The sequence below is a fragment of the Anomaloglossus baeobatrachus genome, chromosome 5 (assembly GCF_048569485.1).
Source record: "Anomaloglossus baeobatrachus isolate aAnoBae1 chromosome 5, aAnoBae1.hap1, whole genome shotgun sequence".
Classification (NCBI taxonomy): Eukaryota; Metazoa; Chordata; class Amphibia; order Anura; family Aromobatidae; genus Anomaloglossus; species Anomaloglossus baeobatrachus.
Genome location: NC_134357.1, coordinates 265122917 through 265252180, shown reverse-complemented (window position 1 = coordinate 265252180; position 129264 = coordinate 265122917). Strand labels below are relative to the sequence as shown.

Sequence of the window (129264 nt, the reverse complement as noted above, 5' to 3'; positions counted from 1 at the left end):
CAAAAGCATCAGTATAGTACCGGCATCAATATTACAGATACTTTAAAGATAATAAAAGTGAAAGAAGGCATCATCATGATAAAGTGATAAATATGGCGACTTAGCGTCTGGCCACTTGTGTGGTGGGTGAACTCTTCTTAAAGGGAATCGGTCACCAGGTTTTTGCCACTTAATCTGAAAGCAGTATAATGTAGACAGAGTTCCTGACTCTAGCGATGTGACATTTACTGGTCTGCTTAGTGTAGTTTTGATAAAATCACTGATTAATCAGCAGTAGATTATCATTAGAGGACTACTTGGCTTGCTGCCAGGTAATCCAGCATATTCATGAGCTCTGTACAAGGCCTGCTTCACACGTCAGTGATTCTGGTACACGTTACTGTTTTTTCACGTACCAGAATCATGGACATACACAGACTCATTAAAGTCAATGATTTGTTTCCGTGTGGTGAACACATCTTTCTGTGCAGCATACACACGTGTCCGTGTGCTCTGTATGGAGACAAGTCCTTTATTTTCTGGCATCACTGATGTCCCACGGACCTTACTATGGTGTGAGCCGTGAAAGACGTACCAGAAAAAACACATACATTTAAAAGAAAAATCTTCTTAAACTCACCTGTCTCCAGCGATGCTTTCTTTAGCCGCTGCTGTCTGCTGCTTCCAGGCCAGCTAATTATTCTCATGAATATGCATTTATGCAACACACAGCCGACCCGGAAGTAGCTGCAGCGGTGAGATATATAGCGGCAGCCAGACACCACGGACAGCAAGAACGTGGACAGGTATGATCTTCGTGTATTATCACGGATAGCACACGGAGATCACACGTGTGCCAAAATCACGGCACATGGAAGGACATACGCACCTATATCACGTCAGTGAAAAATGTCTGTTTTTCACTGACATGCGAAAGAGGCTGGAAACACATCTATGCGAGTAAAATCGGTCCGACTGGGCTGAAAAAAACTCGACTGATTTTAGTTCACGTTAGGTCCGAGTGCAACGCAAGTGCGATGCTTTTTCTGAATAAATTAATGATTTTACTAGCGTGTGTAATGCGTGTGTAATGCGTATTTTTTACTATGTCATCTGCCATTCAGCTCTGCTACATGGCCGCTGACAGCAGACACAGACAGCCATGTAGCAGAGCTGAATGGCAGATGACAGCAGACACAGCCGCACGATCAGAGTGAACTCGGGTGAACTTCACCCGACTTCATTGTCATGCTGCGGCTCTGTCTGTGCCGCATCCTGATTAGCGGTCACCTGTGAAGGGCTCACCGGTGACCGCTAATCCCCTGAGTGACTGAAGTTAGCAGCCCGCTCTCATATACTCACCGATCCCCGGCGCTACACGGCGTTCACACTGCTGCGGCGGCTTTTACTATTTTGAAAAAGCCGGCCGCTCATTAAACAATCTCGCATTCCCTGCTTTCCCCGCCCACAGTCGTCTGTGATTGTTTGCAGTGAGACACGCCCCCACGCTGAGTGACAGGTATCTCACTGCACCCAATCACAGCAGCCGGTGGGCGGGTCTATACTGTGCTGTGAAATAAATAATTAAATAATTAAAAAAAACGGCCTGCGGTCCCCCCAATTTTAATACCAGCCAGATAAAGCCATACGGCTGAAGGCTGGTATTCTCAGGATGGGAAGCTCCACGTTATGGGGAGCCCCCCAGCCTAACAATATCAGTCAGCAGCCGCCCAGAATTGCCGCATACATTAGATGCGACAGTTCTGGGACTGTACCCGGCTCTTCCCGATTTGCCCTGGTGCGTTGGCAAATCGCGGTAATAAGGAGTTAATGGCAGCCCATAGCTGCCACTAAATCCTAGATTAATCATGTCAGGCGTCTCCACGAGATACCTTCCATGATTAATCTGTAAGTTACAGTAAATAAACACACCTGAAAAAATCATTTATTAGAAATAAAAAACACTAACAAATTCCCTCATCACCAATTTAATTAGCCCTAAAAAGCCCTCCATGTCCGGCGTAATCCAGGATGGTCCAGCGTCGCATCCATCCGGAGCTGCAGAAGACACCGCCGCTCCTGTCAGCTCCACACAGCAAATGAGGTGAGTAGCGCGATCAGCTGAGCTGTCACTCAGGTTACCCGGTGGCCGCGGGTAACGTCAGTGACAGCTCAGCTGATCGCGCTACTCACCTCATTTGCTGCGTGGACTGATATTGTTAGGCTGGGGGGCTCCCCATAACGTGGAGCTCCCCATCCTGAGAATACCAGCCTTCAGCCGTATGGCTTTCTCTGGCTGGTATTAAAATTGGGGGGACCGCACGCCGTTTTTTTTAATTATTTATTTCACTGCACAGTATAGACCCGCCCACCGGCTGCTGTGATTCGGTGCAGTGAGACACCTGTCACTCAGCGTGGGGGCGTGTCTCACTGCAACCAATCATAGGCGCCTGTGGGCGGGGAAAGCATGGAATACGAGATTGTTTAATGAGCGGCCGGCTTTTTCAAAATAGTAAAAGCCGCATCTCAGTGTGAATACCGTGCAGCGCCGCACCGGGGATCGGGGAACGGTGAGTATGAGAGGAGGAGAAAATGACCGACAGACAGAGAGGGACAGAGATAGTGACGGACCGACAGAGAGAGAATAGAGACCGAGAGGGAGAGACCGACTGACAGAGAATAGTGATTGACAGACATTGTGAGACATCACTCGTTTCCAGTGTTTTAGGAAACATGCGAGAAATGTATTTAGAAAATCGCATGTCACTAGGATGGTGTGAGTGCTGTCCCATGACATCCGATTATTTACACGTTCCCATAGACTTGCATTGGAGAGACTCGCAGTAGAAACTCGCAAAAAAAGCAGCATGCTGCCATTTTTTTTCTCAGTCCGATTTGGACTGAGAAAAAAAAAAAATAAAAAAATCGCAAATGTGAGCTGAATCATTCACTAACATGTATCCGATTCCAATGCGAGATTTTCTCGCATTGCTCTACTGCGAGAAACTCGCAAGTGAGAAGCCGGCCTAACTGGTAGATCTGCAGCAGAGAAAATAAAACTCCTTGCCTTCTGAGCCCTGCCATGCGGCCAACTAGTAGATTACCATCACATATGTGCTATCGTTGAGAAATTGCACAACAAATTGTAAGGTCCATTTTCTCTTATTACCCTTGTGAAAATACAAAACTTGGGGCTAAATTAACATTTTTGTAGTAAAAAGTAAAATTGTTTTCCTTCTACATTTCTTTAGTTCCTGTGAAGCATCTAAAGGGTTAATAAACTTTTTGAATGTGGTTTTGAGCACTTTGAGGGGTGCAGTGTTTAGAATGGGGTCACTTTTTGGTATTTTCTGTCACCTACGCCTCCCAATGTCACTTCAAACACAATGTGGTCCCTAAAATAAATGGTTTTGTAAATTTTGTTGGAAAAATTAGAAATTGCTGAAGAACTTTGACCCCCTCTAACATCCTAACAAAAAAAATTGTTTCACAAATGGTGCTGATGTAAAGTAGACATCAACACATATGATTTAGAGACAAAGATATTAATCATTATTAGTACAAACACAAGAGGCAGCTCCCTATACTTTTGCTCTAATTGTTCCACTCCTGGTTTTGGCTTACAAATCCAGAGGTAAAAAAACTCACCAAATACTGAACGTGCGCACGTGGCCTTACAAATACTGAGGTAAGAAACGCCACAAATACTGAACGTGCGCACATGGCCTTACAAATACTGAGGTAAGAAACACCACAAATACTGAACGTGCGCACGTGGCCTTACAAATACTGAGCTAAAAACTCACCAAATACTGAACGTGCGCACGTGGCCTTACAAATACTGAGCTAAAAACTCACCAAATACTGAACGTGCGCACGTGGCCTTACAAATACTGAGCTAAAAACTCACCAAATACTGAACGTGCGCACGTGGCCTTACAAATACTGAGGTAAGAAACGCCACAAATACTGAACGTGCGCACGTGGCCTTACAAATACTGAGCTAAAAACTCACCAAATACTGAACGTGCGCACGTGGCCTTACAAATACTGAGCTAAAAACTCACCAAATACTGAACGTGCGCACGTGGCCTTACAAATACTGAGGTAAGAAACGCCACAAATACTGAACGTGCGCACGTGGCCTTACAAATACTGAGCTAAAAACTCACCAAATACTGAACGTGCGCACGTGGCCTTACAAATACTGAGCTAAAAACTCACCAAATACTGAACATGCGCATGTGGCCTTAGAAATACTGAGCTAAAAACTCACCAAATACTGAACATGTGCATGTGGCCTTACAAATACTGAGGTAAGAAACGCCACAAATACTGAACGTGCGCACATGGCCTTACAAATAGAGGTAAGAAACACCACAAATACTGAACGTGCTCACGTGGCCTTACAAATACTGAGCTAAAAACTCACCAAATACTGAACGTGCGCACGTGGCCTTACAAATACTGAGCTAAAAACTCACCAAATACTGAACATGCGCATGTGGCCTTAGAAATACTGAGCTAAAAACTCACCAAATACTGAACATGCGCATGTGGCCTTACAAATACTGAGGTAAGAAACGCCACAAATACTGAACGTGCGCACATGGCCTTACAAATAGAGGTAAGAAACACCACAAATACTGAACGTGCTCACGTGGCCTTACAAATACTGAGCTAAAAACTCACCAAATACTGAACGTGCGCACGTGGCCTTACAAATACTGAGCTAAAAACTCACCAAATACTGAACATGCGCATGTGGCCTTAGAAATACTGAGCTAAAAACTCACCAAATACTGAACATGCGCATGTGGCCTTACAAATACTGAGGTAAGAAACTCACCAAATACGGAACGTGTGCACTTGGCCTTACAAATACTGAGGTAAGAAAGACACCAAATACTGAACGTGGCCTTACAAATACTGAGGTAAAAACGCACCAAATACTCGCGTGTATGTGGTCTACAAAAGGCTGGATTCTTACGAACATATAACATCGGATGCGATATGCTAATGACCCCCAGCTCCCGCTGTGCTCCCAGCATGAGTCGAGTCTCTTGCAACTGTGATCCAATCCCACGATCAAATCACAGCTGTGGAGGAGAAGGATTAATCTCCCCATCTCCTCCATTGTCTGCCTGTGCGTAAATCGCAATGCACTTGGATGACATCCGAGTGCAGTGCGATGTTTCACTGAACCCATAGACTTGTATGAATGTGAATGACATATCTCTCACTGACAAGCGCAGCTTGCTGCGACTTTTCTCTCATCCACAATCTGGATGAGAAAAAAGCGGACCATCTGCTCTCCCTCAGTGAATAACATTGGTCAGAGTGCAATGCGAGATTTTAGTCCGAATCATACGCTCATATGAGCGTACCCAAATATTGAGGTAAAAAACTCACTATATACTCAACGTGCACACGAGGCCTTGATGTAGCATTTGCTAGTGCGGAATGAGCACCAACTCCCATCGCTAATAAGTTACTAAGGCTGGGGGCTGTCATCTCCTTACTTAGGCCGGCGTCACACTTGCAATTGAAAAATCGGTCCGATTCTCTTGCCTGAGAGTAGGATGAGCTCTGTCCGAGTGTTGATCCGTGTGCAATGCAAGTCTGTGATTTTTCTCATGATAGTAGTCTGTGAGCAATCCATATTCAATCCGTATGTGATCCGTTTTTTTCTCAGCATCTATTAGTCATTACAGTCATGTACAGGAACATACAGTATTCTCTGCTACATGATAGAATTGTATGTAGAAAAACGGATGTCACTAGGATGGTCCGTATGACATCCGTTTATTTCTCACACCCACTGACATGCAATGGAGAGACTCGCACGAGAAACTCTAGAAATCGCTGCATGCTGCATTTTTTTCCTGTCTGATTTGCACTGAGAAAAAAAAAGCAGATGGGAGCTGCCTCATTGATTAACATTGGTTCAAGTGCAATGCGAGATTTTCTCATATTGCACTCGTGCGAGTTAGGCTATGTTCGCACGTTGCGTCGGAGTACCTGCAGTTTATTCTGCACGTTTTCCTTCCCTTGGTTTTTGACCAAATGGCTTTTGACCATTTTTTAGCGCTAAAAACGCATGCGTTTTTAACACGTTTTTAGTGCGTTTTTAGCGCTTTTTACCTGCGTTTTCACCTGCATTTCTGCAGATGCGTTTTGTAGATCAAGACACTGAGAAATAAAGTTGAAATAGTCAAAAAGAATGAAAAAAGAGAAAAAAAGTATAAAATTAACTTTTAATAAAACTATATGGGAAATTATCAATTTTAATGTAATAATAGTGGTTATGCACATTTTATCAGAAAAATAGGTGAAGTTTATAATTTTTTAACATTTAAATTTTCGGTTATTGTGTGTGTGTAAAGGAACATTAGAACCCATTAATTTTTGTCCAGAAAAGCATGCGTTTTTAGAGCCAAAAACGCAGTGGAAAAGCAGGTAAAAAGCATGAAAAACGCAGGAATTGTGATTTTGGTTGCATTTTGCCATTTCTCATTGACTCCAATGTTAAGGAAACGCTGCAGAAATGGCAAAAACAACTGACATGCTGCTTCTTTTTCAGCATGGTTTTTTACCACAAATATGCAAATTAAACGCTGCAGAAAAAAAAGCAAAGTGCAGACAGGATTTCTGCTTTTCCCATAGACTTTGCTGGTAAACCAAAACGCATGCGTTTTAGCGCAAAAACGCTGCTGCTAAAAACGCTGCAGAAACGCGGAAAAAAACGCAACGTGCGAACATAGCCTTAATCGCAAGTGTGACACCGGCCTACCATAGGCTTTGCCCCATAGTATTATTGACAATTTAATCTGCGATATAGCAGTATTGCAGTATTTGGACCAGTGATCAAAAGATTGCAGGTTCACATCCCATAAAAGGACTAAAAAAGGTTTTAAAATAAATTTAAAAAAAAAAAATTTAAATCAGTGAAAAAGGAAAAAAAATGGAAATATTGAAATGAAGAAATAAAAAAGTAAGCATATTTTGTATTGTCACCGATAAAAGTCCAGTCTATCAAAATATAATAATGTACGGTAAATTCCATAAAGAGAAATATTGGAACTCCAGAATTGTGGTTTTTCAGTTTTTCATCTCCATGAAAGAATAAGGCCTCATTCACTCGTCTGTGTTTAACCACGTACGTGAAAAAATGGTACCGGTGTCATCAGTATAGGGTTTGTGTGTCCATTCTTCCTGTATGGATAAATACATACGTTACACAGCATACACATATACCACTTTTGGAGCAGCAAGGCTTAGTTGACTACGTCTTGGTGCCAGCGTATTCTAGGCGTATATGGCTGAACACCATTTTGTGGGGTTTCGGGCGTAAGCCCCGATGGAGCCACTGAACATTGGGCCAAATTACTGTAAGCCCAGTAATCGTGCACACCTGGAGAATGTTCCTTGCTCATTTTTACCATATTATTAATGCCGAAAAAACGAAAACCAAAAAAAAACAAAAGTGGAAAAGCATTTTTTTTTTTTTTTACACCATTTCATCCTATCAAGATTTTTTTTCTGTACATCTTAGGCTTCTGCCACACTCACGTGAAATTCACGCACGTGCTGAGAGACATGTATTTTCCCTGCGTGTTGCGTGCAGGTAATTACGTGTCTCTGGTACGTGTAGCACACGTAGAACCGGTAACTATCATACTCACCTGGTCCTTCCTGCTGTCCGCGCTGCTGTCCGTGGTGCTGATCCTCGGTCTCCAGCCCTCCCGTCTTCCCGCTGCTGCTGCTGCTGCCAGGCAGTGAAGTGAATATTCTATGAGAATAATGAGCGGCGGTCGGCAGCAAGAGGCAGCAGCGGCAGAGACAGGAGGGCTGGAGAAGGGGAGTTAATGTTTTTTTATTTTTCACTGACATGTGTGGTTTCTCCGGTGCGTGTCACACGGGACCGCATCCACACTACACCCGTGTGGTGCGGGTGCGGGCCGTGTGACACCCGTGCTGCGGGAGAAAACACTGACATGTCAGCGCTTTCAAAAAAGCACACACGTACAAACGCACACGGACACACGTTCTGTGTGGTTTTACGTGTGTGTGCCTGCTACAATAGGGTAGCATTGGTTAAAGTGTCTCCGTGCCGCCGGTACGTGTAAAAAATGACAAACAAGTGCCGGCAGCACGGATGTGTGGCGCTAGCCTTAGGGTGTCATTCAAAATTATAACTAGTCCCACAAAACAAACCATCATATGGGTCTGCTGAAAAAAATCTTGTGGCTCTTGGAGAATGGAGAGCAAAGAAAAATCACCTGGCCCTAAGGGGATTCAACTGGCTGATGTGATAAATTTCCTCACAGCTGGCCCATATATAACTGGCCCCAACAGAACTGAACTGGCCCATATATAACTGGCCCCAACAGAACTGAACTGGCCCATATATAACTGGCCTCATCAGAACTGAGCTGGCCCATATATAATTGGCCCCAACAGAACTGAACTGGCCCATACAATACTGGCCCCAACAGAACTGAGCTGGCCCATAATCACACTTCATATATCTAATTATAGACACGTCCTGTTTTTCCTGCGGAATCGGGCACAGGACTTTTTGCAGTGGTCTCTTGAGAAGCCAATCAGGCGGCAGTAGCAGGTCACGTGGTGCACAGAGGGCGGAAGATGTCGGTATGGAGCCGGAGCGGCGCAGCTGAGGCGGGATTACTTCCGGGGAAGTCGCCTGCAGCTCTGTGAGTGCTCAGTGTACGTGTCCCTGTGTAATTGTGCCCACAGTCTCCTTTATCCGCCATTGAGTATTTCCTCCCCCTGCATTGTACAGTGTACGGTGGAGAAGTAAGGAAGCGGCGGAGCGGGATATTCCCGATACATACGTCCTGCAGCTTCTGCTCCACTGTAGGCTACTGTTATTGGTTGCCATGACAACTGGCTTCCTTGTGTGGGCGCTGGGGCTATGTGGTGGTTAGCACATGGAGACTAATATCTAATGGGGGCATTAGTGGTCATAGAGGTTTGTATTGTGCAGAGCAATGGCTTATGGCCACTCCTCCATGGACTTGGCTATGACCTGAGAAGTGGCCATCAAGGCTTTAGGCTTCATTGGCACACCGGCTCTGCTCCATCGCTCCAGAAAAGATCCAAGCGGCTGCTCAGACGTGTGCTTCAGAGTTGTGGTGTATGTGGCGTGGCGCCCTCTGGGGAGGGGTATTGCCACAGATCCAGGATTTATGGTGGCAGGAGTGGAGTCACAGCAGCTGTCAGATGTGCCACATTCACTAGGAGGCACAGGCTTGGGAGATAATTAGGGGCGTCTTACGCCTTTAAATACCATTCTGGTTACATTATTGGATAAGCAAGCAGTAAATATTAACCCCTTTGTGTCGCAGCCAATTTTTGTTTTTGTGACGGTCTCATTTTTCAGTACCGACTGCTGTCTGCCGTGCCCCTGCTGTGTCTGCCGTGCCCCTGCTGTGTCTGCCGTGCCCCTGCTGTGTCTGCCGTGCCCCTGCGGTGTCTGCCGTGCCCCTGCGGTGTCTGCCGTGCCCCTGCGGTGTCTGCCGTGCCCCTGCGTGATTGGGATTTCTGCTGTACAGAGCCATGCTGATGCATGGCTCTGTACAGTGCAAGAGATTAGATGATCACAGCTTCACGTCCCCTAAAAGGACCCGTAAATACAATTAAAAAGTAAAAAAGATATGAAAAGAATTAAAAAAAAAAACACAAGTTCAAATCACCCCTCCTCCCCTCAACACCACCACCTTTAAAAGCCAAAACACATATTTGGTATCGCCGGGTTCAGAAAGGTGCGATCTATCAAAATATAAAATAAATCAATCCGATCAAGAAGCAGCTTGAAGAAAAAAAAAAAGATCAAAGCGCCAAAATTCCGTATTTATTTACATAAGCCACTACAACATTGCAATAAAATACCGTAATATGCAAATAAAAATCATATCTAGCCAAACAGTTATCAGTAAAAACGTCAGCTCAGATGCAAAAAATAAGCCGTCCCTGATCTCCAGATCCCGAAAAATAAAAACATTACAGATCTCGGAAAATAGCGCTAAAAGCTTTTGTAAACGTCTGAATTTTTTTTTTACCAAAAATATATAGGTTTTTTTGTTATCTACAAACTCGTACTGACCTGGAGAATCATAATGCCAGGTCAGTTTTAGCATATAGTGAACATTGTAAATAAAAATCCAGTCCAGGATGTGTGCTGGATCGTCTGTTATACCTGCAATAAGGGAAGCCACCTCGGAGTTGGGGGTACGGCTAATCCATATGTTATTATAGACCCCTGAAGGGCACTGCGAGGAGATATTGTGAGGGAACGTTTTGACTGTCGAGAGAGGTGGACATGGGCAGGGAAATGTTATGGAGTGATGAGGCTGGCAAACGATTGCTAAGCTGGACAGATGTACTGTCACTAAACCTTATCTCTAATCTTTTTCATTAATTTAATACAGTTACATTGTTTAACAGTTTTTGTTATGGAAAACCAAGACAGCGACTCAAAATTGTACGGAGGGTGGATCTGTTATCCTGAGTTACATAGGTTGAAAAAAGCCCCAGGTCCATCTAGTCCAACCCTCATCCACCAGTTCTACATTTTGTCCCTAAAGGCCCCGTCACACAGAGATAAATGTTTGGCAGATCTGTGGTTGCAGTGAAATCATGGACATATTGTTCCATTTGTACACAGCCACAAACCTGGCACTGATTGTCCACAATTTCACTGCAACCACAGATCTACCACAGATTTATCTCTGTGTGTGACAGGGCCTTAAGTCACTTATAACCAACAATGTTGTGTGTACTGAGGAAATCATCCAGCCCTTTTTTGAAAGCTGTTAGGCCCTGTGCCCACGCTGCTTTTTTTTCAGCACAAAAAAAGCTGCTTTTTTCTGTGCTTCTTTTCATGCTTTCATGCTTTTTTTCATGCTTCTTTTCATGCTTTCATGCTTCTTTTCTTGCTTCTTTTCATGCTTTTTTTCTTGCTTTTTTTCATGCTTCTTTTCATGCTTCTTTTCATGCTTCTTTTCATGCTTTTTTTCCTGCTTTTTTTCATGCTTTCATGCTTTTTTTCCTGCTTTTTTTCATGCTTCTTTTCATGCTTTTTTTGTTACTATTGAATGCTTGTTTCAGCTCATTAAAGTTGGATATGAAAATAAAGGTGTTCTGATATCATTTCCTTCTTCAACCCATTTTCTTCAATCTCCATTTTGGAATAAAAGTGACAGGAAAATGATGATCCATTAGATCGTTTACCAGCGCCGGTATTCACCACCTCATGCAGGTGAATAGCGGCGCCGGGAATCAGGTACTCAGAGATCACTGTTGCTATAGTAACTCGCTCATTAGGTTACTATGGCAACGGTGGCAGCGGTGATGTCACCGCTTACCAACCCGCAGTCTCTGCTCACTCATTGAGTGATTAGACAGCACGAGGAGCAGAAGCGTTCTTGCTCCCCCGTGCTTCCTGATGTAGCAGAGCTAGATCGGTGACAGAAGATCAGGATCGAGGAGGGGTGAGAGGGAGTAATAAAGATGGAGTCCCTAACTGTGTCTGTGTATTTATTTCTAATAAAGTGTTTTTTTCTGTGTGGTGTAACCCTTCATTGGAGATTCTAAATGGCCGGGTCAAACTTGGCCTGACAATAAGAATCTCGGACTTAATACCAGCTGGTAAAACAAAGCTGGTATTAACCCCTTATTACCCAGCGTGCGACCCGACACCAGGTCCGCTGGGAGAGTTGGACACAGCGCCAAAAGATGGCACTTCTATGAAAGCACCATTTTCTGGGGCAGCTGCAGACTGCAATACGCAGCAGGGGGCCCAGAAAGTTTGGGCCACTCTGCGCTGCAGATTCCAGTCCCTAGCTGTCTGGTTGTACCTGGCTGGACACAAAAATTGGGCGAAGCCCACGTCATTTTTTTTAGATTTTTGGCAAAAAAACTCAAGGAAAAAGGGCTTCCCTGGATTTTTCATTGCCAGTGAAGGTAACACCAAGCAGGAGGGGTTAGCAGCCAGTAGCTGTTTAAGTTACCCTAGCAATAGAAAATGCAGCGAGAGCCTAAGCATTTTTTTTTACCCCTAACCCTTTTGGGTTATGTGTTTGGTTTTTTTTTAATGAATTAAAAAAAAATCGACATGGGCTTCGCCATATTTTTGTATGCCAGCCAGGTACAGCAGGCAGGTACGGGTGGCCTCCAACCCCCAGCTGCCTATTTGTACCCAGCTGGGAACCAAAAATATAGGGAAGCCCTTTTTTTAATTATTTCATGAATTTCATAAAATAATTAAAAAAAAAAAACGACATGGGCTTCGCCCAATTTATGTGTCCAGCCAGGTACAACTAGGCAGCTGGGGACTGGAATCCGCAGTACAGGGTGGCCCAAGCTTTCTGGGCCCCCCCACTGCGAATTGCAGTCCGCAGCTGCCCCAGAAAATGGCGCATTCATAGGAAGCGCCATCTTCTGGTGCTGTATCCAACTCTTCCAGCAGCCCTGGTATCGGGTGGCTCACTGGGTAATAATGGGGTTAGGGACAGCTTTGTATTATCAGCTGGCCCTAAGCCTGAAATTCATGGTGTCACGCCAATATTAGACATAGCCGCCATGAATTTCAAGTAAAGATAAAAAAAACACAACACAGAGAAAAATATTTTTATTAGAAATAAAACACAACACAATTAGTGACTCCATCTTTATTGAACTAAAGAACCCCCCTCCGCCGTAGTCCTGGGTCGAGGGTCCCGGGATGTCCAATCCGGATCCAATATCATCTGATTGAAAGGCAAACTGATCAGATGATGACACATCATCTGATCGGTTTACCTTCTGATCAGATGATATTGGATTCAGGTCTTTGAACCTGACACAGGTTCAAGGACCTGAAACAGATTACACATCAGCTGATTGTCTAAAAGTCTCATGGGCTCCAGGACCCGCTGGTAAGCAGCTGATGCTATCACCTAATAGCATCATCCGATCGTTTACGTCCAGGGAAGATCAGCTGATTCATCATCTGGTAGTTAAAAAGCCGGCAGGCTTTTCACCGCTGGACGTAAACAATCAGCTGCTTACCGGCAGGTCCTGGAGCCCATCGGACGTGACCCAGGAGACTGCAGAGAGGTGAGTAAGGTGAAGAGTTAATTCCAGCGGCGGATCTCCTACATGAACTGTATTCAACTTGTGACATCCCCGGACCTCCCTGTAGAGTGGTGTTGGTAAAACACTGCAAGAATACTGAATGTCTGGTGCATGGCAAAAGGTGAACACAGTTCATGCAGGAGGATCACCGGGGTTTTTCGGGGTTCACCTTGACGTCAGCGGGGGTTGCCTGCATTTATGTGGCATAGGCTGTGCACCAGGCATTCAGTATTCTTGCGGTGTTTTACCGCGACATCTCTTTGCAGGGAAGTCCGGGGATGTCAGGAGGTGAATACAATTCATGCTGGAGAATTACCGGGGGCTTTCCTGGAGATCCCCCGCTGGGATGAACTATTCACCTTGTGACGTCAGCGGGGGTCCCTGCATTGTTTAATGCCACACGTCACTGCAGAGAAGTTCGGGATGTCACAATGTGAATACAGTTCATGCAGGGGGATTACCGAGCAATGCCGCCCACATTCCTGGCGATCCCCGCTGGGATGAACTCTTTACATTGTGACATCAGCGGCGGTCCATGCATTGTTTACCGCGACACCTCGCTGTATAAGTTCAGGGATGTCACAAGGTGAATACAATTCATACAGGGGGATTACTGTGGGATTTCCTGGAGATCCCCCGCTGTGATGAACTCTTTACCTTGTGACGTCAGCGGGGGTCCCTGCAGAGGTGTCGCGCTAAACAATGGGAGATAAGATAACAGCTCCCGACGCTGGCTATGTGGCTTTCTTCTATGAAGGAATCTACATAGCCATAGCTTTCTTTTCTCCCTAAAAACGCCCAAACGCATAAAATATAAAGCAACGTGGGCATTACACATGCGTTTTTTCTTGCTTTTTTCCCTGACTCCATTGAAGTCAATTGGGGAAAAAAGCAGGAAAAAACGCTAAAACAATTGACATGTTGATTCTTTTTCAGCAAGAAAAAAAGCAACTGAAAAAGAAGCAACGTGGGCACAGCAAGTCCTGATTCTCATAGACTTTGCTGGGATGCTTTTTCCTTGCTTTTATTGATTAAAAAAAGCAATGAAAAACGCTAGAAAAAACGCTGTAAAAACGCCCTGTGGGCACAAGGCCTTATAGTGTCTGCCATTACTACCTCTTGTGGTAGGGCATTCCACAGTCTGACCGCTCTAACTGTAAAGAACCCTTTCCTATTTAGCTGTCAGAATCGCTTTTCTTCCACTCGCAGTGAGTGCCCCCTGGCCTTAAGGGTACTTTACACACTGCGACATCGCTAGCGATCTCAATAGCGATGTGAAATTCTAGATCGCAAGTGCGGTCTTTCGAGATCGCACATGCGTAAAATGACCTATGTGCGATCTCGAAAGATCGCACTTGCGAACCAGAATTTCACATCGCTAATGAGATCGCTAGCGATGTCGCAGTGTGTAAAGTACCCTTTAGTATTGTCTTTGGAAGAAATAAGTCATGCGCCAGTCCTTTATATTGACCACACATGTATTTATACATATAAATGAGATCTCCTCTGAGACGTCTTTTTTTCTAAGCTAAACATATCTAACTTTTTCAACCTGTCATCATATGGGAGGCCTTCCCATAGTAATATTGTGCCATTTAGTGTATTATGATACAAATGTATATGTCTTACGTGGTCTCTTTATTTGCTCTGTACCGTTTGTCTTACTTTAAATAAAAATTATCTGATTAAATAAATAAAAATAAAATAAACCTTTGTGCAATTGCACATTTTTTTTTTTTTTTTTGCAATTTCACCGCACTTGGAATATTTTTCTCCTTGTCCAGTAAAATTTGAGGCCAAATAAATGAAGTAATTCAAAAGGACAACTCGTCCTACAAAAGACAAGCTCTCAGGATGGAGAAATAAAAAAGCTATGACTGAACAAGGGGAGGAAAAAACAAAAAATGGCCATGGTGTGAAGGGGCTAAAGAGTAATCATCAGCATCAGGCATATTAACCCCTTAACGACTGTGGGTGGTAATATTACGTCCTAACGGTCATAGTGTTAGGGTGGCTTTACATGCTACGATGGCGAGCGTGATAGTACCCGCCGATATCGTTATTCCGATATGTGAAGATCGCTGCCGTAACGAACATTATCGCTACGGCAGCATCACACGTACTTACCTGCTCGGCGACGTCGCTGTTACCAGCAAACCACCTCCTTTCGGCGTCACAGCGACGTCACTAAGCGGCCGCCCAATCAAAGCGGAGGGGCGGAGATGAGCGGGACGAATATCCCTCCCACCTTCTTCCTTCCTCATTGCTGGCGTGTGGCAGGTAAGGAGATGTTCCTCGTTCCTGCGGCGTCACACGTAGCGATGTGTGCAACCGCAGGGACGAGGATCAACTTCGCCCAAGCGACAGCAGCGATAATTGCGAAAGGACCCCCATGTCAACGAGGATCGATTTTGGACATTTTTGCAACGATCCAAAATCGCTCCTAGGAGTCACACACAACGAGATCGCTACAGCGGCCGGGTGTGCGTCACAAAATCCATGACCCCAACGAGATCGCTGTAGCGATCTCGTAGCGTGTAAAGCCCGCTTTAGTCCCCGCGGGCTGCTGCAAGCAGCACACATGTCAGCTGATTTGTACAGCTGACGTGTGCCTGCCTGGCACGAGTGGAATCTCATACCGATCGTGCTAAAACTTTACTTACAGACCGACACCAGAAGTCACATGACATGATCACGTGGATCCGATGATTGTTATGGTAGCACAGGGTCATATGATGACTCCTGTAGCTAACGTGACTTAGGGGTACTTTGCACGCTGCGATATTGCTAGCCGATTGTAGCGATGCCGAGCGCGATAGTACCCGCCCCCGTCACAGATGCGATCTCTTGTGATAGCTGCCGTAGCGAACATTAGCGCTACGGCAGCTTCACATGCACTTACCTGCCCTGCAACGTCACTGTTGCCGGCGACCCGCCTCCTTCCTAAGGGGACGGTTCGTTCGGTGTCACAGCGACGTCACACGGCCAATAGAAGCGGAGGGGCGGAGATGAGCGGGACGTAAACATCCTGCCCACCTCCTTCCTTCCGCATAGCCGGTGGGACGCAGGTAAGGAGATGTTCCTCGCTCCTGCGGCTTCATACACAGCGATGTGTGCTGCCGCAGGAACGAGGAACAACATCGTACCTGTCGCTGCAGCGAAATTATGAAAATGACCGACATTACACAGATCACCAATTTACGACGCTTTTGCGATCGTTTATCGGTGCATCTAGGCTTTACACGTTGCGACGTCGTTACTGGCGCCGGATGTGCGTCACTTTCGATTTGACCCCGACGATATTGCAGTAGCAATGTCGCAACGTGCAAAGTACCCCTAAGGTCCTGTAAGAAACAGCCGAGTGCTGCTTATTACAAGAGATGAGCTTTTCTCCCTATCTGAGCGATGCTGCTCTGATCGTGTGAAAGAAACCAGCGATCAGACCCATGGGGACTATTTAAAAAAAAAAAAAAAAAAGGTTTTGAAAAATTAAGAATAAACCCCCCTAAAAGTTCAAATTACCCCCATTGAAAAATCGCCCCATTGAAAATTAAAGGGTGAAAAAAAAAATAAATATATACACATTTGGTATTGCCACGTTCAGAAATGCACGATCTAGCAAAATATAAAATCAATTGGTAAACGGCGTAGCGGCAAAAAAATTCCAAACGCCAAAATTACGTTGTTTGGTCACCACAAATTTTGCGCAAAATGCAATAACAGGCGATCAAAACGTAGCATCTGGGCAAGAATGGTACCATTAGAAACGTCAGCTCACAACGCAAAAAGTAAGCCGTCTCTGAGCCATAGATCCTGAAAAATAAGAACGCTACAGGTCACGGAATATGGTGCAAAACATGTGCCACTTTTTTCGGACAAACATCTGATTTTTTTAACCCCTTAGAGAAAAGTAAACCTATTCATGTTTGGTGTTGTAACAAGGCTACTCACTTGGCTGCGTGTTGAGGTAAGGACAGGAACGGTTTCATTAGAAAAGTCCAGCAGGTTTATTTTAAAAGTCTTATAACCTGCTTCAGCAGAAACATAAAGCAAGCCTTTTCGGCCACAAAGGTATAAAACAACAAAAAAAAACCCCCCAATAAGTCCGTGTCACTGCGGGCGTGCCCGCTCGGCATAAACAGTCCACTTTCACACAGAGCTCCTCTCTGTAAGGCTACTTTCACACATCCGGATTTTTGCTCTGCGGCACAATACGGCGTTCTGCAGAAAAACCGCAACCGGCTTTTGTAACGCCGGTTGCGGGTTTTTTTTGCATAGACTTACATTAGTGCCGTATTGTGCCGCAGGGGCTTGCGTTCGGTCCGGTTTTTGCCGCATGCGGCAGATTTAGCCGATGCCGCGGCCGGATCGAACATTCCCTGCAACGTTTTTTGCTCCGGCAAAAAACACCGCATCGCGCCGCATCCGGCCGCTGCGGCGCATATTTCAATGCATACCTATGGAGGCCGGATGCGGCGCGATGCGGAAAAAAACGCATCCGCTCGCCGCATGCGTTTTTTTCCACTGCGCATGCTCAGTAGCATGCCGCAACCGGAAAAAAACGGACGGGCCGCATGTAAAAACTTATGCAAAGGATGCGGTGTTTTCGCCGCATCCGTTGCATAGTTTTCACAGCTGGAGTGAGCCGCAGTGCTCAAACCGGATGTGTGAAAGTACCCTTAGAGTCCAGCAATCCCCAAACACAGACACCCTATGAGACTCCTGGTCTCCTTTTATATCCACAACCAGACCCAGAAGTGGAGGTATGTGAGCAGCCAGACCCACCTATCTCTCCGGCTGCTCGTAAAACCCGGCCCTAATATTCTCCTAATATTCTCCCAGCACTACATGTACTGGAGCTTACTCCCGGGCTTATATTACAGAGGATAACCATCTCTGCGACACATACCTCCCATCGACTATAGGACCAGTAACCCTGTTACACACCTCCCCCCTCTGCCCAAAGCAGTGGGGCTTGGCACCTTCTACCACTAAACAAGGGAGTCTCGATAGGGCATCAGCATTACCATGCAGCCGCCCAGCTCTATGTTCAACATGGAAGCTATAATCCTGCAGGGCTAGAAACCAACGAGTAACTCTGGCAATCCTACCCTTTTTCTCCCTCATCCACCTGAGCGGGGCATGATCCGAGGTCAGCCGAAACTGCCTACCCAGCAGGTAGTATCGTAAGGTGTCCACCGCCCACTTTATGGCTAAACATTCTTTTTCTAGCGATAGAATAATTCTTCTCACAAGGCGACAGTTTTCTACTCAGGTAAAGAATGGGATGTTCTTCTCCGTGTAATTCCTGAGACAGGACCGCTCCCAATCCAACTTCTGAGGCATCCGTCTGGACCATGAACTCCCTCTTGAAGTCGGGTGCCACTAGGACCGGTTGTTTACACAAAACTACTTTCAATTCCTGGAATGCCGTTTCCGCCTCTGAGGTCCACTTGGCCATAGCTGATTTCGTCCCCTTAAGGAGGTCAGTCAGAGGTGCAGCTACCACGGCAAAGTTGGGAATAAATCAAATCTTCTATAGTAACCTACGATTCCTAGAAAGGCCCTGACCTGCTTTTTCGAAAGCGGTCTTGGCCAGTTCTGGATTGCATCCACTTTGTTGATTTGGGGTTTAATTACACCTCTACCTACCACATAGCCTACATACTTGGCCTCTTCTTTTCCCATGGCACACTTTTTCGGATTTATAGAAAACCCCGCCTTCCTCAGTGCATCAAACACCGCCTGGACCTTTCCCAGATGGCTTCCCCAATCAGGGCTAAAGATCACAATGTCGTCCAAATATGCCGCTGCGTAATCCTTATGGGGTGCCAAGATCTGGTCCATGGCCCTCTGAAAGGTGGCCGGGGCTCCCTGCAGTCCAAACGGCATCCGGGTGTATTGGAAGTATCCGTCAGGCGTAGAGAAGGCTGTCTTCTCTTTGGCATTTTGTGACATGGGAATTTGCCAATATCCTTTTGTCAGATCCAGGGTGGTTATATACCGTGCCGGGCCCAACCTCTCAATCAGCTCGTCGACACGAGGCATCGGATATGCATCAAACTTGGAGACTTCGTTCAGCTTCCGATAATCGTTACAAAATCTCCATTCCCCATCTGGCTTCGGCACAAGGACAATTGGACTGGACCAACCACTCTTGGACTCCTCGATGACTCCTAGTTTCAGCATTCGTTTCACCTCTTTGGAGATCGCCTCTCGCCGAGCCTCAGGAATTCGATAGGGTTTTATGTTCACCCGCACGTGGGTTCCGTCAGAACCTCATGTTCTATTACCTGGGTACATCCAGGTAGGTCCGAGAACAGGTCTCTGTTCTGCTGAAGTAACTCTCGACATTGCTGTTTTTGGGCTTTCGACAGCGACTCTGCCACGATTACATCTTCAATGTTATCTTCTGGCTTGGCCACCAAACATGAGGTTTCCCGGGATTCCCTGTATTGCCATGGCTTGATAAGGTTAATGTGGTAGATTTGATAGGGTTTCCGCTTCCTGGGTTGATGTACTTTGTAGTTCACTTCTCCCAGTTTTTCTACTATTTCATATGGGCCCTGCCATTTGGCCAGAAACTTACTCTCCACTGTCGAAATCAGCACGAGTACCCTGTCTACGGGGCTGCATTGTCTCACTCTGGCAGACCGATTGTAGATCCTCGCTTGAGCTTCTTGTGCCTGGAGGAGGTGCTCTTTTACGATGGGTATTACCTTAGCCATCCTCTCCTGCATCTGGGCGACGTGTTCAATGACGCTTCGGTAGGGGGTCACTTCGGCTTCCCAGGTCTCCTTGGCTACATCTAAGAGTCCCCGGGGGTGTCGGCCATACAGGAGTTCAAATGGAGAGAAGCCAGTAGAGGCATATGGAACCTCCCGGATAGAAAATAGTAAATACGGTAGCAGGCAGTCCCAGTCGCGGCCATCCTTCTCAATTACCTTTTTGAGCATATTCTTTAATGTCTTGTTAAACCTTTCCACTAGACCATCCATCTGCGGATGTTAAACCGACGTCTTCAATTGATTAATCTGGAGGATTTTACACAACTCCCGCATCACCTTGCTCATGAAAGGGGTCCCTTGGTCAGTCAGGACCTCCTTTGGTATCCCTGTCCGGGCAAAGATGTGAACCAACTCACGGGCTATACTTTTGGCCGACGAGTTTCTCAGGGGCACTGCTTCCGGGTAGCGTGTTGCATAATCGAGGACCACCAATATATATTGGTGCCCACGAGCAGACTTGACAAGAGGACCTACCAAGTCCATGGCAATTCTCTCAAACGGAACTTCTATGATGGGTAACGGCACTAGGGGACTGCGGAAATGAGAAGTTGGAGCGGTTAGCTGGCAGGTGGGACAGGACCTGCAATACTCCCTTTTCTCACGGTAACATCCGGGCCAGAAAAACCTTCTAGTAATCCTTTCTTGCGTTTTATCTACGCCCAGGTGGCCACCCAAGATATGTGAATGGGCTAAGTCCAACACTTTCCGCCTATAGGGCCCTGGGACTAGCAGCTGCTCAATTGTTTCCTCTTCTATCTTTGTGACCTGGTACAACAAATCCCCGCCCATCATGAAATATGGATATCTAGTGTCAGCTCCGGGCTCCTGAGCTATGCCATTTATGACTGTTACACTATTGAATGCTTCCCTCAGAGCTAGGTCCCTATGCTGGGCAGACCCAAAGTTTTCTATGCTCACCCCTAACTCAGGAACATCTGGTTCAGGAGACGTTGTCTCCTCATCACCCACAAGCACACACAAAGGGAAACAGTCAGACACCGGCTGTGGTGGGGCTTCGTTTGGAGCGATCTGGCTTTGCTACGAGCCTTCCCCCACAAGTCCCAAAATAAGGAAAAGTCTCGACCAAGGATAATGGGGTGCAACAAGTTTGGGACCACGCCCATTTCGTGTGAATCAGAACCTTGCATCGTCTCAATAATCACTCTGGCCACAGGATAGTCTTTCGCATCCCCGTGGATACAGCGGACTCCAATCCGCTTTCCTGGGATCAAGTTCAGCGGGGGTGTGGCCCTTATCAGGGTCACCAAACTCCCCGAGTCTAATAGACCAGTCATTCGCACCCCATCTACCTTTACCGGACATGCTTGTGGCCCCTCACTGGAGGGACAGTCCACACTGCAGGCAGGATATGCGTAATAGGAGCACCGCCGACCTAAGTTACATTCCATCTGTTCGGTGGTCAGGGGACAACGGGCAGCAATATGACCTGGGCCATGGCATCTAAAGCAAATTATGTCCCCAGTTGAAACCTTCGGTACTAGCTCCGGCGCCCCCTTTGCCCTTGAACGTCCTGCCCCTTTTTGGGTATCCATCCCCTGTTGGGAACCCCAGTATGTAGAGGGTGAGTTCTGTGGCTTCCCCAACGACCCCTCTACCACCTGGTATCGCTCGACCAAACCGACCAGGTCGTCAGCATTCTGGGGATCACCCTGGGCAACCCATGTCTGTATCGGTCTCGGAAGGGAGTGCACGAACCGATCCATTACCACTCGCTCCACCATCTGTGCTGGGGTAGAAGTCTCTGGCATCAACCATTTCTGGACCAAGTGTAATAAGTCAAACAACTGGGAGCGGGGCGGTTTGTCACGGTGATACGCCCAGCGATGGACCCGTTGGGCCCTGACAGTCATTGTCACCCCCAGGGGTCATTTTCTGCATCGCATTCCTTACCGCCTTCCGGATGCATGAGTCCTCACCTGGTCTCTGGGTTGGATCAGTTCTCGGACCACGTATCGCCTCTGCAAGAAGTTTAATCTGCTGCTGCTGTTCCTCTTGCTGCTGCTGCTGCAACTGTTGTAACAACAGCCTATTGGTTTCCTGCTGGGCTTGTTGTTGTTGCTGCTGAGCATGCACCAGGTGTTTAATCACGTCCTCCATCTTGGGTGAATCAGCCTTGCCACTCACAGCCGCCTTCACCCAGGACATATATTGCTCCTGCCGCCGTCACACGTTGTTCCTGGGAACGATGCCTGCAGACCAACACCAAATGTAACAAGGCTACTCACTTGGCTGCGTGTTGAGGTAAGGACAGGAACGGTTTCATTAGAAAAGTCCAGCAGGTTTATTTTAAAAGTCTTATAACCTGCTTCAGCAGAAACATAAAGCAAGCCTTTTCGGCCACAAAGGTATAAAACAAAAAAAAAAAAACCCAATAAGTCCGTGTCACTGCGGGCGTGCCCGCTCGGCATAAACAGTCAACTTTCACACAGAGCTCCTCTCTGTTAGAGTCCAGCAATCCCCAAACACAGACACCCTATGAGACTCCTGGTCTCCTTTTATATCCACAACCAGACCCAGAAGTGGAGGTATGTGAGCAGCCAGACCCACCTATCTCTCCGGCTGCTCGTAAAACCCGGCCCTAATATTCTCCTAATATTCTCCCAGCACTACATATACTGGAGCTTACACCCGGGCTTACATTACAGAGGATAACCATCTCTGAGACACATACCTCCCATCGACTATAGGACCAGTAACCCTGTTACAGTGTCTACAAACTCGCACCGACCTGAGACAATACATCAACACAAAAACCAAAGCCGCAGCAGAAATAACCACAGGGTTTTTGTTTTTTTTTCTTTGAGGTTTAAGCAACACACCAACTGATCAATTTTACCATATAGTGAAAAAAGTGAATAAAATATCTCAAAAACAATAGTGCAATAGCACTTTTTCTTTTTTTTGCAATTTTTCCGCATTTGGAATTTTTTTTGCCGTTTTGCAGTACGGTATGGTAAAACTCATGGTTTCATTTAAGTGCAGGCATTTCCGCAAAAAACAAGCCCTCACATAGCAAGATTGACTGAAAAATAAAAAGTTACGGCTCTCAGAAGAAGTGCCAAAAAAATGGATAGCACAAAATCAGCCTGTTGTGAAAGGGTTAAACTAAAGGTATGGGCATAAAGTTGCCGTTCTGCTGATACAGGAGAAAAAAGTCATTAGTCAGCCACCAATTGTGTAAGTTCTCCCACTTACAAAGATGAGAGAGGCCTGTAATTGACATCATAGGTAGACCACAACTATGAGAGACAAAATGAGAAAACAAATCCAGAAAATCACCTTGTCTGATTTCTGATTTGGCAAGAATTTTTTTTGCAAATTTTGGTGGAAAATAAGTATTTGGTCAATAACAAAAGTTCATCTCAATATTTTGTTATAAATCCTTTGTTGGCAATGACAGAGGTCAAACGTTTTCTGTAAGTCTTCATAGAGTTGGCACACAGTGTTGGTATGTTGGCCCATTCCTCCATGCAGTTCTCATCTAGAACCGTGATGTTTTGGGCCTGTCGCTGGGCAACACGGACTTTCAACTCCCTCCAAATTTTTTCTATGGGGTTGAGATCTGAAGACTGGCTAGACCACTCCAGGACCTTAATATGCTTCTTACGAAGCCACTCCTTCGTTACCCTGGCGGTGTGCTTGGGATCATTATCATACTGAAAGACCCAGCCACGTTCCATCTTCATTGCCCTTGCTGATGGAAGGAGATTTGCACTCAAAATCTCACGATACATAGCCCCTTTCATTCTTTCATGTACACTGATCAGTCGTCCTGGTCCCTTTGCAGAGAAACAGCCCCACAGCATGATGTTGCAACCCCCATGCTTCACAGTAGGTACGGTGTTCTTTGGATGCAATTCAGCATTTTGTCTCCTCCAAACATGACGAGTTGTGTTTCTACCAAACAGTTCTACTTTGGTTTCATCAGACCATACGACATTCTCCCAATACTTTTCTGGATAATTCAGATGCTCTCTAGTATGCTTCAGACGGGCCGAACATGTACTGACTTAAGCAGGGGAACACGTCTAGCACTGCAGGATCTGAGTCCCTGTTGGCGAGTGAGTTACTGATAGTAGCCTTTGTTATGGTGGTCCCAGCTTTATGCAGGTCATTCACTAGGTCCCCCCCAACCCATGTGGTTCTGGGATTTTTGCTCACCGTTCTTGTGATCATTTTGATCCCACAGGGTGAGATCTTGCATGGAACCTCAGATCAAGGGAGATTATCAGTGGTCTTGTATGTCTTCCATCTTCTTATTATTGCTCCCAGAGTTGATTTTATCACACCAAGCTGCTTGCCTATTGCAAATTCAGTCTTCCCAGCCTGGTGCAGGGCTACAATTTTGTTTCTGGTGTCCTTCTACAGCTCTTTGGTCTTCAACATAGTGGAGTTTGGAGTGTGACTGAGGTTGTGGACAGGTGTCATTTCTACTGATAAGTTCAAACAGGTGCCATTACTACAGGTAATGAGTGGAGGACAGAGGAGCCTCTTAAAGAGTAAGTTACAGGTCTGTGAGAGCCAGAAATCTTGTATGTTTTTAGGTGAATAAATACTTATTTTCCACCATAATATGCAAAAAAAATCTTGCCAAATCAGACAAAGTGATTTTTGGATTGTTTTCTCAATTTGTCTCTCATAGTTGTGGTCTACCTACCAATTACAGGCCTCTCTCATATTTTTAAGTGGGAGAACTTGCACAATTGGTGGCTGACTAAATACTTTTTTTCCCCCCACTGTATATTAGGTATATTAGGTACCTTTAGTGTAGAAAGCCGCAGCCTGGTTGTTCTTCAATGATCCTTATGCGGGCTTCACACGGTACAATCTATCATGCGATTGCACGAGCGATCGTACCCGCCCCCGTCGTTTGTGCGTCAGGGGCAATTAGTTGCCCGTGGTGCACAAAGTCGTTAAACCCCCGTCACACGTACTTACCTGCTGAGCGACCTCGCTGTGGGCGGCGAACATCCACTTCCTGAAGGGGGAGGGACGTTCGGCATCACAACGACGGCACATAGCGGTCGGCCAATAGAAGCAAAGGGGCGGAGATGAGCGGGACGTAAACATCCCGCCCACCTCCTTCCTTCCGCATAGCCGGCAGGAGCTGCGGGACGCAGGTAAGCTGTGTTGATTGTCCACGGGGTGTCACACGGAGCGATGTGTGCTACCCCGGGTACGATGAACAACCGGCGCAAAGTAGAATAAACAATTATTTAAAACTGAGCGACCTGTACACGATTCGCGATTCGTAACTGATTTGCGATCGTTTGCAGACGCTCATAGGTGTCATACGGGACGACGTCGCAAGCGATGCCGGATGTGCGTCACGAAAACCGTGACCCCCAACGACATATCGCACGATAGATCGTCTCATGTGACGCCCGCATTAGACGTTTGGGTGCCTGATCCTGATGACAGTTTCTCTTTAGTAATGAATGGAAACAGTGCCAGCATGAGTAACTTTCAGAATAAGCCTCATGTGTGGCTATATGGCTTTTATGCTATGTGCCCACAGGGCATTTTCTTTGCGTTTTTCCTTACTTTTTGTATCAATAAAAGCAAGGAAAAATCATCCTAGCAAAGTCTATCGCTGAAGAAAGAAGCAACATATCAATTGTTTTAGCGTGTTTTTCCAGCTTTTTTTTCCCCAATTGACTTCAATGGAGTCAGTGAAAAACGCAGGAAAAAACACATGTGTAATGCCCACGTTGCTCTTTTTTGTGCTTTTTTTTATGTTCTTTTTGACATCACTGGGGTTCCCTGCAATAGAGCTGAGCAATCCTGATAGGCAAAGATCGGAAAAAATTGTACGATGCTTGGCTGGATCGGAATAGGACATCCGATAATTTACCGCAAAAGATCTTGCCAAGGATCGGTAAATGATCCGATGGCAAAAACCATCATCTTCCTGCCCATCACAGCCATGTCAAGTATTGGCATGGCTGTGATTGGCCACTGTAAAAAAAAAAATAAAGGCATATAAATAAAGGAAACAAAAGCAGTACATACTTACATAGTCCACCAGCTGCAGCATTACTTCCGGGCCCAGCAATTATCTCTAATGAATATTCACTGCTTTCCCCGCCCACCGGCATATCTTATTCGCTATATTCAGACCCCACTCCCAGACAGCGTCTGTTGATTGGTTAGAATGACGGGCGTTGTCTCTGGGTCTAATATTGGGGTATAAAATAAAACGATTGGTGTAGAGTCTCCCCCTGTATTGATACCAGCACAGATAAAGCCGGCTGCAGCCCCCAGCCGTGCGCTTATCTTGGCTGTGTAGCAAAACAAGAGGAACCACATGCAGTTTTTTGTTTTTTTTAAAGTATTTAAATAATTTTAAAAAACTGTGTGCGGACCCCCTAATTTTGATATTCAGCCATGATAAAGCCCGACAGCTGGGGGCTGGTATTCTCAGTCTCGGGAGTCGTACGGTTATTAGGCCGCCCCCCAAGCTAAGAGTAGAAAGCTGCAGCCGCCGGGGACTGTCGAATCCATTAGATGTGACAAGCCCGGCGCTTAATCCGGCTCTTACCAATTGCCCTGGTGCGGTGGCAATCGGGGTAATATAAGAGGTTAACAACAGCCCACAGCTGTCACTAAGCTCTAGATTAGTGATTGCAGCATCTATGACATCCCCATCACTAATCTGTAAGTAACAGTAAATAAACATAAACACTGGAAAAAAATTCTTTGAAATAAAAGAAAAAGTAACACCCTCTTTCACCACTTTATTAACCCCAAAACACCCTTGAAGGTCCGACGTAATCCACACGAGGTCTTACGAAGATTCCAGCACTGCTACATCTGAAATTACAGTACGTGGTCATGGAACATGACTGAACGCTGTAACTGCAGGTAGAGATTGAGCCACGATTAGCGGGGACGTCACTCAGATTAGTGACAGTTACAGCTGGACGTTTACGTGTGACCAGAGGTAACCTGAGTGACATCATAAGGTGAATCGCGTCATTCCGGCGGAGCACCGTGGTTTCCTGCAGATTCACTGGCATGAATGTCACCTTGTTTCCCCTGCAGCTAGGCCTCGCGGTCTTTACTGCGGGACTTTGCTTGAGGGAATTTCGGTGACGTAGGTGCCCTGGTCTGTGAGGCGATCCGTAGTTCAGTAAGTCTGGGTTGTCATGGTGATGACCAAGGTTTACTATGGCAGGAATCAGGCCTCCCTTTTCCTGCCTTCTGACTGCTGCGAACACACTGATCATAGAATTCAGGGGGTTAAATTGCCGGGAGCGGCACGAGCATTGCTCTGAACAGAGAGAGTCGGGTCCCGGTTACAGCCGGAGACCCGGCGGTGAGCACAGGGGTACGGTGCTTGAACCCCCGCGGTTGCCATGACCAAAAAAAGTATGAAATAAAGCATGTGAAAATCCTGAGATGATACAGGCTAGGTGGAAAATATTAAACAAACCCGGAGGACTCCAACAAATATTATAAGGTTTTGCAACATGATACCGAGTTGAGAGACTGCGACCGTCATCAGGTTATCGTGTTGACGATATAAGAAAGATGTGGCTGATGTATTATTTAATATTTTATTCATACATACAAAAGTAACTACAAGTAATTGTAATTTGATGAAAAATTTCAATAAAAACAGACTTCTCATATAAAGCATGTGAAAAAATATGAAAACATGAAAAAACACAAATGTATGAAAAAAACACATTTTTTTTCTGCAGCTTTTTTCCTGCCAAGACATGCTTTTTTTGTGCTGAAAAAAGCACTGTGAGCACATAGCCTTAAGGGCACTTTACACGCTGCGATATCGCTATCGATTTCGCTAGCGAGAGTACCCGTCCCCGTCGGTTGTGTGTCACGGGCATATTGCTGCCCGTGGTGCACAACATCGCTAACACCCGTCACACGGACTTACCTTCCCTGCGACGTCGCTGTGGCCAGCAAACCGCCTCCTTTCTAAGGGGGTGGTTCGTGCGGCGTCACAGCTGCGTGACATGGCAGCTGTCCAATAGAAGCGAAGACACGCCGCCCACCTCCTTCCTTCCTCATTGCCGGTGGACTCAGGTAAGGAGATGTTCGTCGTTCCTGCAGTGTCACACATAGCGATGCCGCAGGAATGACGAACAACCAGCGGCATGCACCACCAACTATATTATGAAAAGGAGCGACGTGTCAACGATCAACGATTTTTGACGTTTTTGCAATCATTGATCATCGCTCCTAGGTGTCACACACAACGATATCGCTAACGACGCCGGATGTGCGTCACAAACACCGTGACCCTGACGATATATCATTAGCGATGTCGCAGCGTGTAAAGCACCCTTTAGCTGTACCCTGCTTTTTCATCAGTTTTTTCCACTACGGGTTCTATCTCCTAAAAAGAACCTCTTGCCAAGTCAAAAGTGACCAGTTTTTGCTCTGTTTTATTCTTTCTCCCTTGAATTTTTGTTTTGTTTGTTCTCTATACGGTTGCAGAAATATGGCCATTTCTTATTTAGTGCTTACTTTTTATGGTGTTATAGTAATTTTTTAGTCCAAAATGTTAGTGCACAATCTGTACATGAGGGGTATTTTTCTGTAGGGAAGGTGGGACTTGTTCTGCCCTTATGTTCATATAAAAAAAATCTTTCTAAAAACGTATCCAAAATTTGAGATCTACCTTCTGAGTAACCGCTTACAGCTTACAATGGGGGTTATAGCAGTTCTTTGTGAAATTGTTAAAGGAACAAAACCTGAAATCAAATTTTGAATTGTATTTTATTTTTTTCCTGTACTTAACATGAATATAGGAAATTACCGTAGTACCAGAATCACTCCAGATTCATGAAGAGGCACATTACCTATATATAGTTGTTGTCACTTTGATTTTGCCTGTGATAATATTGAAAAGACTATTGAAATGCCCAAAAAACAGAAATATTGTATATAATATCATATTTTAAATCTAATGACGTAGAAATAAAAAAAAAAATCACATTTTTAAAGAAATAAATATTTTATTTAAAAAAGGACGCTGATTCCCTTTAAATATATGCTCATTAATTTATTTTCTTTTATTTATGTGTTTCTATTCTTACAGAACCAGAGCATCTATGCTGAAATTATATTATCACTGTGCAAGACATGGTCCTCTCCTTGAGCGACCCCCTAAGGATAGACATGGGCCAAAGCAGAATTTTCAAGAATATATTGAACTTTACTTGGGACATTATCTTCCTGCTGGTTGGAGAGGTGAGGAATTCTGGTGGGAATTGTGTAACATGATATCACACTTCTCTTTATTAATGGGAATCAGTCAGCAATAGCGTCCAACCCCCCCTCTCCACAAACCACATCAATGGGAATGCAGGTCTTTGAAATGTTAATCCACTATATCTACACCATGTTCCAAATTATTATGCAAATTATATTTTTTTTCTGATTTTTCCTAAATGGTCGGTGCAAATGACAGTCAGTCTAATAAAAGTCATCACCCATTAGAGTATACATATAATTTTATTGAAGAAACCTCCCAATAATAACAGTATAATCTTTAAAATTAAAAAAACTCAAAATGCACTGTATCAAATTATTAGGCACAGTCGAGTTTCTAAACATTTTATATGTTTTAACACTAGAACTACTGGACTCGTGACACCTATATAGAAATACATAGTGCAAAGTAGTCAAAATGACTACCTCAGTAGTTCTAGTGTTAAAGAACTGAAAATGCTGATTTATGGAATTTGCAGCATTAAGAGGTCACATTCACTGAAATAAAAAGCGATTTAAATCCAAATCATCCTAACAGGCCAAGTTACATGTTAACATAGCAACCCAAGTTCTTTGATATCTCCTTCACAATTCTTGCACCCATTGAACTTGTGAGTTTTGGGAGAGTTTCTGCTTGAATGTCTTTGCATGATGTCAGAATAGCCTCCCAGAGCTGCTGCTTTGATGTGATTTGCCTCCCACCCTCATAGATCTTTTGCTTGATGATACGCCAAAGGTTCTCTATAGGGTTGATGTCAGGGGAAGATGGTGGCCACACCATGAGTTTATCTCCTTTTATGCCCATAACAGCCAATGACACAGAGGTATTCTTTGCAGCATTAGATGGGACATTATCATGCATGAAGATGATTTTGCTCCTGAAGGCACATTTCTGCTTTCTTTATCGTTCCTATGGGAGACCCAGACCATGAGACCCAGACCATGGGTGTATAGCTACTGCCTCCGGAGGACACACAAAGTTACTACACTCAAAACGTGTAGCTCCTCCCTCCTAGCATATACACCCCCTGCTAGCCAGACCTAGCCAGTTTCATGCTTTGTGTCAGGAGGATCACACACACACATGCATCCTTTTTTCATTTTTTCATTTTTTCTACAGATTTGGAAGAAAAGCGGGTCCACTGGACCCCCGGCATGTCCCTTCACACCCCCCTGGTGGCGGTGCTGTTAAGGTTGATTCAGGGCAAGAGCCCTTCATGCCGCGCTCCTTCACCATCCCTTAGGGGCTCTGGCTTGAAGTTAGAGCCAACACGGTTCTCACTGCCTTGCAGGAGACCGGCCTCCATCCGCAGCCCTTTGGCAGGACCCTGCTGGACGGAGCACTGGACCCCCACCCCACCAGGGACTGGACCCTGCGTCTCAAAGCTAAGTATAGAGACGTTATTCAGAGGGTCCTTCTGCAATGTGGGGCACTTTATTGGGGGGACAGTGATTGACTGACTTTGATAATGCTGCTTTTACTGTGTTTCCGGCCGGTTCCACGGTTTTTACTGTGTACCGCGCCGATGATGCCTGATTTTCGGCCGCATGCATAACTCTAGGCCCCGGCTTCAGCCGCGGCCTAGTTTTCGTTTCGTTCCCCTGCATGTCAGTCATGCAGGGGGACGCTGCAGCGCCGCCCAACCGCCGCTCTGCACAGGGGAGGACACTCCTCTCTGAGGAGAGGATTCCCTCCCCTGTACATCTCCTTAGCCCTCCGATTCCCGCTCCTGGGTTAACCCCCGCCCTCCCCCCTCACTCTAGCGCCATTTTCTCAGCGTTCTTAGTACGCTGATCGGCGCTGGCTGCTCTGCAGTGCAGAGGGAGTGGATATCTGGCTGGGGGTCCAGGCTTGGAACCTGGGGGGGCACTCACAATAGCGGCCTGATAAGTCACAACCTCTGGTTGTGCACTTTTTATACACTATCAGGGCATTCTGAAGGAGTTAATTCTTTATTTTAGAACCTCCTCCTCAGCAGCATGTCTCACTAGGAGCAAAGCTCCAAGGCTGTACACTACATGCTCTGCATGTAAGCTTATATTGCCTGAACCGGCCCATACTGTAATGGTTCTTATGTGGTGGTGCCTCAGCCTGGAGTCGCCCCAGGCTGAACCCCACCTCTGCAGCAGGTCTCACAGAGCGAGGCTGCAGGCTGTTTTTATTATCCACTGCTGGTGGGCTCGTACGACGAGCTCATAACCACTGTGGCCCCTCAGCTTGGAGGCTCATTCATGGTCCCTCCAGCTGCTCCGGGTTCGGTGGCTGACCCCTGGGGGAATCTTTTTTCCAGGGGTCGGCTGTCCCGGCATCTGCTGAGCATGCAGCCCCCTTCTCAGGGCGTGTTCTGCTTGCTCAGCAAAGCTCACAGACCCCGTCCTCCTGACAGGGAGACGCAGGGTCCCCTGTCCTCCCCGTCCCGCAGCTCCGATACGAGCTGACTCACTGGACGAGGAGGATATCTCTATCAGGGGCTCGGACGCTGCTTTAGGTACTTTAATCCGTCCGTAGGTGACGCGGATGCGAATGATTGGATTGCGTCCATTATACTTGTATTGGACCTCCATCCGCCTGTATCAGGGGAGTATTCCCCGCTGGCAAAAGGCATCAGTATACCTTTAAGGAGTGTGTTCCTTAACCACTCCAGTTTTCAGGCCGCTGCGTCCAAGCCCGCAGCCTGTCCTGCAGATCCCACAGTGGGGTTCTGCTGCCTGTCTCCCCCTTCCATCAGAGGTGGTCAAGGAGTGTACTCATTCGCCAAGGGTGGCCACTCCGGTGTCTAGACTTTCAGCCTGGATAGTTGTATCAGTGGCTGACGGCACCTCTATAAGGATCCCACGGTACATTAATTTTGTACTGTACCTCAATCCGCCGGAGTTACCTTATCTAGGTGAACACACCGTGTGTTCCTTAAACCACTCCAGTTTTCAGGCCCCTGTGACCAGCCCAGGGTCCGCTCTGACAGTCGCTTCCCATGAAGCGTGATTCTGAGGACTGTGTTTCCCCTGTCCACCAATGGTGGTCAAGAGGTGGGCTCATTCACCTCAGGTGGCTCAGCCCGGACCGTTATGTCAGTGGCTGATGGCTCCTCAGAGGAGATGCATTCCCTCACAGGGACTCTATGCCCAAGACGGTTGCCTGAACTTCCAGACTTCAGTCTTTTCATCCTCTGCCAAGTCTGCCATGCTGGACACCGCACGGCGGTGGTCTTGGCTACTTTCCTCGCTATCCGCAGGCTCCTGTGGCTTCGGAAATGGAAGGCAGAGGCCTCTATAGAGGGTCCTTACTGGGCTCCCCTTTGGTGGGACCAGTCTCTTCGGAACCAACTAGATGAAATTTAGGAAGCTCTCGGCGAGGAGAGTTCTTCCTTGCCACAAACCTAAACCAGGGAACCTGTCCAGGGCAGGAATCAGTTGAGGTTTCGGTGGTTGCCGTTCCTCCATCTGATCGTCCTCTAGCTCGGCCTAGGTTCATAGAACCAATTGGCTTGAAGCTGCGTCTTTAGAAGACCGCAGGAGATGCTGCCACTTAGTCAGCTTCCTCCGAGCTATCTAGCCGCCAACCTCCTCCTGGTTGGTGGCAGGCTCTCTCCACTTGGCAACGTATGGTTCTAACACGTCTCCGTTCAGTGGGGGCGGGATTATATCTCCCATGGCTACAGGATAGAATTCTGTCCGCCCGCCAAACAGATTTTTTCCGTCACCTCTCCCGGCTCCAAGGCTTCTCACAGGCCGTGCATTTCTTGCAGGCCAATGGAGTAATTGTACCGGTTCCCGACTGGGAACGGTTCTGAGATTTTTGTTTAAATCTATTTCCAGTCCCCGAACAGGGCGGTGCCTTCCGGCCTGGATCTTTAGCTTTTCAAGCATGGTCAGGTGTGGCGTTTTCACATGGAGTCTCAGTCTTGTTCCGTGTGTTTTTTTCACCGGACCAATCAAGAACCCAAGGAGATTCCCTAGCAGCCATCGGCATCAGAGATGCCTTTCTGCAGGGGTCAATCGCAGGTGCACACCAGCGTTGACTACATTTTGCCATCAGAGTGGTCCAATTCGTGGCTCTTCCCTTGCGGTTAGCCACGGCCCATCGAGTATTCTCATGGGGCTGCTGTGATTAGGGTCCTGCACCCCTAAGGATTGGCAGTGATCGTTTGCCCTGGACGGCCTTCTTCTCAGGGCTTCATCCAGTGCAGACTCTTAGCAGAGTACTTCGCTTACTCTCGCCACTCTAACCTATTCGGGTGGCTTGTCATTCTGTTCAAGTCCACTCTGACTTCGAACCAGAGGTTCTCAGGGACGCAATTCGAGACTCTGTCGGCTCTTGTGAAGCCGCTCTTAGTCGATCAGTAGTCCCTCCGCTGGCGGTCGACGTCGTTCTATCAGACACCAAATACAGGTGCTGGTCAGACGGTGGCGTCAATGGAAGCGATTCCTTGCCCGCCTGCGTCCTCTGAGACTGGATGTTTTCCGCTGTACACGCGAACTCCCTCCTTCCACGGTGTGGTGGCTTTGCCACTGACCGGGGGCTTGTTTGCAGTGGTGGTTTCGGCCACTCTGTCTCAGGGACGCTCCTTCCTGGCCCCGTCCCGGGTGATCCTCACCAGGGTGCTGGTCTTTCCGCCTTGGGAGCAGTATATCTCCACCGCGGAGCGCAGGGCGCTTGGACTCTGTCCGAATCAGCCCTCTAGATCAATAGGCTGGAAATCAGAGCTGTATTCTAGCTCTCTAAGCCTTCACCATCTGTTGGCGGCTAGGCACATTCGAGTTCAGTCGGATAACGTGACAGCGTTTTCCTACGTCAACTTCCAGGGCGGGACATTCAGCCGCCTGGCAATCTTGGCGCCTCAACATTCTTCAGTGGACAAGGGACTCCTAGTCCACCGTATCCGCAGCCCACATCCTAGATGTCAAAACTGCGAGGCAGACTATTTCAGCTGTCCAACCGTGGTCCACAATCCTCAGGTTTTGCAGTAGACACACTGGTTAATGTTTGATCCAGCTTCGCCTCTATCTCTTGCCCAGAGGCCTGCGCAAGATCAGTAAAAAAAAAAAAAAAAAAAAAGAAAGGGGACGTCGGGTCATTCTCTTACTCCAGACTGCCCCAGGCAGGCTTGGTATCCTGACCTGCTCCTTCTGTCCGTTGGGTTGCCATGGCATCTTCCGGACCGTCCAGACCTTTTCTCAAAGGTCCGTTTTTTTCCGTCAGAATTCTGCATTCTCAGATTGACGGCGTAGCTATTGAGTCCTGGATCTTAGCGACTTCTGGTATCCTTCCTGAAGTCATCTCCGCTATGACTCGAGCTCCAAGGTGTCCTTGGACCCTTTTTAGCCTTGCCGACCCTCCTGTCCCTTCCACAGTCCGGTCTACAGCTAGGACTATCCCTCAATAACGGACAGGTCTCGGCTCTGTCAGTATGTGCCAGCGGCGTATCGTCCGGCTGGCTCCGGTGCGCTCCTTTAAGGGCGCGTCTCACATCATTCCGCCTTTCCGGCGGCCTATGGAACCCTGGGACCTTCATCCGGTCCTCCCGGTTCCCGGAAACCCCCCTTTGCGCCTCTTAGGGAGGTTTCTTTGTTTCATCTTTCACAGAAAGTAGTCTTTCTAGTGGCTATAATTTCCCGCCAGGGAGTTCTGGCTGCACTCTCTGAGTCACCCCCTTCTTTGGTCTTTTGCATCAAGACAAGGTGGTCTCCGTCCGACTCCGGACTTTTTTCCCTAAGGTGGTTACTGCTTCCACCTTATCCGGGGCAATTTTCCTGCCTTCCTTTTGTCCGGCTCCTGTTCATCGCTTTGAGGAAGCGTTGCATCTCCTGGATCTGGTGCGGGCGCCCCGGATCTATGTGTCTCGCACCGCCGTTATTAGGCGGTGCACCTCTCTCTCTGGTACTGACTGCTAGTCAACGTAGCGGTCTCGGTATCTAAGCCGACCCTGGTTCGTTGGCTTAGGTCGGCCATTTCCGAGGCCTACAAGGTACTCAAGTGCCTTCCCCGCCGGGGATCAGAGCACATTTGATCAGACCGGTCCGTGCCTTTTGGGCTTTCAGGCACCAGGCTACGGCTCAGTAGGTCTGTCAGACTGCAGCTCGAATTAGTCTGCGTACTTTTTCGAAGCTCTATCCAAGGCATGCTCTTGCTTTGGCAGACGCGGGCTTGGGCTGACGCATCTTTCAGGCGTCTGTCGCCCATTTGTGAAGTTGGGTTTTCCTGCTTCTCAGTTGTCTGTTTATTCCCACCCATGGACTGCTTTAGGACGTCCCATGGTCTGGGTCTCCCATAGGAACGATAAAGAAAAAGAGAATTTTGTTACTTACCGTAAATTCTTTTTCTTATAGTTCCGTCATGGGAGACCCAGCACCCTCCCTATTGCCTGTTGGCAGGTTTCTTGTTCCGTGTGTCTTCACCGGCTGTTATTGTTGTAAACAGAGATCCCGGTTCTTCCGGATTTTCCTCTGTCTCTTCTTGTGGGTGGATGTCCTCCTTCAGCTTTTGCACTAAACTAGCTAGGTCTGGCTAGCAGGGGGTGTATATGCTAGGAGGGAGGAGCTACACGTTTTGAGTGTAGTAACTTTGTGTGTCCTCCGGAGGCAGTAGCTATACACCCATGGTCTGGGTCTCATGGTCTGGGTCTCCCATGACGGAACTATAAGAAAAAGAATTTACGGTAAGTAACAAAATTCTCTTTTTTTGTACCATGGAAGAAAGTTGTCAGTCAGAAACTCTATATACTTTGCAGAGGTCATTTTGACACCTTCAGGAACCCTAAAGGGGCCTACCAGATGTCTCCCCATGATTCCGGCCCAAAACATGACTTCTCCACCTCCTTGCTGATGTCGCAGCCTTGTTGGGACATGGTGGTCATCCACCAACCATCTACTACTCCATCCATCTGGACCATCCAGGGTTACTCGACGCTCATCAGTAAACAAGACTGTTTGAAAATTAGTCTTCATGTATATCTGGGCCCACTGCAATGTTTCTGCTTGTGAGCACTGGTTAGGGGTGGCCGAATAGTAGGTTTATGCACCACAGCAAGCCTTTGAAGGATCCTACACCTTGAGGTTCGAGGGACTCCAGAGGCACCAGCAGCTTCAAATATCTGTTTGCTGGTTTGTAATGGCTTTTTAACAGTTACTCTCTTAATCTAATGAACTTGCCTGGCCGAAACCTTCCTCATTCTGCCTTTATCAGCACAAACACGTATGTGCTCAGAATCAGCCACAAATCTCTTCACAGTATGATGATCACGCTTACGTTTTCGTGAAATATCTAATTTTTTCATCCCTTGATGCTTTTCGGCAGCAGAGAGATCCTTTCCTTTCCCATGTTACTTGCAAACTATAGCCTGCTTAATATCGTGGAACATCCAGTTTCTTCGGCGCTCTATTGGGAGACCCAGACGATTGGGTGTATAGCACTGCCTCCGGAGGCCACACAAAGCAATTACACTAAAAAGTGTAAGGCCCCTCCCCTTCTGGCTATACACCCCCAGTGGGATCACTGGCTCACCAGTTTTCTGCTTTGTGCGAAGGAGGTCAGACATCCACGCATAGCTCCACTGTTTGTAGTCAGCAGTAGCTGCTGGCTATATCGGATGGAAGAAAAGAGGGCCCATATGGGGCCCCCAGCATGCTCCCTTCTCACCCGCGGTGGTGCTTGTAAGGTTGAGGTACCTATTGCTGGTACAGGGGCTGGAGCCCACATGCTGTTTTCCTTCCACATCCCCTGGAGGGCTCTGTGGAAGTGGGATCTTGCCGGCCCCCAAGCCCTGGGGCCGGGCTCCATCCACAGACCCAGAGAACCTGCTGGATTTGGAGCGGGAGTGCCGTTCAGGGACAAGGCGCTGGTAAGCGCAAAGGGTCGCAGGCTTCTAAGGCCACCCTGGCTCGATGGATCAAAGAACCAATTCTTGAAGCCTACCGTGCTGCTGGGCTTCCGGTTCCATCAGGGCTGAAGGCCCATTCTACCAGAGCCGTGGGTGCATCCTGGGCATTACGACACCAGGCTACGGCTCAACAGGTGTGCCAGGCAGCTACCTGGTCGAGTCTGCACACTTTCACCAAACATTATCAGGTGCATACCTATGCTTCGGCGGACGCCAGCCTAGGTAGAAGAGTCCTGCAGGCGGCAGTTGCCTCCCCGTAGGGGAGGGCTGTCTTGCAGCTCTAACATGAGGTATTTCTTTACCCACCCAGGGACAGCTTTTGGACGTCCCAATCGTCTGGGTCTCCCAATAGAGCGCCGAAGAAGAAGGGAATTTTGTTACTTACCGTAAATTCCTTTTCTTCTAGCTCTTATTGGGAGACCCAGCACCCGCCCTGTTGTCCTTCGGGATTTTTGGTTTGTTTGCGGGTACACATGTTGTTCATGTTGAACGGTTTTCAGTTCTCCGATGTTACTCGGAGAGAATTTGTTTAAACCAGTTATTGGCTTTCCTCCTTCTTGCTTTTGCACTAAAACTGGTGAGCCAGTGATCCCACTGGGGGTGTATAGCCAGAAGGGGAGGGGCCTTACACTTTTTAGTGTAATTGCTTTGTGTGGCCTCCGGAGGCAGTGCTATACACCCAATCGTCTGGGTCTCCCAATAAGAGCTAGAAGAAAAGGAATTTACGGTAAGTAACAAAATTCCCTTCTTTCCTTTTATTGGGCTCACCTGGCAACTAATTATCACAGGTATCTGAGATTGATTTCAGTGATCCAAAGAACCCTGAGGCTATGTGCCCACGCTGCGGATTTTGCCGCGGATTTACCGCGGATTTTCCGAAAATCTGCAGCAGCGGCACTTCCAAGCCATTTCAATGGCATTTTGGAAATGCTGTGTCCATGCTGCGGATTTTTCCGCGGCGGATTTGCCGCGGATTTTGATCCGGAAAAATCTGCAGCATGTCAATTATTGTTGCGGATTTTGTTGCGGATTTTGGGTATAGAATGGAGGAAAAAAAAAAAATCCGCGGCAAATTCGCGGTAAATCCACGGCAAAAATAAGGTGCGGATTTGCCGCGAAAGTCGCGGATTTTCATGCAGAAAAATCCGCAGGTACATTCTACCGTGGACACATAGCCTGAGACACAAAACCATCAATGAGTTTCATTGAAAAAAAAAATAAAAATGAGTTGCTATGACACTTAAATCCAATTTGCATAATAATTTGGTACATGGTGTATATGTTGCTGTATTGTGGAGAAATTAGCTTTTTTTTATTCATATGCAAATGAAGCGTTAAAGGGGTTATCTGGAACTTTTTATTAATTTATTATTTTTACTATGAACATAAGAACTGACAGGTAATTGCAAACTATGTGCCTGTTGTGCCCGTTACCAACCTCTGCTGGCATAGGGATGCAAATCAGCATGGCACCAACAGAGCAGCGTGGAAGAGCAAGCAACTGACATGGAGCAGCTGAATCGCCAGCAGGAGCGGTTGGTGTCCCCTCTGAGCAAGTGCTGGTTAGAACTGGTAGGTAGTTAGCAACTTTTTTTAGGTCCATAGTTAAAAAATCCATAGTCCTGGATAACCCCTTTAATTGCTATGTCACACCCAGTCTTTGCCTTTAAGGTGGTTTCTTTGCCTAGTACGAACCCCTTTAGCTTCATTGATGGCTCACTGCTTGTGTGATGTAAGGTGACAGGCAAGGAAGTCAGACAGTAAGCTATCAATGAAGCTGGAGGGCAGGGAAATAATTCTGTGAGACAGAGGCTCTTTAACCCCTTAACGACCGCAGGCCGTAAAATTACGTCCTTGCGGTCATAACGTTACTGCCCGCGGTCTGCCGGCGGCAGCATGCCGCGATCGGCACAGATCTCAGCTGATTTTCACAGCTGAGATGTGTGCCTGCTAGGCACGAGCAGAATCGTTATCTGCTCGTGCCGTTTAACCCCTTATATGGCGCTGTCAATATATGACAGCGCCATTATAAGCGCGATCGCGGTAAAGTTTTACTTACCGCCCGATACCGGAAGTCACGTGACGCGATCACGTGACTTCCGATAGTTGTCATGGTAGCACAGGGTCATGTGATGACTCCTGTAGTACACCTGACTTGCTTTCACTTTCGCTGTGCCAGATTCACAGCAAAAGAGAAAGAGAGCGTATCTGCTATTTACAGCCTTGTAGCTGTGATCAGCAGCTACTGCAGAGCGATCGGATTGCTGATCGCAATAGCCCTCTAGGGGGACTAGTAAAATAAAAAAAAAAGTAAAAAAAAAAGTTTTAAAAAATTTTAAAAAAACCCCTAAAAGTTCAAATCACCCCCCATTCGCCCCATTGAAAATTAAAGGGTTAAAAAAATTAAAAATATACACACATTTGGTATCGCCGCGTTCAGAAACGCCCGATCTATCAAAATATAAAATCAATTAATCTGATCAGTATATGGCGTAGCGGCAAAAAAATTCCAAACGCCAAAACGACGTTTTTTTGTCGCCACAACTTTTGTGCAAAATGCAAAAGAGGCGATCAAAATGTAGCATCTGCGCAAAAATTGTATCGTTGAAAATGTCAGCTCGAGACACAAAAAATAAGCCGTCACTGAGCCATAGATTCCGAAAAATGAGAACGCTACAGGTCACGGAATATGGCGTAAAACGTGCGCCACTTTTTTCGGACAAACTTCCGATTTTTTTTTAACCCCTTATATAAAAGTAAACCTATACATGTTTGGTGTCTATGAACTCGCACTGACCTGAGGCATCACACCCACACATCAGTTTTACCATATAGTGAACACTGAATAAAATATCTCAAAAACCATAGTGCTATCTCACTTTTTTTGCAATTTTTCTCCATTTGGAATTTTTTGCCGTTTTCCAGTACACTATATGGTAAAACTGATGGTTTCATTTAAAAGTACAGCTCGTTCCTCAAAAAATGAGCCCTCACATGACCATAGTGACTGAAAAATAAAAAAGTTACGTCTCTCAGAAAAAGAATGGCGAAAAAAAAAAACAGAAAGCGAAAAATCGGCCGGTCGTGAAGGGGTTAAAGATTACCGTCTCTTTAATTTTTATTTCATAAATATATAGTACACAGAAAAATAAGTAACTCTGTAATATATGTTATCAGACAAATTTGTTTCCATCTTTGCCAAAATTGATCGGTCAGTATCAAGTTGGCAGTTGTTATTGATGAGATTCTATTTAGATAGAATCACTCACTCTAGCTCCTCCCTCTGCCTCTAGCTCCACCCTCTGCCTTTAGCTCCTCCCTCCTTCCGTCGTCATAGAATCTCATCAGTAACAGCTGCCACCTCCAATCTCAGTAATGGGAAATTCTTCACTGAATACAGATTTCACCTCCAGAATTGAGAATTTTGATAATGACTGATCAATTCTGACAGAGAAGGAAGCATTTTTGTCCCATAAGATACATTACAAAGTGGCTTATTTTCATGTGTACTATTCATATATGAAATATAAATTAAAACGAGGGTTACGCTTCAAGTGCTTTAGTCATGCGAGAGCACCTAACACCTAATTTGCATATGAAATACAATTCTTGAGATTGCGGCTACCGATAGAAGACATAAAGGTGCTGATGGATTTACATTTAAAAACTTGCAGGCCCATATGGATTCGGTTTGGGAGGGTTGATCTACTGTCAGATTCCCTCTCCCAAAAAACTAGAGCAATTAGACTTTGTAGTCCTGGGTAGATATGCAGTCATATTAGTGTTTCATACACAGGATTACACAGTTGTGAAGAAGACATCTGAGGAGTTTGTCTCTACTAGCCATCCTTGTGTGTTAGGAGAAAGGAGTAGGAGCAAGAGTCCCATCATGGAGTCTTCCGCTAATTCAATGATGCAATGTAGAAACAAAAAGAAGATAGTAGATATCGCCAGCAACATAATTGAATTGGTGACGGGAGAGGTGAGCACTAGCATGACATTATGTGGGCAGGGGTAATGTGTGTCCGCATTATAACTGTATTATTGTGTTTTATAGGTTTCTGTAAGATGTCAGGATGTCGCAGTCTATTTCTCCATGGAGGAGTGGGAATACATAGAAGAACACAAGGATCTCTATAAAGACGTTGTGATGGAGGACCATCAGACCCTCATATCACAAGGTAAGAGGAATAATTTGGAGGGTCACCTAAGGTATGTCTCCCCTTCCATCATCTAGTAATGAATTATACACATATTCAGTAATTGTGGAGTCTGTTTCTCCTTCAAGAAAGTCAATCAACAGAAAGTAGGTAGGAGAGAACTCCGGCACTCTTAATTACCCCAGTAAGAGACTCAAACGTATATAATGATCAAATTGATTATTTATTCAGAGGCAAAAAAAGTCCATAAAAAAACGTTTCGACCTAATTCGGTCTTCTTCTGAAAGGACTTATCTACATATAAGATACAAACAGGAAAGCAAGACGTAAATTATCATGTACAGTACATTTGTTCCTTTGTAGGTATCCAGTATTAGTTAATTATAGGACGGCATTCCGAATATATATCTCTGAATGATATTATATACATTTGATCTCCATATCTATAACGATACCATTGCGGTAGGTCATAATGTTAGTTTGACAACAGTCTTCGGTCATTCCTATAATAAAATTTCCCTTCTTTGTAATAGAAGAGCTGATTGAAGTAATGATTTGGTGAAGTCCTTTCCCTTTGAGGTCATTTAGACGTCCGTAAGAAATATTTAAAATAATTAAAAAACCCTCAGATTTTCTTCAACATAACAGGTAATTTACCTATAACAGTGACATGATGTTTATTACTTAGTGAATAAGCTTTAATAAAAGGTTCATGAAGAATCAAAGCCCTTTCATTATAAAATATTCTCTGTATAGACATGGATTTTTTTCTTTAATATCAGGTCTATCTTGATACAGTGGATCCATATAGGAGGATCTTACACAGGAGGATCATAGCTCTATCCTGCATCTCCTACTGTACATAGGGTAATCATACAAATTAGTCCATTCAGTCACTTATCCCCCTTGATTTTCATTTTCACTCACAGCAAGGTCATGCTGTCCATCATCACATAAGTAGTTATAAGGATTTCTTTGAATATAAAAAAAGAATCCTTCTCACTTTTATATCACCTTCACTATTCTCCTTCACTAAATGGTTGTAAGGGTATTTCGTTTCATTATATAATATTCGTACTGTATATGATAATTTACGTCTTGCTTTCCTGTTTGTATCTTATATGTAGATAAGTCCTTTCAGAAGAAGACCGAATTAGGTCGAAACGTTTTTTTATGGACTTTTTTTGCCTCTGAATAAATAATCAATTTGATCATTATATACGTTTGAGTCTCTTACTGGGGTAATTAAGAGTGCCGGAGTTCTCTCCTACCTACGAATATATTTTTCTCCAGAGCACCTGGTTGGTGAAGCAGGGTCCTACCTTACTGGAATCAACAGAAAGTGGCTGTCTTTTTTTATTAAAAAATCACCATTCATTAAAAAAAAGTTTATTAAATATGCATGATTAAATGCATCTCAGATTAATATACCAGTATATAAAAGATCCACCTCTCCAGCAAGAGTTGCAACTAAATGTCCGGTTTGTGAGATTCCAGTATAGTTGTAATTTTGCCACAAACGTCATGACAGCATTTGGAGTCACACTGCGAGATCTTGTTTGTTATTATGAGAGCTTGCTGTTTTGGCTAAGAGAGTTGAACATTTACCCCTTCACGACATATAGTGTACGTTTCCATCATATGTCATGTCCCTGACATTGATGCAGGCTTGCATGCCGAGCTCTTATCTTTCCTGGCAGATGATAGCGGATTTCAGTGGCTGTTAATCTGTTAAATGCCGCTGTCAATCTCTGACAGTGGCATTTAGCCCCTTCATGACATATGATGTATATTTACATCAAAGGTCGTGTCCCTGCCTTTGATGCGGGCTCACACGCTGAAATATCAAAAAACTGACCCGCACATCCAACAAATGTGAATAGGTGCTAACTGAAAAAACATAATAACTATAAACGCATGCAGCTTCACACTGAAAAAGCCAAAAATGTACAAGGGAAAATATGGCACTGCATTACTGCAAAAGAGAGATATTTAGGTTATGTATTGGCCAATGCATGTAAGCCCGGAAACCAACGGCAAGGTATATCTCTAATCCGGGAACCTAACTTAAATGCCACTATCTAGGTTAAAAACATCCGTATCTGAGCAAAATGCCACTATTTGGATTACAAACCTCCATGTATGGGCAGCTAGGCTCCTGCTACAATGATTATGAACACAGCCAGGTCTTAGGGCGGAGTGCTCAGTCAGAAAAAGACTCACTAGATTTGTAGTCCAAATAGTGTCATTTTGCCCAGATACGGATGTTTTTAACCTAGATAGTGGCATTTACATTAGGTTCCCGGATTACAGAGATATACCTTGCCGTTGGTTTCCGGGCTTACATGCATTGGCCAATACATAAAGTAGATATCTCTCTTTTGCAGTAATGCAGTGCCATATTTTCCCTTGTACATTTTTGGCTTTTTGAGAATGCAACTGTATGCAGTTATAGTTACTATGTTTTTCCAGTTAGCACCTGTTCACATTTGTTGGATGTGCGGGTCAGTTTTTTGATATTTCTAGTGAGTCTTTTTCTGACTGAGCACTCCGCCCTAAGACCTGGCTGTGTTCATAATCATTGTAGCAGGAGCCTAGCTGCCCATACATGGAGGTTTGTAATCCTAATAGTGGCATTTTGCCCAGATACGGATGTTTTTAACCTAGATAGTGGCATTTAAGTTAGGTTCCCGGATTACAGAGATATACCTTGCCGTTGGTTTCCGGGCTTACTTGCATTGGCCAATACATAAACTAAATATCTCTCTTTTGCAGTAATGCAGTGCCATGGCTCACATGCTGAGCCACATCTTTCCAAGCACATGTCGGCTGATGTAATCTTATAATGTAATATTAGAATCTATAAGGAATTAGGGGGATATAAGCTAAAATGGGATTGTGTGTGAGGTCCAGCCATTATTATAATAAGGGTATTCAAGCCATCATGATCCACTATCTGTATATGTACAGATACAAAGTGCTACTGAGTGCATGGAGGGTGTGGAAACATAACAGAAATTACTAGATACTGAGGAAAATTTCAGAAACGGAACAGTTGGATGGCTGCAATGCTGTGATGGGCCTAGCCGTGAATTTTTCCATTATCTCTCTATCGCCATTGTGCACTGAAAGACGTTCCCATATGATATTTGACAGGGTAATGTAATCCTCATGCTTTTTGTGTATATTTAATACCGAGATGTCCTTTTTATAACATTTAGCGCTATCTTGTCCTACCACAGTAGTCTCACAGATTTGTAAGGCCCTTATAAATGCTATGATGGCATCTACACCACAAATTTCATTATATTGTTGGTGAATTTTTGGTGAACCATTGTGCTCTTTGGAGTTCTCTCTATAATGTTTTTCCTCTCTCTTTCTTCTTAGGTTGTTATAGTTCAGACTCTTCCCAGGAGAATTTTCATCAAAGTATCTTTTACAAGACAGAGGCCTTCTTGATTGACCCTCCGAAAATGAAAGTGTGCCAAGAGCCGATGGCAGAAAGGATACTAAACCTTTCCTTGATCATCATCTACCTGCTTACCAGAGAGGTGAGGGTCTGGGAGTTGTCACAGGATCTTTGGCTGCATTGCCTTAGTTAGGCTATGTGCACACGTGGTGTTTCTTTTGCATTTTTTCTTGCTTATTTTAATCAATAAAAGCAAGGAATAATCATCCCAGAAAAGTTTATGAGACTCGTGATTTTCTGTGCACATGCTGCTTATTTTTTTCCTTGAAGATTTTGTTGCTGAAAAAAGAAGCAGCATGTGAATTGTTTCTGCATTTTTTTTTTCTGCGTTTTTATAATCCCCTGCAATGCTTGATCACTATAGTTGACTAGAGCACAACACTTTGCCTCTAACACCGTGCACACAGCCTGGTGTGTGAGGCGATCCGTAGCGTTGTAACCTGGGATTGTCATGGTGATTGCATTCAAGAGACCTGATCGCCAGGGAGAGGTAAGCAATTCTTCTCACTGCCTCCTGCGATCGCACTGATCGCAGCATTCAGGGGTTAAATTGCCAGGAGGCACCGCTCCAAGCAGTAAAAGCCAGGTCCCGGCTGTAACATTAACCGGAGACCCGGTGGCGATCGCGGAAATACAGCGCCTGAACCCTCGCGATTACCACGACTAAAAAAAGCACCAAAAAAATGCAAGTGAAAAAAAACATGCAAATGCAATAAAAATGTGCCTTTTTTCCTGCCAAAACATGCTTTTTCGTGTGCAGTAAAAAAGCACACAAAACAGCAACGTGGGCATTTAGCCTTACTGTAACTTTTAGTGCAGTCCTGCCAGATCCAGGCGTGAATTTGAATGAAAGGCCTAAAGCAAAGAAACAACTTTTAGGCCCGTTTCACACGTTCGGCATTTCGCCTGATTGCCAAATCTGGCACACTCCAGTACAGTGTAATACTGTACAATGGCAGCGCGAAAAGCTCCGGTCACATGCTCCGTCACATGACAGCATGTGACCGGAGCTTGCCGCAAGGCCATTGTACTGTATACACTGTACTGGAGTGTGCCGGATCCGGCAATCAGGCGAAATGCCGAACGTGTGAAACGGGCCTCATCTCTCCTTTTTGCTTCCACCTCATTCCTGTATTTGCATAAACAACTATACTGATAAAAGATTGTCCCCTAAAATGCATTACTGGCCACAAATGCACAAATCAGAGGTGAATGTGACAAGTCTGTAAAATGTCAACATTTTTATAAGTAAAATAAAAAAAATAAAACACTTAAAAATGGCTTCAGTTTCCTAGTCTGCAGAAATGTTTATATTTGAGTTAATATCCTTTTTGGAAAAAGTTGTGAAGTGGAATAGAAAAATAAATTGACCCTGCCATTGTATTCCGGCTATTGTTCATACAGCCCTCCCTTTATTCTGCAGGGGAGTGTGATTGTATGGTATGGATGGCTCACTACTTTACAAAAAACATTAAATACCAAATAATTTCTGTTGTGATATTGTGAGGCCATGTGTTTTCTATAATATATCATAGGGCAAGGTGGCCAAAAGAAAGGTATTGTGGATCAATCTTTACAGCCTGTGCCCTGCAGGATAAATAGGGTGATATTGTAATATTTCAAACCCTTAAATGTTTGTGCTCTTGCCAATGTCTTTATTTATATTTTTCATGCACCAAAGGAAAAAGGGGAGGTTTTTTAAACTTTAAAACACCACTCCAGCATTTTTTATTTCTTTTTCAGTTTTGGAGTGGTGCTTTAAATGTAAGCCTCCTGCACCCTGTCATATACTCATCTTCTAAAACAAGAAGGCCTGCGGAGACACCATCACATGTTTCTCAACCCTGGCAGGAAACTAGCCAGGTCTTTCACCGGGAAGGAACAACCACGGGAAGGGCAGTCTCCAGTCAAGGAGACCACCTATGCCAAAACATGGTATCCATCCACAGACAGCTGTTTCGTTGTATTTGCCACTCATCAGTGTGGAGTAGGAAACTGGCTAGTGGGAGCATTGCTTAGTAGAAGACTACATAAGCAAGGATGGTTGACCTTAGGGAGATCAACATCCAACACCGCGGAGACACCATCACGTGTTTCTCAACGCAGTGATTCTAGAGCAATGCCCACTGGGATAATATTCAAAACAAGAAAGCCTGCGGAGACACCATCACATGTTTCTCAACCCTGGCAGGAAACTAGCCAGGTCTTTCACCGGGAAGGAACAACCACAGGAAGGGCAGTCTCCAGTCAAGGAGACCACCTATGCCAAACATGGTATCCATCCACAGACAGCTGTTTCGGGGTCTTGACTGGAGACGGCTTCACCTTTTACCGGCAGCACTCCGGTCCAGCGGCGCCATCTTCTACTTGTAACTTATGACTGGTCAAAAGTTACGTCACAAGCTATCAGTGCAAGTCTATGAGAGCCAGAATGAGGCTCTCATAGATTAATATTGATTTGTGATCTCGGACATGCTGGAGAAGCTGGCAGGTCACAATCACCGGAGATTGACTGGAGCGGCAGCGATAGAAGGTGAAGCCTCCGGAAAGTGAGTATAAGACAGGGGTCAGGGGACTTAGATTTAAACTAGCACTCCAGCGGTGCAATACAAAAATGTACGTGGCATAGGTTATCCTCAAGTCACTGCAGCTACACAAGGTTTAGAAAGACAGGTTTCACAGCAGTGTGATTAGCCTGCTTTAACCTCCCCACTCCTTTCGGAGAACCTCTTGTACCACTATGAAACTTAATTTGCAATTGTTTGATTTCTTATACAATACACTGAAAATAATTCTGTATTAGTCTATTAGTGATACTCACACTCTTAACTGCTTGGATGCTGTGGTTGTTATTGACTAGGCATTTAACCCCTTCACGACCGGCCGATTTTTCGCTTTCCGTTTTTTTTTTTCGCCATTCTTTTTCTAACAGACGTAACTTTTTTATTTTTCAGTCAATATGGTCATGTGAGGGCTCATTTTTTGCAGAACGAGCTGTACTTTTCAATGAAACCATATAGTGTACTGGAAAATGGCAAAAAAATTCCAAATGCAGAAAAATTGCAAAAAAAGTGCGATAGCACTATTGTTTTTGAGATATTTTATTCACTGTGTTCACTGTATGGTAAAACCGATGTGTGGGTGTGATGCCTCAGGTCAGTGCGAGTTCGTAGACACCAAACATGTATAGGTTTACTTTTATATAAGGGGTTAAAAAAAATTCGGAAGTTTGTCTGAAAAAAGTGGCGCACGTTTTACGCCATATTCCGTGACCTGTAGCGTTCTCATTTTTCGGGATCTATGGCTCAGTGACTGCTTATTTTTTGCGACTCGAGCTGACAGTTTTAACGGTATCATTTTTGCGCACATGCTACGTTTTGATCGCCTCTTTTGCATTTTGCGCAAAAGTTGTGGCGACAAAAAAACGTCATTTTGGCGTTTGGAATTTTTTTGCCGCTACGCCGTTTACTGATCAGATTAATTGATTTTATATTTTGATAGATCGGGCGTTTCTGAACGCGGCGATACCAAATGTGTGTATATTTTTTATTTTTTTAACCCTTTAATTTTCAATGGGGCAAAAGAGGGGTGATTTGAACTTTTATGTTTTTTTGGTTTTTTTTTATTTTTTAAAACTTTTTTTTTTACTTTTTTTTTTTTTTATTTTACTAGTCCCCCTAGGGGGCTATTGCGATCAGCAATCCGATCGCTCTGCACTATCTGCTGATCACAGCTTGACAGCTGTAAACAGCAGATACATGCACTTTCTGCTTCCCTGGCCTCCATGGAAAGCGAAAGTGAAAGTAGTTCATGTCTAGCACAGGAGTCATCACATGACCCTGTGCTACCATGACAACCATCGGAAGTCCCGTGATCATGTCACGTGACTTCCGGTATTGGGCGGTAAATAAAACTTTACCGCGATCGCGTTTATAGTGGCGCTGTCACATATTGACAGCGCCATTACAGGGGTTAAACGGCACGAGCAGATAACGATTCTGCTCGTGCCTAGCAGGCACACATCTCAGCTGTGAAAATCAGCTGAGATGTGCGCCGATCACCGCATGCTGCTGCCAGGAGACCGCGGGCAGTAACGTTATGACCGCTAGGACGTAATTTTACGGCCCGCGGTCGTTAAGGGGTTAAGGAGTTGAAGGAAAGCAGTTACAATGTTGGTGTTAGCTGTGTAACACAGCTTGCACCTGCAGCATATGGAGAGCCACTAAATCTGATCAATAGAGTCTTAGATTTTGGGATTATGTGTGATGATGGTGATTACAGTCTCTCCATTGATAGGATTTCAGAGTGGTGAAGAAGATACCTGGTGAATGTTTGAGCCTTATGTCAGGAGAATGGAGCCAGAGCTTGTGCCCAGTCACTAAACCACAATCTTGTTCACAAATATATGAAAGAAATCAGAAGATCCTAGAACTTACCTACAGGATAACTGCACTGCTGACTGAAGAGGTGAGCACTGCTTGGCGTGCTGGGACGTTACACAGTAACGCTAAAGGATAATATTTCTGAGTGATGACTATTATGTTGTTTTCAGGTTCCTTTAAGGTGTCAAGATATTGCTGTCAGTTTTTCTATGGATGAGTGGGAGTTTTTGGCAGGGCATGAAGATATGTATAAGGATGATATATTGAACCAATGTGCTATATCATCTGGTAAGAGGAGAATTTCATTGATTGTAAAGGGTCATCCAAATACTTCCATTATATGATCACACATGTAAAGGATTTATCCAGTCACTTTATATATTCTGCAGATGTATCCAATAAAATTCATTTACCTGATGTATATCCCAGCGGTCTGTATTTCCAGAGTCGTGCAGAAGAAAATCCCGTTGTCCCACAAGACCTTCAGGTAGATGCAGGAGAGTTATCATAAAAAAAAAATATATATATATATATATATATATATATATATATATATATATATATATATATATATATATATATATATATATATACATAGTTAGGTCCGGAAATATTTGGACAGTGACACAAGTTTTGTTATTTTAGCTGTTTACAAAAACATGTTCAGAAATACAATTATATATAATATGGGCTGAAAGTGCACACTCCCAGCTGCAATATGAGAGTTTTCACATCCAAATCGGAGAAAGGGTTTAGGAATCATAGCTCTGTAATGCATAGCCTCCTCTTTTTCAAGGGACCAAAAGTAATTGGACAAGGGACTCTAAGGGCTGCAATTAACTCTGAAGGCGTCTCCCTCGTTAACCTGTAATCAATGAAGTAGTTAAAAGGTCTGGGGTTGATTACAGGTGTGGGGTTTTGCATTTGGAAGCTGTTGCTGTGACCAGACAACATGCGGTCTAAGGAACTCTCAATTGAGGTGAAGCAGAACATCCTGAGGCTGAAAAAAAAGAAAAAATCCATCAGAGAGATAGCAGACATGCTTGGATTAGCAAAATCAACAGTCGGGTACATTCTGAGAAAAAAGGAATTGACTGGTGAGCTTGGGAACTCAAAAAGGCCTGGGCGTCCACGGATGACAACAGTGGTGGATGATCGCCGCATACTTTCTTTGGTGAAGAAGAACCCGTTCACAACATCAACTGAAGTCCAGAACACTCTCAGTGAAGTAGGTGTATCTGTCTCTAAGTCAACAGTAAAGAGAAGACTCCATGAAAGTAAATACAAAGGGTTCACATCTAGATGCAAACCATTCATCAATTCCAAAAATAGACAGGCCAGAGTTAAATTTGCTGAAAAACACCTCATGAAGCCAGCTCAGTTCTGGAAAAGTATTCTATGGACAGATGAGACAAAGATCAACCTGTACCAGAATGATGGGAAGAAAAAAGTTTGGAGAAGAAAGGGAACGGCACATGATCCAAGGCACACCACATCCTCTGTAAAACATGGTGGAGGCAACGTGATGGCATGGGCATGCATGGCTTTCAATGGCACTGGGTCACTTGTGTTTATTGATGACATAACAGCAGACAAGAGTAGCCGGATGAATTCTGAAGTGTACCGGGATATACTTTCAGCCCAGATTCAGCCAAATGCCGCAAAGTTGATCGGACGGCGCTTCATAGTACAGATGGACAATGACCCCAAGCATACAGCCAAAGCTACCAAAGAGTTCATGAGTGCAAAAAAGTGGAACATTCTGCAATGGCCAAGTCAATCACCAGATCTTAACCCAATTGAGCATGCATTTCACTTGCTCAAATCCAGACTTAAGACTTAAAGACCCACAAACAAGCAAGACCTGAAGGCTGTGGCTGTAAAGGCCTGGCAAAGCATTAAGAAGGAGGAAACCCAGCGTTTGGTGATGTCCATGGGTTCCAGACTTAAGGCAGTGATTGCCTCCAAAGGATTCGCAACAAAATATTGAAAATAAAAATATTTTGTTTGGGTTTGGTTTATTTGTCCAATTACTTTTGACCTCCTAAAATGTGGAGTGTTTGTAAAGAAATGTGTAGAATTCCTACAATTTCTATGAGATATTTTTGTTCAAACCTTCAAATTAAACGTTACAATCTGCACTTGAATTCTGTTGTAGAGGTTTCATTTCAAATCCAATGTGGTGGCATGCAGAGCCCAACTCGCGAAAATTGTGTCACTGTCCAAATATTTCTGGACCTAACTGTGTATATATATATATATATATATATATATATATATATATATATATATATATATATATATATATATATATATATATATACAGTGTGTATGTATATAATATATATATATTTTACACAGTACAGACCAAATGTTTGGACACACCGTCTCATTCCAAGAGTTTTTCTTATTTTCATGACTCTGAAAATTGTAGATTCACATTGAAGGCATCAAAACTATGAATTAACACATGTGGAATGAAATACTTAACAAAAAAGTGTGAAACAACTGAAAATATGACTTATATTCTAGGTTCTTCAAAGTAGCCACCTTTTGCTTTGATTACTGCTTTGCACACTCTTGGCATTCTCTTGATGAGCTTCAAGAGGGAGTCACCGGAAATGGTCTTCCAACAGTCTTGAAGGAGTTCCCAGAGATGCTTAGCACTTGTTGGCTTTTTTGCCTTCACTCTGCGGTCCAGCTCACCCCAAACCATCTCAATTGGGTTCAGGTCTGGTTTCTGTGGAGGCCAGGTCATCTGGCGTAGCACCCCATCACTCTCCTTCTTATAAATAGCCCTTACACAGCCTGGAGGTGTGTTTGGGGTCATTGTCCTGTTGAAAAATAAATGATGGTCCAACTAAACGCAAACCGGATGGAATAGCATGCCGCTGCAAGTTGCTGTGGTAGCCATGCTGGTTCAGTATGCCTTCAATTTTGAATAAATCCCCAACAGTGTCTCCAGCAAAGCACCCCCACACCATCACACCTCCTCCTCCATGCTTCACGGTGAGAACCAGACATGTAGAGTCAATCCGATCACCTTTTCTGTGTCGCACAAAGACACGGTGGTTGGATCCAAAGATCTCAAATTTGGACTCATCAGACCAAAGCACAGATTTCCACTGATCTAACATCCATTCCTTGTGTTTTTTAGCCCAAACAAGTCTCTTCTGCTTGTTGCCTGTCCTTAGCAGTGGTTTCCTAGCAGCTATTTTACCATGAAGGCCTGCTGCACAAAGCCTCCTCTTAACAGTTGTTCTAGAGATGTGTCTGCTGCTAGAACTCTGTGTGGCATTGACCTGGTCTCTAATCTGAGCTGCTGTTAACCTGCGATTTCTGAGGCTGGTGACTCTGATAAACCTATCCTCCGCAGCAGAGGTGACTCTTGGTCTTCCTTTCCTGGGGCGGCCCTCATGTGAGCCAGTTTCTTTGTAGCGTTTGATGATTTTCGCCAAAGCACTTGGGGACACTTTCAAAGTTTTCCAAATTTTTCGGCCTGACTGACCTTCATTTCTTAATGTAATGATGGCTACTTGTTTTTCTTTACTTAGCTGCTTTTTTCTTGCCATAATACAAATTCTAACAGTCTACTCAGTAGGACTATCAGCTGTGTATCCACCAGACTTCTGCACAACACAACCCCATTTATAAGGCAAGAAATCCCACTTATTAAACCTGACAGGGCACACCTGTGAAGTGAAAACCATTTCCGGTGACTACCTCTTAAAGCTCATCAAGAGAATGCCAAGAGTGTGCAAAGCAGTAATCAAAGCAAAAGGTGGCTACTTTGAAGAACCTAGAATATAAGACACCTTTTCAGTTGTTTCACACTTTATTGTCAAGTATTTCATTCCACATGTGTTAATTCATAGTTTTGATACCTTCAATGAGAATCTACAATTTTTAGAGTCATGAAAATAAAGAAAACTCTTTGACTGAGAAGTTGTGTCCAAACATTTGGTCTGGTGTGTGCGTGTGTGCGTGTGTGCGCGCGTGTGCGTGTGTGTGTGTGTGTGTGTGTGTATATATATATATATATATATATATATATATATATATAATCTGTAGAGGAGCTGCTTGAATGTTTATCATTCTGATGTTGCTTTGGTTCTTTTAAAAAATATTTTTTACTTCTCTATAAAGTGTTTTACTTTTTCTACATCTTGGATCAGGATGAAGATATAATTGATCTTAAAGTTGAAATTATAGAGAGAGAAGAAGAAGAAGAAGAAGAAATGTGTATCCAGTGTGATCAACAGTCCATGGATGAGGAATTTCCTACAGATATTAGCACTTGTAAGTAACACCCTCTAAATACAGAATAGCGTAAAGACTAGAACATGAGGATTTAATGAATTTGGTAGGTATCGTAACTCCTTAAATTCCCCCCGGAAATTTCCATTTTCGTTTTATCCTCTTCTTCTTCCAGGAGCATAACCTCTCTATTTCTCTGTCAATACTGCCATATGAGGGCTTGTTTTTCTGTAGGCCAAGTTCAAAATAATGGAAAACAGGAAAAAAAATTCTAAGTGATGTGAAATTGCAAATAAAAAAGTGCAATTGCACGATAGTTTTTTGTGTTTTTTTTTATTTCCCATGTTGACTATATGGTAAAACTGACCTGGCATTATGATTCCCCAGGTCAGTACGAGCTCGTTGATATCAAACATGTAGAGTTTACTTTTATCTAAGTGATGAAAAAAAATTCAGACATTTGTAAAAACTAAAACAAAGCAAAATGTGCTTTTGTCCCCATTTTACGAGACCTGTAACATTCTATTTTTTTGGGATCTCCGGCTCAGTGATGACTTATTTTTGCGTCTTGAGCTTGCATTTTCTTCATCGTTCCTTATGGGAGACCCAGACCATAGCGTGTATAGCTTCTGCCTCCGGAGGACACACAAAGTACTACACTAAAAAGTGTAGCTCCTCCCTCCGAGCATATACACCCCCTGGATGACCAAATCTAGCCAGTTCAATGCTTTGTGTTCAGGAGGTCACACACACATGCATTCTCATCTGATTTTTGATTTCAAAGAGTTGGAAGAAAAGCGGGTCCAAGCTGGACTCCCGGCATGTCCCTTCTCACCCCACTGTGTCGGCGGTGCTGTTAAGGTTGATTTTACAAGGCTGGAGCCTTACATGCCGCGCTCCTTCACCATCCCTCGGGCTCTGGCTTGAAGTGGGAGCCATCACGGTTCTCACTGCTTTGCAGGAGACCGGTCTCCATCCGCAGCCCTTTCAGGACCCTGCCGGACGGAGCGCTCACCCCTCAGGGACCTGGCCCTGCGTCTCATAAGCTAAGTATTGAGACGTTATTGAGGGGTCCCTTGTACATTTATTGTGGGGAGAGTGTGTTATTTCACTTTGCTGTGATTTCCGGCCGGTTCTCTGGTTTTCTCCTGAGAACCGCGCCGAGGGTGCCTGCTCGTCGGCCGCATGGAAAAATTTAGGCCCCGGCTTCGGCTGCGGCCTAGTTTCGTTTTCACTGCCCCTGCATGTCAGTCATGCAGGGGGACAGTGCGGCGCCGCCCACCGGCCGTTCAGTTCATGGGAGGACACTCCTCTCTGAGGAGATGTTTCCCTCCCCTATATTTCTCCTTGGCCCTCCGGTTCCCGCTCTTGGACTAAACCCCGCCCCCCCCTCACTCCGGCGCCATTTTATCAGCGTTCACACACTGATCGGCGCTGGCTGCTGGGGGTCAGCATCTGTCTGGAGGTCCAAGCTGTGGAATCCGGAGGGCACACAAAACGGTCTGGTAAGCCACAACCTCTTGTTGTGGACTTTCTTGTACACTCTCTGGGGGTCATTCTGAAGGAGTGTGTTTTTTACTGCAGAACCTCCACCTCAGCAGCATGTCTCTCACTAGGAGCAAGGCTGCAAGGCTTTACTCTATATGCACTGCATGTAAGCTCATACTGCCTGAACCGAGCACAAATCCACATTGTGATGCCTGCTCTAACATGGTGGTGCCTCAGCCTGGAGTCTCCCCAGGGGTCCCTCCGGCTGCTCCAGCCCCGGTGGCTGAACCCCCGGCTTGGGTAGCATCGTTTTCTAAAGCTATCTCCCAGTCCTTTGCCGACTCCATGGGACAGCTGTCCCGGACTCTGCTGACCATGCATCAGCCCCCTTCTCAGGGCGCCTCTGCTGCTCCGACTCGCTCTGCGGAGCGCACAGAGGATTTTTCATCTGTTCCCAGACCCCGTCCTCCTAAACGGAGACGCAGGGACTCTTCTCCTTCCTCGTCCCACGGCTCTGATTCACGAGCTGAATCGCAGGGCGAGGAGGATGCCTTTACTGTGGGCTCGGACGCTACCTCTATGTACCCCATTGATCTAACTGAAGGTGATGTGGATGTTAGGGACTTGATTGCGTCCATTAATTCCGTACTGGACCTCAATCCACCAGTGTCAGAAGAACAAGCCTCTCTGGTAGAAAAACACCAGTTTACCTCACCTAAGAGAGCAAGGAGTATGTTTTTTAACCACTCCAGTTTTCAGGCCACTGTGACCAAGCCCAGGGCCTGTCCTGACAAACGCTTCCCAAAGCGTAGTTCTGATGACCGTTTTCCCTTTCCACCAGAGGTGGTCAAGGAGTGGGCTCATTCACCAAAGGTAGATCCTCCGGTGTCTAGAATCTCAGCCCGGACAGTTGTATCTGTGGCCGATGGCACCTCACTTAAGGATCCCACTGACCGCCAGGTTGACCTTCTGGCCAAATCTGTATATGAAGCGGCAGGGGCCTCGTTCTCCCCGTCTTTTGCAGCAGTGTGGGCTCTTAAGGCCGTCTCTGCTTCTCTGGCGGAGATGCATTCCCTCACCAGGGACTCTATGCCCGAAATGGTTGCCTTAACTTCCCAGGCTTCGGCTTTTTCATCCTATGCCATGTCTGCCATTCTGGAGGCTTCTCACCGCACGGCGGTGGCTTCCGCTAATTCCCTCGCGATCCGCAGGATCTTGTGGCTTCGAGAGTGGAAAGCAGACGCTTCTTCCAAGAAGTACCTTGCTGGGCTCCACTTTGCTGGGTCCCGGCTGTTCGGTGAACAACTGGATGAAATTATTAAGGAAGCTACTGGCGGGAAGAGTACTTCCTTGCCACAAACTAAAACCAGGAAACCTGTCCAGGGCAGGAACCAGTCGAGGTTTCGTTCCTTTCGTTCCTCTAACTGGTCATCCTCTAAGCCCTCAGCCTCGTCCACTAACTCAGCCAAGGATCGAAATCCCAGCTGGCGCACGAAGCCGCGTCCTCAGAAGAACGGAGGAGCCGCTGCCACTAAGGCAGCCTCCTCTTGACTATCTGGCTGCGCCAGCAACGTCCTTGGTCGGTGGCAGGCTCTCCCACTTTGGCGACGTGTGGTTTCAACACGTCTCCGATCAGTGGGTGCGGGATATCATCTCCCACGGCTACAGGATAGAATTTTCTTCCAGCCCGCCAAACAGATTTTTTCTGTCCACTCCCCCCTGCTCCAAAGCCGCCGCCTTCTCTCAGGCCGTGGCATCCTTGCAGGCCAACGGAGTAATTGTACCGGTTCCCGCCCGGGAACGGTTCAGAGGTTTCTACTCAAACCTCTTCCTAGTCCCCAAGAAGGACGGTTCCTTCCGGCCCATCCTGGATCTCAAGCTTCTCAACAAGCATGTTCAGGTGCGGCACTTTCGCATGGAATCTCTGCGATCGGTCATTGCCTCAATGACCCAAGGAGATTTTCTAGCATCCATCGACATCAGAGATGCCTATCTGCATGTGCCAATTGCAGTTTCACACCAGCGTTGGCTACGTTTTGCAATCGGAGAGGAACATTTCCAATTCGTGGCTCTCCCCTTCGGGTTAGCCACGGCCCCTCGTGTATTCACCAAGGTCATGGCAGCAGTGGTTGCGGTTCTGCACCTCCAGGGGTTGGCAGTGATTCCTTACCTGGACGACCTTCTAGTCAAGGCTTCATCCAGTGCAGACTGTCAGCGGAGTGTCTCGCTCACTCTCGCCACGCTTGTTCAATTCGGGTGGCTTGTCAATCTGCCCAAGTCCACTCTGACCCCGACCCAGAAACTTACGTACCTAGGGATGCAATTCGAGACTCTGCCGGCACTTGTGAAGCTGCCCTTAGTCAAACAGCAGTCCCTTCATCTGGCGGTGCGCTCTCTGTTGAAGCCCCGCCGTCATTCCATCAGGCACCTCATGCAGGTGCTGGGTCAGATGGTGGCGTCAATGGAAGCGGTTCCCTTTGCCCAGTTCCATCTGCGTCCTCTGCAGCTGGACATTCTTCGCTGTTGGGACAAGCGGACCTCTTCCTTGCACAGGCTAGTGGCTCTGTCGCCACAGACCAGGAGCTCTCTTCAGTGGTGGCTTCGGCCCCTCTCTCTGTCCCAGGGACGTTCCTTTCTGGCCCCGTCCTGGGTGATTCTCACCACGGATGCCAGTCTATCCGGCTGGGGAGTAGTGTTTCTCCACCACCGAGCACAGGGCACTTGGACTCCGTCCGAATCAGCCCTCTCGATCAATGTGCTGGAAATCAGAGCTGTGCTCCTAGCTCTCGTAGCCTTTCACCACCTGTTGGCGGGCAAGCACATTCGAGTCCAGTCAGACAACGCGACAGCAGTTGCCTACATCAATCACCAGGGCGGGACTCGCAGCCGCCTAGCAATGTTGGAAGTTCAACGTATCCTTCAGTGGACGGAAGACTCCACGTCCACCATATCCGCAGTCCACATCCCAGGCGTAGAAAACTGGGAGGCAGATTATCTCAGCCGTCAAACCGTGGACAGCGGCGAGTGGGCCCTGCATCCGGCAGTGTTCCGGTCAATCTGCCGCAAGTGGGGCACTCCGGAAGTGGATCTAATGGCATCCCGGCACAACAACAAGGTCCCGGTTTACATGGCTCGCTCCCACGATCCTCAGGCCTTGGCAGCGGACGCGCTGGTTCAGGATTGGTCCCAGTTCCGTCTGGCCTACGTGTTTCCCCCTCTAGCTCTCTTGCCCAGAGTCCTGCGCAAGATCAGAATGGAGGGCCGTCGGGTCATAATCATTGCTCCAGACTGGCCCAGGCGAGCTTGGTACCCAGACCTGCTCCGTCTGTCCGTAGAGGTGCCGTGGCATCTCCCGGACCGCCCAGACCTTCTCTCACAAGGTCCATTTTTCCTCCAGAATTCTGCGGCTCTCAGATTGACGGCGTGGCTCTTGAGTCCTGGATCCTGACGGCTTCAGGCATTCCTTCCGAGGTCATCTCCACTATGACTCAGGCTCGGAAGTCTTCCTCGGCCAGGATTTACCACAGGACTTGGAGAATTTTCCTGTCCTGGTGTCGCTCTTCCGGCCATGCTCCTTGGCCGTTTTCCTTGCCGACCATCCTGTCCTTTCTACAGTCCGGTCTGCAGCTAGGACTATCCCTCAATTCCCTCAAGGGACAGGTCTCGGCTCTGTCAGTGTTGTTCCAGCGGCGTATCGCCCGACTGGCCCATGTGCGCACCTTCATGCAGGGCGCATCTCACATCATTCCGCCTTATCGGCGGCCTCTGGATCCCTGGGACCTTAATCTGGTCCTCACGGCCTTACAGAAACCCCCCTTTGAGCCTCTTAGGGAGGTTTCTTTGTTTCGACTTTCACAGAAAGTGGTCTTTCTGGTGGCCATAACTTCTCTCAGGAGAGTCTCTGATTTGGCTGCGCTCTCTTCGCAGTCACCCTTTTTGGTTTTTTACCAAGACAAGGTGGTTCTCCGTCCGACTCCGGACTTTCTCCCTAAGGTGGTGTCTCCTTTCCACCTTAACCAGGACATTTCATTGCCTCCCCTTTGTCCGGCCCCTGTGCATCGCTTTGAGAAAGCATTGCATACTTTAGATTTGGTGCGGGCGCTCCGGATCTATGTGTCACGCACCGCTGCTCTTAGGCGGTGCACCTCTCTTTTTGTGCTGACCACAGGTCAGCGCAAGGGTCTCTCGGCTTCTAAACCGACCCTAGCTCATTGGATTAGGTCGGCCATATCCGATGCCTACCAATGTTCTCAGGTGCCTCCCCCGCCGGGGATTAAGGCGCACTCGACCAGAGCTGTCGGTGCCTCTTGGGCTTTCAGGCACCAGGCTGCCACTTGGTCTAGTCTGCACACATTTTCGAAGCACTACCAAGTGCATGCTCATGCTTCGGCAGATGCGAGCTTGGGCAGACGCATCCTTCAGGCGGCTGTCGCCCATTTGTGAAGTTAGGTTTTGCCTACTTCTCAGTTTTCTGTTTATTTCCCACCCATGGACTGCTTTGAGACGTCCCATGGTCTGGGTCTCCCATAAGGAACGATGAAGAAAAAGAGAATTTTGTTTACTTACCGTAAATTCTTTTTCTTATAGTTCCGACATGGGAGACCCAGCACCCTCCCTGTTGCCTGTTGGCAGTTCTCATTCCATGTGTTTTCACCGGCTGTTGTTGTAGACAGAGGTTCCGGTTATTCCGGGTTTTACTCTATCTCTACTTGTGGGTGGATGTCCTCCTTCAGCTTTTGCACTAAACTGGCTAGATTTGGTCATCCAGGGGGTGTATATGCTCGGAGGGAGGAGCTACACTTTTTAGTGTAGTACTTTGTGTGTCCTCCGGAGGCAGAAGCTATACACCCTATGGTCTGGGTCTCCCATGTCGAAACTATAAGATAAAGAATTTACGGTAAGTAAACAAAATTCTCTTTTTTATTATACTATTTTTTGGGTAGATGTGTTGTTTTAATGGCCTCTTAATGCATTTTAATGCAATGTTGCGGCGAGCATAAAAACAATTTAGCGTTTGGAATTTTACTTTGCACTACACCTTTTAACAATCACATTAATTTATTTTATATTTTGCTAGATCAGACATTTCTGAACTCGGTGATACCAAATATATGTTTTGGGGTTTTTTTTATTTTAATTTCAAAGGTTCAAAAGGGGGGTGCTTTGAATATTTAGGTTTTTATTAATATTATTTAAAACTCATTTTTTTACGTTTTTTTTTTTTTATTGATTTTACTAGTCTCTATCGGAGACTTGAAAGCTGCAATTGCTGATCAAAGCTATGCTTCAGAATCCCTCTGATCAGCAGAAATGCTGATCTCCTGTGAATGTTGGCGCTCTGCCGGAATTCATAGGAAGTGAGTCATGACAGTGACATACCATGAATAAGACTTCATAAGTCGAAATGAGCTGGTGTTTGTGCCTAGCAGTAGTTTGTCTGGTGGCTGGTGTCTCCTCTGCTTTAAATTAATTGGAATGAACATGAATTTTGGACTTTGGAGATTTGGATTTATTTCTATGATAGCGACAGGCTGACTCTCCTCTGTCTGTGATCGCGTTACAGGGCCGCCGATGGTGGTGGGGAACAGCGCGATCCCCACCAGAGCGCATTAGATTGAGCTGTCAGAGTTTGACAGCGTGATCCAAGCGGTTAAGAGGCGTGAGTGGATCTTTGATCCACCCGCTCTTGTTAGCTGCACATGTCTGCTGATCAGATCAGCAGACATGTGTGAGGATGAATGCAGGCTCCCGGTAAAGGGAGGAAGGTGACTTAGGACGTATATATATGTCCTTAGTCGTAAAGAGGTTAAGAATCCTTTTGTTCGGTCAGACATTAGAAGAGGGCAATTTCTGTGGACCTCATGATGAAAGGTAATAGAAATTCTTATTGAGATGGGGCTTCTCTATTTTAATTGGATGTATAAAAGGTTTTTCAGCAACCCTAAGACTATATATGACATTTACTTGCCTTACATTGGCAGCAAAGGCTTTTTTTTTTTGTCAAACTGATAACATTTTTTATAAACACAAGGTTTCTTTCAGTTAGGCTTAAGGCCCCGTCACACTAAGCAACATCGCTAGCAACATCGCTGCTAACGAACAACTTTTGTGACGTTGCTAGCGATGTTGCTGTGTGTGACATCCAGCAACAACCTGGCCCCTGCTGTGAGGTCGTTGGTTGTTGCTGAATGTCCTGGGCCATTTTTTAGTTGTTGCTGTCCCGCTGTGAAGCACAGATCGCTGTGTGTGACAGCGAGACAGCAACAACTAAATGTGCAGGCAGCAGGAGCCGGCTTCTGCGGAGGCTGGTAACCAATGTAAACATCGGGTAACCAAGAAGCCCTGTCCTTGGTTACCCGATATTTACCTTTGTTACCAGCCTCCGCCGCTCTCACTGTCAGTGCCGGCTCCTGCTCTGTGCACATGTAGCTGCAGGACACATCGGGTTAATTAACCCGATGTGTGCTGTAGCTAGGAGAGCAGGTAGCCAGCGCTAAGCATTGTGCGCTGCTCCCTGCTCTGTGAACATTTAGCTGCAGCACACATCGGGTAATTAACCCGATGTGTGCTGTAACTAGGAGAGCAAGGAGCCAGCGCTAAGCGGTGTGCGCTGCTCCCTGCTCTGTGCACATTTAGCTGCAGCACACATCGGGTAATTAACCCGATGTGTGCTGTAACTAGGAGAGCAAGGAGCCAGCGCTAAGCGGTGTGCGCTGCTCCCTGCTCTGTGCACATTTAGCTGCAGCACACATCGGGTAATTAACCCGATGTGTGCTGTAACTAGGAGAGCAGGGAGCCAGCGCTCAGTGTGCGCTGCTACCTGCTCTCTGCACGTGTAGCTGCGTGCACTGGTAACCAAGGTAAATATCGGGTTGGTTACCCGATATTTACCTTAGTTACCAAGCGCAGCATCTTCCACGCGGCGCTGGGGGCTGGTCACTGGTTGCTGGTGAGCTCACCAGCAACTCGTGTAGCCACGCTCCAGCGATCCCTGCCAGGTCAGGTTGCTGGTGGGATCGCTGGAGCGTCGCAGTGTGACATCTCACCAGCAACCTCCTAGCAACTTACCAGCGATCCCTATCGTTGTTGGGATCGCTGGTAAGTTGCTTAGTGTGACTGGACCTTTACATGTTTAAAGACTTTTCTCAGCAGCATAGATTGTGAGGTAGTTTGTGTGAAGTATTTAGATGTATTAAATATATTCTATTTCCTTTAGTTTAACACCAGTGAAACATACTCACGTGAAAGAAGTTTACAACTAATTGAGAACCATTAGTCAGTGTTCCAATTAACCTTCTTTTTTGTTGAAATTTATTTTACTGATGGGAGGGTGATAGTTTCTGCAGCAAGTTCATTTCTTTGCACGTCCCATTCAGATCAATAGTACAGTCGCAGGACTCTCTGCTCCAAATCTGCAGCATGTATAGTGCGTGAAAGAAATGAATACATTTCTAAAGGTGCTATTAACGAGCACTTCTAGCAAGATGTCGGTAACAACCCATCCAGTCCACACAGGCAAAGAAATCAAACCATAGTTGTCCATACATTTATTGGTGTAATTATGAGAAAAGACACCGGAAAAAAGTATTGAACACACTTACTGAAATTTATTTAATACTTTGTACAAAATAATTTTGTTGGTGGTGTCAGCTTCAAGACTCCAGAGTAGAGAAATTCGTGGGATGCATTGCTCAGGTGTGATTTTTGCCCATTTTTCATACAAACACCCTTCAAATCCTGAAAGTTTTTTGGGCTCCTTCTTTGAGCTCTGAGCTTCAGGTCAGGTGATTGGCTGGGACATCCTAGCAGCTTTATTTCCTTTCTCTAAAACCAAATGAGAGTTTTCTTGCCTGTGTGTTTGGGATCATTGTATTCCTAAAATGTCCACCCTCTTGCTATCTTCATTACTCTGGTTTATGGCAGCAGATTTTTATCACGAAGGGCTCTATACATTTATCCATTCATCCTTCCTTCAAATATATGAAGTTTGCCAGTGCCGTATGATAAAAAACAGCCCCACACAATTATGTTCCCAGCTCCAAGCATCACTGTTGATATGGCTTTTGGGGTGATGTGCAGCATATTTTGGCCTCAAAACCTGGTGTGTTATGGAATCCAAAGAGTGCAATTTTGTTCTCATCTGACCAGACTATATTCTCCCAATATTTCACAGGCTTGTCTAAATGTTGATGAGCAAACTTTAAACTTGAACATGCTTTTTGTTCAGCAATGGAGTCTTGCATGGTGATGTTGCATACAGGCAATGGAGGCTGAGTGCATTATTTATTGTGTTCTTTGAAAAAATTGTACCTGCTGACTCCATGTCTTTCTGTAGCTCTCTGCGGGTGGTTCTTGGCTCCTGGAGTCTCTTGATAATTTTTTTTCACTTATCTGTCTGAAATTTTGCAGGGAACACCTGGTCATGGCTGTTTACGGTTAAATGATGTTCTTTCCACTTCAAGATTATGGTCCCAACAATGCTCACTGGAACATTCAGTAGTTTAGAAATTCTTTTGTAACCAATGCCATCAGTATGTTTTGCAACAATAAGGTTGCAAAAGTCTTGAGACAGCTCACTGGTTTTACCCATCATGAGATGTTTCATGTGGCTCCTTGGTAATTAGATATCTACTAGCTGTACTACCCGGCTTCGCCCAGGTTAATAACTGCTGTTAACAAAATAGAATGTATTAACATTCCCGGGATAGAATGTATAAATAGAATATATTAACGCCCGGGATAGTAACTGTCTCTCCGTTTCTCTCCCATTCTCTGTCTGTCTCGCCCTCTGTATATATCTCTCTGTCTCTCTCTCTCTATCTTTGTCTGTCTGTCTCTTTCCCTGTCTGTCTCTGACTGTCTCTGTCTCTTTCTCCATCTGTCTCAATCTCTTTCCCTGTCTATCTCTTTCCTTGTCTATCTATCTCTGTCACTTTCCCTGTCTTTCTCTGTCCCTGTCTGTCTCTTTCCCTCTCTTTCCCTGTCTGTCCGTTTCCCTGTGTCTGTCTCTTTGTCTGTGTCTGTATATTAACCTGTCTCTCTCTTTCCGTCTCTTTCCCTGTCAGTCTGTCTCTTTGTCTGTGTCTGTTTCTTACCCTGTCTGTGTCTGTCTCTTTCCCTGGCTGCATTGTGACACGCCAACATTCCATATAAGGGCGTGGCTGCGCATTCTTCTGAAGTTCTGGCTGCACTGTTGCACCCAGCTCCATTCTCTTTAATGGAGGCAGGTTTTTTGGCGAATAACTGTAAAGCGTGGGGTTAAAGGGAACCTGTCATCAGAAATTTGGCTTTCAACCTAAAAGTTTCCCCCTCTGCAGCTCGTGGGCTGCATTCTAGTAAGGTTTCTATACTTTTTGTGCCCCCTTTTAAACCAAAATAAATACTTTATAAAACTGTACCTTTCGGTTTGAAAATCTTGTAAATCGTCCATGGGGGCGGGCCGTGTGGCGTCCGTTGCTGTATGTTACGCCGTCCCCATGCTCCAAATCATCCCTCATAACGCCGCCCACTGAGCCCGAGGTCCCGTGCACGCCAGGACACCTAGTGACGTGGTCGCACACACGAGAGTATGGGCGGCGCTGTGATTGCATCGCAAGTGCGCGCCCATACTCTCGTTGGCGCGCTCTCCCCTCTGTACATCGCTCAGATCCTCTCCGCTTCTCCTGTAGTGGCCTGCTCCGCTCCTCCCATCTATTTCCTGCTGCAGGGTACGATGGGAAGGAGGTGACGTCGGGCCGGCGCAGAACGCTGGAGGCAGTGGGGAAAGGGCGGGCACGAGAGTATGGGCGGGCACTTGCGATGCAATCACAGCGCCGCCCATACTCTCATGCTTGCGACCACGTCACTAGGTGTCCCGGCGTGCACGGGACCTCGGGCGCAGTGGGCGGCGTTATGAGGGATGATTTGGAACATGGGGGACGGCGTAAGGGACAGCAACGGACACCAGACGGCCCGCCCCCATGGATGATTTACAAGATTTTCAAACCGAAAGGTACAAGTTTATAAAGTATTTATTTTGGTTTAAAAGGGGGCACAAAAAGTATAGAAACCTTACTAGAATGCAGCCCACGAGCTGCAGAGGGGGAAACTTTTAGGTTGAAAGCCAAATTTCTGATGACAGGTTCCCTTTAAAATTTCCCCTCAAAACATAGCCTATGACGCTCTCGGGGTCCAGAAGTGTGAGTGTGCAAAATTTTGTGGCTGTAGCTGCGACGGTGCAGATACCAATCCCGGACACACACACACACACACACAGACACACACACACACAGACACACACACACACACACACACACACACACACACATACACACACATTCAGCTTTATATATTAGATTTATACTCCATCAGTTGAGCCAGCTGATATTATTTTTCACTAAGTGCCATGATTGCTTTCTAATTTCTGATAGATTTCAGCTGGTGTCATGACTTTCCAGGGCTTTTTTCATTTCCCTTTCTTCATGTGTTCTATACTTTTTAACATGTCATTTCTCATTTTTTCACATCACTAAATTTATGGACATCTATGGTTTGATTTTTTTGCCTCTGTGAATTGGATGGGCTGTAACTGACATCTGGTGACAAATTCATGTCAATAGCACCTTTAGTAATATAATTAATTTGAAAATTGGTGATGTGTTCAATAGTTATTTCATTCACTGTAAATATCACCTCAGTCCAAAGACATACAGATAGGGACTCTAGATTGTGAGCCCCAATGGGGACAGTGTTGCCAATGTATGTAAAGCGCTGTGGAATTAATAGCGCTATATAAATGAATAAAATTATTATTATTATTATTATTATTAAATTGCAGTTTTCCATTGAATTATCACACTTTGCAAATTTTTGTAAGTTTTACTGAAGAAATATTTACAGTTTATTTGTTGTATTTTTGTTATTGAAATACTCTTTACCTTTTCATATTATGAGTTATTAGTAATGTTTGAAGAGAGTGGTACATATCTGTAAATGAAGTGATCATTGCCTTGTACAAATAAGTAAAAGGATGTAAAAAAAATAACAAACACATTGAATGTTCGTAGAGGCATAATTGGATGTATAGTTCACAAGTTCAAACTTAAAGGGAATCTATCAGCAGGTTTTTGATATCTAATCTGACAGCAGCATAATGTAGGAGCAGAGACCCTGATTCAGATTATGTATCATTTACTGGACTGCTTATTGTAGTTTTGATAAATACCTGTTTCCATGCTATAGATGTAGCAGTGGTCCTGTATACACTGTGAATTGTCAGCAAGCTGCCAATCAGTGGTGGGGACAGGAATACACATTAGCTAGACTGGCCTGCACATGATCACCAGGCAGTGATAACCTCCTGGTGATAAAACACTGATTTTATTGAAATGACTGCACACAACCTAATAAGTAATACATCCCTGGAATCAGGCTCTCTTGCTCTATATAATGCTTCTCTCTTATTAAACCTGTTAGCAGAAAGAGGATGCTATCACTGTTTGCTACCAGATTTCTGATGAGGCAAGTGGTCAAAAACCCTCAAGAGACTTCAAAAGGTTTGGTGGGACTGGTAGTGGGGTTTGTTTGCACAAGAAAGCACATAAATGGTGAAAGTCTCCATCCCCAAATTCCACGATGTTCACGTCTACTGACCCAAAATCACAAGAAAAATCTGCTCCAGAATGCTAGAAATATACAGTAAGTAAGCCATAGACGTTTTGAGATTATGTTCTGTAGATCGATTATACAATACCAGAACTTCTTGGGATATTGGATCAGTGGAATGTTTGAAGGAGGAAGAATAAAGCATACACTGAAAAGAACAACCTTCTTAACAAGAAGCATGGCATTGGCTTGGTGATGCTTAGGGACTAGTGATGGGCATACCTGGACTGTAAAAGTTCAGATCTGTGCGGGTTCAAAAGAACCCGAGCACCAACCGCAGGGGCCTGGAGTTCTCAGGGAACTCCGGGTAATGAGCTGGGTCCAGCCACCCAGGAGATTAAAAAAAAAAAAATCTAAGAAAATAAGAATAAAACAAACGCCTTATACTTACTGGTCTCCGTTCGACTGTACACAGCTTTCGGGGCCACTCATCCTACTTCCGGGGCCGCTCATTATTTTCATACATATGCACTGCTTCCCCCGCCCACTGGCAGTCCCTAGGTCTCTGTTTGGTTGTAGTCAGACAACGCCCCCACACTGTGTGACAGCGTGTCTGACTGCTTTCAATCAGAGGTGCTGTGTCTAGGTTAATGTAAAAATAAATAAAATTGACTTGGGGTCCCCCCATAATATGATACCCAGCCATGATAAAGCATACAGTTACAGGCTGCAGCTCCAGCTGCTTTTTTTTAAATTATTATTTAAATAAATTATAAAAAAAAAAAAAATATGCACCCTTTTCCCCATTTTGATACCCCACCATGATAAAGCTGACAGCTGGGAGCTGGTATTCTCAGGCTGAGGAGGCCCATTGTTATTGGGCCCCCCACCCTAAAAATAGCAGCCCATGTTTATTAGACACGACAATCCTGAAACTTTACCCTGCTCATCCCAATTACCCTGGTGCGGTGGCAATCTGAGTAATAGGGGGTTAATAACAACTCTGCCACTAAGCCCTAGATTAGTAACGGGAGTTGTCTGAGATCCACCCCATTACTATTTGGTAAGTGAAAAGAAATAAATACAAACACCAAAAAAATCTTTTATTTGAAATAACATACAAAAAAACCACCCTCTTTCACCCCTTTATTAACCCCCAAAACAGCGAGATCCAAAGTAATCCATATGAGGTCGCACGATGATTCCAGCTCTGCTACATCTGAAGTGACAGCACTGGAGCTTAGAATATGTAGAATATGACTACCCGCTGTGAGCTTCAGGCAGCGACCTTGTGTGGATTATGTCAGATCTGGGTTCTTTTGGGATTAATAAAAGGGTGAAAGAGGGTTTCTTGTTTTTGTACTTTATTTAAAATAAAGAATTTTTTCGGGGGTTTGTGTTTTTCTTTTCACTTACAGATTCGTATTGGAGGTAGTCCCATAGATGCCTCCCATTACTAATGTTGGGCTTAGTAGGAACTGTGAGCTGTTATTAACCCCTTATTACCCCGATTTGCCACCGCACCAGGGCAATCGGGATGAGCCAGGTAAAGTACCGGGATTATCGCATCTAATGGATGCAACAATCCTGGGCGGATGCAGGCTGCTATTTTTAGGCAGGGAGGCCCAATAAGCATGAGTCTCCCCAGCCTGAGAATATCAGCTCCCAGCTGTCAGCTTTATCGTCGCTGGGTATCAAAATTGGGGGTGAATGCACTCCAGTTTTGTTTTTTTAATTATTTATTTAACAGTACAGTAACAATATTCCAGGTCATGTGTGACTGAACTTTCTTTTCTACATCAACTGAGTGCTGTGTTTCTTCTTTCTTTATTTTTTTTTGTCATATATATATATTTATATTCTACAGTATATGTCTAAGTAATATAGTATACAATATATTTGCATAGCTAAAAAAAAAAATTCTAAAATCCTTTTTTTTCCTATTTTTATTTTAGCAGTTGACCACAAGTTATCAGACGAGCATCTTGTTTTATCTCAAGAGTTTGAAATTGAAGATCATATTAAACAACATTTTCCAGAAGAATTATATGTGGTCCCAAGTGTACACCCAGAGTTTTTCAATGCAGAAGAGTTTTCAGAGTACTGCTTTCAAGAGGACAGTTCATTTATTCATTCATCTAATGTTGCACAGTGTTCAGGACCTATAAATAGTAAACTGTTTTCATGTTCTGATTGTGGAAAAGTTTTTACCCAGAAGTCCAATCTTGTTAGACACAAGAGAACACACACAGGAGAGAAGCCGTTTTCATGTGACAAGTGCAACAAAACTTTTACTCAGAAGTCACATCTTGTGGAACATCAAGTATTTCACACGGGGGAAAAGCCTTTTTCATGTTCCACATGTGGAAAATATTTTACCCACAGGGCTATTCTTTATAGACATCAGCGAATTCATACAGGTGAAAGGCCTTTTACATGTGGCGAATGTGGTAAATCTTTTTCTTATAAATCATATTTGGTAGAACATCAGAGATTTCACATGAGGGAGAAACCATACTCGTGTTCAGAATGTGGTAAATCGTTTGTCAAAAAATCTATTCTTGTTAAACATTTAAGACTTCACTCAGAGCAGAATCAATTTACGTGTTCAGAATGTGGAAAATATTTTACCAAGAAATTAATGTTTGCTAAACATCAAAGAATTCACACAGGAGAGAAACCATATTTGTGTTTAGAGTGTGGGAAATGTTTTGCAAAGAAGTCAGTTCTTGTTGACCACCAGAGAACTCACACAGGAGAAAGACCATATCCATGTATGGAATGTGGGAAATGTTTTTCTAAGAAATCAGGTCTTGTGAAACATCATCGGACTCACACAGGGGAGAGGCCTTTTCCATGTTCAGAATGTGGGAAATGTTTTTCACAGAAATCTGGTCTTGTTAAACATCAAAAAATTCATACATTGGAGAAGTCAGTTTCATGTTTGGAATGTGAAAAAGGTAATGCTTGTGTCCACCCTGAGAGACATCATGGAATTCACAATGAGGATAGACCATTTTCATGTTCAGAATGTGGGAAAGGGTTTACTCAGAAAGCATATCTCGTTAAACATGAGAAAATTCATACTGGGGAAAAGCCATTTTCATGTTTAGAATGTGGGAAACGTTTTTTGCTAAAAGATCATTTAGAGAGACATCAAAGAATTCACACAGGGGAAAAGCCATTTTCATGTTCAGAATGTGGTAGGTGTTTTACTCAGAAAAAATCTCTTGTTCAACATCACAAAATTCACACTGGTGAGAAACCATTTTCATGTTTAGAATGTGGAAAAAGCTTTACACGTAAATGTCAGCTTGAAATACACCAGAGAAGTCACACAGGGGAGAAGCCTTTTTTATGTTCAGAATGTGGGAAATTTTTTATCCAAAAATCTGATCTTGTCAGACATCAGAAAATTCACCCAGATGGGAAGTCCTCAAAAATTGGGAAGGGTGAAATTCATCTGAGAAATGACCTAGTTGAGCGGCCATTTTTATGTTCAGAATGTGGGAAATGCTTTGCCCGGAAATCAATTCTTGTGAAACATCAAAAATTTCACACAGGGGAAAAACCGTATTCTTGTTCAGAATGTGGGAAAAGTTTTACTATGAAATCAGGGCTTGTTGAACATCATAAAATTCATACAGGAGTGAAGCCGTTTTCATGTTCAGAATGTGGAAAATGTTTTACACGCAAATCTCAACTTGAGATGCATCAAAGAACTCATACAGGAGAAAAACCATTTTCATGCTCGGAATGTGGAAAATGTTTTATCCAGAGATCATATCTTATTAGACATCACAGAATTCACACATCTTCAACTGTCTCTCAACTTCCCAACATCTCTATCTTGAAGAGTTTTTCCATTGAGCCGCTACTTTCCCAAATGATAGTTACATGACAAGCATGATGTATACATGCCACAAGGTAAAAAGAGGGATACAAAATTGAGCACCATGAAGTCCAATTTTTCAAATTCTGCAGAAAAACTGGTCTTGTTACCAGTCACGTAAAATCAGGTCTGTAGTTTTGTTTTTAACAACTCTAGTAAAATAAAAACTAAATGCGGGTTGTTTGCTATGGGCAATAGGGTCATACTGTATATTTGGTTAAAATTTTAAATGAGGTCCATTGCCTTTTGATGTATCTATATTCTATCATAATTTTGTGGTTAAAGGGGTCTCCACTGTCTCTTCAATACATCTTTCATCACAAACTGAATTGCACTTCTGTTCATAAAATGGCTACTAATGGAGGAGCCTGTGACTAGACCAATCCATCAGCCTTCTCCAGTTGTAAAATGGCTGACATGGGAAAGCTGCTTTTCTATTAGAGGAGACTGATTGTGCAGTCACATGTTCCTCAATGACAGCCATTTTATGAATAAAAGCGCTGGTCAGGTTGTGAGGAATCTCCCCTAAGAAGAGAAAGTGGACAATCACTGGTAGTGGTGGGGGGATAGCCAAAATTCATGACTATAGAGGACTATATTGATGCAGATTTTTATTTCTCTGTGACACTACCTTGCTCCAACTAGCTCTTCTTTAACCCCTTCAGCCCCCAGCCTGTTTTCACCTTAAAGACCCGGCCATTTTTTGCAATTTTGACCAGTGTCACTTTGACAGGTTATAACTCTGGAACACTTCAACGGATCCTGGCGATTCTGACATTGTTTTTTCGTGACATATTGTACTTCATGTCAGTGGTAAATTTAGGCCGATATGTTTTGCGTTTATTTGTGAAAATTTCGGAAATTTAGCGAAAATTTTGAAAATTTTGCAATTTTCAAAATTTGAAATTTTATGCCCATAAATCTGAGAGAAATGTCACACAAAAAAGTTACTAAATAACATTTCCCACATGTCTACTTTACACCAGCGCAATTTTTGAAAAAAAAAAAATTTCCGTTAGGAAGTTAGAAGGGTTCAAAGTTCATCACCAATTTCTCATTTTTCCAACAAAATTTACAAAAAAAAATTTTTTAGGTACCACATCACATTTGGAGTGATTTGAGAAACCTAGGCGACAGAAAATACCCAAAAGTGACCCAATTCTAAAATCTGCACCCCTCACTCTGCTCAAAACCACATCCAAGAAGTTTATTAACCCTTTAGGAGCTTCACAGCAACCAAAGCAATGTAGACGAAAAAATGAAAATTTTACTTTTTTAACACAAAAATGTTACTTTAGCCATAAAAATTAGTATTTTCACAAGGGTATCAGGAAAAATGCATCATAAAATGTATCGTGCATTTTCTCCTGAGTACGCAGATACTCCATATGTGGTGGAAATCAAATGTTTGGGCGCACGGCAGGACTCGGAAGGCAAGGAGCGCAATTTGAATTTTTGAGTGCAAAATTAGCTGCACTCATTAGCGGACGCCATGTCGGGTTTGAAGACCCCCTGAGGTGCCTAAACAATGGAGCTCCCCCACAAATGACCCCATTTTGGAAACTAGAGCCCTCAAATATTTTTTCTAGATGTTTGATGTGCACTTTGAACCCCTGGGGGCTTCACAGAAGTTTATAACGTTGAGCCGTGAAAAGAAAAAAAAATTTTTTTACCACAAAACTGTTGGTTCAACCAGGTAGCTTTTTTTATCACAAGGGTATCAGGAAAAAATGCACCATAAAATTTATGGTGCATTTTCTCCTGAGTACGCAGATACCCCATATGTGGTGGAAATCAAATGTTTGGGCGCACGGCAGGACTCGGAAGGCAAGGAGCGCCATTTCACAGCAAAATTGGTTGGAATTATTAGCGGACGCCATGTTTCATTTGGAGACCCCCCTGAAGTGCCTAAACAATGGAGCTCCCCCACAATTGACCCCATTTTGGAAACTAGACCCCTCATGGAATTTATCTAGCTGTTTAGTGAGCACTTTGAACCCCTGGAGGCTTCACAAACGTTTGTAATGTTCAGCCGTGAAAATATTTTATTCTTTTTTTTACCACAAAATTGTTTTTTCAAACAGGTAGCTTTTTTTTCCACAAGGGTATCAGGAAAAAATGCACCATAAAATGTATTGTGCAATTTCTCCTGAGTACGACGATACCTCATATGTGGTGGAAATCAATTGTTTGGGCGTACGGCGGGGCTCAGAAGAGAAGGAGCGCCATTTCACAGTAAAATTGATTGGAATTATTAGCAGACGCCATGTTTCATTTGGAGACCCCCCTGAAGTGCCTAAACAATGGAGCTCCCCCACATGTGATCCCATTTTGGAAACTAGCCCCCCCCCATACAAAAAAAATTAGTTTGGCGAAATAAAAAATACAGACATCAGTAAAAAAAAAAAAAAAAAAGAGCGCCTGCCACTAAGACCAGTGCCAAACGTGAGAGCAATGCACGAGTCTCGTATCGCATCATCCACTGCAGTCTGGAAGTGAGCAACTGCGCTGGATAATGCGATGCGAGAGGGCGGGGCGGCAGATGAGAAAGGGCGCAGCGGATGGAAGATGGGAAAGTGCGCAGCGGGTGGAGGAGCGGCAGAGGATGGGAAAGGGCGCAGCGGATGGATGATGGGAAATGGCGCAGCGGATGGAGGAGCGGCAGAGGATGGGGGGGTGAGATGGGGATACCTACCTTACAGGATGGATCTAGGCAGCAGAATCACAGCAGACAGAAGAGGCAGCAGATGAAGGAGGGTGAAAAGGATGGGAGAGAGCAGGCAGCAGATCAGGGAGGGGGGCAGAGTCTGATGGGAGGGGGGGAGGCAGCACATGGAGGGAGGGGGGAGGCAGCACATGGGGGGGGAGGCAGCACATGGGGGGGGAGGCAGCACATGGGGGGGGAGGCAGCACATGGGGGGGAGGCAGCACATGGAGGGAGGGGGGAGGCAGCACATGGGGGGGGGAGGCAGCACATGGGGGGGGGAGGCAGCACATGGGGTGGGGAGGCAGCACATGGGGGGGTAGGCAGCACATGGGGGGGGAGGCAGCACATGGGGGGGGAGGCAGCACATGGGGGGGGGAGGCAGCACATGGGGGGGGAGGCAGCACATGGGGGGGGAGGCAGCACATGGGGGGGGGAGGCAGCACATGGGGGGGGGAGGCAGCACATGGGGGGGGAGGCAGCACATGGAGGGGAGGCAGCACATGGAGGGGAGGCAGCACATGGAGGGAGGGGGGAGGCAGCACATGGGGGGGAGGCAGCACATGGGGGGGAGGCAGCACATGGGGGGGGAGGCAGCACATGGAGGGAGGGGGGAGGCAGCACATGGGGGGGAGGCAGCACATGGGGGGGGGGCAGGCAGCACATGGAGGGGAGGGAAGGCAGCACATGGAGGGGGGGGAAGGCAGCACATGGAGGGGGGGGAAGGCAGCACATGGAGGGGGGGAAGGCAGCACATGGAGGGGGGGAGGCAGCACATGGAGGGGGGGAGGGGAGGCAGCACATGGAGGGGGGGAGGGGAGGCAGCACATGGAGGGGGGGAGGCAGCACATGGAGGGGGGGAGGCAGCACATGGAGGGGGGGAGGCAGCACATGGAGGGGGGGAGGCAGCACATGGAGGTGGGGAGGGGAGGGGGGGAGGCAGCACATGGAGGGGGGAGGGGAGGCAGCACATGGAGGGGGGGAGGGGAGGCAGCACATGGAGGGGGGGAGGCAGCACATGGAGGGGGGGGAGGCAGCACATGGAGGGGGGGAGGCAGCACATGGAGGGGGGGAGGGGAGGCAGCACATGGAGGGGGGGAGGCAGCACATGGAGGGGGGGGAGGCAGCACATGGAGGGGGGGGAGCCGATTAGGTGCAGTGGCAGCCGATGGAGGCGGGCGGCCGATCGGGTGCAGCGGCGACTGAAAGGGGACGGTGGCGACCAGGGACAGCGGCGTGGCGGGCAGCAGAGGTGGATCGGCGGGCAGGGACAGCGGCGGGAACAGCGGCGTGGCGGGCAGGGACAGCAGCGGTGGATCTCGGCGGGGAGCGGCGGTGGATCTCGGCGGGGAGCGGCGGTGGATCTCGGCGGGGAGCGGCGGTGGATCTCGGCGGGGAGCGGCGGTGGATCTCGGCGGGGAGCGGCGGTGGATCTCGGCGGGGAGCGGCGGTGGATCTCGGCGGGGAGCGGCGGTGGATCTCGGCGGGGAGCGGCGGGGGATCTCGGCGGGGAGCGGCGGGGGATCTCGGCGGGGAGCGGCGGTGGATCTGGGCGGGGAGCGGCGGTGGATCTGGGCGGGGAGCGGCGGTGGATCTCGGCGGGGAGCGGCGGTGGATCTCGGCGGGGAGCGGCGGTGGATCTGGGCGGGGAGCGGCGGTGGATCTGGGCGGGGAGCGGCGGTGGATCTGGGCGGGGAGCGGCGGTGGATCTGGGCGGGGAGCGGCGGTGGATCTGGGCGGGGAGCGGCGGTGGATCTCGGCGGGGAGCGGCGGTGGATCTCGGCGGGGGAGCGGCGGGGGATCTCGGCGGGGAGCGGCGGGGGATCTCGGCGGGGAGCGGCGGGGGATCTCGGCGGGGAGCGGCGGTGGATCTCGGCGGGGAGCGGCGGTGGATCTGGGCGGGGAGCGGCGGTGGATCTGGGCGGGGAGCGGCGGTGGATCTGGGCGGGGAGCGGCGGTGGATCTGGGCGGGGAGCGGCGGTGGATCTGGGCGGGGAGCGGCGGTGGATCTCGGCGGGGAGCGGCGGTGGATCTCGGCGGGGAGCGGCGGTGGATCTCGGCGGGGGATCTCGGCGGGGAGCGGCGGGGGATCTCGGCGGGGAGCGGCGGGGGATCTCGGCGGGGAGCGGCGGGGGATCTCGGCGGGGAGCGGCGGGGGATCTCGGCGGGGAGCGGCGGGGGATCTCGGCGGGGAGCGGCGGGGGATCTCGGCGGGGGGGGGGGTGCTATAACTTACCGATGGGCACCTGCAGCGACCGCTCTCATCAGCTTTCACGGACGGAGTGAAGCTGAGGGTAGCGGTGACGGCACAAGATCCACAGTGATTGGGAGAGATCGGTCACAAGGCCGGTCTCTCCAATCAGAGCTGGGGGCGGGTGAAACAAAGTTCACCCAGCTCCAGCCAGTCATCAGTGCTACAGCAGCACTGATTATGGCTGGATTGCAATGTGTTAGCCATTTTCAATGGCTGACACATTACAGTGACTGTAATTGGCTGAGCGGCGTTCGTCAGCCAATCACAGCCTCTGTAGGTTCGGGGAGGAGGCACCACCCCTCCTGAGGTCAGGCAGAGGTCCCCTCCTTCCCGAATCCACCGTTTAGGTAAACAAATTTCACTCCCCGGGGCTCCGGGACCGCGATTTCGCCAGGACGTACTGAGTACGTCATGGGTCGTTTAGCACCATGTGACCATGACGTACTCAGTACGTCCAAGGTCGTTAAGGGGTTAAAGGGCTTGTCCAGTCTAAAGTCATATGTTTGTAGTCACTTTTTGTGACTGCAAACTTATGAATCCTCCCAGGTCACACTGCTTTCTGACCTGGTACTGGCGGTCACATGACCGCAATTGTGCGCTAAGCATGTTCCTGGCCAGAACCTGACAAGTGGGTGTGGCCTCGCTCTATACAAGTGTATTTAGTGGGCGCGTCTGACTAGTAGGCATGGGCATCCAGTGGGCATGGCTTTGCTCAAAACATTTGAGTTGAGCGAAGCCTGGCCCACTAGACTGATTCTTGCCAGAAACAAGCACAATGTACAATTATGATCACGTGACTGCCGTTCCCGGCTTAGAAATTGGCAAATCCTTGATGCGCGCAGTTAAAAATTCCAGCCCATAACAGTAACCCACATGTACCAGTGTCTTGAGTGGAGTGGAGATCTATGCCGGTTACTGATCCTGATATGGGCCCATTCATCTGGGCCATCAAGAGTCACTCTTATCTCATTAGTCCATAAAACCTTTAAAAAATCTGTCTTCAAGTATTGACGTTTCAATTTCTGTGTCTACTTCAGTGGTGATCGGGTTTCAGCCTTACTAACCGAACACCTTGTACTTCTGGGCACTCCAAGGAGGTTGCAATTGTGGAGTATGAGAGCATTGGGGATAATTCCCTCCTTGTCACTTCATGTTTAATTCTTCTCAAATCTCAGGGTCTGTGCGCACTGTGAAAATGTGTTTCTTAGGCAAAATCCGCACCCTCTGGCAGAATTCCACCTGCGCCAAAAAAACGCACCCAAAATCCGCATGCCGTTTTACCGCAGTTTGGTGTGGATTTTCCGCGATTTTGTCCCTGCAGTTTTTAACCATTTATCAATGGCAAAACTGCAGGTACCTGCGGAAAAGAAGTGACATGCTGCTTCTTTTTGCTGCAGAAATTCCGCAGCAAAACCTGTAGGGAAAAAACCGCAGTGTGTACTCAGCATTTTTGATTTTTCATAGATTTTGCTGGGGAAGGACTGTATGAACATTATGAACAAAAAACGCACCTTTTCTGCAGCAAAAACCGTGGCAAATCCGCGGCAAAAAACGCAATGTGCGCACAGGGCCTTAAATAGTTAATGAGTGTGTTTTTTACAAGATGATTTTTGCGACTGTTGACTAATTGCAACAAAAGTTTTTGATGGTTCTATGTAACATTTTAACCCACCCAAAAGAAGCCAGAGTAGTGGGTTTGCCCGATTGCCATTGATACTATATATCAGCTGCCCATGAGAGGATACTAGATCTATTACACTGCCATACATCGAAGCTGTCGGTTCGTATTGCTCAAGATATTTGCTCAATATTGCTTGCTATGTTACCTTGGAATTGGCCCTCCCTTTCACGGAATTAGAATTCCATTTCCTACAGTGTTAAACACAGAAAATAATGAATCTACCAACTGCGAAAGGTATTTTGGTCGATCCTAATGTACCTTTAACCCCTTCATGACCGAAGATGTACTGATACGTCATCGGTCTTGTCTCGCTAATCACCGTCGGCTTCTGCGGTGATCTCCACATATGTCTACTATTTGAACAGCAGACATGTGGGGCTAACATGTACGGGTGGATCCGCTTCATTATTTGTCTGTCTTGCTTTAAATAAAGCAGCTTTATTTTTGTTTCTTGCTGGTATTGATATTGTCAGGTGTGGATTAAATGTGTTTTTGATACGTTTACGCCGCAGAAGCCCTCTTAAATCACCTTTTTTTCGCATCTAATGCAAATTTATGGGGAAATTCCGCACAGAAAACTTAGCGTAGACACAAGAGAAACTGATGTTGCTGATAGGACAAAACACACCGCAGGTGAATTTACACAATATTAAAAAGGACAGTGGGCATGAGATTTCTCTAAATCCCATCCACTTTGCTTGAACTGTAAAACACTGCCATTGTGACACAGTGAAAATATGCAGCGTCAAAAAAACGCAATAAAAAGTCATCGTGGGCAAGTATCGTCAATGTGAAAACTTATTCTAACATGCTAAAAAGATAACTTTAACTACTTAAGGAACAGGTGATTGTTAGATTTTGCACTTTTGTTCTTTCCTTCTCTTATTCCAAGAGCCATAACTATTTTTTTTTGTCGACACCACCATGTGAGGGCTTGTTTTTTGCGGAACGAGTTGTACTTTTGAATGACACCAAAAAAGTGCAATTCAGCAATTGCTTTTTGTTTGTTTTTTTTATGACTCTTTTGGTCAGTCCGCCTACGGCAATACCAAACTTGCATAGTTTTTGTTTCATTTAGGTGGTGAAAAAAAAAAATCAGAAATTTGTATAGAAAAAATTCAGCTTGTGAAGCCATTTTCTAAGGGGTACTTTGCACACTACGACATCGCAGCTGCGATGTCGTTGGGGTCAAATCGAGTGTGACGCACATCCGGCGTCGTTGTCGACATCGGAGTATGTGAATCGTTTTTGATACGATTAAGGAGCGCAAAAGCGTCGAAATCATATCATCGGTGTAGTGTCGGTCATTTCCATAATGTCGCGGGCAGCGACAGGTACGATGTTGTTCTTCGTTCCTGCGGCAGCACACATCGCTGTGTATGAAGCCGCAGGAGCGAGGAACATCTCCTTACCGTCCCGCGGCTCACGCCGGCTATGCGGAAGGACGGAGGTGGGCGGGATGTTTACGTCCTGCTCATCTCCGCCCCTCTGCTTCTATTGGCCGCCTGCTGTGTGACGTCGCTGTGACGCCGCACGACCCGCCCCCTTAGGAAGGAGGCGGTTCGGGAACCAGAGCGACGTCGCAGGGCAGGTAAGTGCATGTGAAGCTTCCATAGCGATAATGTTCGCTACGGCAGATATCACAAGATATCGCATGTGCGACTGGGGCGGGGACTATCATGCTCGGCATCGCAACAATCGGCTTGCAATGTCGTAGTGTGCAAAGTACCCCTAAGAGCTGTAACATTTTCAATTTTCTGGACATAAAGCTGTCTGATTACTGCACATAAGGTAAGAGACATGGCTATATCTGGAGAACTATACTGCATTTCTAATTGGAGGTATTTGCTAATATTGTTATTATTACACCTAGTACATATTGGGACATGATCTTTGAGATGGGAATACCTTTTTAAATGCTAATTTGTAAATAAAAGCCATCAAATGTTTGTAAGCATGCTCTGTACTAGCATTGTGTTAATTAAAAACATGGGAGGACATCCCATGTAAACCTAGTCTTTGCATCAAAGTATTTAAGATTTTTTTTCTCTCCTTGTAAAGTAGTTGGAAATACTCACTGTTAATATTCATGTGCCAAGTCCAATTCTGTGTTCATTTGATGTAAACATTTGTAAATTATTTGATATGATTAGTCCTCTTATGTGTAACCTTGAAACAATGTATCTAAGGATTTTTGATTGTACATACTTTATTATGCTTCTATGTAATCTATCATTTTTTTTACATTGAAATAGCGACACCAATCTTCATAAATGGGCTCACTGCAGTATGATGCACTTAATTCATTAAGAGGTTCATACCATTGAATTCATTATGCATGCCTGTTAACTGGTGTGCGCCACCACCAGAAAATAAACCCTTATATTACCCCGTTTGCCACCACTCCAGGGCAATCACGATGAGCTAGCTTAAGCCCCAAAATTGGCACAGCTAATGGATACACCAATACTGGAGCAGCTGCAGGTTTCTATTTTTAGGCTGGAGAGGGCCCAATAACCAATTCCCTCCCCAGTCTGAGAATATCAGCCCTCTGATGTCTGTTTAATCTTGGCTGGGTATCAAAATTTGGGGGGGTACCCCACACTGGTTTTTAAAATTATTTAAAGTAATTTAAAAGTCATATGGGGTCCCCTCGTATTTTGATACACAGCCAAGATAATGCGCACAGCTTGGGGCTGCAGCCTACTCTATCTGCTTTATCTGCACTGGGTATCAATATAGGGGGGACACTGTGCCATTTTTTCCAATTTATTTATTTTTAAACTCCACTGTCGGGACCCAGACAGCATATGTGAGGGCAACCAATCACAGACGCCAGCAGTCTGACTGCAACCAACCACAGACATTGTCACAGAAGGTGGATTGGGAAAGCAGTGAATATTCATGAGATTTAATGAGTGGACCTCCAAAGCAGTGTTTTATAGCACTTAAGTTCAGGTCCCTTAGACTTATATGGGTTTCGACATCCAAGGTCAAGCTTGAGGCAAGTGTCTGTGCACAGTGATGAAGCTGACATTGCTCTCCCTGTGGATTACGTCGGACTAAGGATTTTTTTTTTATAATAAAGATGGAGTCTCTAAATGTTTTTTGTTTTGTTTCTAATAAGAAAAAATCTGTGTTGAATTTTTTTTCCTGTTTCCTAGAAATTCATGGTGACCATGTCTATTTTGGCGTGACACCATGAATTTGGGGCTTAGTACCATCTGAGAATACAAAGCTGATATTAACCCCTTTATTACCCAGTGAGCCACCACCATCATGGCCGCTGGACGAGCCGGGTAAAGCGCCTGGAAATGGCGCTAAGAAACAATGCGCTATTTCCAGGGGAGGCTAGCGGGCTGCCCAGAATCCCAGCCCCCAGTTGCCTGGCTTTACCTGACTGGCGATCAAAATACGGTGAGAGCCCATGCATTTTTTTTTTTAATTATTTTTTTTTAAATAAAAAAAAATGAATGGGCTTCCTTGTATTTTGATTGCCAGCCAAGGTAACGCCAGGCAGATGGGGGTGGCAGCCCGTAGCCGTCTGCTTTATCTGCGCTGAGAATCAAAAATACCGCGGAGCACTACGTCATTTTTTTTTAATGATTTATTTATTTTTACAGTACTGTGATGTCAAGCAATCAAAATACAGGGAATAGATACATTTAAATAGCAAAGTCTTCACAAAGAAAAGTGAGACTAAAGGGCGCTTTACACGCAGTGACATCGCTAGCGATATCGCTCGTGAAAGCACCCGCTCCCGTTGTTTGTGTGTCACGGGCAAATTCCTGCCCGTGGCGCACAATATCGCTAATACCCATCACACGTACTTACCTTTCTAGCGACGTCGCTGTGGGCGGCGAACAGCCTCTTCGTTAAGAGGGAGGTTTGTGCGCCGTCGCAGCACGTCACACAGCGGCCGACCAATAGAAGCGGAGGGGCGGAGAACAGCCGCATTAACGACACGCCCACCTCGTTGCCGGAGGACGCAGGTACGGTGGTGTTCGTCGTTCCCGGGGTGTCACACGTAGCGATGTGTGCTGCCTTAGGAACAACGAACAACCTACGTCCACAACGACCAACGAGATTTTGAACAACGTGTCAACGATCAACGATTAGATGAGTATTTTTGATCGTTGATCGTTAACACTCGCTCATAGCTGTTACACGCAACAACGTCGCTAACGACGCCGGATGTGCGTCACGAAATCCGTGACCCCGACGACATATCGTTAGATATGTCGTTGCGTGTAAAGCCCCCTAAAGAACCAGAATCTGTCACTAAACTCTAATAGCAGAGAGACGACTGTGACATCTCAGCAGTTTTTCTGCCAAGAGTTCCAGAAATGGTGCAGAAATTTCTGCAGCAAATACTTAACGTGCACGTACCCTAAAAGGTAAAAATTCTGGCTTACACATCTTTAATGAAAAGTAAAAATTTTTAAAAGATCCATGCCACTACCTTCTCTATTGCCTAGAATTATTTCTATTAATTTACAGATTCCACAATTTAGAATAAGCAACTAAAACTGAGAACCTTTGTTCTCAGGTGTTATGGTATCATTAAAATTGCAACACCAAGTCAAAAGGTTATGTAATTTTGGAAATTATATGATTAATAGACTTGTTAATTATACGCAAATGATGAAAGAATGGAAAGAAGGTTTTCAAAACATCTTGATTTATTCAGTGTTGAGTATGAGCCCAGCTCGCACTTACATGCCTGGGCTGCTATCAATGAGGTTAATGGTTGTCAGAGGAATATTCTGCCACCCTGAATTCACTTGTGCATGCAAATCATCAAAATGAAAGAGGATGATACATGGGACAAAAATTTTTTTGTAAGATCTAAAAACTGAAATGGATATGTAAATTTACACTTAAGTATGAAAAAAAAAATCAAACTTGAAATTTATGATTCCAAAGGTTTAGCAATAAAAATTAAGGCATCTAAAGGCCGGGGTCATACATTTCATTGTTGAATACAAAACATGAGATTCAAAGTGACAATACCATTGCTATAGTTTTGATTTAATGGAATCTGGCAGCAGGTTTTTGTTCTTCTATCTAAGGGCAGCATGATCTACTGTATTTTTTGGACTATAAGACGCACTTTTTCCCCCCCAAATGTTGGGGGGAAATGGGGAGTCTGAATGTGGCTGCGGGGAATGAGGGTTCTGCCGTGACCACGTGGGCCCGCTCATTTGATATGCACGCCCACCCCCCGCCCATCATCCTTCAGCGCTGAAGCCGCCGCTGACAGGTGGGCGGGATGATGGGCGAGGGGTGCGCGTATAATTAACAGCCAGCCCGCGTGATCACCCCTGGCAACTACAGCCTGGAGTGCTCATGTGCGGCTGTATTCACTGCTCCCCGCGCATCATCATCAGCGCGGGGAGCAGTGAATCGGTATACTCACCCGTCACCGTTCCCCTGCAGCATCGCGATCTCCTCCTGTCTGCCGGCCAGCTGATCTGTGTAGAGAGCGGTGAGCACAGCAATGACGTCATCGCTGTGTGCAGCGCTAGTCTCCACACAGGTTAGCTGACAGGTAGACAGGAGGACGAGCGATGCTGCAGACAACGGTGACGGCTCCACACTCCAGCAGCGCTGCTGCCGGCACTGACAGGAGGAGGAGTGATGCTGCATGGAGCGAGGAAAGGTGAGTATAAACGTTTATTTTTTTTTGTGTGCCACAGGATACAGGCCATTTAGCAGGACGGGGGTATATAGCAGGATGGCAGTATGTAGCAGGATAAGGGCATATACCAGGATGGCGCTATGTAGCAGGATGGGGGCTATACCACGATGGCGGTATATAGCAGGATGGGAATATATACCATGATGGCGGTATATAGCAGGATGGGAATATATACCAGGATACGGTACATATATACAAAGATGGGGATCATATACAAGGCAGGAGGATCATTACCAGGATGGGGTACCTTAGTTAGACAATTTGGGGACATTACCCCCATAACAGTGTCAGCAGCCGCCCCATAATAGTGTGTCATGACCACATTTTTTGCTTAAAATTTTATTTTCCTATTTTCCTCCTCTAAAACCAGGGTGCGTCTTAAGGGAGCTTTACACGCAATGATCTCTAACGATATGTTGTCGGGGTCACGGAATTCGTGACGCACATCCTGCGATGTTAGCGACGTTGTTGCGTGTGACACCTATGAGCAAGTGTTAACGATCAAAAATACTCACCTGATCGTTGACACGTCATTCATTTTCAAAAAATCGTTGCTGGTGCTGGACGCAGGTTGTTCGTCGTTCCTGAGGCAGCACACATCGCTACATGTGACACTCCAGGAACAACAAACAACACCGTACCTGCATCCTCTGGCAACGAGGTGGGCATGACTTTCATGCGGCTGCTCTCCGCCCCTCCGTTTCTATTGGTCGCCTGCCACGTGACGCTGCACGAACCGCCCCCTTAGAAAAAGAGGCTGTTCGCCGGCCACAGCGACGTCGTTAGGAAGGTATGTGTGATGGGTATTAGCGATTTTGTATGCCACAGGCAGCGATTTGCCCATGACGCACAAACGACGGGGGCGGGTGCCTTCACGAGCGACATTGCTAGCAATGTCGCTGCGTGTAGAGCAGCCTTTATGGTTCGGTGCGTCTTATAGTCCGAAAAACACGGTAGGTGCAGAGTGTTACACTAGGTATTGGAGAATACCAGATGAATGGCGAAAGGTAGGGGGGAGAGAAACACTGTCTTTAGGGAAGGGGGAAGATGGTGACCCCTGGTAAAACTTACTGCTGCCTCCCCTGACATCTCTAGATAGGTTCCGCACAGGATACCTAGGCCCTGACTAACCCTGAAATAAGCCCCAGGTAGTGACCAGACGGGATGAGTACTAGTCAAACCCACTAAGATCTAAAGAACACAGGGAAAACAAATGGGAATGCAAACGTACAACTTATCTGCAAGATGACTTTGGGAGAATGAAGGCAACGTACAACAAAGTGTTATGACAGGACATTTGAAGCCGACTGCTTGCAATCTGGTCAGCATAGAAGTAAACTCTATCACCGACAACAAATCAAGGGGAAATGCACTTATATAAAGAGACAGGGAGTGGGGATAAGGATCTGCTGCTGAACTGACAAGATAGCTGCAGGGTCCAAAAGGGAAAGAGTCCTAACAGGAAAGATACATAGAACAAGATGAACAAAGTTTAGATCTCAATTCACAGTCCAGTGAAAAGGCTAAATGCTTTACCAAGCTCACTTGGAAACTTAAAGGGGTGGTTCACCCATATTTTTTATTGTCTAGATCGATATTATATTGAGAAACAATGTTTCTCAGAGTCTGGAAGACTGTAGCCGGCTGCACGGATGTGACGAGGCAGCATTGGACAGGTACGTCACTGGACGGGGAGCAGCGGTCTGCAATAGCGCCTCTCACAGGCACTATTGACAACACAAGGTATTTGAGAGAAACATTGTTTCTCAATATAATATCGATCTAGACGATAAAAAATATGGGTGAACCACCCCTTTAAAGCAAATTTAGAGACCGCAAAATGTGAACTTTCTTGTAATGTAGCAGATTTATGGCGAAAAAGTGCTGAGTCACATCACCACTATCACTGAGGCTATGTGCGCACGTGTGCGCTCTGCACCGCGCCGAAAAGGTGCGCTTCAGAGCGCAGCTGAAAAGCTGCGTTCTGAAGCGCATGGTGCCGGCGGGAACGTGCACTCTGCCTGCAGCTCCTGCCATAGACAGAGCAGGGGCTGCCGGCAAAGCGCACGGAAGAAGTGACATGTCACTTCTTAGAACGCAGCGATTTGGGTAGCAGCCGAAGCGCTGCGTTCTAATATGCCACGTGCGCACGGCCCCTGCACAATCTCCATAGATTGTGCAGGGGACGCAGGACGCATGCAGTTACGCTGCGCAGCGTAACTGCATGAATTACGCACACGTGCGCACATATCCTCAGTCTGCTTCTCATGAACTACCACTATAGAGAGCTTTAGGACAACTGTGTGCAGTTTCTGACTCCTATAAGGCTATGTGCACACGTTGCGTTTTTTTCAGTGCAGAAAAAAACGCACCCTCTGGCAGAGAGGACAATTGTAAACAATGCGTTTTGGGAAAAACTGCATCGAAAACGCATGCGTTTTTCATGCGTTTTCCATGCGTTCTCTTCAGGTGCATTTTTGACCACATGATCCAGTGACACGGCATCTAGTACACAGTGCCAGCCTTCCTGCAGAGATGTGAGTGTTGTCCACGGGAGAACGCAGCTGGCCATGCCCACAATTTGGGTTCAGGCTGGCGTGGACTTTAGCTCTATTCTACCTGCAGAGAACACTCTCGTCTCCACAGCATAAATTGACATGCTGAGGCTCGGGAAGCTGCACCACAGGTCAGTTTATGCTGCGGAGAAAAGAAGCACAATGGGCACAGGATTTCTAAAAATCCTTCCACTGTGCTTCTACTGTACAACGCAGCATTATGGACGCAGGGAAAACACTTTGCATCCAAAACGCTGCAAACCCTGATTGTAGGCACACAGCCAAAAATGCGTCAATGGATGTCAAACATATATTTAACGTCCCACCACCCTGCATATGCTAAGCTGGCGCCCTTTAGTGCCTTTCATGTGGCACTAAAGGGTGCCTAGCCTTGTATTTAGCCCAAAAAAAAAATTAAAATAAATGACGTGGGGTCCCCCCTATTTTTGATAGCCAGCTAGGGTAAAGCAGACAGCTGTAACCTGCAAACCACAGCTGACAGCTTCATCTTGTCTGGTGATCAATTTGGCGGGCTCCCCAAGCTGTTTTTTTTTTAAATTTATAAATAAATAATTAAAAAAAAAACAAAAACGTGGGGTCCCCCCAAATTAGATCACCAGCCAAGATGAAGCTGACAGCTGGGGTCTGGTATTCTCAGGGTGGGAAGAGCCATGGTTATTGGACTCTTCCCAGCCTAAAAATAGCAGGCCGCAGCCGCCCCAGAAGTGGCGCATCCATTAGATGCGCCAATCCTGGCGCTTCGCCCCAACTCATCCCGTTGCCCTGGTGCCGTGGCAAACATGGTAATAAATGGGGTTGATACCAGATGTGTAATGTCACCTGGCATCAAGCCCAGCAATTAGTGATGTCACGTATCTATCAGATACCCGACATAACTAATTGAGAGTAATAGCAAAAAAAATTGACAACAAAAAAAAATTTAATTTGAAAAAACACTCCCCAAAATATTCCCTCTTTCACCAATTTATTAAAAAGAAAAGAAAAATCGGGTCCCTGTAATCCATTTTTGACGTCCCAAGACTCTGGACCTTCTAGAATATGGGGGGCACACTCAGGGAACATGTCCCCCATTTTCTAGGAGTGCAGACCTTCCATTTGAGGAGAGTGGGTGCAAAGAATCTGCACCCACTCTCCCCGGGGCACAGCTGCAGACAGCGAGCAGCAGCCAGCGTCATTGAAGGCAGGAAGCCGACCTGACAGCTGCTCTCTGCACATGTGACCGGCGCGCACTGTGAAGGAGGAGTGGGCTGCGAGGGAACAGCGCTGTGACAGGTACGGGGGTTACCGGGGGACACCGGGGGGGAATAGGGGGTGACCTGGCAGGGCCTGGGGAGCAGTTTTCTGTCGCATGTGTTATGGCACATGCGACAGAAACAGAGGAATAGGGCGGCCAGTGCGCTGCTGTGCGCGCGGCCGTCTTGGATTTTCGGGAGGGGGTTGGGGGTCGGGCACTTTGGCGACACCGGCTTTCCTGAACTGTGCCAGGAAGTGAGGTCAACAGGAAACCTCTTGACCTCACTTCCAGGTAAAAATGCCTGCATTCTGTATACCGATAAAGCATGCGGACCGCAACAAAAATGCAGCGAACTTTGGTGTAGCTGTGTTCTGACCCACATCATTGATTTCAATGGGTGGAGAACGCAGCTACAATGCACAAAAGAAGTGACATGCTGCTTTTTTATCCGCACCGATTTTTGGCATCCAAAACGCTGCGTTTAGAAACGCAGCATGTGCATTGATTTTTCGGCTTTCTCATAGACTTTGCTGGGAAAGCAGGATGCATGCAATTTGGCACTGAAACGCTGCGGTTCTAAACGCAGCGTTTCCGCGGAAAAAAACGCATGTTATGTGCATATGTGCACATAGCCTAAGTTTTTCCAGAATTCTAACATTTTTTTACTTGTCTCTTAGGCTATGTGCACACTTCCCCAGCAAAGTCTGCTGGCTGCTGCTCGCTCTGCAGCTGTGACCCGGGGAGAGTGGGTGCAGATTCTTTGCACCCACTCTCCTCAAATGGACGTACTGCACTCCTAGAAAATGGGGGACACGTTCCCTGAGTGTGCCCCTCATATTCTAGAAGGTCCAGAGTCGTGGGACGTCAAAAATGGATTACAGGGACCCGATTTTTCTTTTCTTTTCAATAAATTGGTGAAAGAGGGAATATTTTGGGGAGTGTTTTTTCAAATTAAATTTTTTTTGTTGTCAATTTTTTTTGCTATTACTGTCAATTAGTTATGTCGGGTATCTGATAGACACGTGACATCACTAATTGCTGGGCTTGATGCCAGGTGACATTACACATCTGGTATCAACCCCATTTATTACCCCGTTTGCCACTGCACCAGGGCAACGGGATGAGTTGGGGCGAAGCGCCAGGATTAGCGCATCTAATGGATGCACCACTTCTGGGGCGGCTGCGGCCTGCTATTTTTAGGCTGGGAAGAGTCCAATAACCATGGCTCTTCCCACCCTGAGAATACCAGACCCCAGCTGTCAGCTTCATCTTGGCTGGTGATCTAATTTGGGGGTACCCCACGTTTTTGGTTTTTTTTTAATTATTTATTTATAAATTTAAAAAAAAAACAGCTTGGGGAGCCCGCCAAATTGATCACCAGACAAGATGAAGCTGTCAGCTGGGGTTTGCAGGTTACAGCTGTCTGCTTTACCCTGGCTGGCTATCAAAAATAGGGGGGACCCCACGTCATTTATTTTAATTTTTTTTTTGGGCTAAATACAAGGCTAGGCACCCTTTAGTGCCACATGAAAGGCCAGCTGCGTTCTCCCGTGGACAACACTCACATCTCTGCAGGAAGGCTGGCACTGTGTACTAGACGCCGTGTCACTGGATCATGTGGTCAAAAACGAAACCTGAAGAGAACGCATGGAAAACGCATGAAAAACGCATGCATTTTCAATGCAGTTTTTCCAAAAACGCATTGTTTACAATTGTCCTCTCTGCCAGAGGGTGCGTTTTTTCTGCACTGAAAAAAACCGCAACGTGTGCACATAGCCTTAATGTACAGGATTCTTTAGATGAACTGATAAGTATCCAGTAATATAATTCTGAGAGAGTGGACAATGTGTGATTTTAAGGCTATGTGCGCACGTGTGCGCTCTGCACCGCACCTAAAAGGTGCGCTTCAGAGCGCAGCTGAAAAGCTCCGTTCTGAAGCGCATGGTGCCGGCAGAGAACGTGCGCTCTGCATGCTGCCTCTCCCTATAAACAGCATACAAACTGCACGGAAGAAGTGACATGTCACTTCTTACAACGCAGCGATTCGGCAGCAGCCGAATCGCTGCGTTCTAATATGCCACATGCGCACGGCTCCTGCACAATCTCCATAGACTGTGCAGGGGACGCAGGATGCATGCAGTTACGCTGCGCTGCAGATCGCAGCGTAACTGCATGTAATACGCACACGTGCGCACATAGCCAAAATCTAAGACAAAGGCAAGATTTGCTCAAATATCATACACATCATCTCACATTTCTAGATGCACAAAGCAGTCAAAATCAATCATCTAAGTCATGTTCCTTAAAGGGAATAAAACATCAGGATTTTCGTGTATAAGGTGCAGCCAGTGAAGTACTGGCACTATCAGGCACAGGCTGCACATACCATTAGTGGGCAGCTTGGATGTGTAGGCTGTGAAATCCAAGTTTATAAAGTTTGAAAATTCATCTTTTTGATTGACATGTGCATCTCTGCTGCTACTGTCCGGGCGCGCGGTCACAACAGGACTGGAGAACAGTTGATCTTACCGATTAGCTGCAGCAGACGATATCGAGCAGACGTCTGCTGCAGCTAATCGGGGTATGATCAGCTATTCTTCAGTCCTGTTGTGACACCGCGCACACTCCCGTGGTCACAACAGATCTGAAGAAGCGAGGGCGCATGCGCTGCCCTCTCATGCACAATAATATTGTGGGCTTCAGAAACACGGCGCCGGAGATGAGTGTCATGCCTTCATAGAAATGCATATAATTATTTTATGATGCCATGTGATAGCATACAGTTTTAGTATTGACAATAATACTGTCCAGTGACATTAATACTGTCCAGTGAACTGATAACCAACAGCGCCATCTGTTGACAATGTTTTCTTACTGCAGCTTGTTTATCTGATGTTTTCACTGGTTACTGTGCAATGAAAATTGTCCCACCAAGGCTTATGTAGTTACCCATCAGACCTTGCATGGGCTCTGCCCCTTCTTCTTCTTCAGCAGCCATTTCAGTTACATGGACACAGACATTTGCATGCTGATCATCTCTCCAGATCTCTGCTCCTTTTGTTTGCCTCTACATAGCACAGTCGGTGAGTTATGATCCCCTGGTTAGGGCTCATCAAATTATAATGTAGTTGCTCTGTTCTGCAAGTATTATCCTGTCATTATAGCTAATATGTATTCGCCATGTAGTGCATTTACCCTGCATATCCGGAATCAAATGGAATGCTATGTAACTCAGATATGTTGTATGTTGTACTTAGTATTTTTATTTATTTCTTGTAGTTTTACACTGTTCTCATTAATAAAAGTTGTAAAGGACCCCCAGCGTCCGAGTCAATGCACTGATGGGAAAGAGTTTAGCTGTCTGTCAACTCGTCTTCCAAAGCACAGATTGAGGGTGCCAGCACAATGAGCGCTATGCGCAGGCGCTGCCCACTAATGGTATGTACACAATGTGCCTGATAGTGCCAGTATAGCACTGGCTGCACCTTATATACCAAAATCCTGATGTTTGGTTCCCTTTAAAATATTCAACTGTCAGTGAGCAGCTTATAAGAGAATGTGCAGAAACCAAGGCTACTAAAATACTGAAGCAGCATGCAAGAAGGCGGAAATGTATATCTTGAAAACAAGGTCATTAGTCGAAACAGCACGTAATAAGGCAAAATTTGAAGCAAAAAAGAAGAATCCAGCACAGTTCCTCAGGATAAATTAAAATCCAATTTATTGTAAACAATTGTTTAAAATATCCGGTAAACAGCAGATGTAAAGGTAACCACAGTTACAACATGGGATAAATGGTTGCTTTGAAAGTGACTGCAGCTGCAGAAGCAGCACACAAAAGGCAGAGATGGATGCGAAAACAGCACCCAAAGGGGCAGAAATAGGGGAACTAGAGAAGGAAAGTGAGCATGCCACAGCCATAGGCAGGAATAACTTATCAAAGGGAGTCAAAGAGACAGCATCAGTTTAAGTGAAATGGATGCAGAAAACCCTCTTACATACACAAGAAACTACGTGCTACGTCAAAATAGGGAACTGCTAATCACTACAATTGTTCCTGACACTACAAATATTTCTCCAAGGCAGTTGGGTGCAGATCCACCAACAACATTCTGCGTTCAAGATCAACACAATGCACTGTTAACTCCCTATCTTGAAACTCCTTCATTCCCCAACAACATAAGAGGCTTCTGCACCTCATCAAACTCCACACATTGATGACTTTCAACTTATGCATGTGCTAGGAAGTCACTATACTCCTGACAGCCACATAGTTCCAGCTTCACATAAATGCTTATGCCTCACCATACTTTCCCACTTTTCTAGGTCAAGACGGTACAGACCACACAAATAGTACCACTTAGCCAGCAATTGTCTTTCCAAAATCAAAGAGAACTGACATGTTTTGACTTTACAAGGTACATAGTGTGCTGTGAACTTATTAATACCGGTCTCACAAGGTTCACTTATTAATCTAAGAGGTACTTTGCACGCTGCGACATCTCTAGCGATCTCGTTAGCGATGTGAAATTCTAGATCGCAAGTACGATCTTTCGGATCGCACATAGGTAATTTTACGCATGTGCGATCTAGAATGTCACATCGCTAACGAGATCGCTAGCGATGTCGCAGCATGCAAAGTACCCCTAAGAACTATAGAGGTTGGAAATGTGCCTTTATAACCGTAGTGACCTCAGCATCACTGTTGCAGAAGTAGTAGAGGACAGTTCAAACTTCCAGTAGCTCAGTGACCTACTGTTAGAGCTCCAGTTGGCCAAGTAAAGACAGTTCAAAATACCAAGAGCTCAATGACCTACTTTTAGATCTCAGGTTGGCCAAGGCAGACATGCATCTACTTGGCCTTAGCTACTTGGACACTGCTTGTGGGGTAAATCCAATAGTGTATAAGGTGCCATATAATATCCAAGAAATGTGAACCACACTTGGATCAAGATACAAAAGAGAACATCAGGTCTCCTTTCTTCCATTTTCCTACGTCTATGAATTTATTAAAAATTTAGTGGAGTATTAAGGCCGCTTTACACACTGCGACATCGCTAGCGATGTCGCTAGCGATCGCACCCGCTCCCATCGTACGTGCGTCATGGGCAAATCGCTCGCCGTGGTGAACAATATCGCTAGTACGCGTCACACGAACTTACCATCCTAACGACATTGCTGTGGCCGGCGAACAAACTCTTTTCTTGTAAGGGGGAGGTTCGTGCGTCGTCACAGCGTCGTCAAACAGCAGGCCACCAATAGAAGCGAAGGGGCGTAGAGCATCCGCATTAACGTCACTCCCACCTTGTTGCCGGAGGACGCAGGAACGCTGTTGTTCGTTGTTCCCGGGGTGTCACACGAAGCGATGTGTGCTGTCTCAGGAACGACGAACAACCTGCGTCCAGAATGAGCAACGATCTTTGGAAAATGAATGACGTGTCAACAATCAACGATTTTGTGAGTATTTGGGATTGTTAGCGGTCGCTCGTAAGTGTCACATGCAACGACGTCGCTAACGAGGCCGGACGTGCGTCACGAATTCCATGACCCCAGCGATATCTCGTTAGCGATGTCGTTGCGTGTAACGGGGCCTTTAGACTGACCCAAGCTTTTCCTATGGAGAACCCAGCGGCCCTGGTTCATCACTTCCGAAATATGAGAGTCCACGTTGGAACAGTAGAAACCACAGAGGTCAAGCATTGGTGAAAAAGACTCTTCCTACACCTACATCAGCTCCAGACAAGAGCAGCAATACTGAAAAGGTTGAAAACCCTAATCGGATATGTCCCATTCATAAGAAGCCACATCCCCTAAAGAAATGCATCGGCTTCAGAAAGATAGGAGCTAATAAAGAAATTTGGTGTATGTTACCGACGTTGTGCTTCTATTGAACACTTTGCTAAAGACTGTAAATTGCAATTAAAGGGAACCTGTCAGGTGCAATATGCACCCAGAACCACAAGCAGTTCTGGGTGCATATTGCTAATCCCTGCCTAATCGTCCCTGTATACACTAGCATAGGTAAAGGGATCTTTAGAAAAAGTATTTCTAAAGATCTTATATCATATGCTATTGAGCAAGGGGCACTAGTCCCATGGGTGTTAATTCCCCTGGCTAATCGCCCCATTAGTATGTTAGTACGTCCCTGTGGACACGCTAACAAGCTAATGAATGTGCAGTGTCAGTGGATGATCTCACTCACCTCTCCGCTGCCATCGTCACTCGACGCTGGATTTCGTCTCAGTGCGCATGACCCCGGAGTTTCTGTCATGCGCACTACTTCACTTTGAAGCTAGGATGTGTACACCCGGCATCATAATGCACATGACCCAAACTCCGAAGTCATGTAAACTGAGCCAAAATCCAGCATCGGGCGGTGGAGAGGTGAGTGAGATCATCCTCTGACGCTACGCATTTATTAGCAAGTTAGCACACCCACAGGGGTGTACTAACATGCTAATGGAGGTGACTAGCAAGGGAAGCAAAGCCCCTGGGGCTAGTTCCCTCGCTCATTAGCAAACGGTAAAATCTTTAGAATTCCTTTTTCTAAAGATCTCTTTATCTATGCTAGTGTATACAGGGATGGTTAGGCAGGGATTAACAAAATGCACCCAGAACTGCTTGTGGTTCTGGGTGCATTTTGCACCTGTCAGGTTCCCTTTAAGGCTATGTGCGCACGCTGCGTTTTTGTGCGTTTTTGCCGCTAAAAACGCATAAAAACACACCCGCGGCAAAAACGAGCAAAAAAAACGCATCGGTAAAAACGCATGCGTTTTTGGCTGCGTTTTGCTGCGTTTTTGATCTCTGCGTTTTTCCAATGTATTGCATGGGGGGAAATGCAGAAAAAGGCAGGAAAGAATTGACATGTCCATTTTTTTTTAAGCTCAAAAACGCAGCTTAAAAAAAAAGTTGTGTGCGGACAGCAAAAATGAAAACTCATAGACTTTGCTGGGGAAGCAAAGTCATGCAGTTTTGAGCCCAAAAACACACCCGAAAAACGTGCAAAAACGCTGCGAAAAACGCACTGTGCACACATAGCCTAAATGTTTGGTGACTGACAGTGAGGACCATGTACAAGCGCTCCATCCATCCCAACCTAACTCTGTACCACTTATACCTTCTACCACCACAAGCCCTGGCAAGGAGGATGCAGATCATTTGGTAAAATACCTGTCCGAAGATATGCTTGGTAAACGTATATCCCAAGGGTCACCCAGAGAAAACCACAAGGGTGTACGTCATCCTGGACAATAGGTGCAATCGATTACTTGCAAGGTCAGGACTCTTTTATACATTCAACATAAAGAAAAATACCCTTACACATTGGACACCTGTAGTGGTGTTTCAGAGGTCTTTGGGGGTAGGGCCAGTGGTCTTATAGTAACATCTCTTGATAGCACTTTACAGACACCCTTACCTACACTCATCGAGTGCAACCAGATACTATCCAATAAGGAAGAGATTCCAATGCCAGATGCTGCTCTTCATCACCCGCATCAGAGGACTATGGCCAATAAAATACCAGCAGCCTTTGACAACAGCGCAGATATCCTGATTCTGTTCAGCATAGATATTCTCTGGCTGCAGAAGGTATGTTGTAAATCAACAGACCACATGATGCACCATTTGGCTAACACTTTGAGTAGGCTGAGTAATTATAGGCAATGTATGCGTAGATAAGATGAAGAGGCCTAACAAGGTTTCCTCCTATAAAGCTGGTGTCACACTAAACGACAGCGACAACGACGTCGCTGTTACGTCACCATTTTCGGTGACGTAACAGCGACCTTGTAAGTCGCTGTTATGATCGCTGCTTAGCTGTCAAACACAGCAGAAGCAGCGATCATAAGGTCGCTGTGCTACATGTTCAGAGAGCAGGGAGCCGCGCTTAGCGCTGGCTCCTTGCTCTCCTGCAGCACACATCGGGTTAATTAACCCGATGTGTGCTGCAGCTACATGTCACAGTTCAGAGAGCAGGGAGCCGCGCTTAGCGCTGGCTCCTTGCTCTCCTTGCTACAGTATGCATCGGGTTAATTACCCGATGCATACTGCAGCCACATGTGCACAGAGCAGGAGCCGGCGCTGGCAGCAAGAGCGGAGGCTGGTAACCAGCGTAAACATCGGGTAACCAGGGAAAGGTCTTCCCTTGGTTACCCGATGTTTACGCTGGTTACAGCTTACCGCAGCTGCCAGTGCCGGCTCCTGATCGCTTCATTTCGTCGCTCTCTCGCTGTCACACACAGCGATGTGTGTGTCACAGCGGGAGAGTGACGACCAAAAAATGAAGCTGGACATTCAGCAACGACCGGCGACCTCACAGCAGGGGCCAGGTCGTTGCTGGATGTCACACACAGCGACAGCGACGGGACGTCGCTGCAACGTCACAGAAAATGGTGACGTAGCAGCGACGTCGTTGTCGTCGTCGTTATGTGTGACACCAGCTTAAGACTCATATTGTGCCAAGTCGTCAAGGTACTTATTTTCAGCCATGCCCACATCATTACTGGGCGACGGAGAAGCTGAGTGACTGTAAGTGGCAACAAGAACCCCTCGACAACATGAACACGTTCCTGCCCTATGACTACAGCCTTGGGTCAACGGTGTTCAATTCTACAAGTGTAATCAACAAGTTGGCAAATGCAAGGGAGGATAAGGATTTCATAAAGGTTATGGAAATGGAATTTGCTCAAGATGATTTTAACAGCTGGGTAGTACGGTTAACCTTTCATTCTCCAACGACAAGGTTGTCAAACAAACTGCAGCAAGCAACTGCAAGATTTTCATCTTTAAAACACACTTGAATGAGGAAACCAGAGATGGAAAAACATTTCATTGATTTTATGCAGAACATCTTGGACAGAGATCATGTAGAACTGTGGTGCCCCTGGGGCTTCAGGCGCCACAGGGTACTGCACTTCCATTAGGGTATAGTACTTATCCCGGGTCCAAGGAAGGTCGGTACCGGTTCCACCAACATCCACATACAGTTACAGTGGGTTGCCATCCCCAATGAGTCAGGAGCACACAGTGGGAAGAGCAGGTGACCTAGTGAGAGTAGTGAACCAGCCGGTGGCAGCGGTTGGGGGCAACAGCTAGGAACACACAACACAACTATAAAAAAGGAGAACAGCTACAGACACAGAGCAGAGTGGACGTGTCGCAAGGCAGCCCTGGGGGCCAAGGCGTTTTTCAACATGGTCATTGGGGAGAAGCAAGCGTCTGCTTCCACAGGACTGGAGCTGTCTGGGTACAGAACCATAGGGCAGGCATACTTCACGTTGTCTACCAACACTGCAAGGGTCGCCGGGAACAGCTAGAAAAGTCACCAGACCTGTCACACCATTCCTGGAGCCAAATAGCATATAGGATCTGGGGCTGAGGTCTTCGACCAGCCCCACATTAGAACCACGCTATCAGCATACAGGAGGGGACATTTTGCTGGCACCAAGATCCCCAAGTGCTTCATGCCACGGGGATCCGATACTTAGCGCATCAAAGGAGGAAGGGCCCATAGGCTGACACACACCGGACCTGACCTTCCACAAATTCAGGATCGGCTGGAGCCCATCATGGCAGAGACCAGTACTCTGGGGCAGCACCTGAACTATCAGTGAGTAAAAGACCTGGAACAGCAGCCCCTGCCTTTGCCTCTCCTATGCCGCTGCCGGTACCTAGCGCTGCGGCGCCAACAGGGACTACCACCACCCCCGTCTGTCCGCCATCATCCTCCCCGGGGTAATTCCGCTCCGCTTGTGGGGAGCGACACCATTCCGGCTGCGACCTTCACCATCAGCCCCGGAGAGCAGTACCTGCAGTAGCGGCCCATCCCTGGCCGCGTACCACAGGTGGCGTCACGATCATAAAAAGACTTTCCTCACTATCACTACCACCCCCATCTTCCATCCTGCCTCCCGTCCACCACCTTCTCTCCCTTCTGTACGTCTCAGAGTCACGAAACTGGGCCAGGCTAGCCCGTGACAACGCATAGGATCTGCACCCCCGTCCCGGCGATGTGTCGGGTGGAAGCCCCCCGACCCCTGGGTGTTACATTTGGCGTCACAAACAGGATTCTCATGCCCGCAACAACCGTGTACTGTGCGCCTTATGAAAATGAGACTGTTTATTTAAAATCTGGAACTAGCCACCATTGCAGAATATCAGTTGGCGGGAAAATTCCCTCTCTTTGCAGGCTGGCAGGCTGGAGTGGCATGAAAGTTAAGCCCCGTCCCCGGATGTCGAGAGACTGGAGAAACTAAACTAAAGTGGAGAGAGGAGAGAGTCATAGAGATGACCAAGATGGGGTATCTGACCTGGAGCTCCAAGGAAGTGGTTGCACCTTAAATTCATGTGCTGAGGTGTATTCAGGATTTCGAGATCTGTGACACGACCCTGGAACCGTCCGCCGATGATTGGGCAGCTTAGGACCCAGCTGCCGACACCCCGGTCGCCGAAGACCCCGCTGCTTCCGACCCGGCAGCCAACGCCCAAGCCTACGACGACCTGAGTGGGGAAGACCAGACCGCTAACCCCGACCAGGCTCCAGCTACCACTCACCAGGTAGCCTCAGAACACGCTGCTGTTGACCAGGCCGCCTGCAACATTTTCCTTGTTCCTGTAGCAGGGGAACCTGTTACTTCCAAATTGGGAGATCTTGGAGAACCGGGAGCTGAGGTTCACACTGGACAACCGGAGGGCATCCACACGGGACTGGTGTGGGAAAAGCCCTATTCTACCCCCTTTGCCGATGCAACTGGGGATGCCATGACGGTGGAAAACGACGCGGAGGATGCCGTCAAGCCACCCTCGTTCAGCTAGCTGCTGAGGAAAGTCAGCGACGGGCTTGGCTGGTGGAGGTGGAAAGGAGAAACCTGGCAAGAAAGGAGCGCCTCTGACGGGCCTGTCCATCGACCCGGGGGAACCTCCATAAAGGTACTGTGACTAAAATTTGACATTGGTAAAGGGTGGGTGTTCATCGCTGAACCGGGACTGAGTAGGGAGGTTTTCGTGTCCCGGCGGGATGTGGAAGCCCATCACCCTAGAGGTCATCCTGGTAGAGACTTGTATCCCGGTGATGGAGTTATCTATACTCAGCAAAAAGGAGAGTGGGGCTGGTATGCCCTGGACGTGGAGCTGTGTCGCCCGGAGGCGGCAGCTGTAGCATCAGCACCCACCCCAGTAGCAATGCCAATTCTAGTACCCATTGTTCCCCAAGAGCCTTACAGAAAGTGGAACTGTGACAAGGCTACCCAAACCCCAATGGAGAATTACCTTAAGACCGGCCGGCCAGGAGTTCCTATGTCCCCAGTAATTTGTGTTTGAAAATGTTCACTGTTTAATATCATGGACCGGGTCACTGGACATTGTGTGGTCAGAACTGTATCTGTAAGGCTAAATTCACACTTCAGTTTTTTTGCATCAGTCACAATCCGTCGCCTAGAGGAATTACGGTATCCTGCAAAATATTTTGCAGGAATCCTGTTTTTCCCCATAGACTTCTATTAGTGATGGATTGCGACTGATGATGCTGCGTTGCATCCTCTGCGTCGCGGTCAGTCGTTCTATAACAGACCGCTGGGCGGGAGCAACGCAGCCTGTAACGTTTTTTGAGCAGCGCGATCCGTAGGATTTTGCTGCGCATGCTCTCTCTGGCTCCCTGCCCCCGTAACCAGGATAAACATCGAGTAACCAAGCAATGCGCTTTGGTTAGTTACCCGATATTTACAGTGGTTACGGGTGCAGGGAGCCCGCGCTAAGCGGTGTATGCTGGTAACCAAGATAAATATCGGGTAACCAAGCAAAAAGTGCTTTGCTTTTAGTTACCCGATATTTACCCTGGATACAGTGTGCAAGGAGGCCGACACTTCACCACTCGGCTCCGCCCCCTCCCGCACTCCGCATGTGTACACTCACACACACACACTCTCACACTCATTTGTCCCCAGCCCTGCAGTCCCCGCGGCACTGACGTCCTCAGCTCCACGGCCCCGCTCGGCTTTGCCCCCTCGCGCTCCGCCACCCCCCCCGCAGTCCGCGTGTACACTCATAGACACACACACACTCACTCACCTGTCCCCAGCCATGCAGACCGCGGCACTGACGTCCTCAGCACCGCCCCCAAACTCCACCCCCCGAACTCCGCCCCTCCGCACACAACGGAGTCCGACAATGAAATTCTTTTTCTTTGTCATCCGTTGTACAACGCAACAGTCACATGCATCAAGCAACGCATATGACTGATGCAAAACAACGGAAATGTGAACTTAGCCTAAATAATATCACCTGTTGTGCACCCTTCCAGAATTATTGCAACCTTTTTGGTCCTTCGAGACATCTGCTAAAGTGGTGCACCGACCGGTGGCACACTGGACTCAAACGTCATATGTTAATGACTGGTTTTCCTTGATGAAGGTGTGATAATGCTCTGTTGAAAAGTGTAAATAATGTTGATCCGGTGTACAGAATGTATATAACGTGTAATTGTGCTCTGCTAACAACTGTAAATAATGTGATGTTGATACCATGTACAGAATGTATATACAATGTGTGAAAGTGTTAATGATTCTAGCTATGAACCGTACAGAGTTAACTGTTTGAAATGGTTAATGTGCTGTGCCTCCTATAAAGGGAAGAAATATTGTTTTGGTTAACTGCATAACAAAATGCGGTTATCACTGTAAAATGTTGCAGCCTGGACTGCTGCCATTTGCCACCGGGGAATGTGGCGCCCCTGAGGCTTCAGGCGCCACAGGGTACTGCACCTCCATTAGGGTGTAGTACTTATTCCGGGTCCAAGGAAGGTCGGTACTGATTCCACCAACATCCACATACAGTTCCAGTGGGTTGCCCTCCCCAATGGGGACCGGGCCCGGGTCAGGTCACATAAGGTGGTCACTACAGCGGTTGGGTTTACAGAATGCCATCGCACCAGGGGCTCCCCGATCCACTGAAACCGGGACTCAGGGTCAGGGAGAAGCAACCACCAGGGGAAGTCAGGAGCACACAATGGGAAGAGCAGGTTGACCTAGTGAGAATACATAGTGAACCAGCCGGTGGCAGCAGTTGGGGGCAACAGCTTGGAACACACAACACAACTACAAAAAGGGGACAACAGCTACAGACACAGAGCAGAGTGGACGTGACGCAAGGCAGCCCTGTGGGCCAAGGCATTTTTCAACACGGTCGCTGGGGAGAAGCAGGCGGCTGCTTCCACAGGACCGGCGCTGTCTGGGTACAGAACCCTAGGGCAGGCATACTTCACGTTGTCTACCAACTCTGCAAGGGTCGCGGGAAACAGCTAGAAAATTCACCAGACCTGTCCCACCATTCCTGGAGCAAAATAGCATATAGGATCCGGGGCTGAGGTCTTCGACCAGCCCCCCATCGGAACCGTGCTATCAGCATACAGGAGGGGATACTTTACTGACACGAAGATCCCCAAGTGCTTCACGCCACGGGGATCCGATACTTAGCGCATCACAGGAGGAAGGGCCCATAGGCTGACACACACCGGACCTGACCTTCCACGGATTCGGGATCGGCTGGAGCCCATCGTGGCGGAGACCGGTACTCTGGGGCAGCGCCTGAACTATCAGTGAGTAAAAGACCTGGAACCGCAGCCCCTGCCTTTGACTCTCCTATGCCGGCGCCAACGGGGACTACCACCACCCCTGTCCATCCTCCATTATCCTCCCTGGGGTAACACCGCTTCGCCTGTGGGGAGCGACACCATCCCGGCTGCGATTTTACCATTAGCCCCGGAGAGCAGCACCTGCAGCGGCAGCCTATCCCTGGCCGCGTACCACAGGTGGCGTCACAATCATTAACAGACTTTCCTCACTGTCACTACTACCCCCATCCATCATCCTTCGTCCCGTCCACCGCCTTCCCTCCCTTCTGTACGTCTCGGGGTCACGAAACCAGGCCAGGCCAACCCGTGACGATACAGAGGATCTGCACCCCAGGCCTGGCAATGTGTCGGGTGAAAACCCCTCAACCCTGGGGTGTTAAGGCAGCGTTTCACGCAACGATTTATCGTGCGATCGCATGAGCGATCGCACCCGCCCCTGTCGTTTGTGCATCACGGGCAATTCATACAAAGTCGTTAAACCCCCGTCACACGTACTTACCTCCCTAACGAACATCCTCTTCCTGAAGGGGGAGAGACATTCGGCGTCACAGCAACGTCACACAGCGGCCGCCCAATAGAAGCGGAGGGGCGGAGATGAGCGGGACATAACATCCCGCCCACCTCCTTCATTCCTCATTGCCGGTGGGATGCAGGTAAGTTGTTGTTCGTCGTTCCCGGGGTGTCACACGTAGCGATGTGTGCTGCCATGGGAACGACGAGCAACCGGCGCGCAGAAGGAGGAACGACATTATGGAAATGAACAACGTGTCAACGAGCTTGTTAACAGTCGTTCGGAGGTGTCACCGGTATGACATCTCTAACGATGCCGGATGTGCATCACGAATTCCGTGACCCCGACGACATATCGCACGATATATCGTACCGTGTGACGCCGCCTTTGCAGAACCTGCACCACCACTGAAGGAAGGAGAAGAATGCTGGTATCTTTGGCTTCTATCATCCTCACTAACCTAACCAGATCAGAGTGGTGTTTGATTCCAGTGCTCAGTATGAAGGCCTCTCTCGCAACTTACTCCTAACTGGGCCCAACCTAAACAACAGCCTTATAGGAGTGTTCGGACAAGAACTTGACTGACATCCAGAAAATGTTTCACAGTTTTATGGTTAGAGAAGATAATAGAAACAACCTTAAGTTCCTATGGCTCAAAGACAATGACGTCCACAATGAAGTCATAGATTACCGGATGAAGGTACATGTCTTCGTCACCAGCCCTCACCTGCTATGGCAATCTATGAACTGAGACAGACAGCCCAGGAAGGTGAAACAGAGTACAGATCTGATGCGTCTCAATTTGTGGAGCAGAACATTTACGCAGACAATGTGTCACATTGTATAAGTTAACTGGTGACTGAGTCAATGTATTACCTGCACACCTATGCTATACACTGTATACTATGTACAAAGCTCCTTTGTATAATGGCAGCACTTTTGGTAATATTAGTATTATGCATTGTTTTGATTTTTTTATTAATGGTCAATATTGCAGTTCCCGGTCACTATGTAGTGGTAATATGTGGTCCAACCAAGGTCTAACAGTATTTGTCTCTTGTATGTGGTATTATTGTAATTTAATAAAAAAACCAAAGTGACACAGTCCCTTAAAGAAAAAGAAAAATATACCTAAAAATAGTATTAGATAGTTTAAGAAATGTTTAATAGGGTAGAGTAGAGCCCTATCAAAAGAGTCTAGCTTGTCATGGTGGCTTAAAAAATGATGATATAAAAAAGTGATATGGTGTTCGGTAGGAACTGTTAATGTGTGATTGGAGAGGTCATGGTGCAGATGTGGAGTTTTTCCAAACATGAGCAGTGGGACTGTGGAACGTTTGAAGGATGGAGGCGGAACTGGGGTGGAGCCTGGGCTGACTCTTAAAGGGCCCCAAAAATGTTGCCAGTATGGGGCCCTGAAATTCCTGGTGACAACCCTGCTGGGAGGTAGTAGCTTTCTACAGATAAGAAATCCTGCTCATGAAATGGTGACAGTACACCATCAGGGAGAGTAGAGCATCTATATCATGCAACATTAAGGGAACCTGTCATTGCAGCCCGGTTTATTTTTCTCTGAAACAGTCCCATAATAAACTTTAAAGATTTGAGGACTGTAGTCATGATCCAGATTAGTCCTACAATGCTGCAGACCGACTCTTCCTAGCACTGCTAAAGGTGATTGACAGGTCTGTCTCTTGTGCGATTCGGCAAGCCGCGAGTGGGGTCCACAGAAGTGATAAAAAAGCACCAATACTGACGCTGTGTGCTCTTGGTCCTACAGTGCCAGTGTGTGTAGGGCTGGGGATTTATATCAGGCATCGCTCCATGTTGTCAATCACCATAAGGGGAGGTGCGGAGGAAGGTAATTGTGGTGGAATAGTACACGGAGTCTTGGTCACTCCAAGGGTGCTCCGACGTCCTGTCATTTACATTTCTAATATTTAGTTTTACATTAAAAAACATCATAAGTAAAATCTACCTTACAAACATTGTTATTTTTTAAATAATGAATGCATACATAATTTTATTTGTTTTGGGGGTGACACTCTCTTTAAGGACATAAGAAACATCAGAAAGGTTGAAGATCTGAGCCATTTTCAATGGAGTAAAGTGGGCTTTACACGCTGCGACATCGCTAGCCGATGCTAGCGATGGCGAGCGTGATAGCACCCGCCCCTATTGTTATGCCGATATTTGGTGATCGCTGCCGCAGCGAACATTATTGCTACGGCAGCGTCACACGCACTTACCTGGTTGGCGGCGTCGCTGTGACTGCCGAACATTCCCCTCCCTCAAGGGGGAGGGACGTTCGGCATCACAGCGACGTCACCGCGACGTCACTAAGCGGCCGGCCAATCAAAGCGGAGGGGCGGAGATGAGTGGGACAAACACCCCGCCCACCTCCTTCCTTCCTCATTGCTGGCTTGTGGCAGGTAAGGAGAGGTTCCTCGTTCCTGCGGCGTCACATGGAGCAATGTGTGCTGCCACAGGGATGAGGAACAACTTCGCCCACGCGACAGCAACGATATTTGAGAATGGACCCCCATGTCAACGAGGAGCGATTATGGACGTTTTTGCAACGATCCAAAATCACTCCTAAGAGTCACACACAACGAGATCGCTACAGCGGCCGGATGTGCGTCACAAAATCCGTGACCCCAACGAGATCGCTGTAGCGATCTCGCAGTGTGTAAAGCCCGCTTTATTCTGTATTTTCAGTCTGCAGCTTTATTACTGAAGTATGACCAGTAGTGACGGGCAAACCCTAACTGTAAAGTTTGAGATTTGTACCGGATATACAGGGAAATTTGGCTAATTGTTCAGGTTCAGCTACCCGGATAATGATAAAAAACCCTATATAAATCTATGGGGATCCGAACATTGTACTGAAAAGGGCTAGGGGATTAGAGCAGTTTTATTCACGAAGTCTCCCATGCAGCAGTCACCCTGCTTTTGGGTCTGCACAATAACTCTCGTACATATTCACTGCTTCCCCTGCCCACCGTCAGTTCTGATATCTGTGATTGGTTGCAGCCAGACTGCACCCCCACCCTATGCGACAGAGTCTTTGGTTGGAATCACACACATTGTCTTCATCTCTATTGTGGTGTAGAAATAAATAAAAAAATTGGTGTAGGGTCCCCCATATTGTGACACCCAACACAGTTAAAGCATACGGCTACAGGCTGCAGCCCCCAGCCGTGTGCTTATCTTGGTTGTGTATCAAAATACGGGGAACAGCATGCAGGATTTTTGTTTGTTTGTTTTTTTTAATTATTTAAATAAATAATTATAAAAAATGGCGTTCGGTTCCCCCCAATTTTGATACCCAGCCAAGATAAAGCCGACAGCTGGAGGTGAATGTGATGCAGTTTTGCAATTTTGATGAAAATGCTTTTCAGAAGATGCATGAATATGGTGCATAAATTCCAGGAACAAATCTACATCTCTTGGCAAAATAACGTACAAAAACGGTTTTGGCGCTGTGTTAGCACGGTTTTCTGCCAGGAGATGCAATTTTGGTGCTGAAATGCCTGCGCCAAATCTGCATCTTCTGGCATCAAAACGCATCTCCTCTTCCACGGGCCTGGGGTTGTTTGACTCCGCTGAATGGTGCCGCCTCTAGTTTTTGGAATCGTTGGCCTTAGGAGCTTCCCAATCTGGTACTGGTGTAACGGGGTGCCGGGGGCGCCTCAGGAGTCGCTGCGAGGGCCGCTTCATGTGTCAGGCTAACCCCCGGCCCCGCCGTCACTATTGGGACAGGGGAATGTTTGGTGGGGCAGAGGGTGGATGGCAGGAGCACGCTGGCAGACTCAGGAAAACTCCGCAGACAGGCATCAGCTGAACCAAATGGCATTTTATTACACATATCTTCAAAACAGTCTCGGTACACAAATCTTGCAGTGTCAAATCACAATTCCTGCCGGGGAAACTGTTCCTGTTTTTCTCTGTTCAGGGGCCTTGCCCGGCTACTCTCGTTTGCCTAAGCTCACACTGCAGAATTGACCCACACACTTCTGCTTCGCCGGCTAAGCCTCTTCGGGTCCCACCTGTACACTGCTGGTTCCCGATCCGGACGCTCTCCTTTTTCTGGCTAACTGCCACAATCGACCCCACACTCTGCCCCCGTTGCTCCTTCTCCCCCGTCCCAGCAGAAACTGACTTCTCACTACAGCAACCTCTCACCCTCCCCCTAGACTGTCCAGCTCCTCCTCTCTCCTGTACTGTTCCTATGGGGACAGCCGTCCCACCCTGACATCTAGGGAGAGGAAACCCGTTAACACTGAAAAACACAATTAACATTTTTAACTACCCCAGCGTGGGGTATCTTCAGGGGGGGAAACTGTGCCTCCGTGTAAGGGGTCCGTCCACCCCTTACATTCCTCCCCTCTTTTTGCCTTAGCCTCCCGGCAAGGCTCGCATCTGTAAGACAAAATCCTAACCAGCAAGGCAATCTCTTTATAAAACTTTAAAACCTTCACGTAAAAACACAACCAATGGGCACACAAGTCCGGCGCCCGGAGTCCCTCCAAGGGAGCTCCCGGTCTTTGTAACATGTTTGCCCGGAGGCCCTCAACAGGCGCTCCCGGTCTTAGCGGGTCTTCTGCCCGGAGGCTCTCCCAGCACTCCCGGTCTTTGTAGGCGGGAAGCAACAGACAATAAGATCTCCATAACAGTCACGGAGGGAGTCTTTGCACAGTCCGGCATCAGGCTCCTTCCGGGCTCGGTAGCTTAAACGTTGCTGCAACTATAAATCTTCACCGTTTTTTTTTTTTAACAATACCGGTTCTCAACACATATATGTCCATCACCTCCGATCGCTATGGTTCATGCGGGGTGGTAGGCGTGCAGCCATTCAGCCCGCTGGGCCCTCACATAATCGGAGAGGGATTGGCCTGGCAAGCGGCGCAGCCTTCGGAACGGTTCATAATTGGCCTGTGACTCCGCTTCCTCTGTCTCCGGTTTTGGCTCCTCGGCCCCCGGCGGGGGTGACGGGGTAGCTGGACGGGACGGCTGGGGACTACCAACAACAACCACCGGGTGCGTCACCATACTCTGGCGAATCGCCAATAACGCCGGTGTTCCCTTTTCCAGCTCGGTTACCGGTCCTGTAACTACTTCTGGCGCCACCGCCAGAGTGTTTCTTGGCCGACAAGCTTCAGCCAGCACAGGTCTCTGCTGCGTACGTCTCCGGTACTGACATTCCTCCCACTGGATCTCCTGTTGCCACTGCGCGGCCTCCTGGGCAGTGGGCATCCGGGTCACCCCTACGGCAAATAGGCCCCGGCATCCCATTTCTCTCCGGAACTTCACTTTCTCCCCCGGGTACAGAGTATGGAGACGTTGGGGTAACCCCTCAATGTCCAGATTGACCCGGTTATAAAAGAAGTGATCCCCGGTCTCGTCGTCTTCTATAAACCCGTATCCCTCGGCCTGATTAAACTTGACCACGGTGCCAATGCTACACTGCCGGTCAAATTTTTCACTAAGGGGTCCGGCCATCATCTCCCTGGCCACGGTCTCGGCCAGAAGCCTTTCTTGCACCGGGTCTATCTCAGGCGGCGGGGACTGTCGTCGGGTTAGGGGTGCCGGCTTTACCGGCTCCCAGAAAAATCCCCACTCATCTTCTTCAAGCTCCGGGACATGTTGCTCTCCCGGGGCCGGAACTTCTGTGGGGGTTGGAGGTCCTACCTTGGCTGGCGTAACCACCTCCGGCCTCTGAAGGGGTGTTCCCAGTGCCTCGCTTCCCGGCTGCAGTTGAGTCTTGTAAGTGGCCCGGACTTCCGTGGATGTATCACCGGTCACGGCATCCCACGAAGTGACCCACGTAACTTTTGTGGGCCGCTCCGGACCTCCTGGCACAGCCGGTAACGTTATGGTGGGTGCCTCCTCTACTAAGCTCTGCCTCGGGCGTCCTCTTCCCAGGCTGGTTGTCACCAGCGCGCCCGCTGCAGCTCGCTGCTTTGTCTGCGTCTCCATCTCACTTAGAGTCAGCTGCTGAGTTGGCGTCTCCTGCGGCTCTTCCTGTAATGGCGGCGGGGAAGGTGGAGGCGGGCCTTCTTTTCCCGCTCTTGCATACACTCCACCCCTGGCCTCACTCACCAGGTCGACCCAGCATAGGCGACGCCTCTTCTTTTCTGCAACGCCGCCCACGTCTCTAGTCTTCTGCAGCATCTTGGGGCCAGTACCTCCCCTCTTTGGGCGGCGCACTCTGCACTTCTTTTTCTTCGCCGGCCAGCTCAGGGTTTTCCGTTTGGCGCCAATTTTCCGCGCGCTCACTGTGTTCGTGAAGACGGCGGCCATCTTAGCGCCGTCTTGCGACTGATCCATCGCCTTAGGCACCACTTGATCTTCACATTCTTGGATCGGGACCCTCCGCAGATAGATCCTGCCGACTACGCCACTTGTAACGGGGTGCCGGGGGCGCCTCAGGAGTCGCTGCGAGGGCCGCTTCATGTGTCAGGCTAACCCCCGGCCCCGCCGTCACTATTGGGACAGGGGAATGTTTGGTGGGGAAGAGGGTGGATGGCAGGAGCACGCTGGCAGACTCAGGAAAACTCCGCAGACAGGCATCAGCTGAACCAAACGGCATTTTATTACACATATCTTCAAAACAGTCTCGGTACACAAATCTTGCAGTGTCAAATCACAATTCCTGCCGGGGAAACTGTTCCTGTTTTTCTCTGTTCAGGGGCCTTGCCCAGCTACTCTCGTTTGCCTAAGCTCACACTCCGGTTACTGCAGAATTGACCCATACACTTCTGCTTCGCCGGCTAAGCCTCTTCGGGTCCCACCTGTACACTGCTGGTTCCCGATCCGGACACTCTCCTTTTTCTCTCTCTCTGGCTAACTGCCACAATCGACCCCACACTCTGCCCCCGTTGCTCCTTCTCCCCCGTCCCAGCAGAAACTGACTTCTCACTACAGCAACCTCTCACCCTCCCCCTAGACTGTCCAGCTCCTCCTCTCTCCTGTACTGTTCCTATGGGGACAGCCGTCCCACCCTGACATCTAGGCAGAGGAAACCCGTTAACACTGTAAAACACAATTAACATTTTTAACTACCCCAGCGTGGGGTATCTTCAGGGGGGGAACTGCGCCTCCGTGTAAGGGGTCCGTCCACCCCTTACACTGGCTTGGCAGATACCGGGGCTCTGTCACGGCCCTGCTATCAGTTACTCTTGCAGCCCATCCCACTGCCTGTCTCCTAACTACCGTTCTCGAACAGTAACTACCGTTCTCGGACAGTCTCCAAGGTAGCGTCTCCCCACTCTCACACGCACTGGCGACCTGACTTCTCCTGTTCCCGCCCTAAGCATTTCTCCCGCTCTTTTTGTGCAGGGCTTGTCTGACTGCACAGTTCAGAGGGAAGCGCCAATTCTGCCGGCTAGTCCACAAAACCACAGCACGCAGGTGAGAACTGTCTCTTAAAGTCGTAGCATGCTTAACTGTTTGTAGGGGTGGCACCCCTACATTACCATGTGTGATAAATAGTAACATATTTTTTTTGTACCAGTCATTACAAAATCCATAATGGCTTTGATATATGGCAGACAATGGTCCGTTGTTAGCCCTTCAGTTGCCAGAACAACCATAGACTCCCCTCAATTGCACTACAGAAAGCTGATCTCCCTCTGTCAAATTCCTTACATGTGACAGTTGCTATTGGCCACAGTATCACTACTTTACCTGTATTTCCTTCAGCTAGGTATACTTTCGCTTCAGACACTGTCCTATAAGGGATTAGTCTGGCTGAGACCCGATGTTCCATCCAGCCAGACTAATAGGTGTGTGCTGTCCAACAGCCTAGGTTATCCAGACATGAGGTTAAAGTCTGCAGTCACTGTATGTGACTGCAGACTTGTGAATCCCTGCAGTCTGCACACTGTCAGGATTCTCTGATGCTAGCGCCAGGAGTGGGTGGGCATACATGCGGTCATGTGCCGACTAGATATGACTGGCCTCGCTCAATACAAGCAAATTGAGCAAGGCCAGACACGTCTAGCCAAAATGTCGCTGGAAGTATACAGATCGCATAATTGCGGTCACCTGACACTGGAGAATTCTGACAGTGCACACTGTGAGTGATGTGAGGATTCACAAGTTGCAGTCACATAGAGTGTTTGCAGATCTGAGCCTCAACCTGGACAACCCCTTAGGCTCCCACCATTCTGCTAGTATTTGCCAGATATGATGCTTGGTAGCTTTGTGAACTTTGGTGTTTTTGCTTATTTGATATCATGTTAATGACTTGGCTTCATCCTGACCTTGCCTTATTTGTGATCCCTCCTGACTTTGATCATGGCCTATTTGACCCTGTTTTTTGTCTTTCCTTTTGGTAACTGACCTCAGCTATTCTACTGACTATGATTTAGTTTAATGATTCTGTCCTAGTATTGTCCCTTCTCATACTGACCCAACTTTGTTGGATTTCTCTCATCTCCAGAACAGTTCTGTGGCCAGCATCCCCTCTGTAGAAGCAACCCAGGGGATCCTGTTGTAATCCCAGATCTCTGTACAGGGATTTAAAGAGTGAAGGAAGGGTTCCTCTGGGATTTGCCAGATGGAGTGGCTAGTACCAAGTCTGACTGAGAAAGCCTTTTGAGCTAATGACCTGTGACAGACTTTACATGTGGCATGTAATGTGTTATCAGACCACAGCACGTACACTGACACTGCTGCTATTTCTGTGCTATTCAATGGGAATAAACCAGGCCAGAAAACAGGAGCCACTGATTTTGGCCAGAGTCACACTTGCGAGTGCCTCGCGTGTAACTCGCGTGAGTCTCTCATTGAATCATCCGGCACGGACTCGCACTCTTCTTACAGGAGCGGGTCGGTTGCATGTATGTCTATGCAGCTGAGATGCTCCTGTCCTGAGAGTGTGAGTCCATGCCGGGTGATTTAATGAGAGACTCGCGCGAGTTACACGCGAGGCACTCGCAAGTGTGACTCTGGCCTTTGATGGGGTGAAGATGGATTGCTTTTTTTATGTGGACTGCTTTTTAAGTGCCACTTCCCCAAATAGAATTTGACACTTAAAAGGCAGTACTGTGATGTGGCTGTGTGGGGACATGATCCCGCCCCTGATTGCCTGCCTGTCCTTCCTCCTCCCTCTCCTTCCTCCTTCCTTCCTCCCCCTGTAATAACACAGACGGGGAGAATGGACAGGCAGGTGGACAGGGGCAGGAATAACTAGCAAAACCTGACCAATATATTAGATATCCTGTTGCACCTATCAATCAAGTAACAGTAGATTTCACAAACTTTACTTAAATATTTTTAAATATTTTTGTAATCATCGTAGCTGACTTTGTACTTTTCCGAATCTTTTTGTCCTGATATCAAAAATGTATATAGTTTTTCTGTAGCACGTATAGTTTCCATGGAGCAGCATCATTATTATAAGATATAAGAAATATACTGGTGACATTTAGAAAACAGTAATCTACATATTAGAAAAAAATGCTTCACCTTACAAAACAGTTTCATTGAACCAAAATAATTTCACATGCAAAATAGAAACCAAAATATGAGCAGAAATTAAAAGTGCTTGACATTAGACTGTCGTTGATACGATTTTTCAAGGTTGTCTCTATATAACATCCAAGAGTAATCTGCCATCATTGAGTCATTGTTCCATTACTTTAAGGTCCTTCTGAAACCACTCGCCTTGTTCATCGCTTAAAGGGAACCAAACATCAGGATTTTCATGTATAAGGTGCAGCCAGTGCAGTACTGGCACTATGAGGCACAGTGTGTACATACCATCAGGGGGCAGCTCGGGTGTTTAGGCAGTGAAATCCAACTTTATAAAGTTTGAAAAATCAAGCACTTTTTGATTGACGTGTGCACCTCTCTCCTAATGTCACCTGGCAGATTTTCATAACTTTCCTTTAGATGGCATGAATGAACAATAGGCATTGATGGTTTCATATTACCATTGTAAAGAAACACTGCTTTCAAACTTCTCTGGGATAAGTCAATAAACAATGGCCAATCTTCAACAAAATACTCTTGATTCAGTTCTTCAAAGAGGCCATTTACATTGTTACAGTACACCATTGGTCCATCAACTGTGAAAAATTTTGTTATAGTGTTACTTCTGTTTCGGTAATAACACACTTTGACATCATCATGAAGAATATTCTTCTGTTTCAACCTAGATGCAAGAAGTTCAGCTTTATCTTTTGACAATGAAAGGTCTCTGACGAGATCATTTAATTCATGTTGAGTAAAGCGTTCTCGCTGCTCCATCAGGTACATACTCATCTTGACTTGAAGTCTCCATGTCTTCGCCAGTAGCTTCAGCTCCATAGTCTTCATAGTCTACCTAATTTTCATCCAATCCAGACAATGGTGCTACAGGAACTGGCAAGGTACCATCATGTTGATCTGGCCTAATCGCAGATTCAAGTTCAGGGTAATTAATCTTATGTTTTTTCTTTGTAGAAAAGCCCTTCAGTTTGACAAAACAGAAGTAGGAGTCATCACTATGATTTTTGGGTTCTCTCCAAATCATGGGAGCAGCAAATGGCATAGCCACTTTCCTCATATTCAACCAGTCACAAAGACCATTTTAACAACTTGAGCATATCACATGAGGGGCCCAGCATACATTGAAAATTCAGAAATAACGGAATAACAAAAATACTTCTATCTCAAAAACTTTATTTGATAGAGCAAAACTAATGCCGGCGTCACACGGGACGATCTATCGTGCGATCGCATGAGCGATCGCACCCGCCCCCGTCGTTTGTGCGTCACGGGCAATTAGTCCCCCATCACATGCACTTACCTCCCGGACGACCTCGCTGTGGGCGGCGAACATCCTCTTCCTGAAGGGGGAGGAACGTTCAGCGTCACAGCGACGTCACACTGTGGCCGGCCAATAGAAGTGGAGGGGCGGAGATTAGCAGGATGTAAACATCCCGCCCACCTCCTTTCCACATTGCCGGCGGGACACAGGTAAGCTGTGTTTGTCGTTCCCGGGGTGTCACACGGAGCGATGTGTGCTGCCCCGGGAACAATGAACAACCGGAGCACAGAAGGAGGACCGACTTTTTGAAAATGAACGACGTGTCAACGAGCAACGATAAGGTGAGTAGTTTTGCTCGTTCACAGTCGTTCCGAGGTATCACACGGTACGACATCTCTCACGATGCCGGATGTGCGTCACTAACGACGTGACCCTGACGACATATCGCCCGATATATCGTACCGGCATAAGCATATTTTTGGAATCAGCACATCAACCTCCATTAAACAGACACATTACCTTTGCTGATGATTTTTTTTGTGTTGACCAGTGTTATTTTTCTTCCGGGTAGTAGTCGACACTTCATATATTGCAGAAGATCTGAGTTCTACATGAATCTGGCTGACTAAACTTCATCATCTCTACCTGCATATCTCAGTGTACCAATTGTCTAAGTACATACAGTAAATCCACATCATATTCGATAGGAAATGGCGCAGAGGGCTTTAGAGAGTTATAGCATCTAAAACCAAGGAATAGAATTCAGAGCCACCTGCACTATTGCTTCCAGACTGCAGAGCTAGATGCATTCAGCTAAAATGGAAACTGACACCATAGTGGTGGCAAATGTATTTTCTTGACAAGCCGTCTTTCCAAGATCTGCACACTAGAGGGCAGCCTTTACCATTCAAATGAACTGGAAAGTCAATTGAAATGCATTGTCTGACTGCTGAAACGCAAACATGGAAGTGACGGCAGTCAGACTGGAAGTTGTTGCTGGAGGGGGCTGCATTTACAAGAAATGGCCTCGCTGGGAGGTGAGTGCTAAGATGTGTAGCAACCCCTGTTACTGTATACTCTGTGAAGAGATTTAATAGCAGGTAAGGATATGCATTTAGACATTGTTGGAACAGGCATGGTGGGTCCAGACATAATATATACAGGCATACAATGATGTTTTCATATACTGTATACAGATATAACATTTACAGGCAGAATCGCAAGGGCATGGTAGATATGGGGCAGTCATTGCAGTACAGTGATGATGGATATAGATTTTGTGGGTACAACTATGACAGATAAGCATTATCCAACGGGACGTTACTGCATTTCGGAAGCTGTCCTAGAAAGTTGGCAGCTCAATCGCAGCTCAATCACTGGTAAATAGATCTTTAGAGAATGTCGCCACTTTATCCACCATCTAACCTGTGCCCAGGTCTTGTAAGCAATAAGCGCTAGATCCTTCCAGCTTTTCCAAGCCAATGACAAAAGTAAACCAATGGATCCATTACGCTCATTGTGGGAACAGGTCTTGGTACTTGTTTTTTTAGCCAGTGCACTATTCTGCTTGGGTTATGGCATCTTGAGACATTGTGTGGTATCATACTGTCTGGTCAATGTACGTTGAAGAGATCATACTGGATGGGAGTGCATTCTGGAGCATTATTATGTAGGAAGTACATTTTTGGGGCTGTGGCATACCAAGAAATCATGTGGCCCCAAAGCAGAAGTCCTAAATGCCTTCCCCTTAACACTAGAACTACTGGACTTGTGACACCTATATAGAAATACATAGTGCAAAGTAGTCAAAATGACTACCTCAGTAGTTCTAGTGTTAAAGAATAAAAACTTTTCGGCAAGGGTCACAGAAGAGCATACAGTATCTTGAAAAAGTATTCATACTTTATGAACGCTTCCACATTTTTTCTTTAGATACAGCCACAAACAAAGGTATTTTATTGTGATTTTAATTGATATACCAACTGTAAGTAGCAAGTATTTGTGAAGTGTAAAGGAAATAATACATGGCCTTCTAAACAATACAAAAATATTAGATATGAAAATTAAAACATGCATTTGTATTCAGCCCTCCTGTGTACATACTTTGTAGGACCACTGTTAGCTGCAATTACTACTGCAAGTCTATTTGGGTATATCTATTCCAGAAAGGGAACCTGTCAGGTCCAATATGCACCCAGAACCAAGAGCAGTTCTGGGTGCATATTGCTAATCCCTGCCTATCTGTCCCTGTATACACTAGCATAGATAAAGAGAGCTTTAGAAAAAAGATTTCTAAAGATCTTTTACCGTATACTAATGAGCGAGGGGACTAGTCCCCTGTGCGTTAATTCCCTGGGCAGTCGTCCCCATTAGCATGTTAGTATGCCCCTGTGGGTGTGCTAACATGCTAATAAATGCGCAGCGTCACAGGATGATCTCACTCACCTCTCCGCTGTCGTCGTATCCGATGGGGGATTTCGACTCAGTGCGTATGACCCTGGAGTTTGGGTCATGCGCACTACTTCAGTTTGAAGCCAGGACGCGTACACCCGCCTTCATAGTGCGCATGACCCAAACTCCGGGGTGATACACACTGAGCTGAAATCCCCCGTTGGACGCGGTGGAGAGGTGAGTGAGATCATCCTCTGACGCTACACATTCATTAGCATGTTAGCACACCCATAGGGGCGTACTAACATGCTAATGGGGGCGACTAGCCGGGGGATCTAACGCCCAGGGGATGAGTCCTCTCGCTCATTAGCATACGGTAAAAGATCTTTAGAAATACTTTTCTAAGGATCTCGTTATCTATGCTACTAGATACAGAAACAGTTAGGCAGGGATTAGCAATATGCACCCAGAACTGCTCGTGGCTCCGGGTGCATATTACACCTTACAGGTTCACTTTAAACATCTAGAAACTGATCTTTTTTCCAATTTTTCTTTGTAAACTAGCTCTAGCTCAGTGAGATTGGATGGAGAGCGTCTGTAATCAGCAATTTTCAAGTCTTACCCCAGATTTTCAATGGGATTTAGGTGTGAGCCATTCACACATGAATATGCTTTGATCTAAACCATTCCATTGTAGCTTAGTTGTGAATTTAGATGTGTGTTTTGGAACATTGTCATGTTGGAAAAGTGCAAGTCTACCAAAAGTACAGAGTGATAGTATTATCTTCTTTTTAATATAGAGCAGTACATGTGTGAAATAGTGATATCATCAATGAAATGTATTTTCCATACACCAGCAGCACTCATATAGTCCCACATAAGGAAAATGCCACCACCATGTTTTACTGAAGGCACCAACAGACATTTTCCTTTCCCCCTCACACTGCCAGAGACACAGTTCTCTCCTGCGTGTGTGTATAGGGACAGATCTGTGAGTCACTGTCAGCGGCGTGGGAGAAGCCAACGGGTACCAGTCTGTCTGAATAGTCTCCTGTGTGGCGCAGTCACTGGTGGCTAATAATGTATGCTTTTCTCTGAAATGCCACAGTGTATCAGAGTGAAAAATGCCTGGCAGAAATCATATAGCTAGTTCATCACCTTAAAATAAAATATGGTTTTGGTGTGTTCAAAATATAATTATACACAACTTAATATACTTGTATTAGGAGCCTCACATGAAGGCATGTGGCCAATGCTATGTGCGAAAAGGGCTGGCAGGCAGGTTCATATCAAGGTAGGTTCATATCAAGGAAGGTTCATATCAAGAGCTAAGCCAGCTCCTTTCTCTTCATCCCATAGAAGCGGCTGGCTAAACTATTAAAAATGTCTAAGGGCCACTTTACACGCTGCAACATCGCTAGCATTTGCTGGCGATGTCGAGCGCGATAGCACCCGCCCCCGTCGTATGGCCGATATGTGGTGATCGCTGCCGTAGCAAACATTATCGCTACGGCAGTGTCACACGCCCATACCTGCCCTGCGACGTCGCTGTGACTGCCGAACAATCCCTCCCTCAAGGGGGAGGTGCGTTTGGCGTCACCGCGACGTCACCGCCACGTCACTAAGCGGCCGGCCAATAGAAGCGAAGGGGCGGAGATGAGCGGGACGTAACATCCTGCCCACCTACTTCCTTACTCATTGCCGGCGGACGCAGGCAAGGTGAGGTTCCTTGTTCCTGCGGTGTCACACATAGCGATGTGTGCTGCCGCAGAAATGACGAACAACATTGTACCTGTCGCAACAATAATTGGGAATGGACCCCCATGTCACCAATTAGCGATTTTGAATGTTTTTGCAACGATTCAAAATCGCTCATAGGTGTTACACGCAACGACATCGAAAATGCGGCCGGATGTGCGTCACAAATTCCGTGACCCCGTGTAAAGCTGCCCTAAGGCTGTGACAGTTTAGACTGTGTCATGATAAAGAGGCCAGCCATTACCAATAGTCAATGATGCATTCATCTAGGATGACTATGTAATTTGACAACTAATTCTAGGGACAAACTAAGAATATACTTCTGAATGTGATTATTACAACTCAATTTTGTTGTTAAAATCTCAAACATTTTAATTATCTATTTTTTTTTATCTGAAATAATAAAAAGTTATCATTGTGTTTCCTTCAGCAGTTATTGGATTCTTGAAACGTTCCATAGCCCCCATCTTTGTCCATAAAGCTGAAAACTAACAACAAGCGAACCATAGTGGGAGAGCAAAAGTCTAAACTAGATACAAAACATGATGGCCAATGCCATGGATGTCATGACTGGGAAGATTCGATTTCGAGATGGCAATCATCTGATGGACACATCCAATACTACAGAATCACTACCTAGATCAATTCGTAATAATGCAGAATCAGGCTTATATGATGGAACAAATCTCTCAAACCTGGAAGCTAGCTTATTCACAGATCATGTACCTCACACATATGTTCGTATTAAAGAGGAACCAGTCTCCTGTAACGAAAGAAATACTGCAAAGCCTACTGATCATTTACAGCTTCCCACTACTAATATTAAGAAAGAGCTGATGTCATGTAATGAAGGACAGTCCATAAGCCCAAGCATGTCTATTCCCGCAGACGATAGACGATATCCATTTTGGCATATTAAAGAAGAACCTGTCTTAAGTGATGGTGAGAGCCTCACAGATCACTACATTTATACATTGACAAATCAGTACCCATCTACTCATCTTAAGAACAAAGTACATTTTGAACGTGAGATAAACTTTGACACCCATCAGAAGTCATTTTTATGCTGCGAGAGTGGGAAGGGTTTCACACATAGAACCCACTATATCACTCATCAGAGAATTCACACGGGAGAAAAGCCATTCTCTTGCTCAGAGTGTGGAAAAAGCTTTTCCCAAAAGTCCTATTTTGTGTCACATCAGAAAACTCACACAGGGGAGCGACCCTTCTGTTGCTTTAAGTGCAGTAAAAGTTTTCGGGTACAGAGTACCCTAAACAAGCATTTGAGGACTCACAAACTTGACAACCCATACACTTGCCCTCTATGTAAGAAAACGTTTATCCATAAAGGACATCTTGTGGCACATCAGAGGATTCACATGGAGGAGAAGAGATTCTCTTGTGCTTACTGTGGAAAGGCCTTTATTCATCATGGGCACTTTGTTGCCCACCAAAGAATCCACACAGAAGAGAAGAGGTTTACATGTTCTTATTGTGGCAAGTGTTTTATCCATCATGGGCATTATGTGGCTCACCAGAGAGTTCACACTGGAGAAAAACCATTTCCATGTCCTGAATGTGGAGCTTGTTTTAGTACTCACCATAATCTGGTGGTCCATCAGAGACTACACTCAACACCAGCCATTAGCTTTTTCTGATTGTGGATTATTCTTTTAGAATATTTCTAGAGAAACACATTTCTTTCATATACACAAAGGAACTGTTTACCAATGAACATGTAATGAATATTGATGAGTAATAGATAATGGACCTACTTTGAATGTCCTCTCCAATACAAAAAAATGAGTATCGTTAGGGATAAATCATATTTTACGCATTTGGACATTGCTTGTCTGGATCCCTAGTTATAAAGCTTAACTTTTTTTAGAGTATAGTTAAATTTCTAAAGGCCCCCATAGACATTAGACTAGAGTCAGGCGAATTGGCTGATATCGGTGGGATCATCTGACAGTCTAATGTGTGGGCCTTCCCACCTCTCTCCGACAGATGATGATTGGTGGGAGAGAAGTATCTGGCCTGATAAATCCCAGTGGATGAATCTTTAATTCCCCCCCCAAGATAATCTGTCGTAGGAGGAGTCTGACAGTGGCTCTCTCATAGAGAACAGAGGTGGGTTTGGCCAAAGTGTACGGCTTTGTATATAATGTAGTTGTGAGAGATAACTGTTGGCTAACAGCTGTCTAATGTTTATGGGACCTTGAAGGTAATGTGTCATCAGAAAATGACCTTTTGTTTAAATTAGGTTTTTGTGTTACATATATTTTTGTTTTTCAATTTTTGGCAATGGTTATTTTCATATCATAACATGTATTATAAAAAGACAAATGCCACTGAGTCTTTTTAGGACTATGATTTTTTGTTCTTTCAGCAAGAGTTTACAGCCGATTCCTTATCAGCAGAGTCTGGATTACAGTGACAGGTTGTCACACTATTCCGAGAAAATGTCCTCCTTGCCAGTGTGGACATTGCTAGATTTCTAATTTTTAACAAAAAGTGTGATATCTAACAAAAATCAGATGTTAATGCAATGAACCGCAATTTCCCTTATTGTGTTAAGTGATTACAGTTATGGTCCTTATCATTTCAAGGTGCGTTACATTGTACCTGAAAACCATTTATTTCTATAGATATGAAATGATATGATTTATTTACTTACTAAGTAAACATATTTTAACATGAATTGATAGATAAAGCTGTTGTGATGTAATTAATGATAGGATATTTAGAAATGTCTTAAAGGGGCTGTCTCAATTAAAAACAAGCAACTTTGTAATTTACTTCTATTAAAAATACTCCCTATTCTCAAAAATGAAGGGATGTTTAATTTTTTAATGTACAGTTCTTGCTTAGATCACTAACCACCTTGCAATTTCAGAGTGGCTGGTTACTTAGATTATAGTTTATGCTGCTTGTAATCTGTATGGATTAAAGCAAGGGTCTCAAACTAAAATGAATGAGGGGATAACAGGGGACTGGAGCTCAGGCTAGTGAGGCCCTAGCTATCCCTACTCCCAGAGATATGTCTAATGATGATGATGTCTGGGTCGCCTTTCTAGTCCTGCTCTTGGCCAGGCCTGATCTAATACCCCCTCTCCCCCACCCCAAGGGAGGGCCGGAACAGGAGTGGTATAGTCACAGATATGAACAAACGGGGAAATTCGCTTCTCCGGCGCTCGTGTGACTTTGTCATAACACACAAGCCCCACGACCAATCAGCACTGGCTTCCATCTCTCCGCCTTTGTATGGTTAAGCAATTAACAGGAAGGGACTAGCAGCCACAGCGCTCAATTCCTATTAATCAACCATGATAAAGGCGGAGAGAAGGAAGCCGGCGCTGATTGGTTGAGGGGCTGTCATAACACGGCAACGAGGATTAAGTATATAGTGTGTCCACCCATATCCTGTCCACCGCCATTAACTTGAGAATGGCGGCAGCTATAGGCATAGAAGTGGTGTCTAAGTATAGTAAAGTAGCCATGCGCTATGCAAGGTGTATGCAAGGTGTCGATTCGTATTGAATTGATGATGCCCTACAACTTTGTAATTCACTTTTTTTTCTCTCTCGTTCTGTGTGAGATAAAAATGCTAACTCCATTGTTTTCCACCAGGTGGCGCTTTAGGTGGTTTCATTGCGTAGCGCATGGCTACTTTACTATACCTAGACACCACTTCTATGCCTATAGCTGCCGCCGTTCTCAAGTTAATGGCGGTGGAAAGGATATGGGTGGACACACATCAACGATTAGAGTATCCCAAAATAGAACTAACTGAAAAAGTAGAAAAAAGATGAAAAAACAAAACAAACACACAATTGCACAAAAAAAAAAATAAAATCACAAAAACTGGTTTTGCCACTAAAACACAGCCGGTGTGTTAAAAGAAAAATAAGCAAAAAACCATACAGATAGTTGGTATCACCATGTCCAGAACTACCTTAACTTTAAAATTTTCATATTATTTATTTCATACGGAGAACACCATTAAAACACACACACACACACACACACACACACACACACTAAAAATTTAGCTTTTTCATCATATTGAAAAAAAATAATTCAAACCTAACCCTAACCCTGTTCACTAGAAAATAAACAAATTATAGCTCCCTGAATATGGCAATGGAAAAAACTTTTTTTCATAAAAAAAAAGCATTTTTAATATGTGATAGAACCAATACATAAAAAAACACAATATAAATCTGATATAACTGTAACTGCACTAACACAAAGAATACAGCCATCTTATCATTTATACTGCACAGTGAAGCATGCAAAAATAAAAAATATTCTTGTACTGCTGTCTATTTGTTCATTCTACTTATAATATCTCAGAATGAGGCTTAGAATGATAGTTCACATGTATCCTGTGCCTTCCACCAAATACTGGGTGTCAGTGAAAATCCCCAAAACCGCGCTTCAGACAAAACCACAACAGAACCACTCACTATAAGGCCTCTGTCACATGTACGTGAAAATCACGCACGTGTCGCGAGACACGTATTTTCCCTGCATGTTGCGTTTGGTAAGTACTTGTCTCCGGTACATGCGGCCCACGTGTGTTCTACGTGTGCGATCCACGATAACACACGGAGAACCGGTAATTTGCATACTCACATGGTCCTTGCTGCTGTCCAGGGTACTGATCTTCGGCTCCAGCCCCGCCCACTCCCCTCTGATGCTGGTTCCGGCCGAGCGGAGGAGCGGAGATTAGCGCCCGTGACATCACGCCCACCTCCTTAACACGCTCATAATGAGCAGCGGACGACAGCATCTGTTTGCAGCGGAAGGTTCTGCTGGGCTTATGGAGGTGAGTATATTTTTTTTTATTTTAAAATAATGACACGTGTTTCTCCGGCGCGTGTCACATGGGACTGCATCCACACTACATCCGTGTGGTACGGGTGCGGGCCGTGTGACACCCGTGATGCCGGAGAAAAACGGACACACGTAAGTACGGAATGGACACACGTTCCGTTCCAAAATACGTGTGTCTAAACCATTAGGAATACATAGGTCCACGTGTGTACGTGTCTCCGGTACGTGAGAAAACTGTCAAACACATACCGGAGATACGGACGTGTGAAAGAGGCCTTAGGCTGGTTTCAGGTACGTGTGACATCCGTTTTTTACACGGATGCCACACGTACCCATGTTATTTGCTGTTACTCACAAGTCCGTGTTTTCACATGAACCGTGTGACCTCTCATTGCCCCTCAAGCACTCACGCAGAAATGTCTGTTTTTTCTCCGGCAGCACGGGTGTCACACGGACCGCACACTGATGTGATCCATGTGACATCAGTGTGACACATACCGGAGAAAACGGGTTTTTTTTAATAAAAAGATTTTCTATATTTACCTCTTTCCAGCGATGATGTCTCCGGCTCTGCTGCCTCTTGCTCCTGACCCCCGCTCATTATACTCACTGAATATTCAGTGCCCTGTGGAGCAGGAAGCAGGAGCAGCGCTGGGGACTTCAGTGCCGGGAAGCGCATCGCTGGGGACAGGTGAGTATACAGCAGAGTGTGTGTGTGTGTGTGTGTATTCAGTGTACACATGCATGTGCGCTATGTGTGTGTATGTGCTCGGTGTATCCATTTGTGTCTGCTATGTGTGTATTCATATGTGCGTATATGAGCTCTGTGTGTGTGTGTGTGTTTGTATGTAGTGAGAACCTAGAAGCCGGAGCATCGCGGGGACAGCATCGGGGACTCATTAAAGTTCCCAATGAACTCTGATGAACCCGTGAAGCTGTAGCGCGGGTGTAGCGGGGGTCATCAGGATGTCATCAGAGTTTATTGGGAACTCCAATGACCTCCTTGATGTCAGTGTGCTTGCAGAATACTCACCTGTTCCCACGGTGCTGTCCGCGGCGGTGCAGTACCCAGCGCTGTCCCCGCGCTGCTCTGGCTTCGAGGTCCTGAGAGCGGTGAATAATCAATGAATATAATGAGCGGTGGTGAGGAGCCGAAGAAAACAAGTAAATATGGACAATCTTTTTATTTCTCAGACCTGTGTTTTCTCCGGTACCTGTCACACGTATGCAAACACGCGTGACACACATGTGACACATATGACACACGTAGGACCATAACCATGCGTATGTGATTAAACGCGGACATCTGAAACCGGCCTAATGAGGCAGATGCAGTAACTTTAGACTCCATCTGGTCTCTGTTCTGAGGGTATTCCATCATTTTAAGCTTCTTTTCAGTGCACAAGTGTGGATGACCAGAGATGTGTGCACACCTAAAAAGATGGATATCACCATAACAGACAGTGTCCAAAGTGTCTCCATATGCCTCATTATAATGAACACCAATTTTCACCAGTGAGGTTGGTGTCATATGTATATATAAAGGGTTTGGACCACTGTCCATCCTGTTTTTGATCTCAGTTTTAACAGGCTTGAGATTTTTTGTATATGTTCTTCATTTCTTTTGTAGTGTGCCTTTTATAGTCTTTTAATCTTAACATTTAAGGTTAAGTTTTATTACTAGGCTCAGGCTTATGCTTTTCCCTGGGTTCATTGAGAGTGAGCTGGGCCTAAGAGATTAGGTTTGTCTTTTCTCACTTTTTTGCTACATTGCAATCTATAAAGCATGGTACACATACACGGTGGGGCACAGTCCCCTTCTCCACACCTCCCCGCTTAAATATGGTTGTCCCCAATGATCAACAATCAGAGCGTGCAATCGTGCCATATGCCATGAGGCCCACGCAGGCCCTGCCCCTTCCTCTTAGGCCTCTCCAGTTCCTGTTGGGTCCTGTCCCTTCCTGCTGCGATCCCGCCCATTACTGCGGTATCTTTTTGTGGTATGGGTAGTGGCATTTTGCCTGGGTATTTTTTCTGGATTCTTCTTCTAATTTTTTCTTCAAATCTCAAATCTTCACATTTCTGCACTGGCAGTCTTCTGGACCCTTGGTCATAATTCTTTCGGAGTCTCACCATGTTCTCAGACCTTAGTGACCCCTAGACCAGGTAGGTTGTTTGTTGTTGCGGGACTTGACACTTATAGTGTCCCAACTGCTCCTCCTTCCATTCTTCATTTAGCTTTTCTAGCAGTCCCTGTACCTTCTCTGTCTCTCTTAAGGTCAGAGTTCAGAGGAGATGACATACTCTCAACTATCCAGCCTGCCTTGGTTACCTAGTATGCTTTCATGTCTTGCAAGGACATGTTTCCCTCAAACCAAGCCTTTGCATATTGCGCTGCTGGTTTCTTGCGGTCTAGGTATGAGAAAGTGCCCTCCCCTGCTGGGGTTATTTATTATGTACCCTACACCCTAGTTGCAGTTGTCAAATTATTGTCTAAGGCTTCTATCACCCTTTAGTACTATTACATCTGCCAAGTGTCATACACAGCGGCTGGATTGCATCTGCACAGCAGATGGCATAGTCTGTCCAAAGAGCCTTGGATTGGGTTTGCCAGACTACACCTCACAGGTCTCCTGATTCTGCCCGAAGGGTGCGCGTGCAGCCATGCCCCTTTTCTTAAAGGACTAGTGTACAGTGACCCAGAAGTGCCTCTCAGGTCAGCTAAGAGGTTGCAGGTACTTAAGGCACCTCTCCCTTAATGGAGGTGCCTGGTCAACGAGTTAGATACATTGCTAGTTCTCAGGTTCTTAGCACTGCTGCTGCTGTCTCTGCTGCTTCTTTACTATGCTATATGCTGCTGCTGATTTATGTTTGTGTTTTAGTGTTCTTCTGATACACTGCTGCTGTTATCCCATGTCTGCTGCTGCAGCTGCAAGCTGCCACGCCGGCTGCCAATCATGATACCAACTGCTACAAAGTATCCTTATCAGCTGCTGGTGCATCCATCCATCCATCCATCCTGGCTGAAACCTCGACACCTGCTGCTGCTGTTACCCATCACCAGAGACTGCCACTCCCATACCACTCCCATACACCTGCATCCTCACCATTAGAGGCTCTGGTGAAAACCAGATGTGGTTCTGCAGTCAAGCCTCTCTGGGTTTTCTGTGTGCAGTGACCCAGTGGGTCCACTAAATCTCCTGATCGCCCTTAGAGCGTAACAGCTGTGCTTTCACTTGGTAGTTTTGGGTACCATGCCAGATGATTGTTGGAGGACTTCACTAAAGGGTGCTTTACACACTGCGACATCGATAGCGATCTCATTAGCGATGTGACACGCCAGATCGCAGATAAGATTTGCCGAGATCGCACATCGGTCAGTTTTGTAGCGCCGGTCACATGTACGATCTCGGCAAAATCTTATGTGCGATCTGGCGTGTTACATCGCTAATGAGATCGCTAGCGATGTCGCAGTGTGTAAAGCACCCTTTAGGTTTCGATCATTAGTTCTCTATTGACCCTATCTGATTGCTCATTGTTCTCTATCTGCTCTCATCCAGAGAGGTCGACTTGCCAGCCAAAACTACCTCAGCAGGACGTCACAAAGCAAGCAAACGCGACTGTACTCAGAGTGAGTCTGATCTTTTAACCGGTCTTCTCTCATTTTTAGGTCAAATTACACAGGCGATTTACACAGCATGGAAACAGACCAGGCGTTGCTCCTTCCACTTCCTTAGCCAGTTCAACTAAGCAAGAACCATCGCAGGCTGTATTGCAATAGTAAACCAGTCAGTTCTCTGATCTCCTTCCCTGATGAATCAGGCCATCGGACTGTTTTGTTAGTTACTTTGTGGAATCTAATAATGGTAAAAACTAATTGCCATATATTGCACCTTAATGGGCGCATTGTCACTACAACTGTTGTCTATCATCTCAAGCTGAGCTATTTGTATGGCTGGTCATGTAGGCAATTCTGTTGGCACTCGGAGCACTATTCGGGATGAGCTGCTGTCTAGTAAAGACTGCTTGGTAAGTCATTTGCACACAGGAACCAGGGGGTGCTTTGGCCTCATTCTAGTTTAGTCTGTCCAGCTAATTCAGACCTCTCAGAAAGATGTATTTTGAGTGAACAACAGGTCTCTGATTTCGTCCCAGGTGACTCAGACCCATTGACATAACCTTTTGGTTTGGTTGCATTGCAGGTCTTCTGTTCACTTCTTCAACTTCCAGACAGTATTGTTTTTGTAGAGATCTCTCAGTTTAGAGCATCTTTTTAGTAGTCCAGGTAGCCCGGCTCAAGGTGAAGTACTAGGGCTCTTTTTTGATTGATGTCTTCAGCCTTTAGTTCCAACATTATCTCTAAGGCTATGTGCCCACGCTACAGGATTTACCGCGGATTTTGCCGCGGATTTACCGCGGATTTGCCGAAAATCTGCAGCAGCAGCACTTCCAAGCCATTTCAATGGCATTTTGGAAATGCTGTGCCCATGCTGCGGATTTTTCCGCGGCGGATTTGCCGCGGATTTTGATCAGGAAAAATCTGCAGCATGTCAATTGTTTGGTGCAGATTTGGTGCGGATTTTTGGCTTTGAATGGGGGAAAAAAAAAAAATCCGCATCAAAATCCGCGGCAAATCCGCGGTAAATCCGCGGCAAATCCGCGGGTGCGGATTTGCCGCGAAAGTCGCGGATTTTCAGGCAAAAAAATCCGCAGGGACATTCTAGCGTGGGCACATAGCCTAAGGCTGGGGCCACACGGGCACTACTGCGATCCACTTGCATGAGACTCGGCTCGTGCTGGCAGTACAGCAGAGCCGAGTGTCATGCCTGTGTCCTTGCAACTGAGGTCCGTTCGTGCGAGCAGACCTCAGCTGCGGGGGGCGGGCCGGCACTCAGGAGTGGAGGGAGGGATTTCTCTGCCTCTCTACTGTGTAGCCGGCTATTGCCATTCTCGCACTGCACTAGCAGTACACCGGTGTACCGCGAGTGCAGTGCGATTTTTCTCTCGCCCCATTCACTTGAATGGGTGCGAGAGAAAGAGACTCAGCTTACAATCGCAGCATGCTGCGATTGTTTTCTCAGTCCGATTAGGGCTGAGAAAATAATCGCTCATGTGTGCTGACACACAGGCTAGAATTGGTCCGAGGGGAATGCGATGTTTTATCGCACTCCACTCGCACCGATTTTCTCGCCGTGTGGCTTAGCCCTTACTCTAGCGGTCTGGGTTGCTGTCTTACCCGGCAAGCCTTTTTTGTTTGACAGCAAGAGATGCAGATAGCATATGGAGGAAACACTGGGGAATAAAGATGCAAATAGTGTGTTATCTGATCAACAGTGGTACACAAAGAAATTGCGCTCGCCTGTTGCAGCGAAGGAGATGTAGCTGCTGTAGATCCAAGTGTGTATACTAGGTAGAGGCAATAAAGGAAAGGAAAAAAATGTGTGTTTTTCTGTGCTGCCCTTAAAACTTCAGGATGGAAGACTCCAGGAAACATTAATAGATCTAATGAGGTTTATTCCACAATGTTTCCTGGACTCTTCCACTCTAAAGTCTTCAACAGCAGCACACAAAAAAACTAAGCTTTTTCCCTTCCCTTAAGAGATGCAGGTGACTCACACTCATTGAGGCTTCTTCAGCTGATAGGAGATCATTGATACACCAGGATTTTCCTGTATAGGGCAGTACTTCCTAGATAATTCTATAATTGTTCATGACTTGGTTTCAGCCTTTGTGCTGTACCGTTTTCCACCTTATCCTAGTTCTTGTCACCTCCTACAGAGCTTTGGCCAGGTCCATCTCATTTAAGTGTTTTAAATGCAAGTCATTCAGATGATCAACATCCAAGGGTTTGGAGATCTTACAACTCTGAGGGTCTCCCTACGCTAGAGCTTCCCTCACTAGGGGACGGGTTAGGGCAGACGTCTGGGCTCTTCCATGTTTGACCTCTTGTAGGAGATTTTTTTGGATCATTTAGTTTACTGGCAGTACCTTTTGGCTACTTGGAGAAAAAAAAGGAGTGGCCCATAATGGAGAAGAGCCAAGGACCAGATAACCAGCCCCAGGGGAAATTTAACCCAAATAAAAGGTAATGGACACCATCATCACATTATTATCATACTTAAATGTAATAGCCAACTATCGAAAAACTAAAGATAAATCCCCATAGCGAGTGCCTGATATATTTTTATAATGCTAAGTACTCAGTATAAATGTGGTAGACAAATTATATGGCAGAAAACAGATGTAATGAGATACTACAAGGTTATACCACAACACCAATAAAGAACCACAGAAACTGTTGGATGAATAATTCTTATAAATAACACAGCTATAGAATAGACAAACTCCTCTTATTGCCCAGCAAAAAGATGAAGAAATCCACGACCCATCTGTACTGACGACTGTTGTAGACCAATAATAAATTTGTCTGTGCTTAATAACACAGGACTGTTCTTTAATCAGTTCTTCTGGACTAAAAATTGAACTACACCCTGGTTACAGACCAACTTACCATAACAACAGGAGTCCTGCATGACAGAGAACCTGGATTACTGGAACATTAATCCAATAATCTTTAGAATATGGATAAAAAGTCAAAGCATTGGGACACTTACACATTATGGCCCCAGGAACCCAAAGATATCTATTCTAAATCCATAAATCCCTAGGCCTCAAGTAAAGAGCTGGACCCTCATTGAAAACTAAAGACATAAGCAATTGTAGTCTGGCAGTTAACGTCTACTGGCATTATTAAGCCAGGTTCATCATTAGACCTCCTGATCAAAAAGGAAGGTTCATCATTCCTATGGCTCTGATGCTAATTACAGAGTAGGTTTGGATTCTGGATTTGATGAAAGTGGCCTGGATAAATGCAGGTGGCAATATATATATATATATATATATATATATATATATATACGGGAAGAAAAAATATGAACTGATTTATTATAACTGATGCTCCTAACACAGGACCTCAGTCCAACCCACAGCTGGTGGAAAGATCTACTTACGACCAGGAACAGATATAACCATGAATGGACTATACCCCTCAAGGCAATAGTCACTTATGTAGCCATACCATCTAGTCTGTAACGGTTGTATGGAGACATCCTCTAGATAAAAGAGGGTCTCTTCTAATCACCAAGAGTAATTCTTTACTTGGAGACCAGTGAGACCATGGATTTTTTACTGTCAGAGCAGTATGCCAATGAGTAAAGGGGGCTTTACACGCAACGACATCGCTAACGAGATGTCGTTGGGGTCACAGAGTTCGTGACGCACATCCGGCCTCGTTAGCGACGTCGTTGCGTGTGAAATGCACAAACGATCGCTAACGATCAAAATAACTCACCATATCGTTGATCGTTGACATGTCGTTCTAATCTCAAATATCGTTGCTGTTGAAGGACGCAGGTTGTTCGTCGTTCCTGCGGGAGCACACATCGCTATGTGTGACACCCCGGGAATGAGGAACAACATCGTACCTGCAGCTGCCGGCAAAGAGGAAAGAAGGAGGTGGGCGGGATGTTCCAGCCGCTCATCTCCGCCCCTCCGTTTCTATTGGGCGGCCGCTTAGTGACGCCGCTGTGATGCCGAACGAACCTCCCCATTAGAAAGGAGGCGGTTCGCCGGCCACAGCGACGTCGCTAGGCAGGTAAGTATGTGTGATAGGGACTAACGATGTTGTACGCCACGGGCAGCGATTTGCCCGTGATGCACAACCGACAGGGGCGGGTGCTTTCACCAGCGACATCGCTAGCGATGTCGCTGTGTTTACAGTGACCTTTAGACTATGGAACTCTCTGCCACAAGATGTTGCAGTGTTTGATTCATGATAAAAAAAAACCCACAGGTTATCTGCACTAGATTCTGTGAGTGGGGCCGTATGTGTTGTCAGAAAGAAACCCTTCCTCCTAATATGGGCCTGAGGCTCATCTGGAGGACAATTTCCATATACGAGATAATGTGCTACATTTACCTTAGGCTCTGTGCGTACGCTGCGGATTTACCACGGATTTTGCCGTGGATTTGCCGCGGATTTGCTGCAGAAAATGTATCTAACATTGCTGCAGTCATTCCCCAACAAATCCTATGAGTTTTAAAAAATGCTATGCGCACTCTGCGTTTTTTTTTATACCCGCGGATTTACCCGCGGATTTTCCTCTGCGGAATTAATGAGCATGTCACTTCTTTTCCGCAGATACCTGCGGTGTTTGCCATTGATAATGGTAAAAATCAGCATGGACCAACCTGTGGAAATTCGCAGTAAATCCGCGGCAAAACCGCGGCATTTACGCTGGTGCAGTTTTTACAGCGGGTGCGGGACTCTTTTAGAGAGTCCTGTTTTATCTTAAGAAAAAGGCACTTTCTAGTGCGCACATAATAGAGCCTTTTACAGATGGAGTAGTCAGACAGAACTTGGTAAATTCTGAAGCTAAATCATGAGGCCCTGCTGGCCACACGAGGCAGCAAACTCGGCCTAATTTTAACTCAAAGGTCCAAGGCCTAGCTTCTATTAAAGCTGCCGGGATGTGCAAACGGCATTTTGCTAATTGGAGACTATTTTAATTGCTCTATAGATCAAATCCTTCTGTCATACATTTCTAGAAATTACATTCCCGTTTCTCAGTTATGAGCTTTTAAACATCTTATACACGCACTATAAAGATTGATGTCTGGCAGATCTTGTAATTCTGAGGACATAGACTACTCTTATCCCCCAGTCCAACCGTCTGATACTTACAGTGACGTTCTTAGGGAGCCACCATACATTATCCTTAAAGGGAACCTGTCAGCTGCAATATGCACCGAGAACCACGAGCAGTTCTGGGTGCATATTGCTAATCCCTGCCTAATCGTCCCTGTATACACAAGCGTAGATAAAGGGATCTATAGAAAAAGGATTTCTAAAAATCTTTTATCTTATGGTAATGAGCGCGGTAACTAGTCTCAA

General features: G+C 46.2%; 2 protein-coding genes across 6 annotated transcripts; both read left to right on the top strand.

The window, feature by feature from the left end:
* Nucleotides 1–8637: 8637 nt before the first annotated feature.
* LOC142311209 (uncharacterized) lies at nt 8638–71015 on the top strand. Of its 3 annotated transcripts, none has more exons than XM_075349406.1 (10): nt 8638–8696; nt 28996–29147; nt 40842–41027; nt 41103–41226; nt 44593–44756; nt 48971–49141; nt 49227–49344; nt 49446–49543; nt 53232–53355; nt 68340–71015. In XM_075349406.1, exons 2-10 carry the CDS (start codon nt 29040–29042, stop codon nt 70283–70285), a joined length of 3039 nt encoding a protein of 1012 aa, XP_075205521.1. In that variant the 5' UTR covers nt 8638–8696; nt 28996–29039; the 3' UTR covers nt 70286–71015. The 3 variants fall into 3 exon arrangements, with proteins under 3 accessions (XP_075205521.1, XP_075205523.1, XP_075205522.1); XM_075349407.1 differs by having other exon boundaries at nt 8680–8709; XM_075349408.1 differs by lacking the exon at nt 40842–41027.
* Nucleotides 71016–112279: 41264 nt separating this feature from the next.
* LOC142311226 (uncharacterized) lies at nt 112280–118302 on the top strand. Of its 3 annotated transcripts, none has more exons than XM_075349444.1 (2): nt 112280–112360; nt 115903–118302. In XM_075349444.1, exon 2 carries the CDS (start codon nt 116015–116017, stop codon nt 117128–117130), a length of 1116 nt encoding a protein of 371 aa, XP_075205559.1. In that variant the 5' UTR covers nt 112280–112360; nt 115903–116014; the 3' UTR covers nt 117131–118302. The 3 variants fall into 3 exon arrangements, with proteins under 3 accessions (XP_075205559.1, XP_075205560.1, XP_075205558.1); XM_075349445.1 differs by having other exon boundaries at nt 112293–112360; nt 115906–118302; XM_075349443.1 differs by having other exon boundaries at nt 112346–112423.
* Nucleotides 118303–129264: the final 10962 nt, after the last annotated feature.

Bases quoted from the DNA above. Each gene is read 5' to 3' on its own strand.
- LOC142311226 (XM_075349444.1), top strand. From the start codon at position 116,015: ATGATGGCCAATGCCATGGATGTCATGACTGGGAAGATTCGATTTCGA.
- LOC142311209 (XM_075349406.1), top strand. From the start codon at position 29,040: ATGGTCCTCTCCTTGAGCGACCCCCTAAGGATAGACATGGGCCAAAGC. The intron at 41,227-44,592 runs GTAAGAGGAATA...CTTTCTTCTTAG, and splicing joins TCAGACCCTCATATCACAAG to GTTGTTATAGTTCAGACTCT. The intron at 49,142-49,226 runs GTGAGCACTGCT...TGTTGTTTTCAG, and splicing joins CTGCACTGCTGACTGAAGAG to GTTCCTTTAAGGTGTCAAGA.